The sequence below is a fragment of the Puma concolor genome, chromosome B2 (assembly GCF_028749965.1).
Source record: "Puma concolor isolate L17-30 chromosome B2, mPumCon1.1.hap2, whole genome shotgun sequence".
In the NCBI taxonomy this organism is placed as follows: domain Eukaryota; kingdom Metazoa; phylum Chordata; class Mammalia; order Carnivora; family Felidae; genus Puma; species Puma concolor.
Window position 1 is genome coordinate 122904165 of NC_141671.1, and position 144179 is coordinate 123048343.

General features: G+C 42.7%; 2 protein-coding genes and 2 long non-coding RNA genes across 13 annotated transcripts; 3 read left to right on the plus strand and 1 right to left on the minus strand.

Annotated features, from left to right (window-relative positions):
* The first annotated feature begins 7698 nt into the window (after window positions 1–7698).
* Window positions 7699–44293, plus strand: TBPL1 (TATA-box binding protein like 1). 10 transcript variants are annotated; one of them, XM_086707913.1, is made up of 9 exons: window positions 7699–8152; window positions 14938–15020; window positions 17670–17757; window positions 36292–36470; window positions 38505–38587; window positions 38737–38800; window positions 41506–41609; window positions 41713–41807; window positions 42447–43302. In XM_086707913.1, the coding sequence occupies exons 4-9, from the start codon at window positions 36336–36338 to the stop codon at window positions 42581–42583; spliced, it is 618 nt and encodes a 205-aa protein (XP_086564039.1). In that variant the 5' UTR covers window positions 7699–8152; window positions 14938–15020; window positions 17670–17757; window positions 36292–36335; the 3' UTR covers window positions 42584–43302. The 10 variants fall into 10 exon arrangements, with proteins under 10 accessions (XP_086564039.1, XP_086564036.1, XP_086564040.1 ...); XM_086707911.1 differs by lacking the exon at window positions 7699–8152 and adding an exon at window positions 8774–9122; XM_086707910.1 differs by lacking the exon at window positions 17670–17757.
* A 1787-nt stretch (window positions 44294–46080) lies between these two features.
* SLC2A12 (solute carrier family 2 member 12) lies at window positions 46081–105252 on the minus strand. Its single transcript, XM_025925876.2, is given in 6 exon segments — window positions 46081–48196; window positions 48198–48276; window positions 60308–60440; window positions 65176–65298; window positions 84274–85605; window positions 104939–105252. Coding segments are annotated over 6 exon segments (1857 nt in total). The 5' UTR covers window positions 105054–105252; the 3' UTR covers window positions 46081–48121.
* On the plus strand, window positions 86193–96263 carry LOC147581220 (uncharacterized). The gene is made up of 3 exons (XR_015251554.1): window positions 86193–86326; window positions 90064–90778; window positions 93354–96263. It is a non-coding gene; the product is annotated as an uncharacterized LOC147581220 (long non-coding RNA).
* LOC147581221 (uncharacterized) lies at window positions 104861–109443 on the plus strand. Its single transcript, XR_015251553.1, has 2 exons — window positions 104861–105046; window positions 105532–109443. It is a non-coding gene; the product is annotated as an uncharacterized LOC147581221 (long non-coding RNA).
* Window positions 109444–144179: the final 34736 nt, after the last annotated feature.

Here is a 144179-nt window from a genome sequence, read left to right on the forward strand (position 1 = left end):
ACAGGAGGCTCCATTTTGTGTATGTACATTTGCATCGTCTCACTTTCTACAAAGAAAATGTACTCGTGCATCATTTGTGTAGGAAAAAAAGTTTATTCCATAGTCATTTATAAAAACTATATGGATAGAGATTTGATGATAAAAACCTAACAGAGCTGAGGATCTTTGAAGCTTGTACATTTGACCAATGTCATAAGAACTCCTCCAAAAGGGGGCTAACATCAGAGATAGCGGAGGTCTTTAATTCACATGGAATGTATTTTTGTTATGAAATAAAGATCTGACTGCATATATATTTTTTCCAGTGGATAGTCAACTGTCTCAATACCATTTACTGATTAATTACCCTTTTCCAACAGAGTTGAAATGCACCTTTATCATTTAATAGATTCCTTTAAATACATAGATATGTTTTCTATTTTTATTTTTTTAATGTATATTTATTTTTGAGAGCAAGAGAGTGTGAGTGGTGGAGGGGCAGGGAGGGAGGGAGACACAGAATCTGAAGTAGGCTCCAGGCTCTGAGCTGTCAGCACAGAGCCTGACTTGGGGCTCGAACTCACAGACTGTGAGATCATGACCTGAAGTTGGACACTCAACTGACTGAGCCACCCAGGTGCCCCTGTTTTCTCTTCTTTTCCACTCATATTCTGTCCGTCCCTGCCCCAATTCTATATTAATTATTGTTGCTTTAAAAAAATGTTTTTAGTGTTTATTTTTGAGAGAGACAGACAGACAGAGTGTGAGCAAGGGAGAGGCAGAGAGAGAGGGAGACACAGAATCCGAAATAGGCTCCAGGCTCTGAGCTGTCAGCACAGAACCCAACGTGGGGCTTGAACTCATGAACCATGAGATCTTGACCTGATCTAAAGTCAGATGCTTAACCGACTGAGCCACCCAGGCCCTCCCATTATTGTTGCCTTTTAATGTGTTTTTGGATCTGGCAGTTAAATACATGATTTTTTTCTTTTGCAAAACTATGGCATGCTCCTGCATTTTATTTTTCAGGTGAAATTTAGAATTTGATTAATTTTCTTAAAAATTATCATTAGCTATCGATTGGAATAACATTGAATATGTAGATACATTTGAGGAAGATCGACTTCTTTATACCACTGAGCCTTTCCACCCACGCAGTTTTACATTTGCTTGTCTTTTTTCCTCCATCTTCTGTCTCCACTTCTCTTCCTATGTCACTTTGTTATCCGCTAGTGAACATTATTCTCTTCCTTACAGGATACATCAGCTCATTGTGTCAGTTCACACCTTACCCGATTTTACTGCCAGAAAAGAGGACTGTTCTTTTTCCCAGCTGCGCCTCAGTAAGTCCTAGAGTGGGACACTCTTTGGCCTGGCTTGGTCACTTACCCTCTTCCTCACCAATCACAGGAGCCAGGAAAGTGGGGTCGTGAGTCCAATCAGGAGAGGCAAGCTGCACAGGGATTTGAGCAAGAACAGTATAACATAAAGAATTTTTAACTATCACAGGAAATTGGGAGTATTAATGGGCTGGCCAGCAAGAAACAAAGAAAACACAAAAGAATATAGAAACTGCACATTTGAGGGGCAAGCACTATTCCAGGGGCTGGGTTGGAGATTCAGGGAACAGACTTGCGCACTCTCCCCTCGCCCCCAATACAGCTGAGTTCCAGGCCTTATTGGAAAGGGCACGGCCATGGCTCACTGAAATTTGGTAGGATGCTTTCCAGAGAGAAGTCATAAGAAATCCACCTTCTAATTGCTGCGGAAAGCAGTTCACAGGAGATGTCTCACAGGGGGGAGGCTCTCCTACAAAACCTCACGATAGGGAGCAGGGGTGGCAGCTACCTGTGCTGCAGGAGGCAGGCACTGGAGAAGCTGCTGACGCTGTAGGAGACCCATGAACTACAGAAACCTGCCTGACCGCTGGGCTCCGTAAGCATCTCTACAACAGAACGATGCTGTATTTCTATGGAAGAAGACACAGCTATCCTCCTTACCAGTAAAATGCTCACCCTTTTCCCAAAAAAGGAGACACAGGGTCCTCAGATTCATCGTATCCATTGCTAGCTGTATTACTTAGTCCTCAGGTTCAGTCACCATTCCACTGAATATTGTTACTTAAAGACTAATTGTAAGGTTAACCTATGTAGCGAGTTGCATTGTGGCCTCAGGAGATAGGTCTACGTTCTAGTGGCCAGTTCCTGTGAATGTGTCCTTTTTTGGAAACAGGGTCTTTGAAGACATCATTCAATTAGGGATCTTGAGATGAGGTCATCCTGGATTTACAGTGGGCCCTAAATCCAATGACTGGTGTCCTTATGAGAGAAAAAAAGGCAGGGGCGGGGGCAGATTTGACCTACAGACACACACAGAGAAGACAATATGAAAACGGAGGCAGAGATTGGAGTGACGCATTCATAGGCCGAAGGATGCTAACGATTACCAGGCTGCCACCAGAAGCTAAGAGAAAGACATGGAACACATTCTCTCTCAGAGCCTCCAAAAGAAACCAACACTGCCCACACCTTGATTTTGGAATTCTGGCTTCCAGAACTGTAAGAGAACAAATCTGTTGTTTTAATCCATCAGCTTTGTGGTACTTTATCACAACAGAACTAGGAAACCAACACGGCTTCCAATAACTTGAATGTCAAGTAAAAACAGGAAGGAGAGGGGCGCCTGGGTGGCGCAGTCGGTTAAGCGTCCGACTTCAGCCAGGTCACGATCTCGCGGTCCGTGAGTTCGAGCCCCGCGTCGGGCTCTGGGCTGATGGCTCAGAGCCTGGAGCCTGTTTCCGATTCTGTGTCTCCCTCTCTCTCTGCCCCTCCCCCGTTCATGCTCTGTCTCTCTCTGTCCCAAAAATAAATAAACGTTGAAAAAAAAAAATTAAAAAAAAAAAAAAAACAGGAAGGAGATAAAGGGATAAAATGATCAGTAAACACAAATGAACGCGTAAGGTATAATAAGCCAAGAGAAAACATGCAACGATACTGCATTTCTGTAATTGTTCACAAGGTCACAGTTAGTGACCTATAGCTTTCACTTCACTACCCATTCTGCATTTCCCTACTGTCAGCTGGGACCTCAGTTGGTTGGGATTCTTTGCTTGGTGGAGTGGCGCAAACCTTCATTTCCAAAGGATCTCAGTCTTCTAACACCCTACCATTTATTTTTGGTTGCTATAAATTTTCACTCACTTTAATATCAGACACAGAAGTACGAAGAGGATTCCGGAGACTCTTCTGGGTTCTAGACTGTCTTTCTTGCCTCCACTGTGTGTAAGTAACCTAGTGTCCCAAACAGTGTCACCATTTAAGAATATCATCTCACTAACAGTTTACAGCTTTGGGTAGGGATTTTACTTGTTGTTGCTAATTTAGTAAATATAAGAGGGAGTTCAAAATGCCTCTAATTAGTTTGTGTGTGCATTTTCTGTATACTTTATTTATATAAATAAATGTCATAATAGTTTCTTTGTATATTTATATGTTCTTCATGCAGTAAACGTTTGGTAGAAGTCATATATATATATACACGTAGTGATATATATATATATACATACACACACAATTAGTGTATGTGTACATACATACATAGCTCTATGTACGTACATACATACATACATACATACATACATACATACATATTACTCCAGCCAGTAAATTACCTGTTTTTGCTTTTTGTTGCAGCGGTATAAGGAACCCCAAATGGCCAGATGGTAGTCTGGTCTTCCAATTTAGTGAAACCATCGATATATCTCATGAAAGAAGCATTCTCCCTTTGGGGACTAGGGTCTCTACTCCGGCAGCAAAGTTTCCAGGTAAGGGAGGGAAAATTTCTGAGGGGATTATAAGGTGAGGTTGTGAGAAGAGCCGCTCCCACTCCCATACCTTGATTCCGATGTATTATGGCTATGGAAGCGAGGGTACCATGTGATGATCTCTGATGCAAAACATATCCTGTAAGACAGGCTTTCATTTCTTTCCAGGGTGTTGCCTCTCAGCTGGGCTATGGCTGAGGCTTCAGTAAGTCATTTCACTGTTCAGTTCAGCCGGCTGCTTTCAAGCGACGGGGTATGTGGTAAGGCCCGTTAATTTCCTATGCATGGACACATGGCTGCACTTCCTTTGCCGTGAAATGAGTTCCCCGATAGGATGCGGTGCCGTGTGGAATGCACTGCTGGTAGATGGCACACCATTTTGTGAATCACAAACACTAGGTGCTGGCAGAAACATTATGAGCAGCAAAGACTATCCATTTTCAGGGTACAGGAGTACTCCAATAAGGATGAATCTTTGCCCCCTCAAAGGTGGAAGAGGTCCCGTATGATCAATCTGCCATCAGACAGCTGTTTTTAGTAGCCCAGGGAAAGGGGGCCGGATCAAGGACTCGGTGTTGTTTTCTGCTCTCTCTCTTGACAGCAGTGTCAGCAAGGGGAGCCTCGGTAAGGAGACATTCAGATTGTTGAGTGTATACATAGCCTGCATCCCCACCACCATGGCCACTTTGTTCAAGGGCCCACTGAGCAAGCCCTGGGTGGCTAAGCAAAGAGGCTGCCTGACATCCAGAGACAGTGCCATTTCACCCACCTGATTATTAAAGTCTCCTCTGCAATGGGTACCTGTAGCGTGTATCCAAATGGTACACACGGATCTTCACAGTGTGTGCTCATGAAAAGAAACTTATCTATATACCTCTTCCCCACACTACCTTGTCACCAATCTTCCAATCTTATTCCTTTCCGAGTCCCTGTACATCTAGAAGAAACCACTAGCAATTGCAACTCCCACTTGGATCCACATTAGATTGGAGGTAGGTAAAGAGCAAACATAGTTCTCCAAATAAGAGGTGTAAGTACTTTTCCCAAAAGAAGAGAGGTGTTCTTGGCTGACAAACCAATAACTGTTCCCTACATGTTACCCTTTGGCTGTTCAGTGCATGCACGCACACACACACACACACACACACACACACTGGTTTTCACATAGCTGTAGTTTCTCTTAACATAAAGCAACTATCCCTTATGCAATTGACAATGTACTCAATCCCTACCCAATGCTAGAGGAAAACTCAATGTCACCTGCAGCCCAAATTCAGGATCTTTGAGTGTAGCCAATCTTGATAAGGTCCAGATCTAGCTAAATGATAATGATAATGGATTTTTTCCCCAATGCACAAATATATAATAGAGGGGGGTGGGGAACAGGATAACAAAACCTAATAAGAAAGGGCAAAAAGGAGACTCACTGTGCCATGGTTGAGCATATACCGTATAATGTAGAATAAGCGTAAGAAGGACTTCTCTTCTCCAGGAGAAAACTGAGATCTCTTGTCAGTCACTCAAAGTGCCAAGATTTCCTTTATCTATTATCCTCAAAGGCTGTCCTTTAGAGAAGTAGTGAAAAGGAATTTCCTGAGACTTCCCTGGCAACTGAATTCATCTTTCTGCAGATCCCAGGACTGGGATGTTGTCTTTGAGACAGCACAGCAGTAGAGGCCTTTTGCAAGGCTAAAGGCTTTCTGGCAATCCCTTAAAATTTATTTGGCTGTCAGTCAATGTCATTTAGGGGAAATCCATTAGCTTGTTATCAGAAATCTCATTTAGACCGCGCAAGCTTTAAATAGGGACTTTGCCCTTCTTGTTTCCATCTCTTGGAAACTGGCCTGGCAACTCTACTCTGTCAATCACCCTAGATCTTAGTTCACTGTCTTTGCCACAGACTTTATCTGAGGGCAGGGAGGGAAGCAGGCTGGGATTGTAAAGCCAGGTTACAGCTTCAGACTGTCCCCTAAGTTGTACCTCACTCAACTGGCACAATGGGAGAAATTATCTTTCAGTTGGTAAGGGGGCACAGCAGAAGATATTTGAGAAGAGCCCCGAGGAATGAGACATCCCTGACTCCATTGTCCTGCTGGGTCTCTGCAATCCTGTTTAGTGTTTTAACCTTATGAGGGATGAAGCGGAAGGGGGGGGGGGGGGTCAGAAAATCTAACTGTTTCAATTGGCAGAGTAGATATTATCTGATCACTATCAACGCAAGATAACTAACCCACTGGCAGAAAGGACTCCTCTTACCAGCTATATAAGTACCACTTTATTATTGCCCATCTCCTTCTGAGTGGCCCTGCTGAACCAGTCTGTCTCTCTCAGAGCACCAAGGGAGTAAGAAGTAGCCAATATATTCCAATAGCTTGATTAAAAAAAAAAACAAAAACGAGTTTTCATAAAGCTAGAAGCCTTAGTGGACACAGATATCTGTCGTGAAGGATCACTTCTTGCTTGTTTGTTTTTAGTTATCAACTCAACACAGACAAATGCTTTCATAAATAGAAAACTGCATGCTTAGGGGCCACATTAATGTCAAATTACTAAAAGTTTCAAAATGCTCCTCTCAATTTCTATACCTATTTCATTGCTGATCAGTACAGTTTACAGACTGGCTTTGGTCCATACATCACATTTTAAGGAGCACTTATCTACCAGATAAATCTCACTAGGTTCCCAGCCTAGGTATCAATTTCTGTATTAATGGAGAGTCTTGGTTCAGAACATATACTGTATATTCTAACCTTACCTACCACCTGAATAATGAGTAATATTATAATCTTACCTGGCACCTAAATAATGGAGCACATTCTAAGACCAATGAAGCCCACTGACTCTATCTCATTGTTTTACGTCTTCTGTGGTGAAGTGAATTCCTTGGTCAGAGGAAGGGTGTATGGGCTAATGTGATAGGTCTATGGAGAATGGGACTTGCTTGCAGCAACATACATCCATTTCCCGGATAAGGCACTTGTAGTGAGACAAACTGTCGACTAATCTATGACAAAAGGGAGTCTGAAGTAATTGACTGGCTTCATACCAGGTATCTTGCTGGTCCCCTGAAAGAAAGCTGCCTCATGAAGACCTTAAAATTGGTCACCATTGATGTGAAATTGACTTTTCAGCCTTGGCACTAATCAGGGGATTAAAGCCTTTCCGTTGCCATTTCCTTGGCAAATCAGACCATGTTACACTACAGCTTAAAACCCATCACTTCCTCTAGCACTTGGAAGAAAATCCAAACTCCCTTCTGTGTCTACAAGGCACTGAAGGTTTAAGGCCTGACTTTGTCTCCAATTTCATCTGATGTCACTCTTTCCCTTGATTAGATCAGGACGCTCCATCCACGCTAATGCTTCGGCATAGCAAACTCTTAGCATATCTTGTTCCCTCTGTCCGGAACACTCTCTGAACATCCCTTCCACTCCCATAGCTTTCAGTTAACAGCTGAAATGTTACCTCCTAAGAGTCATCACCCCAGTATGACACAGACATTACTTTCCAGTCAAGCCTCGTTTATTTTCTCCACTTATACCTAACCAAGCTACAATTATTTAATATTATTCGAAAATAAGTTAGTACAAATATTGCAGCAAAATGGAAATTCCATTCATCTACAGAGCTTTTTAAATGCTCAGATATTTTTTGAATACTTAGAGTAGGAAGCAAAAGATCAAGAGCCATCCTTAGAGACCCAATAGATAATAAAATACCCAAATGGTTGCATACTCCCAAATGCCCTGAAGTCAGCCCTTGCCTTCATTTTCAAACGGATAGTGGCATTATCATTTTTCATCCACGATTCACACCAATCAGAGACCAGATACCCATGATCCCGCCTTGTGGCCTTTTATTAAATCAGAGCTGCCCGTCGTCCTCTTCTGTGGCCAGAGGCTTCTGGCTGCAGCTGAGCTCGGGAGCAGAGGCCCATGCCAGCCTGAAGAGTGGGACTCCGGGGGCGCCGCGGGGTTCTGCGCTGCCTGGCGCTCCCCAGGCCGTTACCCGAGTCTCGCTCCCGCGGGCAGCGCCTCTCAGGCCACCCCCGAGAGCTCATCGGACCCCAGCGCGGCCGTTCAAACTGGCGAGTGTGCGCCTCTCGGGGTCCCCGGATTCCAGGGCTACTTGGGCGCAGAGCCGTGAAAGAGTCTCAGTCCCCAGGCGCCCAGCTTTCGAGTGACCGCCCTCCTACGCCCGTCGGCCTGAGCCACCGTTTCTCCTGCTGGGCTCCCCAGCCCTAGCCTGCAGCCGCCCTCGCCCCGGTCCATCCTTCCAGGATCTGACTGCGCCGCGTATAAGCCTCTGAAGTGCTCGGGCTCCCATGCGGAGTCCTGACCGCAAACCCAAGTTGAGTAAGGAATAGGGAAGGGAGAGGCGACAGAAGTGTGACCTAAGCTCCCTGCCTCTGTCTATCTATCTATCCATCCATCCATCCATCCACCCACCCATCCACCCACCCTTCTATCGATCTGTCCATCCATCCTTCCGCTATCATCTCCTGCCGCTGTATTTTAGGACTAGAATTAGAATTCCTTAATGAGAGGTTTATCATGACGTCGTAAATTAACGCGTTTAACTGAAAAAGCGAAAATAGGACTTTTTCAGACAGAAAATGTCTTAGAAAATAAATTTAGTTGTTGAGAACTAGTTTTGCTAATTGCGTTAAATGGTGGCCCTTGAAGTTGAACGAGCTAACGAGAAAGTTCTAAGGTTTTGAAAAAAAAATTAAAGTCCATTTATACTATACTGTATGCCAGGAACAACGAACCCATGTTTAGAGATGAGCTAGAAAGGTACAAAGATCACGCAATTTTTTCAAAACCTTTTTAGGCGGTCCTCCAGCAAAAGAAGTCTAGCCCAGTAGCAGTCCCTGCCCCCAACACCCGGACGTCGCCAAGTCCAAGAGCGGGAGGGGCCTACCTTGGGGGACCAGGAAGGAGGAAGGGAAAGTGGGGAAAGGGGCGGGGGAAAGTGACGGGAGCAGTGAGAGCCGGAAATGAGTGGCTAGCGAGGAGCCCAGGGGCGCCCTGTCCGGCGGCGCTCTAGCCCCCGCGCACTGTCTCTATGTTCCCCCTGCGTCTGGTCTATTTATTGTCGCGGGGAAGAAGCGGCCGCCCAGTACCCGGAACAACAAAGCACGAAAGACGGAGCTCGAGCCTCGGGGGCTCCTAGCAACGGGTCGGGGCGGGAGTTCCATGGAGACTGGGGAGCGCGCCCGCCTCATCATCATCCTTGTCCTCCAGCTTATCCTCCGCGTCCGACGTAACCGGCAGCAGCGCTGCCGCCGCGTTCTCTGCCGCCGCCCCCTCTTCCCACGGTAACCCCGTAGGCGACCCTGGGCGGGGGGAGCGCGGGCGACCGGGCGGCCTGAGCGCCGGGTGCCGGGCATCTGGGCGCCGGGGCTGGCGTGTGCGAGCCGGGCCGTACGGTTGGTGGGGTGTGCGGGGGCGGACGACCCGAGGAGAGGAACTAAGGTGGGAGGAATTGGTCCGGGGGCCGAGGGAGGGTCTACTTCTTAGGAGGACCGGGTGATATTTGGGGAGCTCATCAGGGATAACGGCGTGGGGGGCGGGGCGTCCCTGCCTGCGAGCTTAACCGAGCGGGGTGTAGCAGAAGAAAAGAGGTGTTTTATTTTTCCTGTTAGCCACCCCTGGGAAAGACAGAAGGGAGATTCCCCATCCGTTTCTGTGAAGCCCTCACCCTGGAGAAGAAGAATCGTGCAAAGATGCTAGGGGTCCATTGGTTCCCAGAAAACTTCCTGCGGCCTCTGCCGCGGCGGGAATGCTACCAAATAGCATCTTCCCCGGTTACTGGTGCCGGCGATGCCAACAGCCCCGCTTTATTATTATTATTATTATTATTATTATTATTACCCAAATTAGGTTTGATGAAGGGTCCGGAACTGAGGAAGATAAAATGAATTGTGGGCAGAGCTAAGCGAGGATCAGAATTGGGATAAGCGCTTAATGATAGCCCGTAAGAGCCCTAAAAGTAATTTAATTGAGAATGACGGTTTTTAAGACTCCTTCAGCCGCGGTGTGCATCTGCGGGCTCTGTCAGTGTGCTCATTGCAATAAGACTCAGACTGCAGCCAGCCAGTTCACATCTGTGAGCTCTCTGGCTGCGTCTGTCACCTGCAGTTGCAAAGCGACACTGGCAGTTAACCAGCGTGGGCTTCTGTATTTAGGGTTAAGAACAGTGCCTTAAAATTGGCTGAAGGTAAAAAAGAGAGAAACAAGCCTGGTTTGATTTTTGTGTGAAGAACCAATTACAGAATCCCTGAGAAAATTGAAAAATAGAAATACAAGGAAAAGATTTAGCAGTCGGAGCGTAATCTGCTGTCTCTTTTAAAGTTTGAGAAAATGGCAGGCCATTCAAATGGAGAAGGGACTTTTATCGCTATCTGGTTTAAAGAATTATTTGCAGTTTGATACCTCCAGGTAAATATTTGTCAGCTTATATGATCTGTGCTTTACATCACTATTTAGTGGTTTTATACTTTCCCAAATCATTCCAGGTCAGTAAATGAGGTTTCCCTATGGCATACTGAAATGGCCACATATTCAAGAGAATATCATCTTCATGTCCAGTGAGAATAAAGCTGTCTATATAAAGTTGAGGACAACAATGAAAATAAAACTGATAAATCACAGAAGCAATTATGTCAACCACAGCTTCTGTTTGTCTCAAGTTTTTTTTTTGTTTTTTTTTTTTGTTTTTTTTTTTTTGGCTAAGCTGGCTTGTCTTAAGCAAAATGTGTCATCCTTATTCTCAGCCCCCTCTTTTCATACTCTTTGCCTTCAAGATCAGAAACTAATGGTCTCCTAATAAGTGCTCTTGATTGGTTCACTATAGCCAGAATAGCGTTTTTAACACAGGCATTTTCATGGAGTTGGGGTTCAGTATCTCTTGTTAAAGGACTTTCATGGATGTGCAAAGAGGTGGGCAGTTATCTTTAATGGAAAGTATAAACATTGGGAGATTTAGAGTTGCTTAAGATTCTAAGAGGAAAAACCCAAGATTGTCACCTTTAGGTTAATGAATCAAGGATTGTTTAATCTTTTCATAAAGCTCTTCTTCTATGAAGGATATCCTGGGGGAGGACCACACTTGAAGCTGTTGGATGTTGAGTCCCAAGATTTCCATAGTGCACATGAGACTTAAGTGAATTCCCTCAATCACAGGGTTGCCATCACATACTTCACCTAGACCTGTTTGTGGTTCCCTGTCTGTTCCGTGTTTGAGTGGGGGTCAGGCCCTAGCTTCCACCTTTAGTAGCAATCCAATTTCTGTGTTCCCTGCTCTCTACTGTAACATTCCCAGTGTTTGGTGTTGTTTTAGTTCCTATCCTTATTTAATCATGTAACAGTCCAAATGATTTTTTGGGCTATTTGTATTGTTTGTTTCTTACGGAGTTTTCGGTATACATCCTTGGGCTATATATCCTTTTCATTAATGTTAACTTTGTTGTATTTTCCTTCTTCTGTATCCCTCCCCTTTATTTGTAGAATTGAAGTGGTCATGTCAGATGTTATGTATTCATTCTGTTTGTGCAGAACAGCAGGTTAAGAGCCTCATGCTGGGACTGTATTGAAATAAAGCATGTAAAAAATATTGTCACTTTTCAGAATTAAAAGGTGCTTTACAAGTTCAAGTGGTAGTACTATAATTATAGACACAGTCACTTTTTTAAAGGTTAAAAGTATTGTAGAGCTCACTGTGTTTTTAATTGAACCTCAGATTTTCATAATTTTTATTCTGAAAACCTTCTTAGTATCAGTCTTTTCTGATCATTTTGCATCTGAATATTTAACTGAAATTACATTTTGCCAAGTTTGAGGGAACAATTTAAGTGATTCCCACAAATTTTTCTTTATGTGGATAATTTTTATATCAAAACTTTTGTGGATATACAGTAGTCCCCTCTTTATCTGTGGTTTTACTTCCTGTGGGTTCAGTTCCCCCTGGTCAGCCAGGGGCTGGAAGCAGACAACCTTCCTTCTGATGTATGGTCGGAATGTCAGTAGTAGCTTAATATTAGGTTATTAGGTCATAGGGCCTACGTCATTCACCTCATTTCATCTCAACATATATGCATTTTATCATCTCACATCACAAAAAGAAGGGGGAGTATAGTACAATAAGATATTTTGAGAAAGACCACATTCACATAACTTTTCTTATAGTACATTGTTATAATTGTTCTGTTTTATTACTATTGTTAATCTCTTACTGTGCCTTATTTAGAAATTATGCTTTAACATAGGTATGTATGTACAGAGAAAAACATAGTGTATATAGGGTTTGGTATTACCTGCAGTTTCAGGCATCCACTAGGGGTCTTGGAACATATACTCTACAAATGAGGGGACCTATTATATACGTGTATAGAATGTGCAGAATTTGCTCTAAAGTAGAGCAAATACATATGAAATATGCAACCGAATGTTATTGGAGAATGTTATTTCTTATCATGGATGTGGCACATCACTTACAATAAATATTGTATAATCTAGTTGAATGGGTGTCAGCATTGTTTTTAGGCGAAGGAGCCGGTAAGAATCTGGTGATTGATTTCCTTCCGTTGCATCATTGACCATGTGATGAAATTATTATTGCTTTGAAAAGTAAAATTTAAATTGATTTTAAAAGAATTCATAGTAGAATGTTTCCCCCATGTGTTTAACTGAAGACCTGTAGTGCTTTGAAAATTTAGCTGTGTTGTGACATTTGAATTAAAAAATAAGGATTTCCTGAAACATACACTCAGATTTGTTACACCTTTTATATGCCTAATGCCACATCGAGTATGTAAAGCTGGATGAAAGGTGTTTCTCTTCAGGTGCTTTTTGTGCACTTGTAGATAGCAGAGAAATGGACATACCATGAATACCGAAACACGACACACAAGTTTGTATTTTAAATCCCTTGTTACACACTGCCCGGTGCTATTGATGTACAGATTTCATCATGCCTGATAAAATTAGGACTTTCTGGAGGATCAGGACTATGAGTTGCCATCCTATTGTATGCTAATGTCATGCAGGTGTGTGTACATATTTTGAAGATTAACATGTTAATAAAAGGGTATATTTATTTTCTTTGACTTCGGAGGGTAATCTGGTAGATGAGGGGCACCTTTAATTATCTAATCTAATTAGTAATCTAATTCTTGATGCCTACAATTTCAGTTATTTTGTTTTTTTTTTGTTTTTTTGTTTTACTGGCTGCAAATTATAAGCAAAAACTTCTCTAATATGATTGGGGATTTTTTTTTTTTTTAAACCAGTTCAAACAGTAAAAATAATGATTTACTGCCTTGAGTAGCTCCAGTATTTGCTCGCATGAATACCACCTTGGGAAATTTCGAGAGGGTGAAAGAGTATATGCGTGTTTGAGGGCTTGCCAGGCTACGTATACAAATTTGACTTTTGTGATACAACCTTTTATTAAGAAGAAAGATACGGAGTGTGTGTGTCTGTGTAGTTGTGGAAAAACCAAGATTCTAGAAATAGGTCATTAGTGAAAAAGAATCAGTTTGTATCAGAAGTTATATTCATCTGGTCTTATCTTGTGATTGGTGATAAAACTCAAAATTTGGCTTCGATGGCTTGTTTTGTATGGGACACCTGCTGCTAGGGATCCCATTAAATGTTAAACACACTGAAGTGAGTTCTGGGACAGTTCGGATGGGCCTTCGTGCAGGAATCAATAATGAAACTGTTTAAAATTTCACGAAAAAAAAAAAGACAACACAGCACAAAAGTTTGGCTGGCAACTTCAAGCATGCAGTATTCATTCATCAAGCAAGAGTACTGAAAATCAGATTGTGTACTGAGGACGCTTTTGTCAGGACATGTGTGGATGAGGACTCTTACTGTTTTAATTGTATTTAGCACCATAGAGATCTGCTTATAAACATTTGTCCGTGGTATGTTTTTTTTGTTTTGTTTTGTTTTATGTCTGTTTATTTTTGAGCGAGCGGGAGAGAGCAGAGCTTGAGCAGGGAAGGGGCAGAAAGAGAGAGAGGGAGAAACAGAATCGGAAGCAGGCTCCAGGCTCTGAGCTGTCAGCACAGAGCCTGATGCATGACTTGAACCCACAGACTGTGAGATCATGACCTGAGCCGAAGTTGGATGCTTAACTGGCTGAGGCACCCAGGCGCCCGTTTTTGGTTTTTAACTCCCTCGATGAGAACGCATAAAATTTTAAAAGAAGTAAAAATTTGTTTTTGTTAATTAAATAGTTCCAAAGAATCAGGTGCGAGCCTTCTTTTGTTGATAAATTACAGGTATTTTCATCGTGAGGCAGAACAATTTTAGTCAAAACCAATTATACTGTTTTCTTAGGATTAGTCTTAATATAGCACTTAACAGTATGGAATCAGGATACAGGCTGTCTGTGTTCAATACAGTGGCCGTGCTGCTTTTTGATGATATGGCCTGAGTAATGTATTTCACTGCCTTGATTCCCCAGTTGTTTCAACTACAGTATGGGACTAATCCTAGTACGACCCTGTAGGATTGCTGTGAGAATTAAGTGAAAAGCATTTGGAACAATGCTCAGCATAATTAGGTGAAAAAATATTCCCTGATGCTGACAGCAGTGGTACTAGGCAGCACATTAAAGGTGAACCAGCTATATAGTTTGTGTCCTTCATATGGAGGCTTTCTGTTAAAGCACTGGAATTCTTGATGTGTGATTACCAACTTAGACTCATCCCTGCTGTTAGGTTCTGGGGGGAGGGAAGCACTTTTGTTTTAATTTTGAATTATCACACAGGCATCTGGTTAGCACTTACGGCAGATGGACTAAGTAAAAAGAGACATCTCTGTTTCTTGGGAAAGGAAGGCCAACAAAGACTGATCTGGCACCACGTTGCAGCTATTGAAATGCTATTACCCTGTGGACTTGACCACTTGTTTTGCTGTATGGTGCTTCTGAATAAAAGCAATAGACCCTGATGGTTTTATTTAGCAGAATTCCTCTTTCTTTAGAGGATACTATTTTTGCTTGTATAACCTTAAATGGTGATAAAGTTGAAACTTGTTGGTGTCTTTGTCAGGCCATTTAACTTGTGTTTTCTGTTATCACTATAAATGTCCTACATTGTAGCTTTCTTGTAATTTTAGAAGTAGCTGAGACTGCTGCTCTGCTCCAGTAATTCAAGTGACTCAAGGATGACCGCATAGAACTGGAAAATTATTTGTTTATGGTAAGGCTAACACCAGATACCGAGGCTTACCTAATCAGGGGAATAGCTTGATAATTGTAGTTTTGTTTAGGCTGTTATTAAAATGGTTAACTTTTTAAAGTGAAGTACAAATGTTTTAGTTTAGTTAGAAGGACATTTGAAACTGCTGACTAGAAAATAAATGTTTCTGCTTAAATACAGTGAATTGCAAACTGTTCTTTTCTGTTTTGGCTGACATCCAGGTCTTGGTTTTTAGTTGAAATAATGTTTTCATAAAAGGTATATTTCAGAAGTTATATGAAACGTGCTATTAAAAATATGTTTTGCTTTAAACGTACAGGGGTCGAGTTTTATAACCCTTCCATCTTGTGCTGTTTTGTTTAAGTTGGTTTTTATACTATTTCTCCCCTAAGAAGATTGGCGTATATGCTTGTATGTAGAGATGTGGCTTTTGTTTTCCTGTTTAAAGAGAGGGAAGTTTAGTTGATGTTCTTGATTTAGTTGAGTAGTCATTTCGTTGACTAGATTGATATAGTATTGATATAATATTGTTAACATTATTCCTATAGCCATCATGGATTCTGGATCTGAAAAATATTGAGATAAGCAAAGAAATGATCATGGCTATTTCACTGATATCTATATCCATATGTATCTATATATATCTCTGTAGATATCTATATCCATAGATATATATCCATAGATATATCTATAGAGATATAGATATATAGTTTATACATACACACCTCCATATACCCTTTTAGATATTCTAAGGACTATAGTGGGAGATTTTTACGAAAACAGGTCTCCAAGGTGTTAATATTGTCCAGAATAAAAGCCCGTTTTGAAATAAAGGTCTCACTGACACATGGTTAAATGTTCCCTAGTGTTCTTTCCACCACACTTTTTCAGGGACAGGTGTTGCTGACCTTGAGATATAAAGATAATAAAGCTAATGTGTAGTCTAAAAGCACAAATACGAAGATGGGAATTCAGTTTTTGACTACGGTCACCATTTATAGAACCATCGTTGTTTGAACCTCAGCTAACATTTGTGGTAAACCTGAACCTTCTGTGGAATAAGAACCACCCCAGTCCTTGTAAATTGCTGCAGAGCCTCTTTCAAGGTACAGAGCCTTTTCTTTTCCTTACCAGCTGATGGCTACAGTGAGCTTCTTGGCTGTCTCCAGTTATTCGTATGCATGTGTAACCCGGTGAAGTTGTGATGAGCATCCTTTAATTGCACGGCTTGACCATATATATCCCAGAATCTCTGCTGGGGGCAGGTTAGGGTAGATGTGGATGGTACAGCCTTCTTGAAGGCATAGTCACCAGTTCATGAGACCTGCCTCAGCACAACGTTGGTATGCTAATCTCAAAGGTACACTAGATTTCTTAACCCAGTTCTTTCCTCCTTTTTTGGTGATGGTGGCAGTTAAGGTATGTGACACAGCTGAACAGTTTATGACTGACGAACAGCCATGCGAATAACTCTTTTATCATCTCAGCAGCATACTGCTAGTGTGAATCCTTAGGTTAGTAAAGCTGAGAAAACCTTTGGCTGGCCAGTGATCTTGAAAATTCTCCTTCAGTGCATAGTACAGTACCACTTGGATAATTGTTTAATTTGTGTGTCTATTAAGAATGTGTGTCTATTAAGAATGTGTGCCTTTTAATTTACTCTTTCTAGGCTTTTTGTTTGGGGCCGATTAAATTGGAAGAGTTTCAAATGTCTGAAGCTACATTCTTAATTCGTCTTGTGTTACTTCCTCACTCTTACTTTGTAAAGAGTGGAATGACGGCTCTATTATCATATTCATTTAATTGCGCGACTGGTAGGCTGGAAGCAGCTGACCTGTTGGCTGGTCTGTGACCAGCTACCATGGAATGAACTTTGGGTATGGATGGTTTAGGGCTCATAGGACTCCTGGGGTTAAAGTGGAGAACGTAACCCTTAGGAGAAAGGAAAGGGAATATATACATCAAAAACGTTAAGGATCTGTATGGGTGTTTTAATTAAAATGACTCTTTCTTTACATCAGAAACATACTTCTGTATTTGTAAAAGCTCCTGAAACACAGTTGCCCTTCAGGATTTGGGGGTCTAAACTGAAACCAATAATAACTTGTTAGGTGTGTGAACACTAAGCAGAACATACCAGTAAGTTAAATAAAGGACATAATAGATGCTGTTAGAGAACTTGAGTGGTTTGGGGCTACTAAGCTTCTTACCTGTTACAGTGAAAAATGTCTGCCCTTCCTACTTACTCCCCAACCCCACAATTCGGTTTTTCACTTGTTCTTGAAGTATTCATCTAATTTAGCAACTATTTGTTGAGTTGATGACCAAGTGCCAGCTAAGCCAAATTCTAAAGGTTACACATTTATATTAAACAGCTCTCTTCAAGGCGTGTGGTGCCTATAGCACACGGTTATCATGCAGACGGTACCTCTGCGGTACCCTCTGCTCGGAGAGCTCCTCTTAGTGTTTCGTGACTGGTTCCTTCTTATCCTACAAGATCGCACGTTAAGAATAATTTTTCGTCTCTGAGGAACTTAAGAGGCCTGCCTGCATCATTCCTCCTAGAGTTTCTCTTGTGTCCTCTTATTCCCTTCACAACATAGATCACATTTTCTTAATTATTTTAGTTGCTTATCTGTTCATTGTCAGATTCTTCCACCGGAATACAGCTGCCGTGAAGTTTCCTTCTCTGACCGTTGTTCTGAGCTGTATTCCCAGTGTTCAGCTACAGTGCTTGGTTCGTATCAGTTGTGGATTCAATGAGTCTAACCACAAGTAAGAGTCTGTTAGTGAAGCAATGAGGAAAGGGCATCCTAGGCAAATTTAAAATTAAGAAAAGGTCTGCTGGAGGAGAAATAGTGAATAGTTGAGATTGTTAAGGTGTGTTGGAAGTGGAAGAAGATTAGGTCACAAAAGGTAAATTGGAGGCTCGAAGCTCACTGCATTCCAAGCCAAGCAAGTTAGATGCCATGTGTCCGTGCAAGAGAGCCAGACTTTTCTTTAAGCAGGGGTGTGGCACAGTTAGGAAGAGAGCTTATTTGTTGGATGGACTAGATTGTGGATACTGCAAGCAAAGTTCCATTAGAAGGCCGTGGTCATAAGGATATGTGAAAGCTTAAAATGTTGATGCTTCGGATGCAGAAAAGAAGCAAAGTGAAAAGTTAACTGGGTATAAGAGAAAGAGAAGAGCTGAAGGATGATTGATTCTGAAATTTCTGATTCAGGTGTTGAGTGAGTGTTGGAGGGTGGCTCCATCAACTGAAATGAAGAATTAAGACACCACAAGTATTTCTGAGGGGATTAATTGATTTTGGATATGTTGGTTTAAGTTAATGAACATACTGCACAGCCAGTGAAGAAAATGGATTCAGATCTCTGATAGGTTAGGATTGATGTAGGAGTCATAAACTCAGAGATAACAGTTGAAGCTTGGAAAGCTTATAGAAGAAAAGGGCTCTTAAATTCATCGAGAATATGAAAAACAAATGGCCTCCTCAGGTACACATCCAAATTTGTGTGTGCACAATTTCAGGGGTTCCTCACCTCTGGAACCTATTGTTGAGCTTTTCAGGAACTGTCCTGGGATTCAGTGAAGAACTTCCAATTTGCGGAGCAGAAAAGTATTGGAAATGGGAGGAGAACGTAGGGAACGGTGCCTCAGAAGCCAAAAGTAGGGGTGGTGAGGGAGAATTTTGAGAGTCAGGAGTGCCCCGTGCTTTATGCTCTGGAGAGGTCCATCAGGAGGGAGTTTCAACTGCGACATCAGATTCAGCAGTGGGCCGCTCGTTCCTAAACATTTCATACCACGCAGAGGCACAGGGCAGAGTGTGACAGTTTCATGCACGAATCAAGTTAAGGAAACAATGCATGGTAAACAGACTACAGAAGTCTTGATGTTCTCTAATGATAAACAGGCCTAATACGAGAATAGAGTCCATTTTAAGGACCTGCCGAAAGGGAAATTCCATTATTTTGATGACCTGCTGTGGTGTTGCAGCCCAGTGGTTCTCAGCTGGCTGCCCACTAGAAACAACTTGGAAATGTTTTTAAAAATTAGGGCCCCCCCCCCCCCATGAAAGTTAGTTAATCAGTATCTCTGGGGGTTGAGGCTTTTTGTAGTTGTTATTTTGTTTTATCTTTTACTTAGTAGTTAAGAGCTAGTGTTGCAGTCAGAAAACTTCATTGTCATTCTTGATTTATGTTCTATGTAAGAATACTTTCTTTTACTTGTATGTTATCTAATTACTCAGTTTACTGTTGTGCTGTTTTAAAATATTTTGTCTTTCTCACAGACCTTAATTTCCAGTTTAAAAAACGTGACTCAGCCCTCAGTCAATTAAAGATCTGACAGTTCTGAGTAAATTAAGACGTTCTTAATGGTGCTTACATGTGGAAAGATATTCATTCTGTAACCCTGTTTGCTTTTATTTAAGTATGTTACTTTTTTACTAAATAGTAAAAACTGCTTTTTACCTAGAAAAGTTTGAACTCTGTATTACTATTTTCCAACTAGCTAATTTATTTCATAATTCTACCTTCCTTTTCTTAAAATGGCACTCATACATGGCATAGACCTTAAACAGGTTGTCTACACTAGAGCACACATTTTATACGAAGGGTAAGCCTGTAAAAGCAGTTGAAAGGAAACCATCAAAATAGAAAATTTCTCATGTTGTATTCTACCTTGGGGTGCTTTCTCTTGATTAAATTCTTGGTGAGCTGTCGGCATTCAAGTTTGAACCCTGCATTCACATCCCTGACATAAAAATCAGAATACAGAATACGGAGAACTTTGAACTTTATGGGTGTCAACCCTGACACCAACCAGAAGGTGAAAGAGGGGTTGTTCAGCTTACTAGCCACCTAGGGAGTTAATATTTATACTACCAAGAAAATGATAATCTTTTTAAAATTATGTGGTTTTATTAGCTTATTAGTGGCTTAGTTTCACAAAGTGTGGTTACTTATGAGTAAGTTAGGACAAATATCAAGATTCTCTATAAAGTGACAGACGTAACTAGTTTTTGAAATGATGGCTCACAATATGGGAGAATACGACATATAAGACTGGGGAGAAAACCTATGCCATACACTTGAAATGAACACAGTAGATTTACACTTTAAGCGAGATGAACATGATACACAGTTTTGTTGCAGTTTAGTTTCCAAATCTGTTGTACCTCTAATTTTCCTGTGTTTGCAGGTACCTAGCTAAGTAAAAGCAAAATATATATTTTGCAATATGTAATAGACTTGGTCAGATTCTTTTTCCCTCTCTCTCCTTGTTCCCCTTCTCCCCTAACCCCAACCCCCCCCCCCCAAAAAAAAAAAACTCTGCATAATAAGCACTTGGTTTAAAATGGTTTTATTATTGGGGATTTTTTTAAAAGATCACTGTTAAATCTTTTTTTTTTTTTTAATTTTTTTTTTCAACGTTTATTTATTTTTGGGACAGAGAGAGACAGAGCATGAACGGGGGAGGGGCAGAGAGAGAGAGGGAGACACAGAATCGGAAACAGGCTCCAGGCTCTGAGCCATCAGCCCAGAGCCTGACGCGGGGCTCGAACTCCCGGACCGCGAGATCGTGACCTGGCTGAAGTTGGACGCTTAACCGACTGCGCCACCCAGGCGCCCCAAATCTATTTTTTTATAATACTAAACAGACACATCAAAATTGTATTCTTTATTTTTCCACTTGCTTTTTTCTTTTTTTCTTTTTCCTTTTATTCTTTGTCTTTTTTAGAGTTTATTTATTTTGAGAGAGAGAGAGAGAGAGAGAAAAATCCAGAGTGGGGGAGGGGCAGAGAAAGAGGGGGGGAGAGAGAGGATCCCAAGCAGGCTCTGCACTGTAGTGCAGAGCCTGACTTGAGGCTCCAGCTCACAAACCACAAGATCATGATCTAGGCTGAAATTAAGAGTCAGACACTTAACCGACTGAGCCACCCAAGCACCCCCAACCCCACTTTTTTTTTTTTAAAGAGAGAGAAAGCAGAGGAGAGGGGCAGAGGAGCCTGACATGGGGCTCAATTCCATGACCCTGAGCTCATGACCTGAGCTGAAATCAAGAGCCTGATGCTCAGCTCACTGAACCACCCCGGTGCCCCTCTACCCCTTGCTTTTAGACTTGAAAGAACATGATTTGTTTTTGTTTTTGTTTTCCAAAGCTTGAGGACCACAGCAGATAACTGGAAATCCTTTCCAGTTTTGAACACTTCTCTATTCATGGAAGATAAAGAAAGGAGATAATAATAACAATGAGAATGGCTAAGTTTGAATGCTTACCAACTGTTAGTACTGCACTGTGTTTTGCATGAAATTTCAATTTTTGCAACACTGCAGGATAGGTCCTATTACGTGCCTTATTTAATAGATGAGGACATTTAGGCACAAAGGCATTAAATAACTTACCTAGGGTCACACAGCTGATAAATAAATGGTAGGGGCTTGATTTAACCCAAGTGATCTATTCCAGAGTCTGAGCTCTGAAACATGTGTGTGTGTGTGTGTGTGTGTACTGCTTTTTAATCTCAAGCTAACAGTTAAGCTCTTCCAGACATTTTATTGAATGTGTTTAGTGTCTTGGGAACTATGCTAAGGTTTGGGTGTAAAAATAAGTAAGATTTGATTATGTGCTTGAGGAGTTTATTGTCTACCAGGGAGACATAAATAAATACGAAATTTTACTATAGTGTGGGGAAATCCTGTGATAGTGGTTTGCATAGCGACATGGTACTGGGACTCAGAGTAGGGACACCCTGGCTCAGTCTTAGGGATCGGATGTCTCAGTTCCTTTGATTTCTTATTTTATCCATCGTGGTTTTAATTACCTTCTCTACTCGGGTTTTCAGATTTTTACTTCTAATCTGGACCTGTCCTGTGTGATGGACTCTTACCTAATTGTCTGCTCTGTACCTCCCTATGGCTGTCTTCTAAGTTCCTTCAACTCAGCATTCCCCAAACAGAATCCTGACCATCGCTCCTTGTCCTGTCTGCTCTGCAGCCTGCTCTCCTTCCAATGTTTCTGTAAATAGTATGTTAGGCAACAAACCTGGAGTCATCCTCCACCCCCTTTTCCTCTTTCTGTATCAGCCACAAAGCTGTGTTCAGTCATCTCCTAGAAATGTCACTCTTCTGTCTACTCCTTTGCATCTTCATCCACCCTGTCTCCACTGCTTCCCTCTCTCACCAGGACTGCTGCACTGGACCCTGACTGAGTTTCCTGCCCGTTCTTATCATCCAGTCCATTCTTCCATTACAGAAGTGCCGGGGATATATTTTTAAAAAGCAAATACTTCATGTCATTTCTTGCTTCTCTTTTAGTTCATTGCTCTTGGGATGCATGTGAGAATGTGAAAATCCTTAATGTAGTCTGGAAGACATGACCCCTCCGTGCATCTCCAGCCTGGTCTTGCGCCACTCTTTCCACTTGAGCTGTGCTGGCCCTTCTTCAGGTCTGAATAGTTTGTACTCTTAACTCACCTTAGAGCTGAGAACACCTGCATTCCCTCTACCAGGTCTTGCTCAGGGCTGGATCCCCAACCCCCCCCTCCCCAGCATGAGGCCTAATGCTTAGATTTCCAATTCATTTCTACAGAACTGATTGAATGAAGGGGATGCCGAGCTATAGAACAAATAGGAGTGAGACAGGTGAAGAATTTTAGCGAAGGAATAGCATAAGCCGGCAAAAGATTAATATTCTTTAACATATAAGAGCTTGTATAAAGCAGTAAGAAATCTCAGAAGGAAAATGAACAAAGAATCGGAGACAGTTAACAGAATAAATTCAGTTAACAGAATAAATAAGTATTTTAAAAGTGCACTCTTATCAGTATTCAAGGAATTTCGCCCTCACCAGTTAATTCACTATTGGTTTTTCTTGTATCTCAGATTGTCAAAGACCTTTTCAGAATACTTTGTTGGCGAGCTATGACAGAATATACATGTGATCTCAGTCTTCTTTAATATGCAGATAAATGTAAGGATTCAGCAGCCTAAAAACATGTGCCTTTTTGAGCATGGGGGAGGGGGGACCTTAGTAATTATAACTGTGGTGGGACTTGTTTTTCTTTGAGTATTTTGTATGTGATTGGAAAATGACGTGGTATCTTCCTAAAAATCCTGCATTAAGGCCATTTATTTGAAATACTAAGAAAGCTATCCAAAGTAAATTTTGTTCTTCATAAGGAATTGGTACATTCAATTTCTCATCTTTTGAGTTTGAATCTGCAAATTTCAAGTTATATTCAGTAAAATATACTTATTTTCTTGTTATCCACAGTAATACATTAGTTGATGTTAGCATTGACTAATATGGCATTAATTGGGCACATTATGATTTGGGAGGTGTTCATTAATTTCTCAAAACAAATCATGTGATGAGTAAATGGTGTATGCATTTTGCAAATAAGTGTAGGAACGTTCAGAGCCAGCCCACTTTCACAAAGCTTCCACTAGGATCCAAGTTCTCTTACTTTATTTCTGAGAGAGAGAAAGAGAGCCTCTGCTCAAGCACTGGGGAGGGGCAGAGGGAGAGAGAGAATCTTAAGCAAGCTCCATGCTCAGCGTGGAGCCCAACCCGGGGCTTGATGTCCAAACCTTAGATCGTGACCTGAGCTGAAATCAAGAGTCAGACACTTAACCAACTGAGCCACCCAGGCACCCCCAAGTTCTCTTATTTTATAGATAGATTTTAGTACATGATGAAATAGTGAAATTCTTAAGTGTGCTCCTATTGAAACATTATTAATATGAGGTAGATATTAGATTATTCTTAAATTGCAAAAATACTTTGTTTTGTTTTAACTGGAACTTTTTCTTTGAGTGTAAACCATTGATTTGCCTTTCATTAAGCACACATTCAGAAAATCATCAAGTTAAATTAAATTAAATTTTCCTCCATTATTTTTTAGGCACCATCACAAATATTTTTACTGACTGAAACATAAAAATTTTCCTTACTATTTTTTTTAAATAGATAGTTGCTGGCAACCCACCACTTGTTAATTAATTCCCATAAAAACAGTATTTTTGTAGTTTTCTTAATACAGATTTAAAAAATCGTAACAGTTCATTTTGATGCAAGGTATTTACATGAATGCTACCAGCTTGCTGGTCTTCAGAATTGTTATTTAGACTAAGTCATAGTAGGTGGAGGCAAAAGTAATGAAGATACTTTAACTTTCTGTTTAACTCAATGTAATCATGGTTTGTGTATCAAGTACTTTTTGCTTTATACTTAAATACTTGTTGAATGTTTTATGTAATATGGATGGCATAATATATAAGCTTTTCCTTTGGAAAGTACAAGGGTTTTTTTTAGGCCAGGCGTCCTGTTAGTAAAATTTTCTTTCTGTGGCTAGAATGCAAAAATGCCAGCCCTAAAGATGGGTCCCGGAAGTGCACCAGGTGACAGAATGATAGAATGTCACCCTGCCACACGGGTTCAAGGTTTGCAGCTTCGTCCATGTGCCTGTGCTGTTGCCCTGTAGTGCTGCCAGTCTTCTCCCTCTGCTGCCCCTTTGAACATACACGCATGTTGAAGGCAAAGCGGGAAGTTGAGAATTGGGATGTTAATTTAACTAAACTGACACAGTAGCTCTAGAACTGAAATAAAAATTTAGTGTATAATGCCTAGTTTGTCAGTAGCCTGCCTTCATCTAAGATGTTAGAATCTGGGATTTGAGAATTAGGTGGGACCTTAAAAACCATCTAGTCTCATCTTATACTCAATCGAAGACTCATTCTATAACATTCTTAACTGTTGGTTAATTCTCTAGCCACACCTTCCCCCCCTCCCCCCCCCCCCCCCCCCCGCCTCCTTTTGTGACACTTCTCTTCTGTGGAGTCCCCTGCTTTGCAGTGGTATTTGTTTATCGGTGTGGCTTCATGAGATCTGCTTCCATGTGACTTTAACTGGTTCTGTCAGTTTCCTTTTTATTCAGATATTTGAGAACAACTGCTATCTTTTCTTTCCTGCGGTAAATGTCCTGAGACTTCCCTCACACACTATTTTTAACATTTTTTTTTTCAACGTTTATTTATTTTTGGGACAGAGAGAGACAGAGCATGAACGGGGGAGGGGCAGAGAGAGAGGGAGACACAGAATCGGAAACAGGCTCCAGGCTCTGAGCCATCAGCCCAGAGCCCGACGCGGGGCTCGAACTCACGGACCGCGAGATCGTGACCTGGCTGAAGTCGGACGCCTAACCGACTGCGCCACCCAGGCGCCCCACTATTTTTATATCTCATACCATCCTACTTCCCTCTGGATATCTTGTTATCATTGCCCTCTTTAAATGACAATGTTTGGATATTGAGACATTTTGGTAGCAAAAAAGGCTATAGGCGCTCCTTTGCTGTAGGTGCTCCTATCTAACCTAGGTTCTGTTTGTTTTTTAAGTAATATAATCACAACTTCATGTTGTCTTAGTATGGCCTAGTGTGAAGTAAAGTCTTTTCTTAAACACTTTTTAAAATTATTGTGGAGAGGCACCTGGCTGGCTCAGTCGGTTAAGCATCCAACTTCGGCTCAGCTCATGATCTGACCTGGGTTCGAGTCCCACGTCAGGCTCCGTGCTGACAGCCTGGAGCCTCCTTCGGATTCTGTGTGTCCTTCTCTCTCTGTCCCTCCCATGCTCGTACTCTGCCTCTCTCTCTCAAAGACAAATAAACATTAAAAAAATTATTATGGAAATTTTCAGAGAGAATTAAAGGGAGAATAGTATAATGAATACCCATCCGTATGTCTATCACGTACATTTAACAATTGTTAAGACGTGCAACAGTAACGTGACATTTTTTTGGTCCTAAAATACAATTATATTTACTGTCCATATCTATTCTGTATCACAGAATAGATTGTCCAAATTTGTTTGGTTCCTGTAGCAGGATTCCAGCATCTAGGGAGTCATCTGAAACTTTCTACAAATCTATTTGTTACTGAGTTCAGATAATGAAAAACACTTGCATTTTAACGTAAATTATAAACACGACATGCCTCCCTGAATATTTTGGTAGTGTCTCTAAAAAAAAAGCATATTGGTCTATGTAACTAGTCTGTCATTGCACATAACGAAATGAACAGTAACTCCCCAATATACGTATCACTCAGATCCATACTGATGTCCCTCAAATATTTCCTACAACTGGTTTGTTCAAACCAGTGTTCAATCAAGGACCATGACAAACGTATTTTATGTATTTTAATAAAAATGTTAAGTGGGGGGCCTGGGTGGCTCAGTCGGTTAAGCATCCGACTTCAGCTCAGGTCATGATCTCACAGTCCATGAGTTTAAGCCCCGCGTCAGGCTCTGTGCTGACAGCTCGGAGCCTGGTGTCTGCTTCAGATTCTGTGTCTCCCTCTCTCTGACCCTCCTCCGTTCATGTTCTGTCTCTTTCTGTCTCAAAAAAAAAAAAAAAAAAAAAAAGTAGGCTTTAAAATTTATCAGTGTTGCATTTTATTTTATTGATACAGCCTAATTGGGCCAGCCCAGGAATTAACAGACTTTTTTTTTTCCTTAAAGACCGGATGGTAACTGTTTTAGACTTGTGGGTCATCTGGTTTTTGTCATAACTGCTCAGTTGTGCCACGTGGTCATTAGGTAACACTGGAGCATGGCATGTTCCAATAAAACTTTTTTTACAAAATGGCCACTGGCCCATTGTATAATTTGCTGACCCCTGCGTAATCTGCGGCGATCTCCCATTTTTTTCTCTCTGTTAATATGGCTTCTCAAGGTTTGCATCGGTTCATGAAATAATACTACTTGGTTATAAAATTCAACTACCTGTGAATCCATCAAGCAGTAATAGCTGTCATTTAATTAATGCATGCTGTGTGCTGTATGGACATAGATAACCGTACTTAATCCTTCACAGCACCTTGGTGGGGGGTTGCGGTGATACCGCCAGTTTCCGGACGAGAAAGGGAAGAAGTAAGGTTTCTCCTGTCCCATGAAACAGATGTGAAAGAACGTTGGCTTTTTCAAAGGCACAACGTTAGCTGGGTTACAGGCGTGTGCTGAGGGACTGTCAAGTCGTCTGTTGGAGTCAGGACACAACGTCTGTGTCCCAATGTGCTATTTTGAGAGCTTTATGAAGAATATGAGGTTACTTTGGATGGCATGCCTCACCTGTAGAAAAGAGCAATCTCCAGGAGACCGTGAGCGTTCATGTTGTGTGCAAATGGGTCTAAATCCAGTCTTCGCCTACTTTTGCCATTTCTCAAATCATGGAGGGTGATCTTGTGGTTAAAGCGTTGGAGGCCGCTCTCCCGGTGTCCTCAGATGCAACTTGAATATCCTCGGAGTAGCTAAGATGTTATTTTTCTGTGCTCTGTTTGTTTCGTTTTGTTCTTCTGGCCTTTTATTAGGTTTTGGGGGTATTTTTGCCTTGTTTTTACGAAGAGTGTTTTTTGTGGCCTTTCAGTTTCAATATCTTTCCTGGTGTGGAAAGTATAAAATGTACTAGAGCTATTACTGGTCTTAATGCGCTCCACAGATACCGCGTTTTTGGCAGACGGAAGGTTTGTGACAACCTTGCACCAAGCAAATCTGTTGGCACCATCTTTCCAACAGTTAGATGATTCCCTCGGTGTTTCAGACTTACTCATTATTACTGTGTTTGTTATGGTGATCAGTGATCTTTGCTGTTACTCTGTAGTTGTTTTGGGGCCCCGCGAAATGCTTCCATTTAAGGTGACAGACTTGAGACGTATCGGGTGTGTCTGCTCCACCAACTGGTCGTCCCCCTGTCTGTCTCCTCCCCCCCGCCCCCGCCTCCTCCCCCCCCCCCCCCCCCCCCCCCCCGTGCCCTGAAACACAACAGTATTGAAATTAGGTCAGTTTGTAGCCCTCTGATGACCTCTAAGTGTTCAAGTGAAAGGAAGAATTACACTCCCTTGAAATCAAAAGCGAGATACGATTACGCTTCGTGAGTGTCAAAAGCTGCAGTAGGCCAAAAGCTAGGTCTCTTGTGCCAGTTAGTCAAGTTGTGACCACAAAGGAAACGTTCTTGAAGGAAATTAAGACTGCTGCTCCAGTAAACACACTAATGGTACGAAAGTAAAACAACTGGGGCGCCTGGGTGGTGCAGTCGGTTAAGCGTCCGACTTCAGCCAGGTCACGATCTCGCGGTCCGTGAGTTCGAGCCCAGCCCCGCGTCAGGCTCTGGGCTGATGGCTCAGAGCCTGGAGCCTGTTTCCGATTCTGTGTCTCCCTCTCTCTCTGCCCCTCCCCCGTTCATGCTCTGTCTCTCTCTGTCCCAAAAATAAATAAATGTTGGGAAAAAAAAAAAAAAAAAGTAAAACAACTGTATTGCTGATACAGAGAAAATTGTAGTGGTCTGGATAGAAGGTCGTACCAGCCCCGACATTCCCTTAAGCCAAAGCCTGATCCAGAGCAAGGCCCTAACTCTCTTCAATTCTGTGAAGGCTGGGAAAGATGAGGAAGCCGGAGAAGAAAGTTTGAAGCTCACAGAGGTTGGTGCATTTAAGGAAAGAAGCCATTTCCATGACCTAAAAGCAGGGTGAAGCAGCAAGCGGTGATGTAGAAGCTGAAGCAAGTTATCCAGAAGATCTAACTAAGATAATGAAGATGGTTACATTAAACAACAGATTTTAAATATACACAAATAGCTTTTGATTGCAATGGAATGCTGTTTAAGGATTTCATAGCTAGAGAGAAGTCAATGCTAGCTTCAAAGGATAGACTGGCTCTCCTGTTGGGGGCTGATATTGCTGATGACTTTCAGTTGAAGCCAGTGCTCATGTACTATCCCAAAAATCCTAGGACCTTTAAGAGAATCTACTCTGCCTGTGCTCTATAAATGGAACAATAAAGTTTGGGTGAAAGCACATCTATTTGCAACATGGTTTATGAATGTTTTAAGCCCACTGTTGAGACCTACTGCTCAGAAAAAAAGATTATTTTCAAAATATTACTGCTCATTGACAGTGCACCTGGTTACCCAAGAGCTCTGGTGGAGATGTGCAATGAAATTAATGTCGTTTTATGCCTGCTACCACAACATCCATTCTGTAGCCCATGGATCAAGGAGTCAGTTCAACTTGCAAGTCTTATTGTTTAAGAAATACATTTCCATAAGGCTATAGAACTGCCCCAGATAGTGATTCCTCTGATGGATCTGGAAAAAGTACATTGAAAACCTTCTGTAAAGGATTCACCATTCTATTTTTTTTTTTTTTTTTTTTTTTTTTTTTATTTTTGGGACAGAGAGAGACAGAGCATGAACGGGGGAGGGGCAGAGAGAGAGGGAGACACAGAATCGGAAACAGGCTCCAGGCTCCGAGCCATCAGCCCAGAGCCTGACGCGGGGCTCGAACTCACGGACCGCGAGATCGTGACCTGGCTGAAGTCGGACGCTTAACTGACTGCGCCACCCAGGCGCCCCAAGGATTCACCATTCTAGATGCCATTAAGAACATTCATGATTCATGGGAAGAGGTCACAATATCAACATTAAGAGGAGTTTGGAAGAAGTTGGTTTCAATCCTCATGGATGACTTTAAGGGGCTCAGTACTAAAGTGGAGGAAGTAACTGCAGGTGTGGTGGAAACAGCAGGAGAACTAGAATTAGAAGTGGAGCCTGGGGGCGCCTGGGTGGCTCAATCGCTTGAGTGTCCGACTTCGGCTCGGGTCATGATCTCGTGGTTCACAAGTTCAAGCCCCGCATCGGGCTCTGTGCTGACAGCTCAGAGCCTGGAGCCTGCTTCCGATTCTGTGTCTCCCTCTCTCTCTGACCCTCCCCCCATTCATGTTCTGTCTCTCTCTGTCTCAAAAATAAATAAACATTAAAAAAAAAATTAAAAAGAAGTGGAGCCTGAAGATGGAACTGAATTGCTGCAATCTCATGGTCAATCTTAAATGGCTGACGAGTCGCTTCTTAGGGAAGAGCCAAGAAGGTGGTTTCCTGAGATGGAGTCTACTCTTGGTGAAGATGCCGTGAAGATTATTGAAGTGACCAACAGAGGATTTAGAATATTACATGAATTTAGCTGATAATGCAGTAGGTTTAATGGATTGGGAGGACTGACTTCAATTTTGAAAGAAGTTCGACAGTGGCTACCTACTATAGGGAATGCATCACCTACTATAGGGAAATCGTTCATGAAGGGAAGATCTGATCCACGTGGCAAACTTTATTGTCTTAAAGAAATTGCCGCAATCACCCCAATCTTCACCCCAACTGCTTCACTCTGATCAGTCAGCAGCCATCAACATGGAGGCAGAACCTTCCATGTTCTCCTTTTCCTTTCCGCCAGCAAAAAGATTGACTTGCTGAAAGCTCAGATGGTTAACATTTTTTAGCAATAAAGTACTTTTAAAATAAGGTTTATACATTGATGATTTTAGATATAATGCTGTTGTATAATTAATAGACTATAGTATGGTGTAAACATAACTTATATGCACTGAGAAACCAGAACGTTTATTTGACTTGCTTTATTGAGTTACCCGCTTCATCATGGTGGTCTAGAACCAAACCCACACTATTACCTGTAGTCTTTGATGCAATTTGTCTTAAAAGCCAGGAGGTGGCGGTGTTTTCCAAGTAATGCTTTAAGGTTGCAGTTTGTGAGGGTTACTGAAGTAATGTTTTTGAATATACCACTGAAAAGTCAGAGAACCTAAAACACACAATGTGTTCTTATCCATAAAATCATTGAGTGAGGAAGAAGCTGCTTCAGCCTCTATGAGGAATTTTTTCTAAGACTATTTAAAAATTTTTATTGAGATACAATTGACATATAATATGTTTCAGGTATACAACTTAATGATTTAAAAAAAATATATATATGTATATAGGTGTGTATATGTGTATATATATGTGTGTGTGTGTGTATATATATATATATATATATATATATATGAATTGCAAAATAACAACCACACTATGTCATTAGCATCCGTCACCACACATAGTTACACATTTATTTTCTTGTGATGAGATCTACTCTCTTAGCTTTCAAATATACCATATGGTAGTACTAACTCTAGTCGCCAAGCTGTACATTATCTCTCCAGGACTTACTGGTTTTATAACTGGAAGTTTGTGCTTTTGGCCACAACTGTAATGGACTTAATAAGAAGCTAGAAATATGATAGTTCCTGAAGTTAGGGCAAGGGCAGTTTTGAATTCTGCTTTTTATTAGGAGGAAATATTTGACAACTCATAGTAGGCATACTTGGAGCACAGGACGAAACACCTGATTAAACCATGCCTTAATGTTAGGTCCTGTGCAGTGAGAAAGTCATTGATAATTCTATTTAAATCAAAATAGAGTTAACTGTGCTTTTCATATATATGTTGTTTTTCTCTAATATATATGTTATTTTTCTATACTGTATAAAGATTCTAATATTTATGTTGTTTTTTTATACTATACAAAAAATTGAAGAAATTAACTTTTTCATATTCCTATATGAAAAAACTATTGGAATCTTTTACATTTCAAAACTTGGAGTTGAATTTTTCTTTTATTTCTACCATGTTTGCTTTTTTAGTTATATTATTTCTACTTTCATTTACCATTTTCTTCCTTCTATTTTGTGGTTGTCATTTACTTGATTTCTTGGATCGAATGCTGAAGTCATTTATATTTGGCCTATACTTGATTTCTTGGATCGAATGCTTAAGTCGTTTATATTTGTTTTCTTTTTTATGGTCGAGAAGTATTCCATTTTGTATACATGCCACATCTTTTTTTATGCATTCACCCATCAGTGGACATTTAGGTTACTTCCATAGCTTGGCTATTGTAAATAATACTGTGATGAATGTAGGGGTGCATATATCTTTTCAAATTAATGTTTCCCCTTTCTTCAGATGACTGTCCAAAAGTGGAATTGTTGGATCGTTTTTAATTTTTTGAGGGACCTCCATACTGTTTTCCACAGTAGCTGCACCAGTTTACATTCCCACCAACAGTGAACAAGCTTTCCCTTCTCTCCACATCCTCACCAGCGCCTGTTATTGTGTGTCTTTTTGTTAACAACCATTCTAACACATGTGCAGTGATCTCTCCTTGTGGTTTTGAGTTGCTTTTCCCTGATGATTAGCGATGTTGATTGAGTATCTTTTCATGTGCCTGTTGGCTATCTGTATGCCTTCTTTGGAAAAATGTCTCTTCAGTTCCTCTACCCATTTTTTAATCAGATTGTTTGTTGTTTTTGCTGTTGAGTTATAAGAGTTCTTTTTATTTTCTGGATATTTACATCTTACTGAGTATATGATTTGCAGCAGTTTTCTCGCATTCAGTAGGCTGCCTTTCATGTTGTTTGCTGTGCAGAAGCTTTTTAGTTTGATGTATCGCTTGCTTGTTTTTGCTTTTGTTGCCTTTGCTTTTAAAGTTAGATCCAGAAATTCAGTGCGAAGACTGGTGGTATCGTGGAGCTTACCACCCGTTTTCTTCTAGTTTTATAGTTCCAGGTTTTACATTCAAGTCTTTAATCCATTTTGTGTTATTTTTACGTGTGGTGTAAGATAGGAGTGTAGTTTTATTCTTTTGAATGTGGCTGCCCGGGTTTCTCAGCACCACTTCTTGAAGAGACTGTCTGTTCACCATTGTGTGTGCTTGCCTCCTTATTCATACATCGGTTGACTGAACGTGCATGGGTTTATTTTGAGCTCTCTATTCTGTTCTGATCTCTATTACTATAGCTTTGTAATATAGTTTGAAATCGGAGTCCAGCTTTGTTCTTTCTCAAGATTGCTTGTGTGGTTCCATACAAATTTTCGGATTGTTTGTTCTATTTCTGTGAAAAATACCATTGGGATTTTGATAGCGATCGCATTGAATCTCTAGATTGCTTTGAGTGGTATGGACATTTTAACTATTAATTCTTTCATTCGATGAGCATGTAATATACATTTACTTGTTTTTCATTTTCTTTCATCAGTGTCTTACAGTTTTCAGTGTACAGGTTTTTCATCTCCTTGTTTAAATTTATTCCTAGGTATTTTGTTCTTTTTGATGCAATTATAAATTGAGTTTTTAAAATTTCTCTTTCTGATAGTTTGTTGTTAGTATATAGAAACAGAACAGATTTTATATATTGATTTTGTACTTGGCAGCTTTTCCTGAATTCATTTATTAGTTATAAAAGTGTTTTTGGTGGAGTCTTTAGGGTTTTCTATATATAAAATCATGCCATCCACAAAAAGTGACAATTTTACTTTTTCCCTTTCCAATTTGGATGCATTGTCTTTTTCTTGCCTAACTGCTCTGGCTAGGATTTCCAATATTGTGTTGAATGCAAGTGGTGAGAGTGGGCATCCTTGACTTGTTCCGGATCTCCGAGGAAAAGCTTTCAGCTTTTCACCATTGAGTATGATGTTAGCTGTGGGGTGAATCTTTGTTAATATCCAGCACTGCTTTCTTGTTTTACAAGATAGCTAAATTGACTGCAAGTAGGTTTTTTGTTTGTTTGTAATGCTTCAGAAGTGTGGAGTCTTTCGTGTAGGATGCCTCTTTTTTTTTTTAAATTTTTTTTTTTTTAACGTTTATTTATTTTTGAGACAGAGAGAGACAGAGCATGAACGGGGGAGGGGCAGAGAGAGGGAGACACAGAATCTGAAACAGGCTCCAGACTCTGAGCTGTCAGCACAGAGCCCTACGCGGGGCTCGAACTCACAGACTGCAAGATCGTGACCTGAGCCGAAGTGGGCCGCTTAACCGACTGAGCCACCCAGGTGCCCCGCCTGATTCTTTTTTAAGTACTGACTCCATATTCTGTCCTTGATTTAAAACGTATTAAAGCAATAGTGTTTTCTGAGGCTGCTTGCCAGGTTATATTCATCTAAAATATGAACATTGAGTAACTTAGGATGAACTACACCTGTGATCTCATTTTTAGAGTTTAAGTTACTAAAATACAGGCACAATTGTATTAATTTCAAGTCTTCTTTGCAGTCACCGAGATTTGCTTTATACCTACTTTCTTGACTTATTTTTACCCTACATATTGTCCTGGTATTCTCGCCTTAATTTGTTTTAATGTAAAAAACAAAATCTGTGTGAAACAGTAAATTTGACAGTTTCTTCATACGAGTTTCTTTTTAAGTAGTGCTTTCTGTAGCCTGTCTCTTGGGATGTGCATCCGTTAGGATTAGGCTTGGCTGCATATGACAGAAATTCAGCAGGTGAGGGCCTTGAGATGGAAATTGATTTTTCTCCCACCTTCATCAAGTCTGGAATTAGGAAGTACAGGGGTAATAAGGAATTCCATTGGATTAGGGACTCGGGCTTGCTCTGTCTTACTGTTCCACTGCCCTTATCTCATAGTCTCATGATCAGATGGCTACTTGAGCTCCCAATTCTTACATCTAAAGTCCAGGCAATAAAAGTGAAGAAGGGTAGGAAGGCAAAAGGGGTCTTGGCTGGCTTAGTTTGGTCACTCTAAGCAATCTTTTCTTCGCAAAAGATACAAAACCATTTCATTTTACATTTCGTTAATCGTGACAGGATCGTGTGGCCCCTTGGCTCTACCTGTTCCCAGGGAGCCTTGAAAGTATGTATAGTATTTTATTTCTCCCAGACACCTGGGTTCTGTTCACTGTGCAGGAAGGGTGGAATGGATGTTGGGGTATGCAGCTAAGAGCCTCTTTACCTCAGTTATTTCATAGTTTTTACAGGAAAGTAGAAAACCTGGTGAGGTCTATATGGCTCAGCATCTGGGCTATAATATAATCATGGGAAATGGTAGTAAGAGATCTCTGCTTATTGATTATTTTATCTATATTAACTGTCATTTTTGTGTTACTATTGCCAAATATGTATGCTAAGTACTTTTTATACACTCTGTATAATCCCCACAACACGTTCTAGTAGGACACTATATTCCATGCCACAAATGAGAAAACCGAGGCACAGATAGATTGCATACCTTTTTCAGGTTCTCGTACCTGGTGTGTGGGGAGTCAGGATATTGATCCTGCTGCTTAAGATGAGTGTTGATAACTGCCTCCATCCTCTTTAGTAATCCGTCTACTTGTATATGCACTGCTACTCCTGCCCCATCCCTTGTACGTAAAAATTATTTGAGTTGACTTAGAGATACACAGAAAACAACAAAACAAGGAGATAAGCAGATTGAAGGGAACATAAAAGTCAGAAATTGGTGAAGCGGAGATACAGGTGGTGCACAGAACTGAAGGCTCCATCATCCTAGAGAGGTGCCACAGGTCAGGTCTGACTTGTGTTCTGTCAGATCCCAAACGGCAGGAAAACAAGCTTGAATTTTCTTTATCGGGACCCTTGGCATCTTCGTTGTTCTAGTCATACAATAATTTGAATCCTTATATAGAATACTAGTTTATCATATTGTAGCTGCAAGGGATCCCCAAGATCATTACAATGGTATTGTTACTGTTTTCTGGTATTCTCTTTGTGGGTTAGGTGAACTAAATTACCATTACTTGTTTTTTAAGATGTGGAAACCTGGTCAGAATTTTTTAACTGGAAATGGGTCACATGCTTACTGGTAAAAACTGGGGCTCTTTTTTGTTGGTTCATTTATAGAAATGCTCGTATCATAGTTTTAAAAGGATACAGACCTTGAAAGACTGTGATCCTGACGAAAATGGTGTGCTACTTGTGAGAGCTTCTTCCTACACTCGTAGACTTGTGAGCTCCTTGATGACAAAAGATTTTGCCTTATTCATTTTTTTCCTGGTGTCCTCAGTGCATAGAAGGTATTCAGTAAGTGAATAATGAATGGCTGACTAGTAAATGAGAAAAATCTATTAATATTATAATTAATATTTCTGCTTCTTTAAACCGGTAAGTCAGTTACCTAAAATAGAGGAAAGACAGGTCATCCTTCTTTTCGCCCTGGCAAGTTGTATGAGGCGGGTTACAGTACCACTAATGATTGGACATTGGGACCACAAAGTCCCACCCTTAAACTTGGTGTGTTTGGAGAATTGCCATAATTATGATACACCTGAAACATAGTGGTTGTAAAGGGAAGTAGCAGGAGAGAAGTCTGGTAGGCTCCTGGCACGTAAATGTTACTTATTAATTGTAAGGAATAAAAGGTCCGGATTTTGAAAGATTCTGTACGACATGTTTGTTATCTTTTTAAAAATGACATTTTTAGTGAGGAAAAGAAGGGACATGATTTGGTTTGAGTCACATTTGAAAACTAAATAGTGTAATTCATTTCTTATATTTTAATTTTCAAGACTATTTATGAAAAATAAATTAACAGGATATTTAAGTGTAATTACTTTATTTTGTTTTCTTTCTCAGGATGTGATCTTCGTGGTGGGAAGCTCAGTTTTTAAACTACCCCAATGGATGCAGACAGTGATGTTGCATTGGACATTCTAATTACAAATGTAGTCTGTGTTTTTAGAACAAGATGCCATTTGAACTTAAGGAAGATTGCTTTGGAGGGAGCAAATGTAATTTATAAGCGTGATGTTGGAGTAAGTATCTAAATTTTGGCGTGTGGGCTACATAGACTGGTTTTGTAGTGCTATAAATGACATACTAAAATATATTCACTTACCGATAGTTTCAGAGCACCTTACCAAGTGCCGGCTGTACTCAGTACAATATGGAGCCCTGTAGAAGCACCCCCCCCCGCTCCCATGAAGTGCCACCTTTTGCATATACACATCTCTAAGTCTTAGCAAAGAATTCACAGGCTACTAGACATTTTTTTCTCTTAATTTCTTTTAACTGAAGAAGGGGACATCTGTACAGTGGTGTATACTTAATTCAAATATAATTTTTTAGTTGCATGAATGATGCATGATACGAATGAGGTCCTAATACATATGTTGTGATTTTTGTAGTATGTTGTCATACCCCTCTTTATTTAGCTAAAATAAAATAGTTGGTATTCTTTGTAACACATTGCTGAAAATAATATGATTCATATCCTAACCTGGATACTTTCAATTTTAGTTTTTGTTAGACCTCTACTCTTTAAAATAAAAGCATTGATAACTTGCCTTTAACCTTATTGAAGATTAACGTTAGAAGTGACAATACGTGTTCATTGGATTTTGTAAACCACATGATGTTGAGATGTGTATCTTATATATTTATTATGAAAATTATGAATGTATATGAAGGCTCCAAGCTCTAAAAATTAGGTGCCAGTATACCTCAGTAAATTATTAGTTCTTAGTACTACAAACTAAGTTAAGGGGAATTGAATTCAATTAAAACTTAATAGTGACACAATTAAAGATTTTCAAGTTCATCAGCAATGCCATCGTCACCTAAATAAAGGAAGGAATATGTCCGCTGAAGAAGGTTAGCGAGTAAAAGGCCTCGTGCTGCTTTGGATCTTGTGTGTGCCATGGGACAGGGAAGTCATTTTTCCTAGGAAGATGAACTGAAAAGGCTGAGTTGATGGTAAGCAGGTGGTGAAAGGCACTTAAGTGCAGAATAAACTCAGTTTAGTGTTTCCCAGCCACTTGTGTGTGAAATTTTATACTATCTTTTAGTTCAGATTTTATTTTGACTCTTTGGGAAATTTTATCCTTCCAGATTTAATAGCTTTGATAATAGGTGGGTAATACGGCATATGACAGAGAAAGGGCAAAACTCAAAATGCCGACGGACGTTTGAAGGAGAAACGTCTGATTCATATGCTATCGTAATCAGTATACATTTACTTCTCTTATGCACGATGGGCATATAATTAATATTTCCATAGATGAAAAACTACAATGAAAACTTAAATTTGTTGTTCTCTTGGACTTTCGTCCTTGACCGACTTATGCTCATTCTGTAGATAATTTCATTCAAACCCACAGCTTTAAATGGCTCTCATATCTAAGGAATCTAAAATTACATCTCCAGCTCCACCGTTTCCCCTGCATTCAAGATTTGTGTATTGAACTTGAACATGTAGTAGGCATCTCATCTGTAAGGTACAGAAAGTAGCCATGAGTACCATGAAGCAGAATAAAGCAAGGTAGGAGGTGGGGAGCGACAAAGGGACGGGTGCATTGATGGAGTGGTCAGGAATCTCTGACATCTGGTGAGAGACTTGAATGAAGTGAGAATATTGAGGGAAGAACATTCCGGATGACAGTAACAATTACTGCAAAACCCCTGAGGTGTGAACAGGTTTGGCATGTTTAAGGATCCATTTATGTGGATTGCGAATTGCAAATTCCAGTTATGTAACCAGCGGGGAATGAGAGTTGGAAAGTGTACAGACTCATGGCGTATTGATTTCAAGTATATAGTAAGAGGTTTATGCAGACCTTGTATTTTTGATTAATTGAATGTCCTTTTGGATTAATATGTTCTTTATGTTCGGTATGGAGCTCGATTTCCGAATGGGATTTGGAGAACAGTTATTTATTTAAGGCGTGGGTAAGCGTCGAGTAGTCAACTTGTATTAAAATGGCCACGTAGAGCAGCACCGTAAGTGAAAATTAATATTTAATGTGTAATCAGGTTTTGGGTTTTGTGTGTGTGTGTGTTGTTTTTTGCAGAAAGTATTAATGAAGCTTAGGAAACCTAGAATCACAGCTACAATTTGGTCCTCAGGAAAAATTATTTGCACTGGAGCAACAAGGTAAACTTTCCTTGGACTTTTAATGTTTCCTTTGTACAAGGGGAGGACGTTTTCCTGGACTTAAAATCATGTGTGTCGTTTGTCATGTTTGTCAGATAAAGTTTATTTCCTGTGTGACTGATAATCTTTTCGTTTCCTTAAAACCGTAGTGAAGAAGAAGCAAAATTTGGTGCCAGACGTTTAGCCCGCAGTCTGCAGAAACTAGGTTTTCAGGTAATGTTTTCAAAAAAAAACCATCCAAACTGCAAATATGAAAGGATTTAGTTTGTAAAGGTAAACTTTTTAATTTAATAGACGGAAGAAATCACACAAAAACTTCCTCACAATTGGCCTTTTTCTTACCGTCCTTCAGTACAAAAATTACACAGTGAGCTTACCCACGTGATTCCTTGCAAGGATCCTGGCTTTTTCACTGCCCCCTTTCTCAGAGACGCTTGTTACCTTACACGTGACCTGCCTTTTCAGCTCTTCAGGTTGTTCACTCCTCACACACACACACCAAGTCATGTTTTTGATGACCTCAAGAGTAGTTTGTCAGGATGATGAGTAGGGAGTAGGGCCCTACGTTCAAAAAGTTGAAGCGCATTTGTTTTTATTTGTAGATAGCTATCACATAAATTATAAAGAAGAAAAAAGATATTAGAATGGAACTTGCCTAGATCTATACATTTTATGGCTAAGAGTAAACAGTGTTCCTACATTTTATGGTTAGTGACAGCATTACCATTATAACAGGAAATTGTGATTATTTAAAAATATGCAGAACTGACTGAATCTGTGCTTGAGAAATAACAGCATTTGCTGGTATAAGTTGAAAAGGATTCACTTGAATAACTAATACTAAGTATACACCTGTATATAAGAACTCAGAAAAGGCTGCATTTTGTAAAGTCAATCAGCTGTATTAAAAATGACATGAATCCTGGGGCACCTGGGTGGCTCAGTCGGTTGAGCGTCCGGCTCTTGACTTCGGCTCAGCTCATGGTTGATGAGTTTGAGCCCCACATCGTGCTCTCTGCTGTCAGTGTAGAGCCCGCTTCAGATCCTCTGTCTCCTGCCCCTCCCCGACTTGCACTCTCTCAAAAATAAACATTTAAAAAAAAAATAGCATAAGTCCAAAACAAAATGCACAGTGTTTGAAAACGGACATTGTAAGATTGGCCTGCTGTGTTAGATCCACAGTTTAGTCCACAGAAAGTGCATACTGGTTGGTGGGCTCTTACTTGTAAAGTGACCATCACTGGGAGGTTAACTTTATCAAATACCGTTTTATGGAGGCATACATTTGGTAAAATTGCTATGTAGTATGGACTTGTTATGTCACTTGCAAATGATGAGTCAACGAAAGAAAAATAAAGATGTGCTGTGGTCCCTGAAGAGATGGGCCCAGGCTGTGTGGAATTCAAATGAGCAGTTGTGGGAAGTTGAGTTTCTCTGTGTCTTCCTCAGTCTTCCCTGAGGTGGAAGATACTAGAAAGGCACCGGGGTACTGATGGTGGGAGAGGGGGAGGGTTGGTGCTTAAGAAAAGTGCAGTTTGAGAGTCGTGACTGATGGTGGGGCCACTTTGGACAGCGCACTGACTTTCATCAGCTGCCTTGTGCAGGTACTCCGATGGAAGATAGTTAACCCAGAATTGTGGTTTTACTGGGAATGTTTCAAAAGATAATAAACTGCTCCATTCAAGTTATTGGTAGGAGTGGCTGAAGTTACTTTTCAGCCTTGGACCTTGTCTTAGTATAACATTAGACGTGTTGAGAAAAATCCCAGTTAAAAACACCATTTTCTCACTCTACCCTCCCGAAAGAAAACGTCTAACTAAACTCACAGAAGGATCATTTTACCTTACTCCTATAAGCAAAAGTCTGACCTTTCAGAGCTCAGTGTACACGCAGTACTCAGTATTGACTCAGCATATACTCAGTATTTACTTATTTAAGTGGCAACTTCCATTTTGACTCTTGAGAAGGATAACTTTGCTTTAATTTTTATAATCACTATTCTTTCTCCTGTCCCAGCAGATTAAATATCCCACTTAAATTTAAAAAAATACAAGATAAGATTAGGGGCGCCTGGGTGGCGCAGTCGGTTAAGCGTCCGGCTTCAGCCAGGTCACGATCTCGCGGTCTGTGAGTTCGAGCCCCGCGTCAGGCTCTGGGCTGATGGCTCAGAGCCTGGAGCCTGTTTCCGATTCTATGTCTCCCTCTCTCTCTACCCCTCCCCCATTCATGCTCTGTCTCTCTCTGTCCCAAAAATAAATAAACGTTGAAAAAAAAAAAAATTTAAAAAAAAAATAAAATAAAATAAAAAAAAAAAAAAATACAAGATAAGATTCAAAAGACCCAGATGTTTTAATCTTGCAAATCTCTCAGGTTTTAATTTTTTGATGAAGTTTTTGACCTTTTTCTGTAATTACAGTGGGCCCTTGAACAACACAGGTTTGAACTGTGCGGATCCACTTATGTACAGATGTTTTTTGATAAATATAGTACAGTGCCATATATGTATTCTCTCTTCCTTATGACTTTCTTAATAACATTTTCTTTTCTCTAGCTTTATTGTAAGAATACAGTATATAATATGTATACAAAATATGTGTTAATCGACTGTTTATGTTATGGGTAAGGCTTCCAGTCAATCGTAGGCTATTAGTAGTTGAGTTTGAGGAGTCAGAAGTTATGCATGGAATTTTGACTGGCAGGGGCACTAATCCCTGCATTGTTCAAGGGTCACCTGTATGGTAGTAAGAAGTCACCGAAAACTAGATCAGTTCGTCAGGTGTTGTTTTTCTTTCTAGTTTGTTCTTACTTTTAAGGATTGAAACAGTTATTTATAGTTTCCCTGATGAACAATTTCTATTTTCTGCTGAGCAATTTTTTTGTTGCAAAATAATTCATTGAGTTGTACTTCTCTCCTGAAGGTAATATTTACAGATTTTAAGGTCGTTAACGTTTTGGCGGTGTGTAATATGCCATTTGAAATCCGTTTGCCAGAATTCACAAAGAACAATAGACCTCATGCCAGGTAGGTCTTCGAAGAATCAGGACAACTTACCAAATTTGTAATTGTTTGTCAGCCTATAAATATTTATATTAATTGTGGTTTTTTTTTTTTTTTTTTTGTACAGTTATGAACCTGAACTTCATCCTGCTGTGTGCTATCGGATAAAATCTCTAAGAGCTACATTACAGATTTTTTCAACGGGAAGTATCACAGTAACAGGTATTTTATGATACTGAAAGCAAGCGTATGGCCAATTATGGTTTGAATGAAGTGCTTATATCCAAATATAAATATTGTCTCATTGTCCCCCTTCAGTCACTTCTGCCCTACAAAGGGAACCAGTCTCCTGACTTTTAAAACTGTAGTTTCGTTTTCCCTGCTTTTTCTACTAGTTTTAAGTCTTATACATACTGTTTTGGGTCAGTGTTCTTTCATTCAGTATTATCTAGTGAGATTCATTCGTATTATTCCACGTAGCTGTAGATCCATGACCTAAGCCAAAATCAAGAGTCAGACGCTTAACCCACTGAGCCACACAGGCACCCTAAGAGAAATCCACTTCATAAACTTCATAGAGGTTTTACATAAGCAAAATACTCATATATCACTGGTGCCTATTTATCACGTCTTATGTGTATTTTGTTATGTATCTTCTGAGTCCTAAGTATTTGGAAGGGGTGGTTTCAAAGACAAGGCATAGATGTCAAAGGATCACATTAGCACACAGGATGGTTTTTAAAAGTACTGTGCGTATAAATTGTACGGAGACATCACTTGAGAGTTAGGCCCAACCTTTGACTAAATTGGATTCAGGAAAATTTCTTTGGTGTCCTTGAATTTTTCTTTTTATTCCTTTAGTCCTTAAGAGAAAATACACGTTACCAACACCTTTAGACTCTGAACAAGTAAGTTTTAATTTTGACTCATTCTATGGGTTTTCATATCTTCCTTGGAGACTTTTAAAACCTACTGCCAGGGTCATGCCGAAATCTTAAAATGGAGTGTGGGGGAACAAATCCATTTGTTCCCTTCTTTCAACTGCCTCTTCCTACATTTTGGAGCCTAGGCCTCTGCAGAGCCCCAAAATCTGTTGAGAAGTCCCCATTAAGTGTAGAGTTTATGCTGCATAGGTAAAATCTACATTTGAGTTAATAGGTAACTAAACAACATCACAAACTGAAGACAGTTAGGTTGATTAGTATACGTTATATATTTACATCTGGAACATCCTATGAAATGTTAACAATTCAGTGAACAGATACTGAGTGGTTCCCATAGGCAAAGCACTATCCTATGTGGGGGAAGGGAGAGGAATCAGGAAAGAGCAGACCCTGATAGCATGTGGTCAGTACCTTCAGAGAGTTCATAGTGGGTACAATATGTGTGTTTTTAAGATCTTTCAAAAGAGTTAAGCGTATGTTAGTGAAACCATTTTTATTAAAATGTTTTATGAAAATATTTGGTCTTTTTTTATGTTTCCTTTTATCTATTCAAATGGAATATTAAATTTTTTAAAAACTAGTTATTCCTAGCATTATATGGATTAATTCATATGTAGCGTTACCTCATTCCCGTGTGTGTGTGTTTGTGTGTGTGCGCGCACGTGCACGCGCCCCTATTTACTGAGTGAACTGTGAGGATGAATGGCCATGTTAGTAATAAACGTGGGGGTGGGTAGTGAGTACTAATCTGCGGGGCGTTTTAGACCAGTTAGCTAGTCACAGCCCTCTGATTTCCCAGAACTTTGGAAGCAGGCTTGTTGTACTTCACTGAGTTCCTCAGCACTCCTGTGAGCGTCAGAGGCGGCCTAACCAAAGCCAGACTACAGCGACCAAAAGGATAGTGCCCAAAATGTCTACTCCCGTTTATCATTCCTTCCTTTAATCAGTATCTCACATCGCTTCTTATTCTCCTTCACGGCAGTCTGTGTGTGGTTTTTATGTTCACTGTCTTCACCCTGGGGCCTGAAAACAAGACGAATCACATCATTGGTGTTTCAGATTGCCTTGAACTGTTCAGAGAGAATTTTATTCTCTTGGTTTTTGCTGTGACCGTCTGACTATGTAAAGTGTAGATCTTTTTAAAAACAACCCCATATATTTTCAGTTCTGGGAAATCCGCGTTCCTGGCGCTCTTCTCACCCCTTCCTCTCTCTGTTGTGTTTGGTACAGGGCCCAACGTAAAGGCTGTTGCTACTGCTGTGGAACAGATTTACCCGTTTGTGTTTGAAAGCAGGAAAGAAATTTTATAATTCATCGCTTAATTGGTTAGAATCCCTAACTGAGCACCTTTTAAAACCTGCTGCACATTGGACTCAAAACAAAAGGAAAACTGGACCAACAGTAATTGAGGAAATAGACTCTTTTATTCATTCACGGCTACAGTGTAAGCTCCAGGCCCTTTGGATTTTATTTCAGACCTTGCTGTAATATAAAAAGGAAGTTTACAAGACATGACATTGCTGCTTTTACAAAAGGACGTTCTATTTATTTTCGCAGTAATTCTCATGTCCCCGAAAGCAGAGCTGTCACAGTGTGCACTACCTTAAATTGTTCTGTTGTTGTCATTAGTTTTTTCCAGTTTGAGCTAATGTGTTTTATTTGTGAATAGTCTTTTACATTTTTGTATGCTGAATATGGGCACCAAAGAACCTGTAAAAGTTATCTTTTTCAATTGAATGTGCACAAATAAAAGTTTGGAAAAGATCTCTCTTCATATCCATTCTGTAACTTTTATTCCCCATTTTCTATTTTAACAAAAATTGTATTCACAATTCTTTTTTCTTTTTGATCTATGCAAGCTTAGACTTTTGCTAAAAGTGTGTTGGCTTCTTTTTGAAGTGTATTTTGTAAATATATATATGCCACGTGTGTATAGTATCTTTTAATGCTCTGTTACCAAATATCAAATAGGCAATTTTTTCTTGCAGATTAGAAATAAAAATATGTGTATAAATTCTAGGGAATGAACCGGAGTAGAACTTTATAGATTAAGCATAATGTTTTATGTTGCTAATTTAATATGATAGAAAATGTTAAATATCTTTTAAAAGTTACAGAATTGTAGTTTTAAAAAGCAAAACCTCTTACCTATGAGATGGATGTGAGAAAGAAGCTGTGATGGGTTGTACCTCGTATGTACTTCTGTGATTCTGGTAAGACTCAACTCTAGTTGTAGGAAAGTAGTAATCTGAGGTTGGTGTTCGAGGCTATACTAAGAGTCTTGTCAGAAGTTGATACGTTGTGCTGTTTTAACAAGAAGTGCCCACAAGCTGCCTCTGTGCCACAGTATAATTATAATATAGTTCAACTTGAACTTGAAAGCCATTTTGCAAGACATGTCTTTCCCCTTGCTGTGTCTTATTTAATGGAGCTGAAGAGTGACTGCCTATCCAGTATTTGGGATTGCTCCTCTTAAAATGACAATAAATGTGCATGTGTGAAACATTGGCTCTCTGGCTCACCCGCGTGAGCCCTGGGATGGTGGCGTGCGAATCAGGCTGCAGTTGTGCTCCACCCCTGGGGTGAGGAATTCGGTAGAACCCACAGTAATTTCAACGGGAAGTGAAGTTGAGTGGAGAGTGCAGTTAGCTTCTCAGTAGAAACCTACTAGAGACAGTATTCCAACACAATCCTCCACTAAAACCTGAATTTCCAAAACGTTTTGAAAGCTTCATGAGAAATGGCCGCGTCCTAACCTCCATATTCGAGTCCATTTTCCTCACCATCTCATAAAGTCTCCCAAACCTCACTTAACGTCCTGCACTGAGCAACACACGTTATTTTAGATTTATTTTTATCTTCTTTCCTCTCGATGCCTTTCCCTACTGTGCCTCTCTTAATGGCGGGGGGGGGGGGGGGCGGGCGGGTGGGCAAAGGCTAACTTCTATATTTTCTTTCTTGTGAAAGACTTCTGATTTTCAAACTTCCATGTGCCCTCTCTCTTTCTCTCTCCCTCTTTTTTTTTTTTTTTTTTTTTTTACATCGTGTTTATTTGCTTCATGTTAAGAGCCAATAGGATAGGTAGACCTCATAAAATACAGAGGATACCATTCCGTGAAGAAGTTACAGGTTCCGGGCAGACTATTTTAAAAATTGAGATTTTCCACTTAGCTTTAATTAACAGTAACAAGTGACCTGTTTTGTAACGTTCCCCCCAAAAAGAAATGTAGGAAGTGGGGGGGGGGGGGGAAACACGATTATATGGCCAATGTGCGGATCCAGATGTTGTAATATTTTCAGCATTCGAGTGACTTGAAAAGTGGGTAGATCAGTAGCGCATCAAAACGCTTTCTCAGAAAAGAGGAAGAAAGACAATCTAACCAGTTTAGGTTTCAGGGCTGCTGTGTGAGCGTCACCTGGCAAAATGTCCTGGCTGACCCACTAAACTTAACAAAGCTGGGAAGAATGAGCGTGTCTGAGGTCTTCTGCTGGCTCTTCACAAGTGCTGTAAATTTTTTGATAAATAAAAACTGTGAATATATGCATACACATTGTAAGTATTCCCCCTTTTTTATTTTTGAAAACCAAAAGAAGCTCTGATTGGGGACATGTTGGGTAAAAGTTGGTTCGAAGACAGAATTATTTAGTCACGGACTCAGGGTAATAAAAGAAACGTGTAAGAGTGTTTAAGATACCGAAGTTGAAATCACCAGTGATAAACCACCTAAGTTTATGAACAATTTCCTACCCATTTATGATGAATGGCTAAAACAAATTGCTAATGTATACGTAGTGCTCAGACTTTGAAGGGAACATGTAACAGTTTTGTTAAATATCTCACAATCTGGGACGCTTGGCAAAGAAAACAAATTTGTATCAATTCCCTGTCTTGATTAAAAAAAAAAAAATCTCAGCATCTAATTCCACTGAAGATTCATAATAAATTTCTTAAATTGATCCTCTAGAACACACTTTTCCTTTTTCCAAAAAAACACAACCACCCAACACATGCTCTAACTTGCATAGGAAATCTGCTGTGGTAGAAGGAAGGTCTCAAGTCTCCCTTCCTCATAACTTTCCCTGCCAATTTTCATTATGTAATTCGTTTCAGAATCAGGACTTTTAGTCATTCTCCTGAGTCTCTGCTAGTACAGTTTCCCTATTAATTATACAGATTTGTAGTCTTTCCATTTTGTTGTAGGGAAATGACTAGGTCATATACCCTTCTGTCAAACTGGGGCAGTTTGTTTGGGGCCAGTAGGAAAATCCCAACCTAAATAACGAAGGGTTTTGGCTCTTAGGATTCTCTTTTCTTCAGGCCAAACGTAATTGGTTACTCTTTTTCAAGTTAGGTTATTCGTGCCTTAAGTCTTTGTGTGCCTCCCATAGCTTATAATAGTAACTTAATGGGTTACTCCTGAAGTGGGTCGAGATTCTTTATTGTACGTTCTCTGTCGTCCTATCCAAATTGGTAAAATGCCCCACCAAGTCCTAATATTCAACTGGAGAAATGCAGAGGAAAGCAATTCATTGTTGTGGTAAAAACTCAAGCTTCTGGTATAGCTGGTGACCTCTGTTTCATCATAGAGAAGAACATAGGGAAAGAGTTGTCCTGATGTCCTATGTCTGCAGTCATCTGAAAGTCAGCATCAATTATAGCCAGTATGCCATGACCTGAGGTAGTGATATTCCTGAGGAGTGCAAAGAATTGCAGGAAACTATGGATCGCTATTAAGTCATGAAAGCCTTACAAGGAGAGAGTTTTATAAGCTTGACTGCGTAACTGAAACCTAATTGATTATAGAGATGTGGATAAATAACCTAATGGCCTGACTCCTTTTCTAATGTTTTACTAACAGCTACTACTAAGTATATATGGTCCCAGGATTTGGAAATTGCCTTTTCTATTCATATATATATTTTTTAAATGGATGGAAAAGTGTTTGTTTTTCTTAACTATGGCAGAATTGTTTCTTTTAATATGTGATAATACATAAAATTTATAAAGGGGTATTTTGCATTACACTGTTGTTCATAATTCATAGAATGAGCTGCATAATCTTTGTACTTGTTGAAATATAATTAGGAATTATCACTGAAATCCTAGCCAGGATCCTATCCTAATCTAAAACATAGGTGCAATTGTCCACGTTGTGTCCTGTTCTTTTTTACAGAAGACCCAGTGTAAGTACTGTCGTAGTGGGCAAAAAAGAAAAAACCCTGTAAGCTCGTGTCCAGGCCACTTACGTGTCCGGATAATAAAGCTGCGACTGGCCTCCGTACGTACATACCTTAAGGCAGAAGTTGATCGCATTACTAGTTCATAGTTTTTCAAAGGCTGCTATGTGAAAAGGGTGGGAAGTATTGAACCAGCCAGTAGTTTTCACCTAGTATCCTACTCAGAGTAAGAGATCACTTGGGATCTTGCACCCCATTTACACTTTGACAGGTGGACATGAAAGGTTGTCCTTATCATTTCAGGGTGTCCCTCTAAAACTAGCTCCGTGACCCTAAGAAAACATGGGAGTGGCCAATAGGTGTTGGTACAAAGACACCCTTCTAATTTGTCAACACGTGGAAGGTCTGAGGCCATTAGATCTCCGGAGAAAGCCACCTTGCTCGTCCCCTACCACACCGCTTTTTACACTCCAAGAGCTGCTCTTGGGGGTTTTCTTTTTTGAAGCTGTTTTGGCACTAATTCCTCTTGATGATGACTCATAAAACACATGTTGTTTTTCACAAAGTTCCTGAAAGAGAAAGAGGGACGAATGAAGAACATGTTCTTAATTTATAGTACTGGGGTAGGGGGGGAAGGGTGCAGGCTTTTTTTTTTTTTTTTTTTTTTTTTTAAACCACCCTGGGCCTCTCATGTTTTAGCTAAGCAAAAAAGACATTTTCATTGTAAAGCCCTGACGTATCCTGACATCCAGTACCCCACAGAACTTGGGTCGATTTCATGCAAAGGGTAAAATGGGGAGGGTGACTTCTCCGAACACAATCAAGGCATTCCTACCAGCAGAGTCCAAGGAGAGTATTACACACGACTAATGGCGATAACGTCCCAGATCCTATTTTCTTTCCCCTTCTCGAGCCCAATTAACATGCCTGTTTGTATATCTACGTTGTCCGCCTTCTGCATTATCCCCTTGCTCCGGCATTAATAATTTCCTTTCCTACAGGATTATTCCCATGATGGGATTATTTCCCATAAAAATATGCCCTAGTATTTTACGTTGATTATAAAGTGAAACAAAGGGATGCCTGGGTGGCTCAGTCGATTGAGCATCCGACTTCGGCTCAGGTCGCCATCTCACGGGTCGTGAGTTCAAGCCCTGTATCAGGCTCTCTCCTGTCAGCGCAGAGCCTGCTTTAGATCCTCTGTCTCTGCCCCTCCTCCCCCTTCTCTCTCTCCAAAATCTACATTAAAAAATAATGATAAGGGGCGCCTGGGTGGCGCAGTCGGTTGGGCGTCCGACTTCAGCCAGGTCACGATCTCGCGGTCCGTGAGTTCGAGCCCCGCGTGGGGCTCTGGGCTGGTGGCTCGGAGCCTGGAGCCTGTTTCCGATTCTGTGTCTCCCTCTCTCTCTGCTCCTCCCCCGTTCATGCTCTGTCTCTCTCTGTCCCAAAAATAAATAAAAAAAACGTTGAAAAAAAAAATGATAAAAAAAAAAAGCCACCTTCGAACCTCCTCTTTCAAAGATCTTTTCCTGTAATTTAGCCAGTTACTTAAGTGGCTACTATGCACCTAGTACTACGCTAGGTACTGAAGATAGCATGGATATAGAGTCCTGCTTTCAAGGAGCTTACATTTTAATAAAGGAGGCAGGCACATAAGCACCTGATGTCAAGTAGTGAAAGTGCTAATGAGAAAAGTAAACGGAAAGAAAAAAAGGAAAATAGTTGGGAGAGAGGCGACTACATTCCGCCGTCATCGCTCCCAAGAGGTGACGTGTGGTCAGAAACTGTAACGAGAAGGTAACCATGTGAAGCATTAGAAGCACTGTGTTTTCAGAAAGATCAGAGCACGGTGAGTACACGAACGACAAGACGGGATCGGGGAAGTAAGTGGCAGCCACAGTGAGAAGTTTGCATTTTATCTGAAACGTAATTTGCACCATACATTTTGAGCTGAGGAATGACATTTGTAAAAGATCAGGCTGACTGCCCCATGGAGGGCAGACTGTAGAGGGCCAGGGCTGGAAGACCAGTGTGGAGGTTAGCGTAGTCCAGGAACTCCGAATGGTACTGGCTCAAAGTGTCAGATTCATGTATGTCATGCTGACACATTTAACGAGAATTAGTGACAGTATGGTTGTGGAGCATAGTGATTATCGTGGATGAATCCTAAGCGTCTGGCCTGAGGAGCCCCTCCCCACTGAAGGCTTATGGAGGAGGGTGTGTGCATTTGGGTGAGTGGGTCTGAGAACCAAGAGTTCTGTGTAGGTCATGTCAAGCTAGAGACGCCTATTAGACATTCCAACCAAAGATGTTAAGTAAGCAGTTAGATTTGGAAATTTGAAAGTCAGGTAAAAGGTCAAAACCTGGAGATAGGAGACATTTGGGAGTCCTCACTTTTTGGATGGCTTATAATGCCTTAGGGATAGGTCTAAGAAGTAGACGTAGGTATAGATCTAAGGACTGAATCCTGGGCACTACTGGGTTTTTTATTTTTTATTTTTTCCAATCTTTATTTTTGAGAGAGAGGGGGACACAGAGTCTGAAGCAGGCTCCGGGCTCTGAGCTGTCAGCACAGAGCCTGATGTGGGGCTCAAACTCACAGTTCGTGAGTTCATGACCTGCGCCTGAAGTTGGACGCTCAACCGACTGAGCCACCCGGGTGCCCCTTGGGCACTACTGTTTTTAAAGGTATACAGGAGAAGGGGGAGAGGGAGGAAGCAAAGGAGACCACGAAGTGACTAATGAGGTAGGAGGAAAATCAGGGAAGAGTGGTATTCCGGAAGACAAGTGAAAACAAGTGTTTGCAGATAGGCAGCATGAGGAGCTGGGCAAGTGCTTCTGGGAAGTCGAGTAACGGGGACTGAGAACTGTCCCTACGTTTGATAACTTGGAAGTCCTAAGTAGCCTTTGGAGTAAGAACATGAGCAAGTCTGAGTGGAGTAAGTTCAAGAAAGAATGGAAGGTGAGGACACAAAGACAATACAGAGTACAGTAAAACCTTGGTTGGCGAGCATAATTCGTTCCAGAACGTGCTTGTAATACAAAGCACTTGCATATCAGTGCGAATTTCAAGAACCATTGGCTCAGTTGTGATCACGGGACATTCGGTGTCATGTACTACTGGTATTGCAAGACATCGCTTGGATATCAAGTGAAAATGTATTAGAAATGTTTGCTTGTCTTGCACAACTCTCGCAGAACAAGTCACTCGCCATATAAGGTTTTACTGTACTTGAGAACTGAAAAGTAGGCAGGGAAGGGGTGGGTTCCTGGAGGGAACCTGAAGTCTAGGGAGGTATATTGTTTATGATGGTAAATACTGCAGCTGTGTGTGTGTGTGTGTGTGTGTGTGTGTGTGTGTGTGTGTGATGATAACCTCCCAGAAGGGGGAAGTTGATGCACTCAGCGCATGAAGGGAAGAGCTGGCATAGATGGATATGGGCATAGATGTAGGTAGTTTAGTGGATGGCATGCAGGATGAGTTGGTCTCTCTATTTCTCTTTTGTCAGCGAACTGAAAAGGCAAGATCGTCGGCAGAGAGGAAGTGGGAAGGGTACTCAAGGCTTGAGGAAAGAGTATAGAGTGTAAGGTAATCCTCTTGGAGAGGAGGAAAGTCAGCTCTCTGGGCAACGTGGGTTGTAGGACTCGCCCGAAGACCTACTTGAGATTTGTGTTCATAAATCTAAAATCAGTCTTGTCAACACAGTTGTGTGTCTTCTTCAGCCATGCTGCGCCCCTTGGGTGCAGGGATAACATAAGAAATGGTTTCATCAGAGTTGGGTTTTCCTGAAATGATGGAGGAAGCGAAGGCAGGGAAAAGGGAGCGGTGGTGGCCCATGAAGTCTGAGCAGGGGAAGCCGATGGCTACTCAGTGGATTCCAGGCCCTGGTGTGGCGCGGATTTGTTGCGGTGCTGGTGCTTGGGAAAGTGAGCTAGGACGCAGAGGGGTCACAGGGCGAGGGGCAATGACAGTCCGTGATACGATCATCCTGTTTGCTCCCCTTCCGAGCAAAATGACAGAAGGGCTGTAGCTGATTCCCTCACTTCGTGAACTTCTGTCCCATCTCAAGCCTCAAACCTTCCGTCCTGTCACTCCACTGAGACTGTGCCTGACAAGCCTGCGGTCACCTTACTCTTTGTACTTGACCTCTCAGCAGCTTTTGGCACCATCTGGTCCCATCTTCCTAGAACACTTTTTTTTTTTTTTTTGGCTTCAGTGATCCCATGGTCTCCTGGCTTTCCCCCAAACTCACTATCAGCTCCTTTTCAGTCTTTTTGGATACTCCGTCTCCTCTGTTGGATCTCTAAATGTCGGATTAACCTAGGGCTTGGTTCTGGACTTCCTTCCCTTCTCTCGGCTCTTTGACTAGATTTCATCTGGTTCTCAATTTAAATGCCATCTACAAACTACATAGCAGCCCAATCTGACCCTGTCCCTGAGTGTCTTTCAGACTTATTATATATCGCACAGCTGGCTAATAATATATCTCCCTGATGCCTAATGGTCATCTCAAAATGAATATATCGAGAATAGTACTCTGGACTCTCTCCATCCCCGAAACCTAGTCCTCTTTGTGGCTACCCTATCTTACCACCCATGTAGTTTCTCAAGCTAAACATTTAGGTGTCATCCTGACTACTTCATTGCCTTACTCTTATATCCAATTCATTCATTCATTCATTCATTCATTCATTCATTCATTCAATAACTTTAGCTGAGATCAATTAGCCAGTGAGGCTGATAAAGAAGTTCTCTAAGAAATAAACCTTAGGGCACAAAAACTTTAAAATAGTGGGAAGATACAACGGAACCAGTAGAGGATGCTGAAGGGGTGACTGACAGGAGACAACCGGGGGGGGGGGTCCTCGAAGGCAGTGAAGCCAACTATTTCAGGAAGAAGGGCATGCTCACCTCGGTCCAATTCTGGGAATGGTCACCACGCTAGCCATTAAGATGAGGAAGGAGAATTGACCACTGGCTTTAGCATTGTAGGGGTAACTGGGATGCTAAAAACAGCAATTTCTGTAGAACGGTGGCCATAAAAGTCTTACTGGAGCAGGTTCATAAGAGAATGGGAAAAGAGGAACTGACAATGAATATGCTAGAATTTGCTATAAATGGGTAGCAGAAAAACAGCAAAAGCCAAAGAGAAAAATGGAATCAAGGCCATTTTTTTTTTTTTTTTTTTTTTTTTAGATGGGGAAAAACTGCACAGGGTTTCCCTGCTGGTGAGCAGTTGAGATAAAGGGAGAGGTAAAATGGGCACGACGCATGGGTGAGCAGAGAGAACTGTCAGAGAATGTCCTGGAAAAGGCATGGGGGAGAACATGAAGTGATTGGCCTCAAACAGGAATGCTGAGGCTAACAGAGAAAACCCAGAGGGATGGTGGCGCATTTGGATACAAACACGTGCGGGTTGGTGTGCCAGGTTATGGAAGTGTCCGTTTTTCTCAGTAAAGTCAGAGGGGCAAGGCCGTCAGTGGGAGTGAACAGGGCTAAGGAAGAAGGGAGGTTTCCAGACAGAGAAGGCAGTATGGAGCAGTTGTCTAGGAGACAAGCAGTTAATGGACCAGGGACACGTGCGATCGCCAGGCAGCAAGCACTGAGGGCCATTTGAGGTCAATGATCGTGATTCAAAATGAGAAAAACCCAACACCGCGCTTGTGTGCTTTCTCAGCCACGTTCCGCTGTGCGACTGCAGAGGCTTACTTGGCACACCTCAAAATGTAAATCAGATCATGTCACTCCCTGCTTAAAATATTTTAGTGGCTTCCTATTGTACTTAGAATGAAATCCAAACTCGCTGGGCCTGCAGAGTTCTGTACGCTCGTCTCTACCGACTTTCTGACTAATCTCACACAGATTTCAGCTTCCTGGGCTTCCTGCTGTTCCTGGAACAGGTCAAGTGCGTTTCGGATTAGCCTTTGCACTGTTCTCTCTGCCCGAATTCTCCTTCGCCCTACCTTGGTTGGCTCCTTTGTTATCACATAGATTTTATCTTAAATGTTGCCTCTCAGAATAACCTTCTCGGATCAGCGGATCAAAAATAGCCCCCTGGGGCACCTGGGTGGCTCAGTAGGTTGAGCATCTGACTCTTGACTCTTGATTTTGGCTCAGGTGATGATGTTGAGGTTCGTGAGATCGAGCCCCGTATTGGGCTCCACACTGACAACAGGGAGACTTGCTTGGGATTCTCTCTCTCCCTCTCTCTCTGCCCCTCCCCCACACTCGCTCACTTCTCTCTCAAAATAAATAAACTTTAAAAAACAAAAACAAAAACAAAAAACCTAGGCCCTGATTAGGAGGCTCTCCTATTGCCATGTTTTAATACGGCCTTTTTGCTTGTTGAGTAATGTTGCCGTAGCACCTAGAACAGTGCCTGGCACATATTAGATGCTCAGGAAATATATATCAAATCAGTGAATTTGGGTGAATGAATGAAGCAATGACCTGCTGGAAGCGGAAAATAACCTAAGTCTCAGAGCCAAAATATTTCCAAAACGTTAGCTTGTTAATTTTCTCCATTCCAGCTTAAGCTGAGGAAAAGCATCAAAGTCACAGCTGAAATAGCAAATATGGCAAACATCCCATTTGGAGTTTGTGGCTGGCAGGGCAGAAGTTCAAAACAAAATCCTTTCGAATTACATTCTTGCTGAAATCTTGTCCGACCTCTCAGCTGAGTCACTGCTTATTTTATAAGAAACTTAACAACCTTGGGAGAATATTTGTTTGCTCAGCCTCGCGGAGATGGACGCACAAGCACCGAACTCCGGAGATGAGGAAAGAAAAGTGCTCAGCGGTATGCAGGCTCAACTTCGAAGTTAATTTGACATTATAAATTGCTTCCTTTCTTACTCCTTAGGAAGTCATCGGGAGATACATGTCAGGACTATCTCTTTCCATGGTGGCAAAAAATGATTCACTTGTTTCATAGACTCCTAAATTTGCAAAGACTTGCTTGACATAGCAGCGTCCTTCCGCAATCTCTAAGCTCCCTTAAGCTTCCGCGTCCAAGCGAGCTCCCTGGGTTTTCTGCTGCCCCGCATTTACTTAGCTGGTTGGAGAACCATTATGTATTTTACCTTTTTATTTTTGTCGCCGACATTTCCCTCCAGGGAACCTTTTTTTTTTTTTTTAAATATATGAAATTTATTGTCAAATTGGTTTCCATACAACACCCAGTGCTCATCCCAAAGGATGCCCTCTTCCATAGCCGTCACCTACCCTCCCCACCCTCCCACCCCCCCATCAGCCCTCAGTTTGTTCTCGTTTTTTAAGAGTCTCTTAGGCTTTGGCCCTCTCCCGCTCTAACCCCTCGAGAGAACCTTGTCTAATGTACAGACTTTGGCCAGTCTGCACCATTCGGGCTGCTTACATTTTCATTTGAAAAGCCTTTGCCAACCTGCTTCTTCGAGCTCGGATGAACCGCAGGCTCTCTACTTCTATCTAGATAAACAGGAGTTAGCCAAGGGTTCCCAGAGCAACTCTTTCCGCCCTCCGTACTGGGTTTCCGCACACCATACACCCTAGGAGATGCCTTCACTGCTGCTGTGAATTTCACGTTCAGGATTGGTTTGCCACCTCCTCTTTTATAATTCTCCGCATCAGAGCTCGCATCTATTTTTGGTCTCCAACACCTGGTACCCGTGTCGTCTTGTCTAGGGTTCATGGTGCTTTGGCTTCTGGATTCCTCTTACTTTGCCATTTATCACTTGAGGTTCGGATTTAAGTGTGAATACCTTGCGTGACTCAAAAGTAACAGAAATGTGATTCTTTCGAAAACCTTTCATAATCCAGAGCTTTACTGATTTAGACGGATTCCTTCCCCACCCTGACGCTGAATGAGTAAGTTTTGTTGCGTTTTAGACAGCCAAATCAGATACTGCTAGGGAATGTCTTATTCTGGAGGTCTATTAGATAGAAAGATTGGCTTTTCTGAGGGTTTGTCCTTAAATTTTTATTTGGTTTGCAATTGGATACATTCTGACAGCCCCGTGTGAAAAATAGATCTGAAAGTTTCTTAACCTTAGCTCATCCAGAACGTTCCTTCCACTTCCAAGTTAGACTTAAAAAGTTAATTCCTAACTGCTTTCTCCCTGCCTCAATTCTGTAGTGTTGTTCACGAGAATTTTAACAAACCTTAATGTTTTAAAGGAATTTCACACCCCCAGCTAATAAATGGGTAGTTAAAAAGTGCTTACGCACACGGTGGACGGACTTACCATGAAGCCAATGACACATAAGCCCCAGGGTCCCTCCCTGCACAGCCTCTTCCAAGACCTACATAGTCACACCTAACTTCACATTCATAATTGTATTTTTTTTTTCCTTCGACAGGGCCCCTCAAAAGCTTAGGCTCCACGAAATGTGGATCAGCCCCCACTTACATCCCTATGCACTGATGTGTTGAGGACCGTCTTCCGACGGACACCGGTCTCTCCGCTCCCCTGGTCCATTTGCATGTCCCAGAGGCACCTCACAGACAGTCCATACAGACTGAGTTCAGTGTTGTCCCTGAGCCCCGCCAGGCTTCTGCCCCCCAAACCTGCTCCTCCTTCTCCTGGTCTTATGAGGGCACATGTCGCCATTGTGTATGGGGTTAGTTCTCTAAGCTTGAGGGAGATTTGCTCCTTTCCCTTGACCATCTTTTCCAATCCAAGTCTAAGTTGTCTGGTTCCATCCCGACACGCCATCCAGCCCCATAGTTTTCTGTCTGGTTTCATCAACACACTCCCATCGGTCTCCCTCACTCAGCTGCCCCTCCACTTCCATTCTCTGTATTTGGCCAGAGTCCTCCTTCAAAAATCGGTAACTCTTCCTTCCTGTTCGGTTACTTTATTTTTTCATTTTTATTTTTTGAATTTTTAATGTTTATTTCTGAGAGACAGAGCATGAGCATGGGAGGCGCAGAGAGAGGGGGAGACACAGACGCTGAAGCAGACTCCAGGCTCCGAGCTGTCAGCACAGAGCCCGACGCGGGGCTCGAACCCACGAGCCGTGAGATCGTGACCTGAGCCTCGGTCGGATGCCCAACCGACTGACCCGCCCAGGTGCCCCTAAACATGCCCCACTGCCTTTAGCACCAACTCCAAACTCTTTACCAAGAAGGACGAGCCCCTTCCTGACTGTTCTCTGCCTTCTGCTCGGCACCCCCGTCTCAATCCTCTTGTCCTCTCCAGACCACACCAGCGAGTATACTGGCCTCCGCGTGTGATCCCCCTGTGTCTCGCGCATACACCTCTTTGCCCAGGCAACTCCTTCAGGATTCTCCTTCGGTATTATCTCTTTCAGGAAGATTTTATAGATGAGATCCTCCAATATAGGCGATCTTCCTTTGAGCCTGCCAACAACGCTAAATATTTGTAATAGTCTGTTTTCTTGCCCGCCTTCTAAAGAAGCTATGGATTCTTTGTCTCCTGCGTCTTCAGTTCTTTCCTAGAACGGTGTCTGGTGGAGAGCAGATGGTCAAAAAAGAGTTGAATGAGTAAGATGAAACCGTGGGGAAGGGAGTGGTGTGGTATAGCCAGTGGTGTGTATAGCCAGTCGGGCTCACTTATCTGAACACATACCTCTGCCTCTTCACATTGCACAGGCTCCATTCAACTGTAGATGAAACCACACCCTACAAGCCACAGATCAACACCTATTGTGTTCCACACGGTCATCCAAGCTCTAATCCCCCCACACAATGAATTCAGCATTGGCCTTGTTCATAGGTTATCAAATTGAACAGCGGATACTTTTCCACCATCCTCTAGCAATCAGGATTATGCTAGGCACCACACAGAGGTTCCGGAAGAAAGACAATGGGCAGAGGCCGCTCCTGGAAACCAAGACTTTACCACTTAGTTAAGGAGGGGGAACCCCTAGAGTCCTAGCTACGCCAGTAGAGAAGAAAATGGGACTTGAAAATGTGAAAAATCCAGGAGAGAGGAATGCTATCCAGGGCTGGCGTTATGCAGGGCTTCTAAGATGAGGCTTTGCATGGTCTCTCAAGGCATAAGGATGACCGGCTAAATCGGCAATGGTAACTATAATGTAGGAAGAGAAGGAGAAATAAAGAAGTAAGTATCAGTGAGGCAGGAGGGAAGCCAGGAAAGAAAACTGTTTCACAGGTGCTAAAAGAGAATTTCAAAAAGAGTAGGTGTGGAAGAGTCAGTGTGGTTAAAAACAGTTTTTTGTGTGCGTGTGTCCATCTCATCAAGAGACTAAGTCAATGTCTACAGCCCTTGATTCTGGGCTGGCCTTGGGACCTGTAGGATGCTAGAGAGTAACGCAGGTAATGCAGTGTGACTTCCAGAACGTATACCCCACAGGGTCTTATAGCTCCGGCTCCCACCGCCGTGGAATGCTGCCCAGAGTCTGCCGTGTGAGGAAGCCATGTTAGCCTGGAGGCTGAGGCCACGTGAAGGGCAATTGGAGCTCCCCACTGAGTCAGCACCTGCCACCATCCTGTGGCTGAGGCTCCCTTACACTGTCCACTAGGGCGGTCCCTCCTGCTGATGGAGACACATGAGTGCAGCCAGGCTAACCGAGCAGAGGCACCGCCCAAGCAAGCCCAAGAATCCTGGGAAATGGGAAATGGTGTATCTTGAGCCACCACATTTGGGGATGGGGCGTTCCACCTGAACAGACAGCTGATGTGAAACAGGTGACAGGGAAGAATTAGAGGTGAAGACTGAACAACAGATTTGGAAGTCTTTAGCGTCCTGGCCATCTAAGTCCCGGAAAAAGGCCTTGAATCTGAATCAAGTATTCAGATGAATGCATAAAGTTACCAAGGTCTGAGGCTACTAGTTATTGGAATCAGGTATCTGTGACAGTCTTGTTGAGATTCTGTGCTCTCCAAGAAATCCAGTCAGTTGGTTTCAACTAGCATAGGGCCAGGCAATGTGCTGATCAGGCCAAGGGTACAGCCGGCTTTCCTGACAATTACATATCTTCGTAGATGAGTAACCTTCGTTTTCATTGTGTTTTTTTTTAAAATGGGGGCCTTATCTGTATTAAAAAGTAATCCTACAATTTGATGTTTAACTTACAGCTTGAATTAAGAGAAAAGTCCTTCTGCTCACTTAAGTGAAATATTTACTTATGTATGTATTTATTTTTTAATGTGTATTTATTTTTGAGACAGACAGAGACAGGGCATGAATGGGGGAGGGTCAGAGAGAGAGGGAGACACAGAATCTGAAACAGGCTCCAGGCTCTGAGCTGTCAGCACGGAGCCCGATGCGGGGCTCGAACTCACGGACCGCGAGATCATGACCTGAGCCGAAGTTGGATGCTTAACCGACTGAGCCACCCAGGTGCCCCTTTAAGTGAAATATTTCAAAAAGGCAAACCACTCTCGGGGGCTCCTGGGTGACTCAGTCCGTTAAGCGTCTGACTCTTAATTTCGGCTCAGGTCATGATCTCACAGTTGGTAAGATCGAGCCCCGGGTTGGGCTCCATGCTGACAGCATGGAGCTTGATTGGGATGCTCTCTCCCTCTTTCTCTGCCCCTCCCCCCCCTTCTCTCTCTCTTTCTTTCTCTCTGTCTTTCTCTCTTTCTTCTCCCACCTCAAAAATAAATAAATAAACATGGGGAAAAAATGCAAACCACTTAAAAGTGTATAAAATAGAAAGCAAAAGTTTTCCAAACCCTACTCTACATGAATATGTACACGGCCAGCTACCATCAAATCACCTATCAGGTATATTCTTCCTTCAGGCAAAAGCTGAAGCATCACGGTGCCCACATTTCCTGTAGCAATCATACATTTTTCTCCAGCGCATTGAAAGACTTTCTGGAAGAAATTCCCAAACTGTAAATAAGTCATGCCCTCCCCGTATATTGAAACCCAAGAGAAAGAATCTCTCCATGTTCAAGTGTAATGATTTAATCCGAGGAAGAACGAGTTCCCCTTCATTCCTGGCCCCTGTGCATCACCTCCTTGCCCTCAGTTGAGCAGTCAGAGCTGTGAGCTCTGTTACCAAAACCAAAGAGTTTTCTACAGCCCCTGTCTAAGTTAAATGGTCTAAACAATCTCTCTATGTGAGATGCGTTTCACCAGTTTTCTGAATGCTATCCCTGCGAGAAACTCTTTATCTTCTTAAACTCGTTTTGATTGTGCCGCATTTGGAATGACTGCAGTCACTGAAACTCGAGTGCTCCTGATAATCTTAGCCTTAACAGGTGTTTAGGGCTTAAAGACAACCTACAAGTGTAATAGGAATAGAAGCCTGTGGTTCTGGCACGGGATGAACATGGCATTCCAAGACTTACCTGAAACCCCAAACAAACAAACAAACAAACAAACAAACAAAAAACCCCTCCTGGGTGGGGGACCCCGGGAGACGAGAGAGGTTCTTTGAACATTTCTGAAAAGGGCTTTGAAAAGTTCACCTGTTAGAAAGCACTGGTTATTCTAATTCCTTCGCTTGGTCACCCAGATTCAACACATGGCCCTAAAACCTGCAGTTGTGCTCTGAGATATGGCTTCACACCGTAGGGAATATCCTGAAATAATTTCAGATGTTATCATTATTCAGTTGTACATAAAAGCTGCATTTTTTTTGGACCAGAGTGTTGTGCAGAGAGCAGTGCATAGAATACTTACCCTTTGGCCAGCTCCGCTGATATCTGTTCCAAAGAGCATCCCTTCGTCTCAGGTATAAACACAACAACAAAAACCAGGGATGCGAGGCTCATGATCGTGTATATAAAGCACACCCATGGCAAGCCAATGAGATCTACAAAGGACAAAAGAGACTGATTAAAAATGTGGGTTTTGCTTTTTGTTTTTTATTTTAGAGAGAGAGAGAGGGAAAGCAGGGGAGAGGGAGAGAGAGAAAGAGAGAGAGAGAGAGAGAGAGAGAGAGAATCCTAAGCAGTTTCCACCCTCAGTGTGGAGCCCAACACAGGACTCAATCCCAGGACCTTGGGATCATGATCTGAGCCGAAATCAAGAGTAGGACACTCAACTGACTAAGCCACCCAGGCATCCCTAAAAATGTGTTTGGTGTTGCTTTGACCCACTTTGTGGACAGCTGCTTCTTAGAGCATATAAAAAACATGTGTATTTCCAAATACACTGGTAGGGTATATATCCAGGGAAATAGCAACTACAAATTAAAAATAGTCAACCTCTGTAAGTGTCATGTTTACCAACTACCCCAGCTTGCCCTGTCAAAGTAAATAGAAGCCTTGTGACTACCACCATTTAAATCCAATGCCATCGTGCCATCTTCCTGCTGAATATGCTCATTGCAAAAAAGAAAAAAGACTTCAAACAGCACAGAAACAGAGAAAGCAGAAGGTAAAATATCTCCTCTCTCTCTCTCTCCTCACCCCACAGTTCCCCTCCTGGGAGTACTGGCTGTAGCAGTTTGGTTTCTATTTGGTGGATATTTTAAAAGACATTTATACAGATGCACTTTTCTTGAAATGAGCTCACCCGTCTTTACCCTGACTCAAATACGTCACTCGTGTTGGCAATATTCATTTTAGTAGCTGGCAGCAGTTTTGTGATGCCTCTTCCTGGATTCAGAGAAAAAAGTGATAACTCCTTTTTTTTTTTTTTTTTTTTTTAACGTTTATCTATTTTTGAGAGACAGGGTGTGAGCAGGGGAGGGGCAGAGAGAGAGGGAGACACAGAATCCGAAGCAGGCTCCAGGCTCTGAGCCATCAGCACAGAGCCCGACGCTGGGCTCAAACTCACAAACTGAGAGATCATGACCTGAGCCAAAGTCGGACACTTAACCGACTGAGCCACCCAGGTGCCCCAGAAGTGGTAACAGTTCTAATGAAAGGCATTAGCTTGCTAAGATTCATCAACAAGAAGCCGCATCCTCTCCTGCCAGCCTGGTGTTTCCTCTGACTCCTTCTGGTCAAAGATACAGTCCTTTTGTAGTTACTGACCAAGGTTCGAGGCAAGTTAACTGGCGAGAAGCGGCCCCCAGGGCACTGGAGCCTGGCATGGGCACTGCGTTGCCCCGGGCTTAGCAGCAAGAAGTCCAGCCTGGCGGGGACTTGTGGGAAAGAAACTGGCTCTTAACAAACACAGGCTCAGACTGACCTCAGCCAGAGACAGTGCAAACAGCCCTTAACAGCCGCAGCCACGAATCCCGACTGGTCAGTCAGGGAAAAGTGCAGCGGGGAGGTTTGGGAATGCAGCGTGGAAGGATCTGGGCATATGAACCACCTGCCAGTCAGTGAGGTGAGGAGAAGCAGGAAGAAGGGACAGTGCTGCAGTTCTTTGGACAGTTTTTGTTTTTTTTTTTTATTTTTTTTTAACATTTATTTATTTTGAGACAGAGAGAGAGACAGAGCATGAACGGGGGAGGGGCAGAGAGAGGGAGACACAGAATCTGAAACGGGCCCCAGGCTCTGAGCTGTCAGCCCCGAGCCCGACGCGGGGCTCGAACTCACGGACCTCGAGATCGTGACCTGAGCTGAAGTCGGACGCTCAACTGACTGAGCCACCTAGGCGCCCCTGGACAGTTTTAATTAAAGTCCGATCCCTTGTGCTTTCCTTGCTGCTGGCACAGGCTTTCGCCCCAGTGAGGGCTTAATAAAGTGCTTGTAGAATCGGTCATCCTTTCCTCTCTGGGACATAAAACCGGAATATAGACAGTGGGGGAAAAAAAAGGTCACCTCATCGAATTCGTCCTCTGTTCTGTTTGAACACTTTCAGTAACATGGAGTTGATGAGTTGATGACTTCAGAGATTCTCACCGCACAGTGGGCTGGCCCAACTGTTACAAAGGCCTTCCTCACTCATTCTGAAGTCCAAATACTACCTTTCAAGAGCTCTGGCTCTGGTCCTGCTTTGCCCTCCGGGTCAGCTCTCCAGTCCCTTCGTCATGACAGCGTGACAGCCACGCAGGCACCTGAGCGAGCTCCCATCCATCCTTTCCCTGAGCATCTTCTCGCCCCAAACACCCAGGACTTTCGCAACTTTTCTGCACAGACCGCGGGTCACAATGCCCATCCAGGTGCCCTCCCGTGCTGAGTACACGGCAGCCCTCTTTTTTTATTTTTAAATTTTTTTTTAATGTTTATTTTTGAGAGAGAGAGAGAGAGAGACACAGAGTGTGAGTGGGGGAGGGGCAGAGAGAGAGGGAGACACAGAATCCGAAGCAGGCTCCAGGCTCTGAGCTGTCAGTACAGAGCCCGATGCGGGGCTCGAACCCACGAACTCTGAGATCGTGACCTGAGCCGAAGTCGGACGCTCAAGCGACTGAGCCACCCAGGCGCCCCTTGGGAAGTTGACTTTTGAAAGGAAGCACAGCTTTCCCTGTTCTCAGCAAATTCGTGTCCTGCCACTTTGCTTTTATGAGAGACCTACCTCGGTATCTGTTTTTGCTAACTGAGAAAAATCCAGAGAGGATTTTCGCTCTTAGGAAGTGCGAGTTGCTTTGCTTCAGGCCATTTTGGCTTCTGAGTGGTTTGGTAGACACACTCTACTTTTGAACAGCGGGAGAAACCTGTATGGAATTTCAAACGCAGCCCGGTGAAATGTCATCTACAGGTTCATTCCAGGATTTTTAAGTGAATGTGCTTTCCCAACGTTTGTTCTAAATGCAGGAGAACTTCTGAATGTGCATTAGCTCATCTTACACATTAGCTAGCCTTCCCAGAGACTTATGTCATCTTTTCCCATCCCTGATCGTTTCCATTCTTTCTTCTATTTTTTAATTACAATTTTAAGTATAGTTGACACACAATGTCACACTGGTTTCAGGTATCAGGTTAGCGATTGGACAAGTTGACACATTATGCCATGCTCACTCCATTTTTGCATTTATATTTCCTTTCTGCACATCAAGGGGCAGATAAGGGGTGTGTGTGTATGTGTGTGTGTGTGAAGGTGAAAGGTACAGGCCTATGCACGTGATCTGAGAAGGACACGCATGGTTGGTGCTAATGACCAGTTTCTTTGTTTCCTTTAATCTTAGGCTATTTCTAAAAAACGTGGGACATTTGAAAATGTTATGTAAAAACCCAAACCATGGTTAATGAATAACTCCAAAACTGAATTTCCAAAAGTAGATGTACTCAAAAAAAAGTGGTTGACAAGTATTCAGAAGCATAGATATAGACCTTTTCGAGTACACATCCACTTTTCAAAATTCATATTTTATATGTATTTTTTAATATGTATATCAGATACACATATAATGGGAAAAGGAAAGGAAGAGAACAGCTCCTTAGTAATTTTGGAAGATGCTGGGGAAACTGTCTCATTATTTTGAAAACTAGAAAATCAAGAGAAAACGTCAAGCATTTACCTTGCCTTTTTCCTACGATTCATCCTTTAGGGCAGGCAAATAACTAATGAGAAGAAATTCCTCCTTAGAGAAATATCAATGACAAAAATACAGAAGGAGCGATGCAATGAAAATAACGGATCTGGGGTGCCTGGGTGGCTGAGTCAGTTAAGCATCCGATTTCAGCTCAGGTCACGATCTCACAGTTTGTGAGTTCGAGCCCCTGTGTGGGGCTCTGGGTTGACGGCTCAGAGCCTGGAACCTGCTTCAGATTCTGTGTCTCCCTCTCTCTCTGTCCCTCCCCTGTTCGTGTTCTGTCTTTCTCTCTCTCTCTCTCAAAAAAAATGAATAAAATATTAACCAACAACACTTAAAAAAAAATAACGGATCTGGGTGATGATCCTCGAAGGGGCCTGCATGACAAAGTGGGACACAGACAGACAAGCAGACACACAGGGTGTGCCTTTGTGGCAGGACACCCTCCATCATCTGTGAAGGAGTTTATAGACAAACAAATGAGAAAATCTAAATCTGCTCTCAAGCCTCGAGATCTAAAGAGCAGTTCTCAGGAAACCCAAAAGACAGAAGGCCACGTGACATGACTATAATCAGCAAAACCCAGCGTGGGGAAAACTCTTTGAAACAAATGACCCAGTTTCTTCATTACAAATCCAAAGATGGGCAGGAAAAGGAGGAAATGGAGATGAAACCTACAAATTAGGAGCCATGTCAATCAACGGCAGATTGTGTTATTTGGATCGTGATTCAAACGAAGTATAAGAAAACATAAAAAGTGTATAAAAGACATAAAAAATAACACAAAATATAAAAAATAACTATAAGACATGGAAGAATGTGGATACAGACTCGATATTTGATACTAAGGGATTACTGTGAATATTTTTATTTCTGATAATGACCTTGCAGGTATAGGTTTTAAACGCCTGATCTTTTAGAGGTCCACGTGGAAATTTTATAGACAAAATGACGTCCTGTCTGGGATATGACCCAAAACAATTCGGGGAGAGAGAAGCTGGGGTTATAAACGAATTGAGAATGATAACTTTAAATTGGGTGGTCGGTACATCAGATACATCCTCTTTATGTTTGAATGTTTTAAAAATGTCCACAGTGAAATGTCTTTTAGGTGAGTGTGCTTCCCCAACATTTGTCCTATGAGCACAAAAGGTGTTAGAGGCAAACAGCAGGTCCTTACCGGTCACAGTCAAAAATGTCAGAGAGATGATGAGATTGATGCCCCAGTTCATGCTAGAAGTTAAAGCCATGGCTCGTCCTCTAATTCCAGCAGGAAAAATCTCGCTCAGTAGTAGCCAGGGCACTAGAAGAAAGGGAAGAGAGGGTGGGGAGCAGCGAAATTATCAAACACCCGTTGAAATGGAGGGCCAGCCCCCTGACCTCCGACCTCGGCTCTGGCCCTGAGTGGTTTATGGTTGGAGAGCAGGGCTTGGTCCTTCCTTGGCAGGAGGGAAGAGGACAGGCTTCCTGCTCCTCTCCAGCCAAGTGAGAAAGGATTCGGGAGAAACACCAACAGAGCCTGACAATCCTGGAGGAGGGGTGGGGCAGGGGTGGGGGGCGGAGGACAGAAAGCGCTGGTATGTGACACAGGACTGAGAAATGCAAATGGGAGGGGCAGTGGCTGGGGCCACCTGCCAGGGAGCAACCAGAGAGGCAGCTTGGGACCTCTGCCAAATACAGAGCCTCAGGGCCAGACCAGCGCTCTACCTGCTCCATGTCTGGGCCCTTCCCTATAATTTCCTTTGCCCCTGACCTTGGAGAAATCCAACATCATAGCTAATGAGTGGGTAGGAAATGGAGCCACGAAGGCAGGAGGAAGGAGGCTCTCTTATTCCCCCTTCTCCCACTTGGTCTTCCTGACCTGGGCAAGCTGAGTGGACAGAAGGTCTGAATTCAACAGAGCTCCGAAATTTGATTATTATACTTGACTTAATGTTTGAGTGTCTGAAAGGAGACTCTGGTCGGCACAAAAACTGACCAGAGCACTTTTGATTCTCTGGGAGTGACGGGGAGCATTATAGGACCCTCCTGATGGGATCAGGAGGGGCGGCCGAGGAGCAAACGCACTTGTCTTCTGCTTACAGCCTTTCGAGTCCAATCTGCCCTCATAAAGGCGCTACGGTTCGTACAACGGACGGAGCACGTCCCGAAACTTACTTCAAACGAGTCTCCTCAAATCTCACACGATAGGAACTAATACTATCCCTCTTCACAAGAGAAGAAACTCGGGCTGAAAGAGTTAATAATTTGCCAAGGTCACGGCGCTCACAAGTGGCACGGGTGCCACTGAGTCCTGGCGGTCAGTCTGTGAAACTCATGCTTTTTAATCACGGTGCTCTCTTGCTGGTGGCTCAATAAATATTTGTTAATGAATAAGTAAATGTGGAATCTAAGCCTTTGATTCTGAAGAAAGAAGGACGCAGGAGCTGCCCCAGCCCGGGCTCACTGCTGGCTAAGTCACCTTGTGTTGGAAAGCCATCAGTCACATACAGCCCAGATGTACCGTCCTAGCCCAGTGGAGGTGGGGGGTGGGGGCGGGGAGAAGCTTGAAGCCAGGGAGGGGCCCCCCTGCGGGCAACCACTGGGAGGGATCATGTGGGAACCAAGCTGTCAGCTGTGCCTCTAATTTAACAACTTGGCTCGCATGACAAGAGCAGGCTCTGGGCTGAAAACATCTGCTCATAGTAAATTTGCTGTTTCAAAGTAAGAAAAACAAATTGAATTATAGAAGAGAGCTGGAGAAACATTTTTTTTTCTTGATTACCTTTTCCACGTGAATCCGTATCGAGTTACCTTTAGGGCATGGAAGATACTTTAAACAAAAGGAACACGATGATCATTGTTTTAATTAACAGGGAATTCAAAGTCAACATTTTGTACCCCTCCCCTCCGCTTCCTACTTGCAAAAAAAAAAAAAAAAAAAAAAAAAACAAAAAACTTTATTGGGTTCTTGCAGATTACACCCGAGGTAGGATCACTTTGCTCTTAATGAGACCAAAGCAGTGCTGGGGTAACCTTGTCTGGGGCTTTGTTAAGACTGGGGATCTGGCTCTGACGGTTGTGTGATTCTAGCAAAGTCTTTGTAATGACCTGCCCTTGGACAAATGCAAGATGAATTTATGTATATGCAATTTCTTTGGAGCTAAATAATCTACGCCACAGACCAATCCCCTCTGCCCCTTTCTGCCATCGTTTTTTGTCAAGGTAGAGCGGAGGGTCTCTTATCACCTTTTGCTCTAGCAGCCATAAGGAGGAGGTGGGGGATGGGTCACTCTTTCATTCTGTTTTCTGGAGGAGTTCGCACAAGTTTGCTTTATTTTTTTTAAAAAACGTTTTAAATGTTTACTTATTTTTGAGAGGGAGAGACAGAGCATGAGCGAGGGAGGGGCAGAGAGAGGGAGACACAGAATCCGAAACAGGCTCTAGGCTCCAGGCTCTGAGCTCTCCGCCCAGAGCCCCACTCGGGGCTCGAACTCACAAACCGTGAGATCATGATCTGAGCCGACACTTAACCGGCTGCGCCACCCAGGTGCTCCTCACACAGGTTTTCTTGGTCTACTTTCATCCCCACTTCGTCACCTCTGAAACTCCCTCCTTCCCTCCCCAGTTTCATCATGACCTCCTCTGGGAATTATTTGGTGGGATTTTGGAAAATCATTGCTGGGGTCATCAGACCCACACTGACATCGGATGAAAATGAGCTGATCTTTCTGTCGTAGAAAGTGGTAGAGCTCGCCAACAAGAAGATGGGACAGTTTCCTAAAGCCCTAGTTACAAGCACTCAATCTGAACTGTCAGAGGCTTCCTGAAAGGACCCACAGTCTACACTGAAAGCCTGGGTACTAGGTGTGCATTCAATTCAGCACCTGAGCCAGCTTCTCGGCAGTTGAACCAGTCAGTGAGCAATGAACTGAATGTTGAGAGAGGGACTTTCCTTCGTCTCTGATAAGAGCTTGTCAGGCAAACCTTGCGCCTGACGTTTCCAAAAATAATGCATCATTGTGGAAAGCTTCCACTTCTTTTTTGATCTAATAGAAAGAATTCAAGAATCGATACCTTGGCTTATCTAATATTGACAAACTGGGTGCTGTAGCAGTTGACAAGCATTTTGACAAGGATGGTTCAACCTCCCAATAAGAAGCCTGTTAAGTCAAAAATAAGGATTTCAATTGTTAAAACTATTGTTAAAATTGTTGATATTATTTTAACAATGAGTTCAGCACCCTAAAATCACAGACTTCCAAAATCAGAAAGTGAAATAAAGTTCTGAAGATGGTCCTTGCAGCAAGGGAAAACTTCCTGAAAGGATAAGAATCTTTCCACGGCAGCCTCAGGAGCAAGATGATGAAAAGCCTCCACGTTCCCTGGGAAGGGGCCACGACAAAGCGGAAAGAATGGAGAAGCTCTGTATCAGTTCACAAGGAAGGAGCGCGGAGATGTAAAATGTCACATGGGGATTTACTATGTTGATATTGGTAATGGCAAGTAGAAGTCTTCTGAAAATCAGCAACGTTGCGTTCTCATGAGATGGCCTCATCGCTCTCCCAGGGAAAATTGAGCTATTGACACATGGCACCGTGAGGAAGTGCTGGCTCTCTCTGGGAGTCCTTGTTCTCCCCTTCCCTGATGACAGAGTCAGAGGGGATGCTTAGTGCCCACTGCATAGCCAACTCTTCTACAATGAGTGCCACCGCTACAGTTTAGCAGACCCTGAAACAGTCCTCCTTGATTTCTGTTATTCCACCTTTAACCCTGACGTTCCAGGACTACCTTGGCAATTCGTGCCTCCATAAATGTCAGTCTGCACATGCCTTTTTTTTTAATGTTTATTTTTTTAGTTTTTTTTTATGTTTATTTTTGAAAGAGAGAGAGAGACAGAGTCTGAGTGTTTGTGTGTGTGTGTGGGGGGGGGGGTGGGTGCAGAGAGAGAGAGGGAGACACAGAATCCGAAGCAGGCTCCAGGCTCTGAGCTGTCAGCACAGAGCTTGACGCGGGGCTTGAACCCACGAGCTGCGAGATCACGACCTGAGCTGAAGTCGGCCACTTAACCAACTGAGCCACCCAGGCGCCCCAATGTTTATTTATTTTTGAGAGAGAGTGAGAGAGACAGAGCACGAGCAGGGTAGAGGCAGAGAGAGAGAGAGAGAGAGAGAGAGGGAGAGAATGTGAGGCAGGCTCCAGGCTCTGAGCTGTCAGTACAGAGCCCAATGCAGGTCTCGAACTCACGGACCATGAGTGCGCAACCTGAGCCAAAGTCGGATGCTTAACTGACTGAGCCACCCAGGTGACCCTCTGCACAGGTCTTCAAGGCTTTCTTTTGTGGCTGCGAGGATAGAGGAGATTTTGGACTTGCCAGGACACAATTTGTCCACAAGTATTGGAACTTGTATTTCACATGCTACTGAATCACCACGGCTGCCCGTCAGAACGCGGCTGATCCGGGTGAGATCTGCAGACAGTGTTGACGGCCGGACACAGTGTCAAAAAAATATGTTGATGTATCTCCATGTGAGTGGAGGACAAGGACTTGCATTGGTAGAGGCCATCAGTGGAGATGACCCAGCCCACCCAAAGGTAAACTGCCTGCTTATCTCCACCCCCTCCACATGAGCCACCAAGGCTATCACTTATCAGACCCGGCGGCTCTCCAGGCACACCTTCCATTTGGCTTGAGCTTTTCCTGAACCTCCTGGCATGCTAGCTCCAGGTTTGAAAAGTTCGTGGAGGTCTTAAACTCTTACCAGAGAATTCCTAGCAACTTTGGAGGAAGTTCTACACTCAGGGTGCAGAGTTTTCAACAACCTGACTTGCTGAGAAATCAGTGTTCCACACTCTGCAGAAGTAAAGCTAAATCCCATGACTTTTATTGCCTATGCAAACAGCACAGGGCACACCTAGCTCTCTGTCTGCCAAGAGGTCCTTTAAATATGAATGTCAGAGGGAAATAGGCCCATTTCCTCCCAACCAGATGTTTAAATCCTGGCTTCGGAAGTTCCCTAAATAGGATAAGTGTGCTCTTTAAAAGTACTCTGCACTGTAGAGCACCATTTCCAACATCAGTGATGACGCAATAGCTTTCGCTTATTTTTATTTTTATTCTTATATTCTCCTTTCTCTCAGTCTCTCTGAGTTTTGCTCATGCCTGGCCTCTTCTCAAATATTTTATTCAAGAATACTATTTTGTATTACTTAAACAAACCAAGAAAAGCAACAAAAGAAAGTCTCAATGTTCCCTAATCTTTCTATCTTCATGATCTCTAGTCAACACCAACTGATTTTTTGAAAATATTGTAGGGGAAATTGGAATAAATCGAATAACCCTCCGTTTAAAAAATGCCAGAATTGATCATGGAACTCCTTTGTGAGCAGGAACCAGTTGGAAATAAGAAAAAGCTAATGGCAGTGGTCTTCAAACTTTCTTCTTGTGTAACCTTTAAAATAATTTGAAAAACTAAGTACTTTCTTTCTTTATAAGCCAGCATCAAACTCCCTTTCACCATAAATTTAACTGATAGCAAAGAATGCAACTTCTATGGTATTATACACTCTAATACAAAATAGAACACTTATCATTCTATGAAATACCATACCTATCTGATATTCATCATCATCCATTTAAAAAATACAGGAATAAGGTATTTAACATCAATTTTATATAGTTTTTCACCTTGAACTTGGTATTTTATCCTTTTGTAATGTATTTATAAACTTGAAAGTCTTTTGGTCACTCCATCATAATTCTCTGAAAAAAAATTACCTTAAATTGAAATTTTAGGGATTTTTAAATTTCCTCTAAGAGATTTTGGTATTTTTTCCCTCAGGTATTAACACAATAATTAATACAAAATGGATGAAAATTATAGAAATACGTTACAAATCTTTAGAAATAACTATCAGATATGAAAAGTGAAATGTATTGAAAAAAAGCCTCTCTTAATTGACCGGGGAGTTTTTTCTTTATCATGTATGTGTGGGTGAATGTCACTTCTAGAACAATATGGTACATTTCTACTCTTTAGATGAAATTTATTGTTCTCAAGGATAATGAAAAAAGATGGGGAGTTGAAGAAATTTTATCACAGCAGTATCACTCAGTTCTCTGCATTAACAAAACAAGTTTTTTGTAATGATATATCAGCTCATAACTTGGTTAGCTCATTCTTTAATTTTGTTGAAAGTAAATTATTGGAAATATCTAGGTTTATGAAAAGATGATTATCTAGTCATTCTCATTTTTCCATACCATACCTACAGCAATATTTCCTTTTTTTTTTACTCAGTATATGAAATTTATTGTCAAATTGGTTTTCATACAACACCCAGTGCTCATCCCAAAAGGTGCCCTCCTCAATACAGCAATATTTCCAATCATTTTTTTGATTAGTGCTCCTGAGGTTTTTATAATTTGGGACATGTGTCATAATAAAAAGGTTTCCTGATGGGTAATGGGTGTGCTTTAACAACAGTTATTACAATGGAGATGAGGAAGAAGAAAATTTAGGGAACAGATTTTCCCTAAAGAATCAAGAAATTTATTTTCTTTGATGTACCATTGAAGGAGTACTCTGGAAAATGAACCTCTAGGAGTATGACTATCCCAATTTTCGGACCACTGAACTAGGATTCAAAACGAAAAATAAAAAAAGGGGTTACGAGAAATTAGTCTTTTCTTGTCTAAACTATAACTTGAATGTCATGCTTCAGAGCTAATACATTATGCGGCGCTTTTTTGATGATTGTTTTGGGCTTAATCAGAAAGGTATTCTGGTTTTTAAATGTTGCAAATATTCCTCGGAAAAATTCTTAACATCGTGCTCCGGAAAACATAAAGTAGCAAAGGAATGCTTGGGTTGATCAAGACAGTATTACAACCTTAGTCTGTTACTCTTTCACATCTTTACTGTGTGATATTCACAGGCTTCAAGGGCACAGGGCTACGCTGTGGTGCCGACTGAGAGGGAAGTTCAGCACTTGTTTTATGGGAACAGTTGCCCATGGTAACGGAACTGATGGTGTCATTTCATTAAGTGTTGAGTTGTGCTCATGCTACAAAAATGCAATTTTTACTCTGCTGCTGTTAGGTACTGGTTTCCTGCTTCGTGTAACTCCAAAGAGGAAAACAGGATCTCACTGGGCAAGGGCACATATTTCTTTCAGCACGGAGCCCGACGCGGGGCTCGAACTCACGGACCGTGAGATCGTGACCTGAGCCGAAGTGGGACGCTTAACCCACCGAGCCACCCAGGCGCCCCAAGGGCACATATTTCTTTAAGCCTTTCCTCTTTCGCTCAGATGCAAACTTAGTATAAAACTATTCAGATGCCATTTTTAAATTTACTTTGCATTATTTTAATGACTCACATCAGAGCACCAAATAAATCACCATTTTCATCAATCAACATGGCCTTTAACTTCATTAATTGGAAAAAGTGGAAGAGTACGGGTGGGAATATTGGTGATAACTAAAACCTAAGATTTAAAAGAAAAAAAATTTGGAAAGATCTTAAACTTACACACTTAAACTTAACACAGACTAATGTGTGAATATGATTGTTTAATGGCTACAGTTGATAATAAAACACCCACGTTTGTAGCATAATAATTTGGGGGACACCTCGTGGCTCAGTGAAGCATCTGACTTCAGCTCAGGTCATGAGCTCACGGTCTGTGGGTTCGAGTCCCGCATCAGGCTCTGTGCTGACAGCTCAGAGCCTGGGACCTGCTTCGGATTCTGTGTCTCCCTCTTTCTCTGCCCCTCCCCCCCCCTCTCTCTCTCTGTCTCTCAAATGTAAACATTAAAAAATTAAATAAATAAAATAAAGCATAATAATGTATGCAGTATGCCTTTTCTCTAAAGGTATGTAACTACCCTATAAGAATTGGAGGGAAAAAAGATGATCATTGAAACTGCCTTTAACAGTCATGATTCTGAATATTAAAGCCCTAGAGCCTAGGAGGCAATATGAAGAATACTGAAATCTTTTTTGAAACATTCAATGTACTCTGGTCTGTATGCTTCTGTGTTCTAAACCCAATATATCTTAGAGTGAAGCAGCTTCCAAATTAGAACCTGCTGTTTCACATCCCGGAACTATCAAAATCTTTAGCTATGCAAACATCACATGAACAATTGCTTTTTGAAGAACTAGAGTTATTTGGGTATAAAATCTAAATTTGAATGTTATGGCAGAGGAGTCTTATGCTTCCTACTGCTAACCCATCCTCCAAAAAGCTGGCTAGACTCCATAAAACTAAACCACACAAAAAGTTAGACTCTACAGTTTTTGCAACTTAAAAAAATTCTGGTTTCTTATTGAAAACATTAAATCAGCTTTTGGGGGTTACTTGACTCGACAGACAATTCTCTGTGGCTCTCTCGCAGTTCTGCATATCTTCTGAGCAAAAGCACTGTCTTTGGTCTGGGCTGTCTTTCTAAGGATTTTTGTGTAACAAACAGCCTTGGAAGACAGAGATAGGGTCTCCTCCGGAGCAAAGGTTTGTTTACAATCCAATAAATTAAAGATAATGTCTTCCATGGAAGAAATCAGGCTGGCTTACTGTCTATTATAAAAGTTTCGGGTTCCCTAGGCTTGGGGCCCCTCTTCTCAAAAATAACCCATAATATGTGCAGGGATTATCTCGTTCTCTTTGTGGTTAGCTTGTTTTCTGTCGTTAGCTTGTTGTCTGTCGTTAGCTTGCAAGTGGGCTAAAATATCAGCCAGTTTACAGTTCTTGAGAGTTTGATTACTTGTGGCAATGGTATGATTTTTCTACAAAGATCTTTTATTACTAACTGTGGACTGCCCATTTACATCTGATGGATTCAATGGGATCGTTAAGCCCGAGATAATCCATTGAAATATTTCTGTAAACTCTAATATTAATTAAAAAGCAAAAACAAGTCTCAAATGCCAGGTTCAGATTTTCACATATTTCTCTTAGGAAAACTGTGAAGGAATTGACTCAAATTTTTTCTGTAGAGTCAAGTTTAAATACACCTAATTACTAAACCAAGGTATGTAACATTATTCCATGACATTGCTAATCTTAATCTTTGTTTTCAAAGGAAGGGCTGGGTCTTGTATTTGGGGAAAACAATAGAAATCTGGAGATGAATATTTTGTATAACACTACAACTTTTTAATGGCCTTAATTTTAGGAAATTTAAAATGTAAAACTTCTTAGGTCATGAAATATTGGAGATGGCCTTGCATCCGGAATTGAGTAGATTTATTCAGATATAATTTTTGGTGAAAGGTACACAGGGTTCTATACACCATACATGCATCTCTAATTCCCTATACACTGACTCATATACCAGAGGAGATCAGGATGTATCAACCCCAAACTAGACAGAGAGCTCCCCTTTAGTCCCAGAAGCTGAGAGAGTTCCAGAAACACTTTTTTGACTCCTACAACACATATTTATTGCACCCCTGCTGTGGGCTAGGCCCTAGGTTAGGCTGGAGGAAACAACAATGAACAAGATAGAAGTTGTGTACACATAGGACATATAGTCTGAATTAGTTGCACCAACGTAGAAGAGTGGACAGGTGGGTGTTTCTCAGCCTACCTCACACCTTTCACCAAAGCTTCAGGACCTTCACTAAGCCATGTCTGGTTTCCTAGGAAGCTCTCTTGACTGCAGGTAATCCAGAATTAAAAGATATTTTAAGGCCCAAATCTATTCATTTTAGTCTTGACCCAAGTGGAATAGTGTATAGAAGGGAGGTGATGAGGACCGTGGCATCATAATTCAACATAGGGCCGGGAGGTACTTCCCGTGTGTCCTGACATGGCTTGAACAAAACGCCTGCTGCGGTCAGTGGTGGCATTATCAGAACTATTCACGTCTTGTCTGACATTTATTAGCATAATAATTAGCTGTATTGAGTCCACACTGGACGTCAGGCACTGAACTAGGAATGCTTGATATAGATTGCCTCACTTAACCCCACGATTACACTGTGAGGCAGACAGTATTGTCCCATTTTCTAGATAAGGAAATTGAAACCTCGAGAGATGAACTGACTTGCCCAACGTTCCATACCCTGGACCTGAGATTCGAGGCCAGGCAGTCAGATGTCAAAGCCTGGTCCGAATTCAAATACCCCGTGGTATGGCCTCAACAGGCTTTCTTGCTGTTCTGCCAAATCTTCAGTCAAGCTCATGTCCCCTCAAGGCCCCTTGACCTGTCATCACCCCTGATTCAAACTCCCTGTCCCCAGATTTTCACACCACTTTCTTCATACAAGCATTGGCCCAATGTCACCACACCAGAAAGGCTTTCTGTGACCTTTTGACCTCCTCCACACAGGCTGTTCCATTTATCCTTTCCATTATTTCTTTACTACTCTTACCTAAAGCTAGATGTGAGCATTTCTCTCCTCTTGACAGTGTATCACGCATGTAGTCATTTTCTTGCTTATTGCCTGTCCCCATCACTGGGCTCACTTGGGCACATCGTGGGCCTCGCTCACCCACCCCGAATCGCCACACCTGTCACTGAGCCCCATATGTCATGGGTGAGCAATACACATATGCCGCATAAGCGAGTGAACTGATGACCCCCCCCCCCCCCCCAGTCGCTGCTTCCTCCCTCTCCCTCCGCCTCTGGGTCCCCGCAAGTCGCTTTCTTGCTGGAACTTCTGCCTATTTAGTAGAAGGGCTCTGGGAGGCTCATTGGTGGCACCTGTCACTCAGCCTGCAGTGTAAGGTTGTGCTTGAATGGGTGAATACAAAGGTAGTTAACAGATAACAGCCACAGTCTCATTACCGAACTTAGCATGTGACGTCGGACAAATTCCTTCCATCTGCTTTCATGAATAGAGACTAGTCATGAGATGGAAGAGGTTAATTCATTAATTTATGAACATAGTAAGGTTTGGATTTTAAAAAGCCCTAATTATTGTGAAAAGAACAGCCACACACATTTTTCTGTGTTACGGTGGCCACTTTAAGGAGGGCTGGGTTTCTACACAAATGTCACCTCAAACGAACTCATGAGCTAATAATTCCACGCCTCGGGTTTGGGCTCATCTGTGCTTTACTTTTGAACGTGAGTCAAAGGGAAATCTTCCTGTGGGTCTATGTCCTCACAGTGTAAGGAACCTCTGGTTCAACCCTGAAGTTTGAACCATGATGGACAAATATTCTGTAATTAGAAGGAGCTAAGTGACGTTCGATCAGGACCACCCCAGAAGCACAGGCGAGGGTAAGATTCCTATTTTGAACGTATTTTAAAGTGAAAAACGAGGTATGGAAAGTAGAATGTTAAATAAATGTCTCTAACAGAAGCAGTGGCATCTATATCCTGATTTCTTTTGATGGAAGAGTTTTTGGATGAGTAACAGAAAAATGGAAGGCAGAGACTTTAGACCATGAGCCCTTCAGCAAGCGGATTAAGACTATGGATTCCTTCCCTGAATAGTATATTAGACGCATACAATAAAATACATAAGATTACTTGGTACCGACCAAATTCATGCCCCCTCCTGAATTCAAATTCTAGGCCGAGCTTTATGATGTTACACGGAGGGAAACAGAGGACCAGAAAACAAAATGATGTAGGGCATGTACTTTAACCTAAAAATAGAAACACTTTTTTTTTGGCTGAAGAAACTATGTTGTGATCTAATACAATTAAGGAATGTTGTTCTAAGCCAATCCAGATTTAAGAAGACTTAATAAAAACAGTTTAATCTTGCTTTCAATTTTACTTTAGAAAAGCAGCTAACTCCCTTTATACACAAAGGATTTGCATCTATTACAAGCAATAAACTCTTTAAATGAAATACCTGGGCAATAATCACATGAGATTAGTAAGTTTTATTATGCATTTAAGATCTGGTATGAAAACCTTGCTCCTAATAAAAATCTTTAAACTCCAACTGGCTTGCAAGGTTTATACTAATGCTCTAGAATACAATTTTGGTGACCAAATTGGAAATCCTAGGTTACGTTTTCTTTAAAAAGAAAAAAACTACAACATAATATACAGACATAAATGACTGACTCTTGGCAAAAAAAAAAAAAAAAGGACAGTTACCAGATCCCTTCTGAAAACTCTAGAAGAATCAATAACCCAAACCACGTGTATGAAATAACCACTGGTTCTCACCAGAGGGGAAGGTTTGGGGTTCTGCCTCAGACTGCGTGCCCCCACAGATTCATGAGTGAATACCCAATCTTTAGGCTTCTTTCTTTTTTTGTTTTTAAATAATGTTTAGTTTTGAGAGACAGAGAGAGACAGTGCATGAGTGGGGAAGGAGCAGAGAGAGAGGGAGACACAGAATCCGAAGCAGGCTCGAGGCTCTGAGCTGTCAGCACAGAGCCCTGTGGGGGCTCGAACTCACGAACCGCGAGATCACGACCTGAGCCGAAGTCCGACTGAGCCACCCAGGCACCCCTAAGCTTATTTATTTCTTTCACTCAACATGTACTTATATGGCACTCTGAGTGCCAGTCTTTAAGGACTCCATTATGAGCCGATTTAATCTTAACAAGGCTATGATTTAATTATTAATCATATCCGTATTTACAAGTGATAAAAAATGAGGCACAGAGAAGTTAACTAACTTCCTCAAGGTTGCACAGCTAGCAGAGTGGAGATTCACCTCCAGGCAGCACCCTACTCCAAAATCCACACTTTTCCTTTTCTTAGTAATTGAACCCATATCTTGTTACCTACATGTCACCCAGCTCATCCTTAGAACTGCAATTATAAGCTGGGGAAACCATGAGACAAAGGGTCATTTCTTCTCCCACACCCAAACCTCCTTCGACCATGAGATTCTCTACCTCCTTAGCAGAAAGAACTCTCTTCTCTTTCTAGCAGCAAAAGGTAGAGATGTCCAGGAAAAACTGGGGCTACTTTTAGATACTCTGAGTCGGAAATTCCCCAATAATGCTTCACGACTTGACAAAGAAAAGCCCTAAGTGCCTCTCACTACCTCTTTTCAAGGCCTCCTCACTTCCCTATATCGTATCTGACGGGCCAAACCAGAAAGAGATTTTTTGGAAATATGCCCAAGTGATGGATTGTTCCGCAAAGAGCCTCGCGATGGTGGCCAGCAGGGATAGCTCATGTGGTGCCTCGCCTGCCCTGGAAGGCTTGACACACGTAAAAACCACACTTCGAGATCTTTCTTATGTTTGTATCCCATTTTAAAACTCCTTTTCCCCCAAGTCCTCCTCTTAGAAACACACATGCCTTCCTTCATGGTTTTCAAACAGACTTACGTAGTGCTCACTTAAAGGAGGAGAAGGAAAAAAAATAACATGAGATGTCATTTCTTTCCCCAAAGGCCTTATTCTAATAACGATGTTTGGTTAATAAGCCAAAACAAACATAACGAAGCAATACACTTCATCATTAAGGCCTCAGTGGTGTTATCACACATGTGACTTCCACTTACACCAGACTCAACAGCATCCCAAACAGTCGCACGTGCTTCAACTCACTTGGCACTCACTCTACCCTGTGAGATCCCGCAAGGGTCATTATGCGCAATTCATAGATTAGAATCAGCTTCAGAGAAGATAAATGGCTTTAAGATCCCACGGCCCGTAGGTAGAAGAGCTGGAATTAGAAGAACCCAGCTTTTCTGATTTTACATTCAGGCTCTTCAGTGGCCCCGGACCAGACCTATCTACACTAGAAATACTTCGTAGTGCATACAAACAAAGACCTCTAAGAAACCGAGTGAATCAGACCTATCTACACTAGAAATACTTCGTAGTGCATACAAACAAAGACCTCTAAGAAACCGAGTGAATTCCTAAAGGAGACAACACTTACACTGAGCTCTAAAGATAGGAGAGATCTGGGAAGAGGGGAGGGGGAAGGAAAAGGAACCATAACAAGGGCGTGTGTCTCTCGACCGGGGTGTGGAGCCGTGGAGATACAGCAGCGCCAAGAGGTAAAGCGTGACCTCACTACACGAGGGCAGGGCTGCCCCTCCCTTTGCCGTCCATTCGGAGTCTACACGTGCTTCTCTATGAGTGGTGGCACCGGAGCACAAGGCCACTGACTACAAAATGGAGCTGGGGAGATGATGGAGGGCCTTGGAAATCATACCATCTTTCCCTCAGAGATGGGTGAAGGAGTAATAGAAAGAGGATGGATGAGGCTCCAGATGCCTGGGGATCTGGTCCCACGTCTGTGTGCTCTCAATCTCATGGACTTCTTTCTTGTCTATAAAAGGAATACGTTGGACTAGGGAATGTCTAATCTTCATTTCATCTTGAAAGGCATTGGACTTCTCTGATGTGGTAGAAAGCAGGAAACCATGGAAGATTTGTGAGCTGTGGTGGTATGAGGAACATGGTATTTAAGGGGGCCCCTATGTTGGACGGGAGGGCATGGGAAGGATCTGCAATGTAAGAGAATTACACGAAGCGTCTGCCGGGAATCAAAGAGCGAGCTCCTAAGGGGTCGACTACGATGGCAGAAACGGGAAGGAAAAGCTCAACACAGGAGGCATTTGTGAGCGGCAATGCAAGAGCGTTTGGTCATTGACTGGATTGGGAAAAGGCATTAGAGCATCAGACTGAATGACAGACAGCGTGGAAAAGAAAGGGCCGTTCCCCCTGGTCTCAGGGAGAAAAGAATTCAGCACTGAGCTTCTTGCATTGGGCTGACAGTGAAACGTCAAAGTGGAAAAATCCCGTACTCATTAGGAAAAAAAGGAGCTCGAAGTCATATGACACGATAGAACTAGAGATAAGTGAGAGTCATCAGCTGCAGGGAGATAATGAACATTCCTGAGAAAATAGATGTGGAGGCTTTTATAATGCATTAGCAAAAGAGTCTTTTTTGTTTGTTTGTTTTATAGCTAAAGAAACGAAAGCCAAGAGACATTAATTTAATGATCTCACCTCTTTTTTAGAAGTAGATGGAATGGAAGCTAGTCATACATGTTAACAACTTAATAAATATCTATCACAGGAATAAGAGAAACAATATCTAACAGAAATAAATATCTATCACGGCATTTGAAGACAGCATTCAGGGCCCTTGACCTTCTGGAATGTTTTTGGCCACATTCACATCTATTCTTTCTTAGTCCGGAGTTCATTACTATGGCGGTTTTGTACTGCGTCCATTGAGCTGAGCTGGAACTATGTTTCCCAGAGTTCCCTCCCCTGGGTAGTTCTGGTGAGGGTTGGCCAGAAGAGAAATTTGCACAAGGCTTGGAAGGCCAAAGTGACACATCAGAGCCTCTGCTCGGTCCTAGACGTCACTAGGGCTCTGACCGGCTGCCTTTCCCTGCTGGTCGTGAGGACTAGCCAATGGCACCCAGTCTCCTCTGGCCTCTCCTGCTGCTGTCAGGGCTCTACGGAGAAGGACACCCCCTTTTCTGTGGGTGGCCAGCGTCATCAGAGTCGATGTGGTGGGAGACAGACGTGGGCTCCAGTTTCCTCTTGCGGATTCCAGTTTGTCGTGGCTTTGAGGCCATCCTTTCTTCCCCGGGGCCCTGTGTGAGGGGCAACCCTTGTGACAAGTTCCTTGTCCCCTATCACTTACAGTGGTCCTGCTTCCCCGACAGAGCTGCTCACAATCCCTCCTTACCCAGGCCTTCCTATGCCCCGCCTCCCTCTAATTGACTGTACTTTGCATCTTCCACTGATTCCCAAGGGCCCATTAGCCATCAGAAAAGGGTGATGAAATTTTAAAACACATCTTCGTATTTTTAAAGAGACAGCATGATGGACAGAGAACCAAGAAGGCAGTACTAGCTACAAGGAGGTTTGGGGGACACCATCTAGGGGCTTCTGGTACCTGACCGTGGAGGCCTCCACATCACCCAGAACTGCCCAGTCACTAAGCGAGAGAGAAAGAAACTCCTATCTTATTGAATTCACTGTTATTTCAGTCTTTGTTAGGGCCGGGCTTGAAATCTAACCAAACAACCAGTAAACATTATCTTCATCAACTTCAGTCATTCAAGTAAGTACACGTCAGAAACTTCTGTGTTCTTATCATTACCCTCCCTCTCTCTTATCCTGCAGCTCAGCCTTATAAATGTACATGCTCACTTACCCAGCAGAGCTTCCGAAAAAGAGGGACTGTCTCTATCTTGCATAAAATGCAGAGTGGAGCACTGAAACAGCCTCATGTGATGGGCAATGACACACGATTTCCATTCATTCTTGCCTCTACAGCGTCCTCGTGGAGGACGGAACTAAAAGTAATTAACATTTATTTTCGAGACCAACAGAGGCCTGCTTATTCTTGCCTGGGACGAGGATTAACACTGAATTTCAGAAGACGAGTCTTTTCAATTATTTGAGCAAGTCACTTCGTTGGCCTCTGTGAGACCCAGTACCGTCATTTGTAAAATTTGGTGACCATTCTTTCTTCACAGGCTTGTCCTGAAGGTAAAACGAAATACTTCAAAGTATGTAAAACCTTCCCAGCACAGTATTTGACCTAATAGGTGTCAATACGTATGAGTTGGATCTACAGCCTAAATTATATTTTGAAAGAATGAGTAGAGAACACTAGTTCAAGAATCCTAAAGGGTAAATAACAAACAGCTCCCAATAATTTCTTCCAGAATCAAACGGAGTTTGCTGAAAAGGGGAATTCTTGCTCTAATACAATAGTGTATCAAATGGGAAGCTAGTGACGGAGAATTTGCTGCGTGTTTTCAAAGTTACCCAAAAACTAAAGACAGAAAGGGAGTAGGAGCTCATACCACGAGTATGTGGGTTCTGGAGGTTCATGATCAATGTCTGATATAATATGTACCATATCATCACCTCTGTTCACCTGAAAGTTTCTCTGACTTAAAGCAAGAAAAGCATCCTTTTCTTTTTGCTCACCTTTCCTTAGATTCTTAGTTGATTCTTGATATTGTAAAAGACTGGATCAAGAAAATTGATGTAAAGAAGATGTTTAGTTACATGATGAACGTATAGGAAAAAAAGACGCTGGCAAAGGAAATCAACGAGACAATACCACCTGAAGTTTATCACATGAGCAAAACTTATTGTACTCCTTCATATGGAAAAGTTCACAAAGGAGCTTGAGTTGTTCCTTGGTATGAGACAACACTTACACGTTGCCCTTCTGGTGGACTTCAAGGAGCTACTGAGAATAAAAGCGTAAGATGCTCTCTCGAATTTCATTAGCTTTGTGCATCAGAGTAACCACGTAAGTATTGTCTGCACCGCATGCATGTTTGTGTTCCCCATAAAATTTGTATGTTGAAATCCTAATTCCCAATGGGATAGCATTTGCAGGTAGGGACTTTAGGAGGTAACTGGGTCATCAGGGTGGAGCCATGAGAAAGCTAGCTAGCTCTCTCTTGTCTGTCTCTGTTTCTGTCTCTCTCTCTGTCCCTCTGCCATGTGAGGACACACTATGAAGGTAATGGCCAATCACAAACCAGGAGGGGGGCTCTCACCAACAACCAAGTCTGCCAGCACCTTGATCGTGGACTCGCCAGCCGCCAGACGATGAGAAATAAATGTTTGTTGTCTAAGCCATCCAGTCTTTGGTCTTTTGTTATAGCAACCCAAACTAACTAAGATAAGTGTCCCACAGATACACACCCAAGATGCCTGATTCCTGAAATAATAGTCGAAACCTGTTTTCAGGAAACTGTTCATAAATAATATTTGCCATTGCTAAGTCTTAACAAGGAGGGCCAGCGTTCAGAAACAAGTCAGAGAGGTCAGAGGCTGATGGTATTGTAGAATTGACTCGTATCTGCCCATGCACAGTCCCTTAGAAGGAAATCCATCAACTCACAGTGCCAGATGAAGGGCCAGCTCTGGTCGTCCATGGTTTGGACCATGTGGCCCAGAGGTGTCCCGAACAACCACTTATGACTGCGTCGCAAAGGACAGAGCCCATCAGATTCCTTCTCTTTCTCTGGAATTGGAAAGAATCAATATCTAGAGACTGATCTCAGTTAGATGTGGGAGTAGGCTGCAAAGTGAGGAAAGAGAGCAGCTGTAGAGGCCATATAAGTCATGTGCAAATCCAGGTACTAATTAACTGAGATTAAGGAGGCCAAATCGGCTGGTTGCTGACCAGAAAGAAGCAGACACAGGGAATATAGTTCAGGTAATTCAAGTATCATCTCCTTGAAGACAGGGACAGTGTCTGTCTTGTTCATTACGATTTCTTCAACATCTAGCATAGTTGTTTGTTATTAAAAAATTAGTCACTTGATACATATCACCTGAATGAATAGTTAATGACCTAACAGTAGATCACCAGAGCAAGCCCTAAAGTGACTTTCTTTCTAGGAACACTGTCAGGTCCTGGAACCAAAAACCTGAATTTGTCCGTGAGATTCCCTCTCCTTCAACATAACCAATGTCTTCTCATGTTCTTAAGCTCCAATATTTCCTTTTATCTGAGCAACTCTGCTTGGTCCCTGATCCTTGTAAACAACAACAGCAAAGCTTTGTGGGAGAGAGGAAGGAAGAAAGGAAGAGGGAAAGAGGGAAAGAATGGGGGAGAGGGAGAGCTGTAGGAGTTGACTTATACTTCCCTAAAGAGAGGTTTGGATTTTGTGTGTGAGGCTAAAAGACGAGGAACTGCCACCAACAACCTGTTCTGGAAAACCGTAGAGAGTTTGCTCAAGAGAAGTGTTTGAACTTTGTCATTGGAGTAGACCAGCTATATAAAATAAAACAACCGTGTAGCTATCTCCCTGTAAATTGTTTATATTGTATTGAATGGGAGTAACTTGACTCCCATTCTTCTGCTTAATGAGTAAAGTGCTCAGGGAGGTTACTCTGGTGATAAAACATACAGTACTTACAGGAATGATCCACCCTCCTTCCCAACTCATCGTTCCCTGTTCTTCATTATTACTGAATGCATCCACCAGTGTGTCTTTGAGAAAATCTAAAAGCTTGATTTTTTCCTTCCATTCACGAAGACACTCAGGAATGATATGGGAGAAAATGTTATTCCAGTAAACTGCTTTCATAAAACACAGATTTCTTGCACAATACTCATCTTTTGAGGTCTGGTTTATCCCCAATCAATTGCTATTAAATTATCCTCCTGCGACAGATAATGGAAAACTAATCCTTCTGTTGAATACCAGCCCTGCACATCTCACAAGAGAGGTATGAGCCAAGCATACTTTCCACATGAGTAGAAATGTCAGGTGGCCAGTATTATCCCCATCTTACGTCTAGTAGGTTTATGTGCAAGGTACCATAGCCATAAGATGTTCTGATGGCCAAAGGCAATGAGTTAGCATTCATAAGGGCAAAGAGGGAAGGAATAAAAAAATAGGATACTTACTTGGTCCTAGACCAATGGAAAAAGCAGCAACATAAACAAGCAAGCTGGCTAAGGAAAGCCATTTCAAGAAAGCTGGAACGTCCGCGGGATCTGTGACTATCTGGTATTGAGCTTGGCTCAGTCCAGTATTTGGTAAGTGTGTCACTCCTTTCTTATCCATGTCATTTCTCATGGGCATTAGGGAGCTTTGGCTGCGGGCAGTGAGCTCCTTATAGAGCTCTCTAAGAGTGTCATCACTGGCTGACAGGTTTCCGGGCCCATAGAACACAGACTCATCCAATGATTGGTTGACAGGGCTATGGCTTCTGCAGATATTGGTGAAGTTCATGGGGATGTTGAGATTCACGATGCCCATGGTCATCAATGAAGCTGCCATCACAGAGGAGCCGATACAAAGGAAGGTTTTGCTCCCCACGTGGTCTACAAGAAGAGTGGCGGGGATGGTGCTGATGACCTTGACGACCCCAACCCCAGTGGAGGCGAGGCTCGCTGCCTCATTGCTTTGGAAGCCAACGGACTTCAAAACAGTTGACGCATAGAATAATATGTTTGGCTGACCAGTGACTTGCACAAAAAATACCAATGTTAGGCCTATCATTATCCGGGTCCTCATGTTGTCCTTTGATCGAAACAGATCCCAGAAACTATACTGATATTCATCTTTCAGGGAAGATTTGATCCCAGTGAGTTCCTCAGTTGTATCTGAGACGGATCTCAACCTTCTGAGAACCTTGCTAGCAGCTTCCTCGTGTCCTTTCATCACCAGAAACCGGGGACTTGGAGGCAGAAAATACATTGCAATTGCCTGCAAAATTCCCAAGGGAATGACAAGGCCAAACATGTACTTCCAGCCATGGGAAACATTGGCAAACGCATAATTTGAGATGTAGGCAAAAAGTATGCCGATGACAATCATCAGCTCATTCAGTGACACAAGCAGGCCTCTTCTGTGTTGGGGAGCAATCTCTGCGATGTAAACACATGTGGCAATTGAAGAGAGTGAAATGGAAACCCCTAGAGCAACGCGTCCCGCTATGAGCACCGTGTAAGATGAACTGAGTATCAACACCAGGCTTCCGAGTCCAAGTAGGCAGGATGACAAGATGATGGCAGCCCTTCGTCCATATCTGTCAATCAGGACCCCTCCAGTGAGAGAGGCGAGCAAGGCCCCCATGAGGAGGGAGCTCACAACCATCTCCTGCTCGTGGCAGGTTAGGGCTAATAAGGTTCTTATCTGCAGAAGGGCTCCAGAGATGAGCCCAAGTTCATAACCCACCAGGAGGCCACTGACAGCAGCAGTGACGGACGACAGGAGAGTAAACATGCCGCAACCTACAGGCAGAGAGGAGAGACAGAGAGGTCAGTTCTGCACCATTAGTTTAAACATTTTATGTCTGAATGGAGACTCAAGCTTGTGTGCGTAAGCTTTTCGGAGCACTGAGTATACACACACGCACATTAATATAGTAAAGTAATATATTAACAAAAATGATTAGATATAAATGGAAATATCCTTTTTCTCTCATTTTTGGAGGAGAGGGGTGAGGATATTTAGGAAGTCATTTCCTTCTATTTGTGGTGCCACTGTCGTTTTTCAGTGGCCAGCAGACAGCTACGCAAGATAAGCAGATGACAGATGATAAAGACTGAACAAACAAGAGCAACCCCGTTTGGTTCCTGCTTTGGTGCTGGATCAGAAATTCAGCCAGCCCAGTTCCTCGGGCCCCGTGGCAGGCTTTTCTCTAAAGGCAAACCTCCAAGGCAGAGTTGAAAGGGTAGAAACCTCCATTCCCCTTGTGTAACCTGGGGAAAAATGAACCACAACCTCCAGGAAACCTGCCCTCATTTCTCCTTGGTCACATCTGGCCACAGTTGGCTCTTGCTGAAATATGAGGGTAGTGTGTGTGTGTGTGTGTGTGTGTGTGTGCGTGTGTGCGTGCGCACACACACACGCACACGCGCGCGTATGCCTTAACAAAGTTAAGGTTGTATCAGAAAGAAGGAAGAAGGAAATGGATGCAGGGGAGGGAACCTACAACATCCATTACTTGCTGTGAGTACGGAGGAAGGGGAATAGGACTTGGGGGAAGAAGGACAAAAGGGACTTCGTCTTGTTTTGTTATTTTAATGTTAACAACTGAGGAAAAATAGCAAAATGTTAACAGGCATTAATTTTCAGAAGTAGGTAGGAGGGTGTTTATTATATGTGTATATCTGTAGTTTGTCAAAACAGGAACAAAACGAAACAAAAAGTAACCGAGGGCAGCGCAGGAAAGAGCACTGCAGGCACAGGAAACAGTAGTTTGCAACTGAAAGGCATGACACAGGAAAGCAAATTCTGGAACTGCTGGGCAGCTAGTACATCATATGTGGGGTGCAACCCCAGCTTGGAGAAGTAAATAGGATCCAGTAAATCGGGGTAGACACAGAGGGCACACTTCAAACAGAGCCCTGCAAGTCACAGTGACACCTTTTATTTATTTTTTAAATACTTATTTGGGGGGAGAACATAAGCAGGGGAGGGGCAGATAGAGGGGGACAGAGGATCTGAAATGGACTCTGTGCTGACAGGCTGACAGCAGCGAGCCTGATGTGGGGCTCGAACTCACAAACTGCAAGATCATGACCTGAATCGAAGTTGGACGCTCAACCGTCTGAGCCACCCAGGTGTCCCACAGTGACACCTTCTATTGTTTTCCAAGTATAATGGGGCCAATGCACACTGAATAGCATGGGGGGACTGACACCAAGTTCCTTGCTGCTGGGTGCAGACTAGTTCTTCCAGAAGCAAGACTGGTAACAGAGAAAAGTATGTTGCCTTAGAGTTGACAAGAGATGATGGTAGCTTGGATGTTCAGAGTAGACCTGGAGACACGTAGACAGATTCAAGAGTTAATTTGGAGGTAGGGTGCCTGGGTGGTTCAGTTGGTTGAGCATCCAATTCGTAATTTTGGCTCAGGTCATGATCCCAGGGTCATGGGATCGAGACCTGCATCAGGCTCTGCACTGAGTGTGGAGCCTGCTTAAGATTCTCTCTCTCTCTCTTTCTTCCTCTAGTCCCCTTCCCCAGCTCACAAGTGCTCTCTCTCTCTCTAAAATTAAAATAAAAAAAAAAAGAGTGAATTTGGAAGTAATAACAACTACACTTGCTTGTGAATTGGGAGTTAGAAGGAGAAGAGGTGGGTCAGAGACCAAGATGGCTTCCTGGTTTGACCTGTTGGTTGAGTGATTTTATAATGTTCAATACCCTGTGGACAAATATGTACGTGGGATTCAGCAGCATTTATTTGGGATTTAAAAGCAGGGGAATGAATGAAATCAGGTAGGGAGGTGAAGAGAAGAGCTGAAGAAGGAGGAGTAGTCCTGGGACCTGGGGAATGCCAACATCTAGAAGACAGACAACAGCAAAGGAGTTGGAGAAGGAACAGAACTGAGATGTGTACAGAATAGACTAGAAATGTGCATGGGCACACAATTATCACAGGCTGAGCAAGGGCTATTTAAGCCTGTCATTGTGGCGGGGGAGTTAAAAATGATGTTCAGCTCTAGGAAGTGAAGCAGGTCAAATAAAGTTGGTCTGAGTCTCTTCCCACCAGAAATACCCAAGGTATTCTACATCTCCAGGATCCTGGGACATAGGTGACTTCAAAAAATAAATCTAAAAAGGATTGAACATTTAGATGGAGGAGCAAATAAAAGTGCAAGAACCCACAATAAAATAAAAGTAATTCATGAGCATAGTGAACATAAACTATTAAAGTGAAATTAAATTAGCAATTTATCCAGCTAAGTAAAAAACAAATATTTAGCACCAATACATGGAAGATATTTCTGTAGGTAGTGGGAAGTACACACACACACACACACACACACAGAGGGAAATAAGGACAACCAGATGTAGTTATATAGTTGCCCCAAGAAACCCAAAATTCTGGTGATATCTATATTATCTATTATTTATTATGCAGTGTTTTAGTTTTTACGTGCAAAATGGCTTTAAAGTAGTCTGTTATAGTGGCTCCTGGGTGACTCAGTTGGGTAAGCATCTGACTCTCAATTGCAGCTTAGATCTCATGGTTCGTGAGTTCCAGCCCCACATCAGGCTCTCCTCCTCCTCCTCCTCTGTCTCTGCTCCTGCCCCACTTTTTCCCTTTCTCTCAAAATAAATAAACAAATCAACAACAACAACAACAAAAAAGGTACTCTCTTATAAGATCATTCATGTGCTAAATTTCCACATATTTCCCCCCCATGTGATCTTGAAATCCTCAGCAACATATTTCTCTATGACAAGGAGAATCGGGTCAAATTCTCACATTTTGATAAGAATACTGTATTACTTCGTATCTCTACTTCCCACTGTTCATTTTATCTATTATTTTTTAAGTTTCTTATTTTATTTATTTTTGAGGTGGGGGAGGGACATGGAGAGAGAGAATCTCCAGCAAGTTCCACACTGTAAGCATGAAGCCCAGTGTAGGGCTTGAACCCACCAACTGTGAGATCACAACCTAACCCGAAATCAAGAGTCAGATGCTTGACTGAGTGAGCCACCCAGGCCCCCCAATTTTATCTACTTTTGACATATTGATTAGCTTTTATATGTTTTGGCAATTGGCCTCTGCTATTCATATTAAAAAAAATAAACGACATTGAAGAATAAAACACTTGTAAGGCAGATTGAGGGAGGCACCCCAGGAGTGGATTTAGAGTGACACAGGGCAGCAATGAGGGGATACTGAGTCAGGGACATGGCAGAATAGATGCTGCAACTGCTTGAGTGGCAGAAGATTGCCCTTGCCACTTCGCCCTCTCCTTCCCCTCTTGTTTCCCCCCTTTGTTAGCTGGGAGATAGTGTTTTCCTACCAAAAGAAAGGCTTCTTGACATACCAGATTCCCTTCCTTTGCTGCTCTATCATGTTACTTCAGACAGAGTCTGAGGTGGGCAAGTCACAAAGCCTGCTCCTTAAACTGTTGGGGAAATGCTCCTGACGGAAGAGAGATCCAGCTTCTTCGTCCACTTTCTGGACTTAGCTTCATATGCTGATTCTTTTAGTCAGCGTTCACGGGACACGGACAAATTGGGATGTGTGCAAAGGGTCTGGAAACCATCCCAGTTTGTCAAGGTCCCTCTAGATACCCAGCAGCTAGCGCTGAGTATAATTCCTCAGAGTTACAATAAAATTATTTCCATATGAATTACTAAAAAGTCTTTTTACAAAATTACAAGTGTAAAAGTTTTTTAAAATTAATTAATTAATTAATTAATTAGAGAGAGAGACAGAGCATGAGCAGTGGAGGGGTAGAGCGAGAGGGAGACACAGAATCCGAAGGAGGCCCCAGGCTCTGAGCTGTCAGCACAGAGCCCAACATGGGGCTAGAACTAGTGAACCACGAGATCATGACCTGAGCTGAAGTTGGATGCTCAACCAACTGGGCCACCCAGGCACCCTGAGTTTAAAAATTTTTTTATATATCACAATATTATCTATCTATCTATCTATCTATCTATCTATCTATCTATCTATCCATCTATATCTATCTATCTTTCTTTCTGTCTGTCTATCTAGGGAGTTGGCCTTTAAAATCTTAAAGGGTGCAGAGGACATTCTATGACCCTATTCCCACACAGGGGGCATACCAACAGGGGTGATATGTCACAGAATTAAGCTAAGGGCTTAACTGTGTGTATTTCATTTGAGGGGCCTGTCCTCCCTGAGATATGCTTTAAGGGATCCTGATCAAAACAAATTTCACTCATCTTGGTGCTGCTCCTTGTTACTGCTGAAGTTCCCGTACAGTCTCCAGCTGCCCATTTGGGATTTTGAATTCCAACGAGCCCGTGGAAGGTTACTCCCTAATCACCCTAGATTGTAGCCCTGTGACACCTCAGGACTTCCACGACAGGACATTTTCCTGGTGCTAATTTACCATAAAAAAACAGTGAAGAGACATAAAAAGTGGACTTTTTTTTTTTTTTTTTTTTGATGATGATAAAAGCAAGACATTATTCTCCGGATGCCAGAAGGTAGAAATAACTTTTTCAAGAAATCTGGCCATGAACAGGAGGAAGGAGTGTGTCGCAGGCAGGTGGGGTCTGCCTAAACACAGATGAGAGAGTTTGGGCAGCTCCTTGGACCCAGAAGCAGCAGCCCGTCCTGAAGGAGAGGGCAGGATGAGGAATCCTGATGAATGCCTTTTCAAAGAACACCCAGCCCTGAAGTCAAACACCCTGCACTTCACGTTCACGGTGACGTTTAGCATTTCCATCCCATTTGCTCATGGCCTTGCTCAATGGGGGGCCTTTCCTTAACATTCAAGGAAATGGCCCCAAAGGGGCCACAGGGAACTCCCAGCCTTTCGTGGACATCACAGAAATGGCAACTATGCGCGGACTCACACCTGGGACCCGCAGTGCTGCTGGGTCATGCCTACTTCTCTGTCTCGCTGCTTCGCTAGAAGTCCAGCAGCGTCCCTGTTGAAGCCACGACGCCTGTGCTACAAGGTAAGGAAGTAAAAGCACTTGCGGAAGATGCCATCACAGCCACGGGGCCTCATGTACGTGCACGGAGACCCACACGGAGGGCACAAAGGGCAGGGGCCTCCCCAGGCGAGGCGAGGCCACAATAGCTGCATTGTCCGCCGCTTGTGGTGACTCACATGAAACCACGCTGTCAGTGGCTCACACACGACACAATTTTCCATAATATTTGCGTTTCTGCCTGCTCTCTGCTTTCCTCTCTTACCCCATATGTCTGTTCCAGCCTGGGTACATAATGGGCGCACCATGAACACTTGTCGGCTCACTAAATCCTACAACAGACGGCAAAACGTGCACACACAGGTTCCTCTGGAAGGCAGCCAGGGAATTGGACGGCGTGCCCCGGTGCGAATGCCTCTGAGGTTTCAAAGACCCGCCACTTCACGTTTTGCTCGGGGGGGGGGGGGGGAATTGGCAGTGGCCCCCAAATGGCCTTGCAGATGTGGTCTCCCCTTTCTCCACTCCTCCTCCCTGAATATCTTCCATCCCAACTCATCTTTCTTTTTTAAAAAATTTTTTTTTTCAACGTTTATTTATTTTTTGGGACAGAGAGAGACAGAGCATGAACGGGGGAGGGTCAGAGAGAGAGGGAGACACAGAATCGGAAACAGGCTCCAGGCTCTGAGCCATCAGCCCAGAGCCCGACGCGGGGCTCGAACTCACGGACCGCAAGATCGTGACCTGGCTGAAGTCGGACGCTTAACCGACTGCGCCACCCAGGCGCCCCCCAACTCATCTTTCAAGAGTCATCCCAAGCGCCACCTCCCCCAGGAAGGCCACGCTGCTCGGCCTTATTTTGAGAGCTTCACCCCTCACCCCCCTGGGCTCCTGCCGCCCAAAGAATGTGTTTCTAGTGCACCTGTCATCTTTCAAGTGCTCACTTATTTACCCATTTGTCTCCACCTGTTAAACCGAACGTCTAAAAACTCTACTTTCCTTATGTCTGTATTCTCATCTGTGGTCTTTGGCGCAAGGTAAATACTCAGTAAATGTTTGCTGAGTGATGGAATAAATGAATGAATGATAAGAGCCCTCCAGAACACCGATCCTTGGTCCTCTCCTCCCCAAGGTTCTGTCGGCAGACTAAGATTAAGGCACAGTATTATGGAATGGTTAGCATTTACAACTTTATATTTACATAAATGCTTAGCATTTGAACAGCATAGCATTAGCATTTCTATAAAGCTTTCAGCACTATTTTTAGCCTGTTAATATAGCACCACCGGAGACACCGTAAACCCTTTCGTTATCACTCATATATTTTTTCTTTATGAAACGTGAGCCCCGTGTTCTCTGGCTGTTCAGACTCACTGTTTAGCAGCACCCGTCAGGGACTCGGGTTTTCAGCCCCCACAACAGTCTCCAGACACCGGTTCCTCCCAGCCCATCCAGACTACTTGCTGTTTCTGGAATATGCCATGCACTTTCCCAGACTCGTGCTTCTCTTCCAGCTGTTCCCCCTCAGGGTATGTCTCTCCCCTAACTTCAGAGTCTAGGGGAAACCTGAGTCATCTCTGAAGATACAGTTTGAATATCGCCTTCTCTACAAAACCTTTCCAGACGCCCTCTGGTTAGCGTTAATCTCTCTCCTCTCTTGCCTTTCTGTCCATGACCTTACAGCACCCTGGATCATATTTAGTTGCGCCCGTCTCCTGCCTTAGATTGGGAGCGCCTTGAGAGTGGGACTGTCGCCATCAAGGGACAAAACTCATCAAGGGACCCACACAGGGCCTGCCAGGAGGGCTCAGTACAGACTCCTGGTTGTCACGTGGGGGAAGGGCGCTGGCCCAGAGAGCTCCCCCAGGCCCAGAGGGTATGGCCCCCGGAGAGTTGAGGTGTGCTGTTTCCACCAGCTGCCAAAGGTCCCGGATGCTGCCCCTGGGCCCTAGACCACGTGTGGGGCCCCTGGTGGTGGTAAATACTGGGCACTAGCCCGCATCTAGTCCCCCTCTCTGCCTCCCAATCCCCCTTAGCGTACAATGAAACTCAGCCCAACAGAAAATTTGGCCTCCCTCTCTACCTGCTATTGTTTGGCCTTTCGAAAACAAAAAAACGATAGGAACTTTGCTTTCTTTTTCATTTTTCAAATCTCAGGTTTGATTTAGTAGTACGTATACAGACACACTTTCCGGAAACCAGGCTTCTCCAAATTCCCTGCGCTAGGGAGGTACCCAGAGGGGACGCTGCTTACACTGGCTTATTAGCCCTTCCCTTCATCTTACCCTATTAACTCTCTTTTTCTGCCCGGTTATTCACAGGACTTCCATTCTTTTCTTTCTTTCCTTTTCGCTTTTTTGCCTTTCCGTCCTTCCTTCCCTCCTTCACTGTGAGACTTCCGCCGGGATAAGTCTGGCTACTTGCTTCTTCCACGCTTTTCTGCTTCTACTTGAGTTCTTCTACTCAGGAAAGACTTCTTCTAGTATTTTGGGTTTCCCCCTATTTGTTTAGTAATAATTATTTGTGTGTTACTTATACATATTCATCTCATTTCCCGCCTGTATCTTTTTTTTTTTTTTTAATGTTTATTTGTTTTTGACAGAAAGAGAGCACGGAACGGCGAGGGGCAGAGAGGGAGACCAAAGCACTGAGAGCAGAGACCCCTTCATGGGGATCGAACTTACACACCATGAGATCATGACCTGAGCCGAAGTTGGATGCGTAACAGACTGAGCCACCCAGGCGTCCCCACTCTCTGTCTCCTTGTCCTGCTTATGGGCACCTAGAATAGCCTCTCCTCCGTCGCAGATCTCAGAATATAGTTCTGCTCCGGCGGCGTTAGTGTCCTCACGCTCATGACAGGTTCACACAGGCCTGTCTGCACCTGTGTCCTCAGCTCTGTCTTCACCTGGATTTGTTCTCGTCGTCGGGCGTTGTCCTAATCTCTTTTTTCAGAGTCTACTTTTACAAAATGTATAGAGAACAGAAAACAGATGCTTTCCAAAAATGTATGTATGTTTCCTATAAAAAGAAATCTTAAAATGCATCCTTCGCCTTTGTATTTAGAACATACTTGCCAGTGGCCAGATTTGTTGCTTTCTCTGTATCCAGCCCCCAGATCAGTTATGATATTTTTGACCGTAGGAAACCAAAACCTAAAAAACAAGGCTTTAAAACATTGTGGCATTCGCTGTTTAATTGGTGAGAAGACCGAGCTGAGTTTGGTGTCTCCAAGGATTCATACTCTATCCATTCTTCTGTTCCTGCCTCCTCAGAGGGTTGGCTTTTGCCCCTGGTTTGTCACCATAGGTGCAAAGAGGCCGCCACAGCCCCAGGCTTAAGATTCTCTTGCAACCAAATTCAAAGGCAAGTGACGGTGGAAGAAGGCTTGCGGTAAGGCCTCTTTCTTTTTTTCATGGAGGGAACTTTCTAGAAGCACCCTGGAAGAGGATGGGCTTCAGAATATGCTAGCCCTGAAATGTGGTGCCTTGGCTTATTGAATGCTTTAAGCTGAAGGAGTTTGAGAAAATGGCAGAAGCAGGAGGGTCCCTCTGGCCTTCTCCCTGCCCTTTCCCCCTGAAGCAGGTGACACCTTTACATGGGAGGTGCCCTCCCCACACCCACAGGAAGGGAACAATCTTATCTCTGAAGACAGAGACCACAAAGGATCCGAACAAACAGGCCTTGCCCAGTCTCCCCAGTTCACAACACTTACCTCACACACCTTGACCTGTCATTTGCTCCGTGGCTGTCCACGCTTCATCAAACAGAGCATAACAACACTCAGGTTTAACCATTTCTTACTCTTTAGTTCCCGAGGGCTCCCGTGTCATGTAGAACTCGCATTAAATTCACGTGGATACTTCTTCCCTCTTAATCTGTCTTTGTCAGTTTAATTTTCAGACCTAGCTGAAGACTTCCCGTCATGTCTCATTGGCCAGAAGCAGAGGGTTCCCTGGTCAGACTTGGCTGCAAGGGAGCCTGAGATGCGAGTCTCTGAATATTTTAGCTCCCCAGATAGGAAAGGCAGAACATGAGAAGGGAGTTGGAACAGCTGTTGGGTTTTCAGTGTCTTACATACCTTATTCTAGCCACCCGGCTGCCGTCGAGAACTCCTCTTAGCGAGACCGGGGGGAGCACTTGGTGTGCAAAGCGACTGGCCAAATTTCTGATGCCTGGAAGTAATTTTTCTGGTGGGACGCCATTGGACGGAGGAAGGACTTGTATTGCTTCCATGTTTTGGTCCCCTGACTAGGAAGAAGAGATACCATTCCTGCATGATTTAAAGCAGTCTGGAAAACCAGTACGGGCAAAGCTACAACTTCTGGAAGGCACCATTCCAGTGGCTCATCCAGGCTTTGTCCCTTCTTAACACTGATCTCATGTTCCAGAACTCGGTGAGCCGCTGTCTTTCCTATCTGCCCAGAGTTGCTGAAATCTTGGAAACTGTAGCCCCTGAGAGAGAAAGAGAAGTAACGGCAACGGGATGCCTGGGAAGATCGGACCGTGCGGCAAAGCTTCGACCCTCTGCCAGAATGGCCCCAGGGGTCTGTGGCGATGTCTTCCCTATATCTGGCTCCCGAAAATCCTCTCCATTAGGGATGTGCAGTGGGAGTTTGTGCAAAGCTAAAATGTTACTGCCTTTTATACATCAGGCCCATGTTTGTACCTAACTTTGGGTTAAATGCTAACCCACTGATGAATATCTCTGGCTTTTATGAATTTACATCTCTTTCCATGTTTTTATGGATATTTTCAACAGACAGTTAAGGGGGTGTGATCTGGAGAACAAACCAGCAGCCACGTCACCTGGAGACGTCTGAGGACTCCACCACGGAGATTCTCAGTGTGTGCGAGTGCAAGTGAGCTATGGACATGTGAGAATTCACAAAATCTTTAATTAGTGAATGTTGGAAAACATAGTAACACGTGTATCTGTACTCGAAGATTTCAACCGTATGCAGATGTGATGGAAAAATTATAAAAAAGTTCAAGTTCCGGTGATGGCACAGTAGCGTCCCTTCAGTCTATATTTTCTTTTTTTAAAAAATTTTTAAATGTTTTTATTTATTTTTGAGACAGAGAGAGACAGAGCATGAGCAGGCGAGGGGCAGACACAGAATCAGAAGCAGGCTCCAGGCTCTGAGCTGTCAGCACAGAGCCCAACAGGGGGCTCGAACTCACAGACTGTGAGATCAGGACCTGAGCTGAAGTTAGAAGCTTAACCGACTGAGCCACCCAGGCGCCCCCTGTCAGTCTATATTTTCTAATCAATAAATATAAGATGGCAGAAACTATTATGTGAGGATCTAAAGTTGTTTAAGGAGTTGTCAAAGGGGTCTATATACTTGAAAATGACTGGGACTCATCCGTAGTGCATTTAAACATTTTAAATTGGGAAAATACAATGGGAAGAGAACAAAGAATATTGTAAAGGCTGTGGATGTAAAGCTCTTAGGAAATGCACTTTATTTACTAAAAATAAATACCTGCATGGTCACCTGGATGTTAAGGGAGAAGTGTATGGGGCAAGTTGATAATATACAAGTGGACTATGGGAAAGAGAGAGAGAGGAAAAAAAAAAAAAAGGCCGAGATGTTTTATATAACATAAGGGAAGAATTTTGACCTGTGTGTGGATGTGTGTGTGTGTATGACAGAGAGAATTCAAGAAAGACTGGCCAAGAATGCCCAGAAATGGAAGAAATTGAAGAAAAATGGAGAAATGGAAGAAAAGGTCCAGACAGGTTATCAAGTTGTGGGGGAGAGGACGGGGATAAGGGAACAAAAGGGCCACAGGCCTACAGATTTCAGGAAAGTTGGTTTACAAGAAATTCCCTATGGTAGATTTGACAGGATAATTTTAAAAATGGGCTCACCAAACATTTATTTGGATGATAGCTGTCTGCAAATCGTAGTAATGATCCACAAAGAGCTTATATGAATGGGATTTGAGAGTGTGAAGGAAAAACGGTCATGATCTGCACATGGATCAAAGCAAAGATAAGAGAAAAAGACTAATTGTAGAAAGTGAAGGTTAAGAATCCAGTGGAGACAGGAAGTTGATCAGAAGAACAGCAAGGCTCCTCGGGTATTGTGTGTATGCACAGAGAGGGCGGCGAGTAAGAAAACATGTGGACTTAGCCTCATGGGGGCTGGAACTGTGTTTATTTAAATATTAAAATAATGGTGGCCCCATGAAGCTGGAGGACTTTGACATGCAGATAAGGTTTTCTAGAACTCTCTAATTCTGTCCCCACTACCATCATTTTCAGAAACTTGCTTGGTTTCTCTAAACCGATATGGTCTCTTCCTAAGAATGCTTCCTCTCATGGTACTTAGCACACAAAGGTTTTGTGATATGGTCCCTGCTTACATCTTCAGATTTCTTTGTCGTCCTCTGCCCTCCACCTTCTTTGAACTCTGTGCTCTCGTCACACAGAAATAGCTGGAGGTCCCTGAATGTGCCATTTTGTCTTCTCAAAATTTGTACGCAAGCTATTTTCTCTGCTTATGATGCTCTCCGTAAATGCACTGACCTCAGTTATACCTTCTTGACTCAACTTCACTCTACTATCTTCCAGAATCCATCAAAACCTGGCTGAGCTGCCCCATGGGCATTCGTATGGCATTATATCCCCTGCCACGTCCTCCATCCTGGGTTTCCTGAACTCGTGTCTCTCTCCACCAGTTGGTAATATGTATCGGCATTGCACGCATGTCTCTTATTCACCCTGGACCCGGCTGTAGCACGTTTGCTAAACGATCATCTTATAATTATTTCGATTCTGGTAAAATCTGGTAAAATCTACAGACACGGATAATGTCCTCCTACATATTGCTTTTCACTCTGAAGTATCCAGCATGGAGTAAGTGCTCAATATGTACTGCCGAATTCCCATGTTCTTTAGTTTAGCGGAACAAATGCTTAATTCATTTGCTCATTTAACAGCTCAGCATGTACTATGCGCCAGCACCATGTTGGGCACAGATGGTAACATGCTCATCTGGATGAACAGTGCAGTCAGCAGGATGGTCTTTATGAGCACTGTGTTGAGAGATTTCCCAGGTTGCATCTGGACTTGGTAGCTCAAGATGGTGATACTTGTCCCACGTGCACGTGATCCCTGATGGAAAAGGCACAGCTCCTACCTCTTAGGAACAGTATTTTCCAAGCCCACAGTGCTTGCGATCCTCTCAGAGCTCTGACAAATGTACAAGAATGTGTATTTTATCCAGGAGCTTACAACCTTATAGCAAAAGACGTGTTGCATGGAAAATCAGGGAGCTAGCTAAAATCGAATGCAATAAAGTTCTGAAACGAGTTTAACAGGTACCCCAAATCAAAGATCAGATAACAGAACAGAGCAGGGAGTAGAGACATTGGTGCTGGATGGTATTACGGGTCAAGTGGGTAAAACCGTGGATTGGATCATAGGATACTGACACTCTGATATTATCCATGCTACCTGGAGTGAGTCCCTTTGGTTCTCTCCAGGAGGTACCCGGGCTTAAGGTGAAGGTACAGTCAGGAATCAGAGTGCCTGATTAGTTACCAGCTAGATTGTGACATGTCCCTTAACCTTTCTGTTCCTCTGTGTCCTCATTCCTAAGATAGAGATATTAATATTACCTACTTCATAAAGTTGTTATGAGGATTAATGAGGCAGAAGAATGTGTTGGGCATGGTAGTAAGCATTTGGTTCTCCTGGCCTCAGTTTCCTTATCTGTGAACTGGGGATAGTAGTACCTCATTGTGTTATCGTAAAGATAAAAAGGAATAATAGTAATAGAAACATTTGACCCACAATAATCATTCAACAGAAATTTGTGTCGTCTGGATCAGTGGGGTAAAATCTCCATGACACAGAAATAAACCTTTGAAACAGTCTCTCTTACTGATAGCAAAGGAAGCAAAATGATACCTTGTTTCCAGCATAACAATTATGCCTTTTCATAAATTCTTGAATTCCTTTGTTTTTGGTAGTACCTACATAATTGGGTTTATACCATGAAAAATTCTTCCCGTGAGTTTGCCTGGGGTTTCAACAATCTTGTTTCCCAATGGAATTGAAACATTTTATTAGCTTGGGAATTCTCTCTCACCACAAACTGATCTTAATCACAATTTATTTCTCTGTTCTTAAAAGTCTTGCTGGGGCACCTGGGTGGCTCAGTCAGTTAAGCCTCTAACTTCAGCTCGGGTCATGATCTCCAGTTTGTGAGTTTGAGCCCCTCATCAGGCTGTCTGCTGTCTGCTTTCAGCATGGAGACCACTTCAGATCTTGTCTCCCTCTCTCTTCTTCTCCCCAACCTGTCTCAAAAATAAATAAACATAAAAAAAAAAAAAAAAGTCTTGCACCTCTGAGGCTGAGATGCCATTTCAGGCTGGTTTCTAAATTAACATTGCACATTGCTCCCAGCACCAACTTCCACAAAGTATGGAAGCAGGTGCATGTAGAACAAATTTTGGAGAAAATTATATGGACATAACCAGCAGCCCCAGAGTCTGCCTAACTGTGCCAGGCAGACCTGAGTCATGAGTGTTCCGGAGAAACAATTACTTCCAAGGGGAGCACAATTTAACAGCTTAAAGGTGAATTACACTTGATTTACTCAAGGAAAAAAAATACTCCTGTAAGTCAAACAAAGGACTGCATTTTTCCCCCTGGTATTTTGGCAGAACAATATAAAGTAAGGGATTGTTCGAAAAGAATGAAACCTACTGAAATTAAAAGGATGTAATATATTATTTTCGTTTTATTATTACTCCTATACCTCAATTGTATAGAAAAATTCGTATATCACTGAAGTATAGCCATTTAGCAAATGTATAAATGAGTGTGCTGTGTTGTGTGTGTGGGGTTTTTTTGGTTTTCTTTTTTTTAATTTTTAATTAATTAATTAATTTTTAGGATCCTATGGGATTAGCAGTGCTGTGACATAGGAAGTAAAACGGTACCAATGAGCCAAAAGAAAACAAAATTAAATTTTAAAAAACATGTATGATTTTATGATTTACTGTAAAGGTTATATAGCTGACTCTAAGTTTCAGCTGGGAACTATCTGGGGTGATTTCAAGTCCTTTGCCTTTAACGGAGATTAGGTACCTTCTGAGGGAAAACGGGATGAGAAATTATCCTTATTTGGTATTTGGTCAAACAGCCCCTTGAAATGAAGCCCATTCTAACCTTCCCCCCCCTTTCTCACCATATCTTGGTATCTTTTTACATGGCTTTTATTCTCTATTTTATTCAATAACTCATCTTCTTGGGGAAGACTGTGCCCGAGGAAACCATTGAACTAGGGAACCCAACTCTGCTCAGTTTAAGAATCTTCTACAACGAGTTCTGGCTCACAGTCTGAGTCAGTAGGTGTTTTGCTGAGAAGCAGAAACTAATTGCACACTAACAGGGGGCGGGGGGCAACTGGGAGCTCTCAGAACTTTTTAAACCCTGAGGCTAATTATTACTTGGTTCCTACTACTGAGAAAACGCTACCTACAAAACCAGATTCAACAACTATTATTGAACGAGAAGACAGTCCCACCTATCTACGGCAATTAAACATTGCATTTTCAAATTGGCTGACTCCCCTTGGATTTACACATTTAAATTGGAGTTTTCCTCGGGCAGCTACCGGGTGGGTTTATTTTGAGGTGTTTTTGGTTTTGTTTTCGTTTGTTTGTCGGTCTGTTTTTTTTTTACCTGCTAACATAAGATTTAGCCCACCAAAAAGTACCCCCTTGAAAATTCACAAACAGTAGAAGTTAAGGACTACCACTAGGCATGTTCCTGGGATCTCAGAGGCCTCAGCTCCTGCGAGCAATCTGACCAGACTATGCGTGATATTACAAATATTTCACAACGGGGATGGGGCACTGACCCATCAGAAGAGGCATTAGCTGTAAAACCAGCTCAGGCACAATGTGTCTGCTGACTGATTTCAGTCCTCCGGGTCAGTCACACCGCTTGAAGGCTTCATCCATGTCTGCCAGGCCCTGCCTCCTGCAGGCTCCCTCCAGTGCATGTCCGCAGCTGTGGTGGCAGCCAGGGGGTAGCCTGTGGAAGCAGCAACCTCTCTGCCCTCTCTAGGGCACAGCCATTTCAAAGGGAAACAAGAGCCCTGGCTGTGTGAGCCCAACACTACCGGGAGTCTGTGGTGAAACAGCTTCCGCCATGTTGGCTCAGAGCCTTCTCTCTCCCTAGATCTCAGAGAAGCCATTTGCCTGGCCCTCACAGTCACAAGGAGCCTCAAACTGAGGCTTTTGATGTGATTTTCAAGTGAGGTTAAATGTACAGTCATAGAGATAAGCTGACCGAAGTGAAAAGGGAGATAATCGTCTTTAAATCTGTTCTTATTTCCAGACAAGAGTCGACAGTCTCTCAGAGATTCACATGTCTATCAAGCCTGCCATTTCCTTGGCAATATCAAGCTGTATAGAATAGTTTTTTTATTGTTATCAGTCATCAATTTGTTAAATGCCTGTGTGTTTAAAGCACAATAATCTGTGTCACAGGTTTTGCCACTTTTTAATGTAGGGAAAGCCTGGGAAAATGCTAATGGCTAAGACCTGGGCCTTCCCAAAATGACTGGTTTGCTGTTAGACTTGCCCTTCTCACAACCAAGGCTCTGTTAAGGGGTCGAGTTGATTGGCCTGACTTGCTCTTCCCTGGGGACAAGGTTCCTTCTAAAGTCTGCTCAACTCTCTTACAGGTAGACTGTCCATCGGGCTGCCCAAGGAAGCCTGAGAGAGCTGGGCTTGACTGAGTTTAAGGGGGCCTGGTTCAGGCTAACCCTGGGAACCCAAGACTCAGTAAGAGCATAGTAAAAATGCCCTACCATCAAAAACATCGCCTGCATAACCAGAGTAGTGACAGACCTGTGGTTTGCTAATGTGGTCCCACCCAGGACCCAGCTCAGGACTACAGGAGATAGGAAGGGATCAGGGAGCAGCCCGCCTCAGGCTCTTCCTTTTCTTCACCCCCCTTTCCACTAAAGAGGTGCCATGATTACCTCTCTTACATGCTGACCACCTACTTCAGCTTTTCCTTTGTCGAAAGGAGTTTCACAGCTTTAAACAAGTTTGAAAACAACTGCCTTTGGATACTCATCTGATTAGCCCAAGTGTACATTTCTTAAATCTCAGCCTGTGGCATTTTGGATTTAGAAGGGTCTCAGGGGGGACGAAGCCCAGCCCCTTCAACTGGGCCAGTGAGTCCAGCCAGTTATATTGATCTGGGTTCCAGTGCAGCCGGGGCTCCATTGCTTGAGAACTTGCACTCATACAGTGAATATTGTTCTTGGTCTCTGATCCTTTGGGCAGGTGCTGGTGGGGTAAAAAGGGCCTCAAGGAAACTCCTCTTAGCCTGATCTGAAACATGAAATTGGAGGGGCGCCTGGCTGGCTCAGTCGGTTAAGTGTCAGACTTCGGCTCAGGTCATGATCTCACAGCTTGTGAGCTCGAGTCCCGCCTCGGGCTCTGTGCTGACAGATTGGAGCCTGGCGCCTGCTTTGGATTCTGTGTCTCCCTCTCTCTCTGCTTCCCCACTCATGCTCTGTCTCTCTCTTTCTCTCTCCCCTTCAAAAACAAATAAACATTAAAAAAAAAAGAAAGAAAGAAACATGAAATTGGAAGAGTCTGGAAGACCCATCTGCTGAGACAGAGGAACAGGCATCCAGCCCCCCAGGCCAGAGACCTCAGGGTGAGTTTTGCACCAGCCCTGTGAGAACCTGGGCCAACCACACATCCTCTCTCACTTGTGTGAGATGTTGTAGCACTGTGCTTTTCTAATATCACCTACACAGCGGTCGGCTCTAGGCACCAGGATTACGTATTGAGCTTAACGCTGCCTATAAGGTCAGTTATAACATGCCCGTGAATACTAAAAAAAATTACTAAAAACATACACGCTTTATGTCGTAACTGATTGAAAATGGACTTAAGTTCGTTAGCTTGTAGTCAATGGAACAAAGAATTCTTTCCAGTTTCAGAGGAGGTTCCCGGGGTGAGATCTGCCAACACTTTTATTGGGCGTAAGAGCCTTAGGAGGCGCTAACATGGAGTCTGGAAATTTTTGTGTGGATTTGTTTCTCAGTATCTCACATGATCTAATTACTTTGTCCTGGGTTGTATGACTCATTCGTCTTTGTGCTTTAATTTCCCCATCTAGGAATACAGAAAAACTTGTATCTTCAAATGCAGGACTAGGATGGTAATTATTGAGCATACGTAAATACTCTGGATTTCCTGGATGAAACTATGGGAATGTACAAAGAGGTCAAAAGAACGATTCGACACACATCATTTCATTAAAACCTCAACATTTTCATAAAACAGACTACAGTATAATCCCAAATCGTACAGCGAGCCTGCACTATGCCTTCCGTAGGTACAAGTCCATACACATAATTGCCTTGGATACCACGACGTGTCTGAGACAACTTACGAAAATTTGTACTAATAAATCTAAAATGTTTGTATCCATCTAGCACAAATCAAAGCTTTATTCATTTAAGATTTGGGGGAGACGTTTAGGCTTCCTTTCTTTTCTACGTAATAAAGGTTCATTTACAATTAAGTTAAAAAATAATTTACCGTGTTTATTCATTTTATCATTTCTTTGGAAACCAGTTGCATTGTCAGTTGAATCTTGTGCCTTTCTGAACACTAACACCTGTGACCTTCCTCCAGGATGACCGTGACCTTGCGCAATTTAACCTATTAAGAGTACATGGTGCTTTCAAAGCCATATCAGAATTAAATAGTCCATATTTTTAATTGTTGCCGTGGAGGCCCCTTCAGGACAAAGTTTCTTTTCATCCTCTTTGTGACGTTCTCACAGGCTGTTTAGCGAACCCTTTTGTTGACATGGCCACCTGAGCAAGCTCGGCGGTTCAGTCTTTCAGGAACTCGGAGAGAACATTGCAACTCTTTCCTTTACCCTCAAATACAAGCTTCCCTGGCCTGCTTGGAGACGTAGGAGCCAGAGAGCACCCTTGGAGAAAGGGGTAGTTCTGCTTAAGCGAGGGAGAGGCCGTCCTGAAGGATGACCTCAGGTACTCATTCTGGACCAGAAGTGGGGAAGTAGGAGGAAGCTGAGGGGGAACAGGGCAGAGAAGAATGACAGCCTCTCATTGTGGAAGAGCCAATCCATGCCTCCGTCAGAGGGGTCGTGGATTCAAGTCCAAGATCAGACAGACCCACGACGCAAACGTGATTTGATAGATCCACTGCAAGGTGAGAGGCACATGCCTTTTGAATCAGTGTTCTGGATTGTTCATGAAAACTGGCCATTTTCACATTGGCCATTCCAATAAATGTCCTGGGAATCTATGGTAGGCATGGTGAAGGGGCACAGAGCTGAGGAAAGCTTCAGAGAGACAATTATCTGTGTTCGATTTAATTTCCTATTACGATTAGTTTCCATTCCTTTGGGAACCAACTAACAGAGTAGGAAAGGCTAGCCAAGAGCTTGCAGTGCGTTTGTGGGAACTGTAAATGTTTAAGTGAAGGAAAGCATTTGCTGTAGCAAAGATAACTGGAATGAATTAAAACTTTTTCCAGTTGCGCCTCCAGAAGGAAAAAGGATTCAAGGACGCTCAGTTTGAAAGGCCAGTTTGACAGTTAGGCAGGAGCAAACGGAGCACAGGTTTGAGGCCTCCCTAAGGCTCAAATGCTCAAATGCATAACCAACTAGACGCTGGGAAGTTAAAAAAGAAAGTTGATGTTCATTGATTACGTAACTAACAATTTTCCAGAGCCTACTTAAAATACTGACTTAAAACATGGTGGTTCTCCATGTTCCCCCGTTACAGATTGCCCATTTGTGGCAATCAATGAAAAAGTGTGTGTGCGCGTGTGTGTGTGTGTGTGTGTGTGTGTGTGTGTTTACACATGTGACTCCCTTGCCAGTCACTCTTCCCCAAATGAAAAAGAGTTACACATTATGTCAACACAGTCCACGGACCCATCGTGCCAGCAGTGGGACTTCAATCTCCACGTTACAGCTCCTCCTTGCCTCTCCTCCTCCCACCGGATCCCGTTCCCTTCTCTCCACGCACCGTGCACGCTCACGTGTACACACACACGCGCGCGCACACACACACACACACACACACGCGCGCGCGCGCGCGAGCGAGACCCGAGCACAGCTTGCTCCTCCAGCCGGTCGGTGCCTCACTTTACCTCTGGCCCCGGGAGGATGCCGGCTGCCGCTGGCCGCGCCGCTGCCGTCCGTCTCGGCCGCTCTCCCCTTCGGGTTCAGCAGAGCGGGGCCCTCTCTGTTTTCAACAGGTACCATGGTCGCGGAGAAGTTACAGCCGCTCCCGCGGCCCCGAACCACCCCGGCTGCCCCCCGTGACAGCGGCGGTCACTGTCCCCATGGTAGCATGCTTAAAGAAGGGTGGAAAAAAAAAAAAAAAAAACTTCGGGCAAAGCCAATGTGATTTGTAACCAACTTTGTTTCTATTTCCGAAGGCTTTGCCCTTTTCGGTGACACAGGCTGTTGCTATTTGCAAGCAGCCTATCAGACGCAGTGGGAGGGCCGTGTCTCCGAGGATTGTTTTTGCCTTCAGATGCGGAGTTGGAAGCAAGGGGTTAAAAGGCCGGGGCGCTCAGGGTTTGGCCGCAAGCTGGGGTTGGTGGGGGGGGGGGGGGGGGGGAGCTCTTGTATGCCCCGCACCTTTGAAAAGAGGCAGAGAAGAGAAACCTGCAGATTTAAAGGGAAGCTGAGAGGGACGGCCCAGAATGTTCACAGATGGTATCACTTAATCTTGCAGAGAGGGGGACAATTTATGCAAAGACATACCAGAAGGAAAAGTGTGGCAGTTTTTCAGCAAGGCTGTTACTCCAAGAGTCGTGATACTCACCATTTAAACAAAGCATAAGACAGCTTTGCTGTTTCGGCCTGATTTTGCTCTAGGTGAGTGTGGTATGCACTCTTCCTCCACAAGGCCCGTCAGACGGATCCAGGCCCGAGACCAAGCGTGCATGAACTCATAGGGCATAGATTCTTTCGACTTTTTATACCCTGGGATGATCGCAAAGTAATCCAGTTTATTTATGCATAGTTGTCTTTATGAGAGGAACCAACCGCTCCCCCCCCCCCCCAACCCCAATCTTCGTCAGGTTGTGTGATTGCCTGCTTGTGGGAGGAGGGTGTTTCCAATTCAGAGACGTCAGACCGATGACCCATTGTGTGAGTGTGGTGGCCATAGACTCGGAAACAAAATCAGGGAGTGAGAAGAAGATTTTGCCCCCCGATTGGTGAATATTATTTAGATAAAAAGGTCTTACAGAGTTGTGATGTTTTACCTTCGGCTGTATGTTTCAGCAAGTCGTGTTTCGCGAAAAATCTTCGGAAATTGGGATCGTTTTAGAAAATCATTAGGCGTGAAAACGAAAATTTACGGAGCACGTACTATGTGCCAGCAATTGTGCCGAGGGTATTAACTCAGATGATTCTTTTCTTTGGAGATGATTCTTCTGAGAAACGACAACAGCAACAACAACAACTTGTGAGGCAGGTACCCGTGTTACAGAAGAGGCAATGGACGCTGAGAAAGTTGCCTCAAGTGTCACAGCTACTTTAGTGGCGGGGCTGAGACTGCAAAGCCAGGCAGCCTAATGTACTCCTACATCCGAATTTCCCAGCCTTTCCTTCTCTGACTTTCTTGGCTTCCTTCCCTCATCAGCCTTTCTTGATTTTAGGAAGACGCCCTGAAACATGCCCTTTTGACCTAGTCACTTCCCTGGACGGAGAGGCCGATCTGTGCTGTCGGCAGAAGCTGAACCACTCTGGACTCACTTTTGACGCCTCGGCTGGATCATAACACAACTGTGAAGTAACTTATCATGTGTATCTTTCCTTCGCTCATCACCAGATCGCTTTATATTTGTTTTATCTGTCCAGGAATCACATAGCGAATGGAAACAAACCTGTAGGAACTCGACTAGTATTTACCGTGCACCTGTCATATGTATGCTGACCCTGCTGAAGCTCTCCAGATATCGCCCAGCCCCCTCCTGGTTCAGAGGTGAATATACCCCCGGATCAGCTTGTCCCCACCGAAGAATGCGTAGTGCAATGATGCTTTAGTTTTAATTTGTTCCCAGAAGGTGTTATGATTGTAAGAGCTGTACTTTTTATCTGTGACACACATACATCTCTCATCAGCTCTCCATATTCTCTTTGCTTCTACCTTTAAAAAAATTTTTTAATGTTTATTTATTTTTGAGAAAGAGAGAGAGACGCAGCATGAAGGGGAGAGGAGCAGAGAGAGAGGGAGACACAGAGTCTGAAGCAAGCTCCAGGCTCCAAGCTGTCAGCACAGAGCCCGAGGCGGGGCTCAAACTCACCAGCTGTGAGATCATGACCTGAGCCAAAGTCAGATACTTAACCGACTGAGCCACCACCCGCGTGCCCTTGCTTCTCCCTTTTCTGCTCAGAACCAGTGACCTCAATTGGCGGGGAGTGGTGGAGGGGAGGACATATTCTTGCACTTGGTCAATCGTGTAATCGCCTTGTTTAATGATCCCGGGCCCTGCGTCTCCTCCAGCGGCTTGTGGGCATCATGAAAGTGTCAGGGTGTTTGCTGTAGTCTTTGATCAGAGAGAAGACAAACTTAATTCTAGAATTCTTTAAGTCTGGTTAAAAGCAATTCTCGCTTTACTTTCATGGTCGAACTCTACTGGAATTCCTAAGGCATAATCCAACAAGAAACCAAAAGGAATGAGCAAACAATGTGACTGACTACCTTGCCTCCTGGTAGAACTAATTCTGTTCCTCATTCCCTTGTTGCCCTGATGTGAGCCGTGGCTATCCCGGTCTGTCCTGTGCTCGCCTCACTCTCTTAACTCCGAGAAAAGGGAGGAGATTCCTTTCACCTGGGCTACAGGGGAATATTCTTCTGCCTAAGTTTCCTGAAGTAACCTGTATTTCTTCATCATAGTTTGCACATTTATAATTTATAATGTATTTCTTGGTGTAGATCGATCAACTTTGCCTTTTCTGCTAGATAGCAAGCTCTACGAGAGTATGGAGCATGTTTCGTTCATTATGGTATTCCAAGTGAATATTCAGTAAATATTTGCTGGCTAGCAGGCTGATCCCTGTAAATGCAACCAATGCTAGCACTGTTCGAATGCAAACTCCGAGAGAACACGTACCTACGTCTGGGTGTGCCCTCGTCCATCTCTGTCCCCCCAGGTCCTGGCACAATACCAGCCATGCTGTATAAATCCTTGATCAGTATATCTGAAATAAGCGAGTGCTCACAAATGAAGCTTTTAGTGAGCTGAAGACCTGTTTACTTTTTAGGTATCAAAACCCATTTGATGATTGCCTGTAACACTCTGGCCTTCCTCTCTCATTTCCGTTAATATCTTTGGAACAAGTATCACCATCGGCTTTCTGTCCCTCTTCCATGGAGTTGGAGCCACTGCTATCCTTAAAAGCTGTTCCCCACCCCCAAGAAATAGATCTTAGCAGACAGCACACAGTTTGTTCCTTATAACCCCAATAATTATGCCACACACCGTTTTAGACCCCCTGCTTGTAGATCATGCTGTGGAATCCTAAAAGACATATCGTGGCTGATAAATTGGCAAGATAGGTAAGAGGGGACCAGAGACAAGGCCGGAAGCATTGCCAGGCACGTGAATGTCCTACTATATTCCAGGCCTATTTTTGTGGCGAGTTTTTTTTTCTTAACATCACAACTTTGTGAAGTAAATACTATGACCCCCATTTGCAGAAATCGAACTTGAGAAGTTTATGAGCATGCCCAAGATCAAAAAGTACTTTGCAATGTTTTATCATGAAAATTTGCAATAACACAGGAAAACCTAGATTCTCTAGTCAACATTTTACAACATGCTTGCTCTTGGACTTGTATATCCATCCCTCTATCCATCCATCGATCCATCCTGGTTTTCATGAATTTCTTTTTTTTAAATGTTTGTTTTTGAGACAGAGCGAGCCTGTGTATGCTCGCACAAGCAGGAGAGGGGCAGAGAGAGGGAAACAGAGGATCCAAAGCAGGTTCAGAGCTGACAGCAGAGAGACTGATGTAGGGCTCATACTTGGGAATCTCAAGATCATGACCTGAGCCCAAGTCGGACGCTTAACCGACCGAGCCACCCAGGCGCCTCAGTATTTATGAATTTCAAAGTAAGTTGAAATACTTTGGGATGGGTATCATTCCCTAGAGTTCAATATTTATTTGTTTTAGTTCTTTTTTTTTTCTCACTTTGAGACATTTTACAAACAACAAAGTGCACAAATCCTAAGGGTACCATGACGTGATTTCATGTGCACAGTCCAAAGCTCTGTTAAGTTACAGAACATGCCCATCATCCCAGAAAGTTATTTGTTATCTCTTCTGAGTAAATTCCCATTTCAGCCTCTGGAAACAACCAGTGCTGTGGGTTTTTCTCACATGGGTTACCTTTGCTGGTTCTGGCTCTTCATACCATGGAATCATAAAGTATGTACTCTCGTAGAAGGCTTGTTTCGCTGAGCGGAATTTTGAGATTCACCCATGTTTTTTATGTGTATTCTGTTCATTCTGTTATTGCTGAATAGGATTCCATGGGTGACGATGACACGGTTTATTTATCCATTTTCCTACTGATGTGTACCTGGACTGTTTCCAGTTTGAGCTGTTATAAATAAAGCTGTTATGAACATTCTTGTACAGGTCTTTTTGTGGAACATAAAATTTCAAAGCACAGCGGTCCAAGTCCATTTGATTCCAAAACCCACATGTTTTCCACCACACCCCGTTGCTTCTCCCCAGTGTATCCTACGGCACTATGTTTATGTGCGACGTACCTCTGGAGTTTTTTAACCCTAAAATGGTTCATTACAGTGTAAGCACAAATGGGGAAATATGATCTTTAGAAAAAAATTACCCAGATACAAAGTCAGCTCTTCCTTAGCCCTGGTCCAATCAACTACTCAGCTTGGTACGATTTTTTGGAAAGATAGTTATTATATTACCTGTTTATACTACCTAAATAACTTCTTTCTCTAAAAGTTTTCAGTATAACTTTTTTCTTATATGTAGAATCTTACCAATCATTACCTATGGATTCAAGTTCCTCACATTATAAAAGAAGCATGGTTGAATTTATTATAATATATTTTCTGGGTAGAAAATGATAAACCATTAAGACAGTTTAGCAATAAAATCATTAAGGACAGTATAGCAATAAAAACTGTTATTTTATTATTGTGAATGAGAAAATCAGAGTAGAAAATTGCATGCCGATTACCATTCTAATAATTTTTAAACACGTATGTGCATAGCGGTGGAGATTAGAAAGGAACTTGTAAAAATTGAAAGTAACTGACAATGTTGGAATGGTAATCTTAGGCCACATTAAGAAATTTAGACCGGTCCTAATCATGTGTAAATCATGTGTAAAAAGTATTTTCAGAAGAAATGTTTCTTAATGTTGTGATAACATTGTATAATATATATACATGTATATACATATACAATATATATACAATATATAATATATAATATATAATATATAATGAAGTATACATCTAAAGAACCGTTCTTCAGATTTAGGGCTACTATATATTATCGTGCAATTTATTTTTATTTATTTATTATTTTTTTTCAACGTTTATTTATTTTTGGGACAGAGAGAGACAGAGCATGAACGGGGGAGGGGCAGAGAGAGAGGGAGACACAGAATCGGAAACAGGCTCCAGGCTCTGAGCCATCAGCCCAGAGCCTGACGCGGGGCTCGAACTCACGGACCGCAAGATCGTGACCTGGCTGAAGTCGGACGCTTAACCGACTGCGCCACCCAGGCGCCCCAATTATCGTGCAATTTAGACATTGCACAATAGGCGGACCATTCCCATTCACAGCACAGGTTGGCTTTGTTTAATCGTAAAACAAATTTTCCAGAAATTGATACTTGAAAATGTCATGGTGGGGGGTGGGGTGCGTCTGGGCGACTCAGTTGGTTGGGCGTCTTACTCTTGATATCGGCTCAGGTCACCATCAGGTCATGATCGAGCCCCGCGTCAGGCCCTGCCTTAAGAGCATGGAGCCTGCTTGGGATTCTCTCTCTCCCTCTCCCTCTCTCTCTCTCTGCCGTTCCCATGCTCACGTGCTCATGCTCTCTCAAAATAAATAAATACGCTTTAAAAAAATATCATGAGGAAGGGGCAGCTTTTTCTAATTTGCACAAAGATGTATCTGAGCAACTAAGAAGGCTGTTCAAATTATAGTCTTCCTTTAAATTTCCTTTTTGATTTGTCTGGCCTTCATCCGCTTTTTTCCCACTTGGCTATGCAAATGAGCGCCTTTCTTCATTCCGTCAGCTATTGTTCCTAATAAATTATTTCTAATTTTTAAATCTTCCTCAGTACTCTTGCAATGGATCCTTTTTCATTTGTGCAGAGGTAGGTCAAGAGTAAAATATTTACCTGCAACGAGTTAAGACTGACGAATTCTTTGCACCATGACTCTGACATCCTCTCTGTCACATTTTCTTTGCGTCAGGTGACATGGTGGCCCTCGAATATTTGGGATCCAGCTTAGGGGCAGTTAATTTGGAAAAATATTTGGTCTGAGTTTCAGTTAGATGGCTCCCAGGAGCTTTGGTGTATATAGTCAAGCTCTTGTTAGCTCTCTTTGTAAAAGGAGGACTTCCGGGAATTCTCCCATGTCACGCATAGTCCACATTGTCACTCATGGGGCACCGCGATGGAAGGGACAGAGCTGGAGACTGCCTCTCAACATGAACCTGTCCTGTGGCTCTCAGCACAAGACGTGTGTGGACTGTGGAGGATGGCCATGCTAGGGGACACACTGGATTCTTTTGATTCTCTCTGTAGAAACTCACGTCACCAAAAACATGTGTACGGAGAGAAGAGGGAGAAAAAAGTACTGTCAGGTGTATTAGGCGATTCTTGGATTGTGTGATGTTTGTAACAGTGGCAGCTTTTCAGTACAGTAAAACCTGGGATAGCGAGTAACTTGTTCTGTGAGTAGTGTTCCACAAGACGAGCAAACGTTTCTGATAAATTTTAACTTGCTAAATGAACAACGTCTTGCGATACGAGTAGTACGTGATGTTGAACGTCGCATGATCACAACTGAGCCAAAGGTTCCTGAAATTCGCTTTGATATACAAGTGCTTTGGATTATAAGCATGTTTCTAGAATGAATTATGTGTACACACCAAAGTTTTACTATATTTGGAATTTAGCTAAATAAATATTCACATTCATATGTAATTTTGAATTCTTATTTTATTTTTATTTATGTATTTATTTTAAGGTTTATTTATTTTGAGAGAGAGAGAGAGAGAACACAAGTGGGGGGAAGATACAGAGAGGGAGAGACAGAATCCCGAGCAGTCTCTGAGCTGTGAGAGCAGAGCCCGATGTGGGGCTTGATCCCATGGACAGTGAGGTCATGACCTGCACCAAAATCAAGAGTTGGACACTTAAATGACTGAGGCACCCAGGTGCCCCATTTTGTATTCTTATTTCTTAAAAGTAGGAGCCCTCAAATTTTTAAAACCTTCAGGCCCCACAAAACTTAGATCAAGAAGCACGAATATGTTTGGTAAATAGAGTTCTCTCCAGATGAGCATGCTTACTAAACATCTCTCAGATCCCTTCCCTTCTCCCCTTCTCCACTGCTGCTCCCTGAATCCAGGCCACCTGACCGCTGGCCCTGTGGGCAGCTGCAGCAGCCTCTAACGAGCCCCCCTGACTGTGTTCTTGCTCCTGGAGGCCATTTCCAAACTGCAGCCAGGAAGATTTTTTTTCTAACATCAAGACCCTTAAATGGATTCCAGGTATTTTAAACCTTTTGCCAGCTTCCTCTGTCCTTAGGATTGGTCTAAGTTTCTTAATGAGGCTTGAGATGCCCTGCACAGTCTGGCTCAAGCTGGGATCTCCAGACCCGTCTCCTGGCCCTGCTGGACTTGAACTCTGAAGTCTCCTCCCATCTCAGACTCTACAGTGGGCCAGCCAATCAGTGCCTCCTTGACTGGATCCCCTCTCAGAAGGTCTCGTCTCACTCCTCACCGTGGTTGCTCTAATCCTACCCCAGCACAACTAACTAAACCAGGAATAGAATTCTTTTTTTTGCCCAGGGAGCAGACAGGATGGGCCAGGATCCCCTCTTTCACATCTTCTCTCTCTGAATTAAGTTAGAGACTGGTCATATCAGTCAGAGTTCAGTGCAGGAAGTTTAAGCAGGAAGGAATTTAACACAGGGAAATGAATGCTTATAAAATCATTAGAAGGCCTGAAAGATCAGATTCCAAGCACTCAGAAATGACTCCCAGAATGATACAGAGCTGACTTATCAGCTGAGCTCCTGTATCTAAGGCCAGTGAACAAAGCCGTGAGTTCAAGAATGTATTGCCCAAATTCAGACGATAACTGCCCCCATAACTGCATTCTCCAGGAAGCTATCGATGCTGGAATGCTGTCTCTGGAAAATGTCACATCTGTCTGAACTCACAGGGCAGCAGACACTCCCCAAAGAGCCAGAGAAAATAGCACCCCCTCCCCATCATACCTATCCCCATACAGATGCACAGAACTGGCATCCAGAGCTGGTTGCAAGAGTCTGGGAACCGAGACTGAGTTTTCTCATCTCTAAAATGGGATAATAATAGCACCCATCTCATAGGATTCCTACAAGGATGAAATGAATTAATATACAGAAAGTATTTAGAACAGTATCTGACCTCAGTGATCCTCAGTAAGTCATAGCTGTTATTTGCATCCAAGGGACTCCATGGAAATATAGGGCAATAATAGAAAAAATGCCGGTTCAAGAGTAAGGTAATATAGATTCTAATGTTGGATTTTTTGTTTATTATGCACACGACTTTGGCCAGTTCGAATCATCCCTCTAGGCTTGGTTTCCTTATCTTGAAGACAGGGACACATATACTTCCTTTGCCTAAAGCTGGTAATTTTTTTTACCAAGCAGCTAAGCTCACTTCTGTTGGCAATACTCTTGAAATTTTCTTTTGGGACCTGCCAACGAGTGCACACCACCCTTAGCCAAGGGGTAAGCTTGGACCTGCCCGCCATGACAATTAGATGTTCTGTCTTTGGAATGGAAGTCTTCCAAGGTGACACAAGGGACTATACCTGAATGGAGCAGTCAGTCATTCTCAATGGCAGAACTCCGAAAAGACCATCCATTAGTTCCTACTACCCATTTCTCTAGAACTTTCCTGATCCTTCCCAAGGCTTTGTTCTCAGTATTTTCTCCCTTCATTCTTATAAACCACCCCCAAACCAAGCAACAGACTCACTTTTGGCTAATGTTGTCCAGAGTCCAAAATTCCTAACATAAACTCTTTAAAGGGATTTCAGTTACGATAAAATCAGATAAAGTATTTGAAAGCACTTTTAAAACCGTTCGGGTGCCATATAAATAGAATTTATTCGCCGATGCAATAGCAACAGTAAGTGTAAAAGAGAATCTGTTTGTTTATCCATCCAAATCATGCACTCCCTTTCTAAAAAGGGCAGAAACACCATATGACAGTAGACTGGCAATGGATACAGTGGTGATAAGCCAGAAAAGTCCACGTATCTCCAGCCTTTACAACGGCATGACCTGACTCAACATTTCCCAGAGCCATGTACCCAACTGGAGGCCCCTGGTTAGATCTTTAACTTTCAGATGAAAATCTGGGGTCTGGCCTACCTTCCCAGGAGAGAAGGTGAGTCAGGAAAGTGCCACGTAGAAAGGTTTGAAGGTGTATCTACATTTTTCAAGCTCCCTCTTGAGATAATTTACTCTATGAAATGGCAAGGGGCAACACTGTCTTCCTTTCCTCCCTGTCGCCCAATAAATGTTCTCTTATCTTTAAAGCTGAGAGAATCAACCTCTGCTCAAGACAGTACGAATTTGCTAGGACAGCGCTTCCTAATTCGTCCTCTACAGAGTTTTGGTGTCGCATCTTCAGATGAGAATAGATGTTCTGAGAAATTAAAAAAACGAGGGGGCCCTTTCATTTTCCAGAAAGTTTGAGAAATTGTCTGCATGGTATGCTACTCTTAGGACACCAAAACTCTAAGAAATGTTTTCAGTGTAGACACCAAACCATTTTAATGTAGACTTCTCCCAACGTCCTTAATTTTAGATATTTAATTTTGCCACAAAACAAAACAAAACAAAACAAAACAAAACAAAACAAAACAAACATTACCTTGTAGGAGGACACAGCTTGGAAAATCTGCGTTGAGATATTGGTGGGAGTGGGGTGGCTTTGCTCGCAGAAGGCTGGAACCTGAATTTGCTTCTCTCTGCTGCCCCCTACTGATAGATAGAGGGAAGAGTGGGTTTCCGCTGCAAGGGCTGAGGAGATTGAGAGAGCACCCCACCAGTGATGGGAGTTGTGCTTTGTCAACCTTGTGGTTTCTGTGGGTCCAATTAGCTGTTTGTTCCTGCTGCATCTATGCCTTCCCAGGTGTCCTTGGGCCCTGGACTGAAGGCAATACGGGCAATCATTCAAAAACTCATTTATCCATCCGTACAAATGTTTGTGTGCTTACTAAAACAGCAGTGATAAACCAGTGCAAAGCGATGGGGATAGAACCATGAACGACGCGCTCCTGTGGACGAACCAGAGACGTTTCCCAACTGTGTGATTATATTCATTGCACCTGGACCTGGCCTTCCTTTGGACTCTAACATCCTTCCTTGCTCTCTGTGAATCTCAAAGACTGAAACTGCCGATCGAGACTTCTTTCTTCTTATCAAATACAACAGCCATCTTTTCAGTTTTCCAGATCCTGGATACCATTTAGTAGGGACATTTTGATGTTTAGTCATAAATGCCCACCTTAGGCTCATATCATTTTTGCTGCCTCCACAACTCGTACTTTATTCTGCTTTGTGCTGAGATTTGAGGCAGGACCTGGGTCACAGACTCTACCTGAAGCTACCCTGGGTGTGGAAGGGTATTCACTTTGGGAAGAAATCCGAATCGAGTCCTTAAGGTATAAAAGTGTTATCGTGTTCAGCATGGCTCACAACAAATGGAACATTAAAAAATATCTCCAGAAAGAAAAAATAAAGGAACATTGATGAGGCGGTTTCCAGCCCTTCCATCTCTTTCCTGGCTACCTCTATCCTCATAGAAACTTCTAAGTGACAGTGAAGAGCTTCCTGGCAAACTCCAGTTTTGCCCCACTGCAGAGCCTCACAGAGTAGCCCAGACCTTCTGAGACACTTTGTCATTTCAGTCTCATTACTGTATGGTATTTATGTCATTCATTGCCTGAAAGAAAACAGTTGTATCTTATTGTTCTAGAAACTTTTGCCAGACAGATGCAAGCAGCATCTTTATCTGTCCTTGGAAAAAAGTGGAAGACCTAGGATGCGTCTATTTTGAGGGGAGGACAGCAGTGGGACTGCCTACACCAGACCCTGTCCCCAGCACCAAAATCACCAGCAACCAGAGATCGGAATCTCTCCAAAACTCCACCCTATCACAACTCATCTTGAATCTTTCCACAACCCCCACAGTCTACCTAACCTACTCAAGGGTCTTTATTGGATAATAATTGGATCTCATGGAAACTGTACTTTTCTCTTCTCCAAATGGTCCCTACCACTTAAGCAGACATTTGAGAATGAAAGAAAATAAACTCAGGTTTGAAGATCTACGTGTCTAAGAAACATGATAAAATTGAATTAGCAAATATGTTAGTTCGAAGAGTGAGTACCTTTCAGAAGCAGAGGCCTTTATTGATTTATTTCCAGAAGACAAAGAGATTGGCACCTTTTCTAGAAGATTCTACCCACAGTCTAACTTTTCTTGGGCTCAGGAGAGATCTGTTCTGATGCACAATCATTACTGAGTAATTACGCTGAGACCTGACCATTTCTTCTCTTCAGCTTTATAATGACATCACCCACCATGTAGAGACTAAAAGCGACCTCAGGTTATCAAGTTCAGTGTTCCCTTTTGACAAGTAGAGAAATTGAGGCCTTAAATAATTAAGTAATTAACCATGTTGCAACCTACTCCTTTTAGTTTATAAAGGAAGCTGTTAATTATTATATGGTAGAATTATTAACTTCATGCCGTCTTTGATCTTGAAAACTATCAAAAAACATTAGTTACCTCCAAATCACCTTGGCTGCCGAGCCTGATGTGGGGATGCTATGCCGTGCGCCCTGCAGATACAACTCTTCCCTTGTCTCACTTCTGGGAAAGGACTGACAAGGAAAGAGTCTTGTCCAAGGTCAAGGGACAGGTGAGGAACAGGACAGAGATTAACATCAAGCCCTAGTAAATAGAACTTTCTCTGTCCTTATTCTCTCGGGTGCTTTTTTTCTCTTTCCTTCTCTACATGCCAAAACATTTCAACACCATGGAGGGCAATCGGATATCTAAAGAATGGCCAAATTTTCAGTGGTTAGGGAATTAGACGGTGAGTGAAGTTTTTGATGAATAGTCTGAGAGAGATGTTACTTCAGTCACCGCTCTAATATGCATTACTTACTTCCCTGCCTGAGTTACCATAGGGTAGGAACCAGATGGAAAATTTTCTGGATTATTCTGGGTAATGACTATATTAAGTTGTCATGCAATGATGTCCTAAAGAGTAACTAATGTGAGAAATAAAAAGCCAACGTAACTCCTTCACTCAATTGCTTCTGGCTTGTGGGCCCTCAAACATATTTGCTCAAGTACGCCATGAAAGTATTTGAAAAACTCTTGAGAAATTCTGTACCTCTTCATGCATTTTTAAGCTGACATCTGAATGTTTTACCATAAATTTAAATAGTTGCAAAGTCTGTATTTTCCAGGGTACTGCATTATATATATATATATTCTTTGGATGTATTAATTAAAAGCAAAGAACTATAAAGATTCAAACTGTGGCTAACATCTGTCACACTTCACGATAGGCCTGAGTGTCAAACCACACAGTCAAATAATATTTATTTTCCACCAGGAAATATTGAGACTCATTTTTAAGTTCAAATAGCCACACTGATGTGCATCTTTCTATGATGGCCTTCTCATTTCTGAATTTTTATTCTAAAATAGATTGATGATAGATGGAAAGAAAGAAAGACCTTTGCCACGAGTTGGGACTTGAGACCTGAAGTTTTCAGGAGGAACAGGAAGGCCCAACACCCATCTCTCAATGAAGACGTTGTTAAAAAGCAGCAAGGGTTGTCAAGTCATGACAAGACATGGAGGAACCCTAAAATCACTAAGTGGGAGAAGCCGTATAAAAAGGCTTCATTCTGTATGATTTCAACCATAGAACACTCTAGAAGAGGGAATGTGGTGGAGACAGTCAAAATGATCAGTGGCTGCCAGGGGCCGAGGGGAGAGGGGATGAACAGGTGGAGCAAAGAGGAATTTTAAGACAGTGAAACGGCTCTGTATGATAATCTAATGATCGATACATGCATGTCGTTATACATTTGTCAAAATCTATAGAGTGTATAACACAAAGAATGAATCCTAATGTACATTATGGACTGTGGGGGATAATAATGAGTCACTGTAGATTTATCAGTTGTAACAAATGTACCATTCTAGGGGGGGATGTTGATAGTAAGGCCAGGGGGAATATAGGAAATCTTTATACCTCTGTTCAATTTTGCTGTGAACCTAAACTGACTATAAAAAATAAAGTCTTTAGGGGCATCTGGGTGGCCTAGTCGGTTAAGTGTCTGACTTCGGCTCAGTTCATGATCTCACAGTTTGCGAGTACGAGCCCCGCATTGGGCTCTGTGCTGATGGCTCGGAGCCTGGAGCCTGCTTTGGATTCTGTGTCTCCCTCTGTCTGCCCCTCCCCTGCTCAAGCTCTGTCTCCTCTCAAAAATAAATAAACATTAAAAAACTTTTTTTACATAAAGTCTTTTTAAAAAGGCAAGTGGACTAGATTTGACCAAGCTCAGCCTGAACTGGTCCTTGGGTGTCTGGCAGGTGCTGTGACACCAGACTAAATCACTCTGGCCTGGAGAACTGTGCCGACACTGGTTGGCAATGCATGGATACCGTGGTCTTGCCAGGGTCAAAGATGGCCAACCCCTCTGAACTGGGGATGCAATTCCAGGAAGCAAGTGGAAATTTCCACAGTCACCCTGAGAAGGAGCAGCTCTAGAAACCAAAAATGAAAATTCTGGGTCTGGGATGAGATTGGGCTGGGAGGGAGGGTAAAGTTCTTTCTTTGGGGCTTTCAGGAAGAAGGGTCCAGGATGAGAGGCAAGGATGTGCCTGGGGAACCCCCGCTGAAGGCCCAGCAGGGAGAGTGTTGGCTCCCGAACCCGGAGGCAGCACATGTACGGCGGCAAAATTGACATCAGGCCATCCTTGAGCCCCTGAGCTGTTATTCTTTGTGTCTACATGGTCTACAGATTTGGCAAAAGATGGTGGCCAGTCTTAGCTACTTTGTCAGAAGTTGAGGCAATTGTCTGTGCACATACTTAGGACAGAGGCAGAGAGATGGGAGCAGTCTTTTCTCCTTCCTTAAAAATTCTGCTTGCTGGGCAGCCTGCTGAGTTTCTGGAAGACCTAACAGGCTGTGGCTCTTCACCCCCTCTTTTCCCGTATCTCACCTCTCTACACCTCCACTCCCCACTTAGAACCTAGGAAGGAACTCCAGGCTAAAGGAAAACGGGTCCCCAAAAAACATTTATATGCTTTAATAGCCTCTGTGCCTGAGGAAGGAAGGCGTGACTCCACCTCTCTCTTGGTGAGTAATGTGCATGGACTTGTGATCTCTCTTTTGAGTAGCTGATGCCATTTTTGGGTGCTTATTTCTGAGTTTGAGCCCTCATGAGTGGGTGATGACACCAGATACGTGGGATCCAAGTATATCTGGAGATAGAAAACTACAAATCTAAAGATTCATCCAAGAGCAAATTATTCCCCCATCAACTTTCAAATATTGCATGAATTCTAAGAACACCCCAGTGTATTCCGATCTGGCCATGCCACATGAGTTACAGGCTAAGCTGTTGGGATTTAGGGCAGGGTGGGGGGGGGTGGGGAAGCCCCTTGTTTTCAGTCAGAAAATAAGTTGCTGTAGCTACCAGTCTAAGAGACGTGGGGATATTAACTAGATGGGCTGACAGTAACCGGTGTCCAAGGCCAGAAATGATATCACTTGATGAAATATCCCAGGAGCATTAGATCCCTAGGGTTGCTGTAACAAGGTATCATACCCTGAAGGGTAATGAAAATTTGTTGTCTCATAGTTCAAGAGGCTAGAAGTCTAAGATGAAGGCATCAGTAGGACCACACTCTCTTCGAAGTACTAGGAAAGGCTCTGTTCAGACCTCTTTGCCAGCTTTGGATCATTTCTTGGCACATGGTAACATGATTCCGGTCCTCACGTGGTGGTCTCCCTGTGTGTGTCCATCTCCTTGTGAAAAGAAGACGTAAGTCATATTGGATTCGGAACCCACCCTACTCCAATGTGGCTTCTTCTTAACTAACTACATCTGTGAAGACTATTTCCAATAAGGTCACTTTCTGAGGTCCTGGGGGTTAGGATTTCAATATATTAATTGTGGTAGGGGGAGCACAACAGAAACTCTGCTCAGAGAACTCTTTCTTCAGATGTTGCATTAAAATGTCTAAGAAGTCGGGGCACCTGGGTGGCTCGGTCAGTTAAGCGTGGGGCTCTTGATTTAGGCTCAGATTATGATCTCATGGTTCATGATTTTGAGACCCACGACAGTTGTGTGGAAGCTCTTGCGCTCTCTCTCTCTTTCTCTCTAAAAAGAAATAAATAAACTTAAAGGGGAAAAAAAAAAAACCCAAAATGTCTAAGAACTTTGGAAGAGGATTTAGTGTCCACTAAAAACCAGAGGACAACCTGAGTCAGTTTCCTAAACACCCTCGGGAAGGCTGTTGGAAAGGCTGGGGTCTGTATTTGCACTGAGATTAGAGTTTCTGGTACAGAAGGCTTAGACATCTGTTGCTTGGAATCTGCTCATTTAAAACAGGGCATGTACAAAGCATAGTGCCTCACCTTGCTGCATACAGCCTCAGCCTCCCTAGACCCTGTATACCCCCTCTCTCACCCCAGCTGCTCTCCTATGCACTGAAATAGGTGAAGGAAAGGGGAGAGGTGAGCAGTGAGGAAGTTGTTGACCACTTACACAAGGGTAGGAACTTGCCCACTTACATAAGTGTAGGAACAAGGCATGGATAGGTTGACATTAGTGGCCCATATCTTGCCTGTTGTGATAGATGGAAGGTCGCCAGAGCAACAAAAGCCCTGACTTCCCTGGGCAGGCTTTGGGAAACATGGTGTGGGCACCCTTTTAGGGAGCTGGGTGCTGAGGCATCCTACAGAGAGTACCCTCTGGTCTAGTAGGCCATCAAAGAGGTATGGCTCTTACTTGGTCCTTGACACAGTGGCATGGAACCCAAGTAAATGACTAAAACATGGACTAGGCCCCAGTGGCTCCAGGGGAGACAAGAAGCCCTCCTTAGCCTTGTGGTGGGAAGATCCAAGGGAGTCATTGAGGATTTAGGGAAGCCCAATGGGCTTGTGTTTGCTTTTCTTACAGTGGACTATACTCAGACATGAATGTGCAGCTGATAAAAGGAAACTAGGTATGTTTATGGCAACTGTGGGGAATCTGGGAGGGAGCAGGAAGCGGAGACATTGCAAACAATACGAAATTAGGCTCAGCTGGCTTCTTTAGTTTTCCCTTTTACTCCACACTACAGAGGTCCTAAAAATGGGGAAAAGAATCGTGAGGAAGAAGAGGGCACAACCCTCAGTTAGGAGACCAGATCTGGTTTTGTCAAAAATTGACTCTCTTCGTCTCTCGTTGCCAATAAGCCAAACATTACTCCCCCAAACCTGAGGTTTACTAGGGATTTCAGAACCGAAGAAAATTCTAGACCTCAGGAACATGATGGGTTGAGGAATTGCTTCTTGGTCCACTTGCCGGGAACCCAGATGGATATGGGAAGGATCCCTCACCAACTGATAAGCTGCTTCAGGTCGGGGAGCTAACAGCCTGGGAAACCTAGATCTGGTCTTCTTGGGGGAACCACAGGGTAGGGAAATGGTTTCTTTTCAGGGACTCCAAGATTATGTGGGGAGATGGGAGGCAGAGAAACGATATAAGATCATTTTTTGAAAATATCAGTTTGTGTTTTGGTCTTACTGCTAGAGTGTGTTAACTCCTCCATCCCAGAAGATGCCAGGCCTTTGTGTTCCCAGCCAGCCTGAGTGCTTTTGTGTGGCACTCCAGGAAGTAGCCATTGCCAGGCACCCAGAAGACTCCCGCCCCCCCTCCTGGCTTTTGTTTTGCCTAGGTCTGGGCTGCTGGAAGCAAATTATGCTGCCTAAAAGGGAAATCAAGAGAAGTGAGTAGTCAGGATTGAAAAGACTCAAGCAACTGTAGGCGAGGACTATTTTTCCAGAGCTCCCTTCCAGAACTGGAAAGGAAATGGGGGCTTTTGTGATTTCCACACCTAGAGAAGCAACATTGCCCCGTCCTAATACATCCACACTGTCTTCAGAATTATAGAACAGGGGCGCCTGGGTGGCGCAGTCGGTTGGGCGTCCGACTTCAGCCAGGTCACGATCTCGCGGTCCGTGAGTTCGAGCCCCACGTCGGGCTCTGGGCTGATGGCTCAGAGCCTGGAGCGTGTTTCCGATTCTGTGTCTCCCTCTCTCTCTGCCCTTCCCCCGTTCATGCTCTGTCTCTCTGTCCCAAAAATAAATAAACGTTGAAAAAAAAAATTTTAAGAAGAGAATTTTAGAACAGGGCTGTCAGAAGTTCATAGGTTCGCCAAGAGATGGCTCTGCCCCTCCCTACCAAGGGCTCTTGGAAATTAGAGATGGCCCCAAGTTGTCCTTCTCATACACACAGAATGATGAACAGAGTGCAGAATGGATTTCATTTCCCACTGGGTCCTTCACTTAGACAAACCTGTCAGTCCCAGTCTCTTTTCCCAATTCATTGTAACTATTTTTAATTCTTCGATTGGATTTTTCCATATGCCTCCAATTCTCACTATAGCGTCTTCCAACTTCTAAAACTATACTTATTTCTACATTCTCAATATTTATAGTATTATGTTTATAGTGTCTCCAACTGTAATTAATTTATTCATGCTTTGTAGATTGTTTTTAATAACTGGTATTCCTCATAACCACATTTATAACAGGATACTTAGGGACACATTATTTACCATGGAACTAATTGAAGTAATGTGGCGGGATAAATACAGAAATGTACCAATGTGTCATTAAAAGCTGTAATGCTAAAAGGAAAAAAAAAATATGTCCAAATGTTAAAACCAAATAATTTATTTTCTTACACTCTGTCAATTCTTTAAAATTACACCACATTGGGGCACCTGGGTGGCTCAGTCGGTTAAGCGTCCGACTTCGGCTCAGGTCACGATCTCACGGTCCGTGAGTTCGAGCCCTGCGTCGGGCTCTGTGCTGGCAGCTCAGAGACTGGAGCCTGCTTCAGATTCTGTGTCTCCCTCTCTCTCTGACCCTCCCCCGTTCATGCTCTGTCTCTCCCTGTCTCAAAAATAAATAAAAACATTAAAAAAAATTAAAAAAAAATAAATAAAATTACACCACATTTTTTTATTGCTTCATGTTTGAACCTTGATTTTCCTGTGGATGTTTGTTCTTCTTTTAGTTTCTAATTGCCTTTGTATTTTCCAAAAAGAAACATATATCTTTTTCACTGACGTCGTCTAGCTTCTTAAAGATGTTCGTCAAGGTGAATTCACTGACCTTCTTCGACTTCCTGTTTTAATTTGAACAGATTGCTTTTCAGGGCTGCTGCATAATCTTCATCATGGGTTGGTCTCCTCTCCCTTGACCTCATACTTTTTTTTTTTTCTTGCATTCACTTTAAGTTTTCCTAAAGTAAATTCTCAATTTTTTTTTTCTCAAAGGGTAAATAGTAGAAAACCATTTGTGCTATGTATGTCTGAAAACACCTTTGTTTTGTCTTTATGTCAGAGTAATGGTGTGGGTTGGTATATAATTCTAGGTTAAAATAATGCTTCCTCAGAACTTTGAAGGCATCCAGCATATAGGTTGCTCACCTAATTTTCACTCCATTTAGAGAAACTGTGGTATACTTCTCCCTCTCTCAAAACCTCCTAAGCTGGATTTCTGAAATTTCATATCTTGGTATGAATCTTTTTTTTCCTCCACATCTATTAATCCCTCTGAGTAGTTTTCAATAAGAGTTTTAATTTTATTTTTTTATTTTTTTAATGTTTATTTATTTTTGAGAGAGAGAGAGACAGAGTGCGAGCAGGGGAGGGGCAGAGAGAGAGGGAGACACAGAACCTGAAGCAGACTCCAGGCTCTGAGCTGTCAGCACAGAGTCCGATGCGGGGCTCAAACTCATGAACTGTGAGATCATGACCTGAACCCAAGTCGGAGACTTAACCTACTGAGCCACCCAGGTGCCCCCAGAGTTTTAATTTCTTAAATATTTTATTTATTTTATATTTTATGAATTCTTATATTACATAATTTATTATATCTTCCTTTTATTTTGTCTATTTTTTATTTCTAGAACTCCCATTGACCAGACTTTGGGTTGATTTCTCATGCTACAAACTCAGTAGCTTAAAACAAAACACATTTCCTATCTCATGGTTTCTATGGGTCAGGAGTCTAAGCACAGTCCAGCTGAGTCCTCTGCTCTGGGTCTCAAAAGACCTCAATCAAGACATCAACTAGGTTGTGGGCTCATCTGGAGGCTTGACTGGGGAAGAATCTCCTTCCAAGCTTGGCAGAATTTATTTCCTTACAGCGATAGGACTGAGGGCCCCAGCTTATTGGGGGCTTTGGGATAGAGGCTTCCCTCAGCTCCCCAAGGCCACCTCAAATACTTGCCACATAGCCCCCAACATGGCTATTCTCTTTTTCAAAGCCAGCTGGGGAGAGAAAATCCCTGGCATTAGTCTGTTGGCAAGAAAGGAGCTTGTATAATGTAATGTAGCCACAGCAGTGACATTTCGTAACTTTTGCCTATAGTTAGTTCACTAAAAGAAATTCATAGGTCCAGCCCACACTCAAGGGGAGAGAACTATTCCAGAGTGTGAACACCAGGAGGTGGAGATCATGGAGAAGCCATCCTCGCATCTGTCCACTGCATCCCATGTCTTTTAATCACCCCTCACCTGCCTTTTCCTCCCTCTACCATGTTTATTTTCCAATGCTTTTCATTTTTCAATCTATGCTCTGGAAGATTTACTCTCCTTTGTTTGCCTCTTCTTCCCGAGAATAAGAGGCCCATGAAATAGGGGGGAAAAAAATCACAATAGTGTCACGTTCTGGATGGCTAGTGAAAGATACGATTCAAAGAGGAGGGAGTGGTCCGCAATGTTAAAATTACGTTTCATTTGCTAATGAGTCGGGAAAGATGAGGACTGATAACTTCCCTATTGGATTTGGCCACATGGGATCATTGTGACTTGGCGGTTTGGGAGGAATGATGAGGGTGGAAGCCATTTGGAGTGGGTTCAAAAGAAAATGGGAGGCAAAGAACTGGAGTAGAAACTAGACAGCTCTTTGGAGGAGTTTTGTGGGGGTTTTTTGTTTTTAAAGTTTCTCCCCAATTCTATTGCGAAATAATTGATATACTGGAGGAGTTTCTCTGTTAAGAGAAACTGAGAAAATGGGGCAGGAGTTGGATAAGGATGCAGGATTGAGAGAGAGAATTTATTTATTTATTTATTTTTTTTTTTAATTTTTTTTTTTCAACATTTATTTATTTTTGGGACAGAGAGAGACAGAGCATGAACGGGGGAGGGGCAGAGAGAGAGGGAGACACAGAATCGGAAACAGGCTCCAGGCTCCGAGCCATCAGCCCAGAGCCTGACGCGGGGCTCGAACTCACAGACCGCGAGATCGTGACCTGGCTGAAGTCGGATGCTTAACCGACTGCGCCACCCAGGCGCCCCTGAGAGAGAGTATTTAACATGTAAGGAGTTATTACGTGTTTATATGCCGATGGCAATAATGTAGGAGAACAGGGCGGGGGCGGGGGGGAAGGGATACAGGAGAGAAAGGGAACAACAGCTAGAACAATACTTTTTAATAGATAAAGGACAACGGAATCCTTTGCACAAGTGGACAGATTGGCCCTTGAGAGCAGTGTAGACAGTTTATTGTTGTAAAGGGAAGAATTCGCCCCGGCAAGGGAGAGGTTAATAGAAATGTGACCTCCTCCTGAGGGGACGCGGCAACTGGGTGGTTGACCTTGACCAGACCTCCTTATAAATATGTTAATGATGTTTACGTTAGATGGAGACACACACATGCATCTACACACACGGAAAGAGAGCTGCCGGGTGTCAAAGTAGTCAATTAAGACAAGCTAGGGTTGTGTAGCAACCCACACTACTCTTTCAACACGAAGGCATTTTCACACATGCGTGTCTCAGATTTTTTACCATTCACCCTTCTGAAAAAAGAACATTGACGCAATACTTCAGCAAAACTTACCGTGAATTCAAGCAAGCAAGCAAGCATCGGGTCCATACTGCTTATTGTAAATAAGCCTGGAGCCTATGGACTTATGCAGCCTGATGGTCTGGGGGGCGCAGACAATACCCTTTTCTACATTGTTCAGAAACCAGTTGTTGATCTGAAAACAGAATGCATTCTAATGATGGAGAAAGAGACTTTTTTTTTTTTTTTTTTTTTTTTTTTTAAAGCTGAGTCTGACAGATTGGGGCTCCTCCTGAAAGACCTGCCACATCTATTTCTAGTTCTTGCCCATCGTCTTCCAATTATCAGCAAAGTTTGGTGCTGGGTGAGATCTATTATTCAAGTGAGTTTGCTTTGACAATTCAACCCTTCTCCTCTGAAGGCAGGTAGGTAGGCAGATGCTCCTGTGGGCGTGTGGTGGGCACGATATCTTTTCTGACTTTTTTTTTTTTTTTTCTTTTGGGTTTCCTGGGTAAACTTTGATTTCTCCAGAATTAGTCATTCTGTTTATTCCTCTTGGTCCTTCTCCTGATGACTAATGTGGGAAATCATTCTTGGTCGCCTGGCAACAAGCTGGTAAAAATGGTGGTTCACGCCTCTCAGGGGCAGAGCCTGAAATTTCCTCTGTAATCAAGTGCCTTCCCTGGGAGGACTGGTACCCAAATTTCACAGTAGTGGGCACCCTCAAGTTCTCCAGATGTGGCCAAGTGGCATTTCGCAGAAGGTTCCTAAATAATTGGCACCTAAGCTCAGACTTTTTCGTATGCTGGGCCAGAATCTTTCTTTTTCCTCATCCAAGATCAGTGTCACGCTCTTAGATGAGAGCAAGAGTGACAGGAATCACGGTGTTCGTGGTCGAGACCAGCCCCACCATGTGTTCAGCTGCTTCAAGATCAAGTATGCCTCTCGTAGTGTGCCAGAAGCCAGGGTCCTCTCAACGTCCACCATTAAGAGCCTCTGGTGTTTGCCCAGATCTCCGTGGGGATGGTCTGGTGATCCTTGGTTGTCCTTTCCTATTTTTGCATAAAGGGCTAGACTGATTAACGGAGGAGCTTGGCATGGTTTCCAAAGCTATTGTGTAGTTCTGTTCTCCCAATGAGAATCTTTCTCAAACCAGCATCCTGTCATGGGGGGAGGAGTGCGCATGCGTCTGTGCATGCACTGAATGAGGGGGTTTACTTCCGGGCGGAAGCCCTACGCGGAATACATGGGCTAATTCTGTCAACAAAAAAGCTAAGGCTTTACTTCAATTTGCCGGCGTCCACTCTTGGAGCCCTAAACTCGGCGTCACAGATCACTCTCTTTAGCTACCACATCTCTGTGACTTTTTTCCCCTCGGGCTAAAGACAGCAGCCAGTTGCTTGTCAAGTGTGAGGTGAAGGATGGGAGATGGGAAGACAGCCACCAGCTCTACTGTTCTGGAGAAAGCCTTCCAATAAACACAGGCCTCTTACTCCTGCTTGGAACCTCGTGATGCTAAGCTTTGCACCACCTTGGAGCTTGCAAAGAACAGCTGTCACCTCTACTGAAGCCTTCTCCCGGGGATGCTTAGAAAGTACCCCTGATCTTCTTTCCATTTTCCAGAAATCAGTCAGAATCACCAGTCCACTCATTGCCTGTTGTGGTTGTTTTCCCTGTGTTTCTTACGTGTAACACATTTATTCATACAAACTTTTTTTTTAATGTTTATTAATTTTTGAGAGAGAAAGAGAGAGAGAGAGAGACGAAGAGACCATGAGCAGGGGAGGGGTAGAGAGAGAGAGAGGGAGACAGAGAATCCCAAAGCAGGCTCCCCACTGTCAACACAGAGCCTGATGTGGAGCTTGAATTCATGAACTGTGAGATCATGACCCGAGCCAAAATCAAGAGTCAGATGTTTAACTGGCTGAACCACCCAGGCGCCCCTATTCATCCAGAAACCTAAACGCTTTATTTTAAAGAATCTGGGTATGAATTGACAGGCTACTATGAAGCCTGCCTTTTGTGTTTGCATAGGATGTTAAAATAGGACGCTTTTGCCCTCAATTTTGGCTATAGGTTCAAAAAGTTGAGTAGCGAGGGGCGCCTGGGTGGCGCAGTCGGTTAGGCGTCCGACTTCAGCCAGGTCACGATCTCGCGGTCCGTGAGTTCGAGCCCCGCGTCGGGCTCTGGGCTGATGGCTCAGAGCCTGGAGCCTGCTTCCGATTCTGTGTCTCCCTCTCTCTCTGCCCCTCCCCCGTTCATGCTCTGTCTCTCTCTGTCCCAAAAATAAATAAACGTTGAAAAAAAAAAAAAAAATTTAAAAAAAAAAAAAAAAAAAAGTTGAGTAGCGAATAATAGGTGGCAAATGTTCCCACCTTCCTAAGTGACATACTGCACCTCCGGTGCAGGGCTAGCAAAGTTGCAGATCAAAAGCTGGTTCCATGACCCTCCCATCCTAACATTCATTAAAGGGTATTCGAAATGGAGGTTGAAGAGAGAGTTTCTTTGAAAAAATGTGGGTAAGCTGAGGCTCCTTCCCTCTCCCAACCCTACATGTTGGAGAAGGGAAAGGGCTGCCTCTTCTTTACTCAAGCTGGCAACAAGGGTTTCAAAAGCATACTTGGAAAGCTTGATGGGTGTTTCAGAGTTTAGGAATTGATTTGAGCCGTACTTATGAAGCCAAAGCTAAAGGGCTAAGCTGAAGCCACCTGTGGAGACAGGAAAAGACAATGGGCTGTGCTGGGCAGGTGGTACATTCAAGGATACATGGGCATACCATGGACCAAGTGGATAGTGGAAACTGATCCTGGATGCATCCAGAAGGAGCCCTACACAGAAGAGCCGCCAAGTGAGGTAATCCCATCAGTATCAGCTCAAGGGAACACACTGGCTCTGGTGCTAAGGGTAGGGGTTGTCACCACAGATCAGTTAGGGAGTGCGTCACTCATGTCAGGGGCTATGAAATGTGGCGTCTCATAAAGGCCTCTGGAGACCCCATTGGATCACTAAAACAAAAATGTCAACTTGGAATGTCCATAGCCCATCTTGAGTTAGAGCCCCAGATCAGCCGGCAGAAGGGAGAAAGTAGCGCAAGGAAATAGAAAGGAAACTGACCAGGTCTCTCTTCTCATTGCAGGTTTCCAGCTGGAAGGCAGCCTGGGCTGGGTGAGAAGGAAGCCTTTACTCAATAAAGTTTGGAGTTTTTACAACACATGGAACTAGATATATTGATGATTAAAATAAAGCTGTTACTGTGACTAGAAGTAACTGGAGGTCTTTTTTATTTATTTTTTATTTATTTATTTTTTGTTAGAGAGAGGGGGCACAAGTGAGCGAGGGCAGAGAGAGACAGAGGGAGAGAGAGAGAATCCCATAAGAGGGGAGAGACAGAGAATGAGAGAGAGAGAGAGAGAGAGAGACAGAAAGCGGGGCTCAAACTCACAAACCACGAAATCATAGCCTGAGTTGAAGTCAGGTGTTTAACCGACTGAGCCACCCAGGCACCCACTGGAGGTGTTTTTTTTTATTTATTTTCTGAGAGTTATTATAAGATTCTTGCGACTTGCCTTAGATTTTTATCCAACAGGCAGAGAAGAAACAGCCTTATAGGACAGGTTGGTAAGGGCAATGAAGAGAAAGAACAAAGTTTGTTTTTTCTGCTGGCACCCCATGAAAATTACATTTCCATTCTGCTCACTCAGATCCAACTTTCAAATGTATCTTTTCAGGAAAAATGAAATTGGAATCAGAGGTAGCAGTTTAGGTGAAAGGAAACAGCTCGTGCACTGTCAAAACATCAAAAAGTGAAAACATTCATTCGTTATTAATTTATTAAAAATAAATTGTGCGCCATGACCTGAACTGGGCATGTGGGTTACAAATGTGTCAGAGCGAGCCCACACATTTCTTAATCTGGTGGGAGAGTCAGACATGTAAACAAATCGTGGCACCGTGGGACATCATACTACAGACATAGACGTATAATTATATGGAAGCCTCTTCCTATCTCATTCTGCTCATTTGCATTTCTTACCTGCATATTCTTAAAATTAAAAGTATGCCAGGGGAGAGCCACTAATCCTAAATTTGGAATTTCCTAGCAGGGAAATAGGGAGGCCACGACGGAATATGTAGTGGAGTGGGGCCCAGACAATGGAAGGGTTGAGTTGGATTCACCAAAAGGGTGTTTTCCCACTTCATGACTTTGCTGAGAGCCAGAGCTCCTTGCCAGGGAACAAGTTTTGCGATAGCTATTATGAAAATTAAACCCAACTTTCTGTGATTAGAGCATGGTGGGAATTGGCAGAGTGATATGTCTTTTTTTTTTTTTTTCCCACATATTAAAAAAAAAAAAACCTTAAAAAAGCTAAAGCTATTTCTCACACACCACTTTTGGATTTGGCAAACACGATGAACGAGGAGAAAATGGAAAAATTTTAAAAGCTTGTGGCATTTAGCCCTCGTCAAAGACAAGAGCTAGAAGTGAGGATAATAATAATTGTTAGCATTTCAGCCTTCAAATCTTTTTCCTTGGAGACAGAAATGAGCAACCTACAAGGACTATAATGATTTTTTCAAAGGTCTTGAGGATGATAGTTTTTTTTTCTGTTGTTATCGTGTCACATTAAATAATATTCCCTCCTCAGAAATATGATATTTTGGCCCCCCAGTTATTTACAGATTACATTAAATCAGAAACCATTGAATTAACGTATTTGGATATATTTCTCTGCACAACAAATTAAACTTTTTTTTTTTTTTGGTACGGATATAACAGAGAACTATGTTTAGCCTTTTATTTGATTTTATTTTATTTATTATTATTGTTTTTGATGTTCAACCTTTTTCTATTTGAAACTAATTTACTTGAGGTTTAGGATTTTTTCCCCAAGCAATAGAGTAGCTTTGTTGAAAACAATGATCAACTTTTACACTGTCCGCATAACTGCCATATAGCTTGAGAGAAGGCCCTATCTTTTCCCTTCCCATCCTACCTTCCAAATATCTCAATGACAGCTATCCTTTCAAAAATAAATTTACATTATCAGTGGCAGTTATGAACGTGATCTATAGTCCTTACATGTGAGAAACGTTACATTATGTATTCTACATTAAATACGTCAGTCATGTTTTGGGGGTCACATTAAAGATCTGAAGACTGCCATGGTGTCCTCAAACACTGAAAAGGTTTCTCGTTTTCACAACATCATTGCCATGGTTGAGATACGCATCTGCCATATTTCCCCTGCTGACAACTGTACCTAGCATATCAGTGAAAGTTTGCTAAATAAATGAATGAATGGTTATTTGCTAAATAAATGAATGAATGGTTGGTTGAATGCCTGTTCCAAAGGGCCAGGAGGCTCTGTAACCACAGTGCCCACGGCCATGATTCTTAATTGTTCATATCGGAAAGGGTCGATACATGGCACCTCCCTCCCTCCCCACTTGAGTTCAGGACCAACTGGGAGATGCAGGAATGTGCAGCAGGAGATCAAAATACTACTTTAGATACAGATAAAGCTACGTCAGGGAGAATGGTCTGGAACTCCAGAGCTCAACTGGTTCACCCCCGTAGGAATGCTGGTTCACTCACAGCCGGTTCACTCACAGCCAAGGTTGCTCCCGGCCACTGCCGTCCCCCTCCATTGGGGGCAGAGCAGAAAGCCATGGGGAAGAGCTGGAGTGTGCAGGCCCATTTCCCTACCATTTCACTCATCAGAGCATTTGCTTCTTCTCCCCTGGGAGGGCTGGGAGGCGAGGGGGAGAGAGAGCAGGCGTTCGACTTCTGCTGCGTTCTCTCCGCAGAGGAAACATCAGGAAAGAGTAAGTGCACACCCCTTGACACCAGTATTCGGTGCCTCTGGCAGTTATGAACCACCTTGTAAGGGAGGTCTTATGTCCCCTTGGGGCACAGTGCCCACCCATCATGAACCCCAAGCCACTTGTTCCTCCTCAGGGTCTGGAAAGAATCTGCATCCTCATCTGGCAGGTCCTGGCTCTCCTCCCGCCCTCGATGGTCCTCCTTCAATGGGCCTTCCTCAATGGGCCATTCTGTCAGAACCAAAGGGTTGGTGGGCCAGGAAAGGTGTAATTCTGAGAGCTTTCTACCTTCTGTTCTGCAATAAAAGTATCCCCTAAGCCATGGAACATGTAGTCAGAATCTAGTTTCTTAGGATGAGAAAGGGGGGCAAATAATCTGATCTTTCAGTTTTCCTGTGGATTAAGAATAAAACGCTGAGGCGCCTGGGTGGCTCAGTTAGTTGAGCATCAGACTTTTGGTTTCAGCCCAGGTCATGATCCCAGGGTCATAGGATCGGGCCCAGTGTCAGGCTCCATGCTGACCATGGATCCTGTTTAAGATTCTTTTTCTCTCTCGCTCTCCCCTGCCCACACACTCTCCCTCTGAAAAATAAAATAAAATAAAATAAAATAAAATAAAATAAAATAAAATAAAATAAAATGACATGACATGACATGAAATGAAATAAAATAAAATAAAATAAATAAAAAATTTTAAGAAAGAACAAAACGCAACTATGTGTTCTAAAAATTTATTCTTCTCACCTTTGAAAAATTGCATTTGCTACGTAAATAATAGGCATTTTTTGATACATTGGTTTAAAATTCAGCACTGATAAGGGAGAAGGAAGATAGCAAAGTTGAACTCTTCCTTCCCTTCACGTGCCACTGGAGATTTAGCTCCAGAGCCCAGGAATCGTATATTGACAGAAAGAAACCTTTTGTGGAAGGATGGGACTCTGGCCAGTTACAAAACAGTCAATTCTGAACGTTCCCTTCCAAGTGGGCCTTCTGGTGGCACAGGCAGCTGTCTGCTGAAAGAAAAGCCTGAGTCGATATGATGTTCAAAACAGATATACTCTCAGGAAGGGAAGCATCGAAATAGAACTATAAATACAGTGCGGACAGGTTTTCTCCCCGGACATGGATGAAGAAACAGGTCACCCAGATATCTTGTGCCATGATCTTGTCAACACAAAACAGAGCCAGGTTTATGCAGTGAGAATAATAAAAGGAGAGATGGCTGGCTTCTTCATAACAACTTTGAGCTTACAAATCAAACCAATCCTATCCCACCTTGGACATTTTGAATTACACCAACCTACGCAACATATTATTTGAGCCAGTAAGTAGACAGAAAAAAACTTTAAAGGAGTGCTAACACCCTTAGCTGTTTTCCACCCTAAATTTGTTTTTTAAATTAATTCCTGTGTCTAGACTGACTTCCAAGAAATGTAGCACAAGGCAGTTACCTTATGGTAAGAGGGGAGAGAAAGAAAAAAGCAGGAAGAGAAAAAGGAGGGAATAATTGTTCAAGCCGACTCGAAAGTCACATAATGTTATATATCAGTTACATCTCCAGTTTAAAAGTAATTAATTAAAAAGTAAGTTAAAGTTTAACCCAGAAGGGAAGGGGGTTAGGACTTTGCAGAATCTTCCTTTAATTTCTGGAATTTAAATTCATTAGCCGCAGAAGTACATTTGAGAAGATTAAAATAAGCAATTTTGGCTTCTCTAAACTCACAGATGTAAGATTTTTACATCTTACTAAAGTTGGTACTGGTCCTTAATTCCTTAATTAGCAATAATGGGAAAGGAATACAACATAAATGAACAAGCCTGGGAACTGATTTTTAGTGCCTCATGAAATTCACTATACATATATATGCCTGCACATAAAGGGGTATTAAGCACAACTCAACGTACAATGAAATTTACTCCAGATACCTTGCCTTGATTATATGCTCTTTAATCCTACACTTGGCCATTGTTCCTAGAATGTTCCACGTTGATAAATCTCATGATCAAACCAGAGACTTTTGTCAGAAATGATATTTTTTTGTCCAATCTATAGCTGAAACATGATGAGGCAGCTGGTTCAGCACTTAGTAATAAAATAAAACTCATTCTCCCAATTCCATCTGGAATAGATTTCTATAGCCTTTGGCAACTGACAAATCTGGAGCTTTGTACAGCTTTGATTTAGAAGTTTCTCAACAATGACCAGGCCTAGCATCTATCCCTTCACCCTTGCTGAAACACTAGAAAGAAAAAATTCTCACTGTCACAGTAATTCAGAACTTCTTCAATGAAGCAAACATATATGGAGTTTTGAAAGCTCCATATATCCAAGGATGGAAGCACAGCCCTCTGCCCCCGACTTTCCATGGAACGGAATCTGTCTTTATATATAAAACACAGGGATTGACTATTTCATATATTCTGAAAGTATGTTTGCTAGTTTGTCTTTCCACTGGCGATTTCTCAACTAGGGTAAAGTTGGCTTTTGGGGAAGGAATGAAAAAAAAAAAAGAAACTCCAGACTTTTCAAAGGAGAGTTATATAAGAGCTAACTCTGAAGTTCAAATAGTTCAAATAGGCAAACGGGCACCACGTTCTCTGGAAAACCCCCTCATCAGCAAATCTTGGCCACAGCGAAGATCTGGAAATCGTAAGTTAGTGTCCTGTGACCTCATTCCATCTACTCTTGTTCAAAATGGTAGAGTGGGGATGAAGAGAGTAGCCGCCTCGTATCCAGGAGCTGGCCTGGTATTACAAATTAGGTCTGGGTTTTGCTAGCACTCAGGGCTGGTACTCTCAGCTAAGTTTTATCCCTTGCTGTTGAACAAAAATAGTTTTACAGAACATCAGCACCAGGCAAGGCCATCTGGGACCATGATGGATCAGGAGGAAACCAAATTTGCTCTGTAATCATGCCTGAGCACCGAGAAAACCGAACATTCTCCAAACCACATAAATGACCAAACATCCTCCCAGCGAGACCAGTAAACATGACCGCTGCTTCTTTACCAGGTATAGCCTCAGCTCCGTTCTAGTCTCTCTTTCAAGGTTAAGATTCAGTAAGGTACCTCTTATGGATGGAATTGTGTCACCCCTTCATATACCGACGTTGCAGCTCCCAGCACCTCAGAATGTGATCTTGTTGGGAGAGGAGGTTGTTGCACATGGAAGTAAGTTGAATGGGATCATGGTGAAGTCGGGGTGAGGCCCTAATCCGATGTGATCAGAGTCCTCGCAGGAAGGGGGAGTTTGGACACAGACATGCACACAGGGGAGAGCACCACGTGAAGATATTATGCTAAATGTTATGAAAAATAATAAAAAACATCCCTAGATTCGATGCAGTCCCTCCTTGTCCAATTGTCTTCCTCAAGTCATAGTCCCTAAATAAATATAAAAAGCATGGAAATGGTGGATAGAGGTGGGAATGGCAATTTGGCAGTCTACAAAATCAACAGCCACAAAGGAGAGGGAGAGATGCCTGGTTTTCTTTTTAGGCAGGCCTTGCATTTTGGCCCAGGGGCAGATGGTCTGGAAGGTATTAGGTTGTTCCGTTTCCTGTGTCACAGTACGAGCAAGGCATTTCAACCCAGATTATCCAGTGGAATTAAGCTAAATTTCTCTTAATCTTAATTTTTAGTGTTGTAAGCTTTCATATATTTCTTTTTTTCCCCATGTATTTCTATTTTCATAAGAATTTCAATAAGCCGAAAGAAGATGGGTGGGAAGCTTTTTAGTAAATGTCATTTTGAATTAGGGAATACAAGTGAATACAGGTGATATGGCCAGAGTACACGTTTCTCATGGGCAGAAACTGATTTACACCTCTTAACTAATTTATAGGATAGTATCAGCCCATAGTTCAATACATTTTCTTTGATGGGTAAAATCAGTGTGATCTAAACCACAGACAGTCCTTAATGATCCAGTCGGCATTTTGGGGCAACCGAAAAATAATTTCATACCCTTTTTCCAAGGTCAAAAGATCAAGCCGTTCAGATCATCAAGCCAATTCACAATTTACTTGATGTCAATTAGGACCAACTTTGTAAGTTTATTGTGAAGATTAAAATATTGCTTAAAGCTGTCGGTATAATCCCCCTATAACAGCAAGTATGTCTTACCCTTGACTTAAATATTAGCTTTTATCATAAGTCACTCAGAATGTAAGTTTCTTGATGGTAAGACTTCAACAGTTTTATTCAACCCTGTAAGCCCTAGCATCGAGGTGCTTGGTATACATTTACCGAATGAACGAGTGAGTGGGTGAATAAATGAACTGGTGAGTGAACAAATTAAGTCACACCCTGACTTAAGTTCCTTGCCATCTACTTTGGAAGATTAATCACTGGTTACTATTATCTGTATGAAACTGACCAGCCGCTATACAACTTTATCATTTGGTGGCACCAACACAGGTCATGAAAACGGCAGGATGAGTAAGCTCAAAATAGGTACAGCCCGCTAAAAAGAAATTACTCCTAAGTCAAAGGAGATATTCTCTGCCTAAATTGTTCATGATTTACAAAATTGTGACAGGTATTAACAGCAGATAATTCCATTTAAATTAGTACTTGAGCCCTGAAATAAAGCTGCTTAGAGAAGTTTTCTTTAATTTTGGTGCAGGGACTCTGAAATATTCCACATTTATGGCAATGTTGACGTGTGTTCATTACAAAGTATTTTTAAACACAGTTAATGGAAAATAAAGGTTGGCAATAAAATCAAGTACCTTAGGACAATCAGGCAGGTAGATTCTTAACAAGCAATATTTACATAAGACCAATGATTTAAGGGATTTTTTATTAAATGATTTTATTAATCTTATTTTATTGTGCTTTGCCTCAGTAAATCTTCAATACAATGAAGGATTTAAAATTTAATTACCTTCTAGCCTTTAAATTCTATGATTTTATAGTTGTTCAATTCTGGGGAAAAATGTATTTCACTTCTCTTTTAAAAGTAAATGAGAGAGGGGTGGCTGGGTGGCTCAGTCGGTTAAGCGTTCAACTCTGGCTCAGGTCACAACCTTGTGCCCTGTGGGTTTGAGCCCCACGTTGGGCTCAGACAGCTTGGAGCCTGGAGCCTATTTCAGAACATGTGTCTCCCTCTCTCTCTGCCTTCCCTCTCTCATGCTCTGTCTCTCTCTTCCTCTCTCAAAAAAAAAAAAAAAAAAAAAAAATTAAAAATTTTAAGTGAATGAGATAAAAAGAAATATTTTAAGTTTTTGAAATGATATATAAACAAACTTCTTTTTTTTATTTTTTTTAAAATTTTTATTTTCAGTTTCTCTCTGATAAAGTGAGTCCAACCAAAATGTTACTTCAGAAATCTTGTAAATTTAAAGTTCCTAGAATTTTCCCTTGCTCCAAGTCTACATTTAATGTTTGGAGTTTAAATCATAAAATAATAAAGCGACAGTGTCACTAAGTAAACAAGAGCAAAAGTCCTCTTTGAAAAAGCCATAAAGAGCTGCTTGTTGCTTCAGCTCCAGAATTTTCTGTAAGGGTCATTTGCCGTGGGCTGGTGAGACTTTTCCACGCCACTGTTGCCATCTATCGGTAAAGTTACTGCCCTAGTTTACAAAACGTAATTTGGGCTGATAAATGGTGAAGGCTTTGTTTTTGCGTTTGCTTTGGTTTGTTTTTTGAATTTTATTCAAGTTGGTATGGGAGCAGAAGGAATCTTTTTCTCTCTGAAAGAATTTCACAACTTGGTGTTGTAACTAAGGATGCATTATTTCCCACCTGTGTGAACTCTGGGCTCTTTCTCATCCATAAAGTGGACATACTTCACATAGTGCTGGGCACTTACTATGTGCTCAGTGAACATTAGCTATTATCACTGTTTTCTTCTTAAGGCAAACCGGAATGAAAGCCTCTTGATTACTTTCTAGGAACATTGCTGATTTCCAAGCTATTTCTCATTTGTTTGCGTTTCAATAGCAGAACATAATAGTCTACAATTCTACTGACGCTGTTATTTCTGTGTCTTGAAATTATTCAAGCTCTTAGCACATACTTAATTGAGAGTCATTTCAGGTCATGACCTCTTTTTTAGAAGCAGTAGTTTTATTTTGAATTTTCCCATTTTTCTATAAACTCAATTGGTTATGGTGACAGCGCTTGAAAAGATACCTATGAACAAATAAAAAATGAGGCATGCTTTTGGGCATGTGGCACGTAGTCACTAAAAATAGCTTCTAGAATACGAATATTCTTACAGAAGGCAAGCTGCTCATCACTCGGGCCAGAAATTCACGGAAATTCACCGAGGGCCACTGTGGCATTTTCACACTGCTTCTGTTCTGCCATCAGATATCTTGTCCCCGTTTTTCCCTTTAGAACTTGTTCTGCAGGCTCATGCCCTTTCCAGTGTAAATTTGCTTCTCTTTTCTCAGCTCCTGCCAAATCCTCTCTTCATCGATTACCCTGATCGATATCAAAAAGGCCCAAGAGGACAGCAGACCCCTGCAGAGTTCTCCTCAGAAGGTCACGGAAAAGAGCACAAGGGATGCTTCCATTCTAATTTCTGTGACCCAGACGTATCCAGATTTTATAAACCACAATTAACACGCAGGGCAGTTTAAATAGTAACCAGTGTCCCTCCTCATCAGACGCCTGGTCAAACTGCTACCAGATGTTTCTACTTTAGTCCCGTTAGGATCCAGTGCGCCGGTCATCTGACTTCCAGATTGTCTTCTTTTCGGACTCTTGTGAAATCTGAATGGTCAACCTTTTTTTGTACCAAGACTCGAACACTAGTTCCCGAGAACTCCGGCGACCCATCCAGATCTGGTATTTGGATGACCACCCCCGGCCACCACCCGCCCCCCTGTCGGACCCACAGCAGATTTACTTTGTTACCACTCATCTTCATACATGACACCACCTTTCATCTCATTGCTCAGGCCCCAAATCTTAGAGACATGTTTAGTTTCTCTTTTCTCTCACATCCCAAATTTAGTCCCCAGACAACTCATCAGCTCCACCTTGAAAGTGCATCTGACTTTTAAAAATCTCCTCCACTGCTGACACTGGGCCAAACCACAGTCTTCTCTCCCTGGACTACTAAGATGTCTTTGAATGGATATATATATATATATTTTTTAAGTTTATTTATTTATTTTGAGTGAGACAGAGACAGCACGAGCGGGAAGGAGCAGAGAGGAAGGGAGAGAGAGAATCCCAAGCAGGCTCCGCGCTGCCAACGCGGGGCTAGAACCTACGAAGCCGTGAGATCCTGAGCTGAGCTGAAACCAAGAGTCAGACGCTTAACCGACGGAGCCACCCAGGCGCCCCTGAACGGATCTTTTAAGAATGTAAACCAGATCATGCCTTGTCTTTGTTCTAACTCTTCAGTGTCCTTCTGTGAAACCTAGGGCACCATCAGAACTCCTCACCACGGCCTCCTGCCCTCTAGAAATTGGCCAGCAGTGACCTCACTCATTTCCTTCCAGACTCCCTCTTCTGCTGTTCCTGGGCCCCACCTGCCTTGTAGCTCTCCCTGAACATTCCAGCACACTCTCACCTCAGAGCCTTTGCGTTTGCCGTCTCAGCCACTCGGCATGCTCTTCCCCAGATGTCGCAGTGACGTGCTCCCTGCCATCAGTCAGACCCCTGCTCACACGTGACTTCCGCAGGTAGGTCTCCCCAGACATCCCACTTAAAGCAACCACCCTTTCCTTGTCCCTGTCCCCCTGCTCTCCATCCCTGAACCAGCCCTGTGTTAATTTGGAGCACAGACCTCTCCCTGGCATCGTATAGTTATTTGTCGATAGTGCATCTCCGTCCTTAGAGGTCTACTTCTGCAAGGCAGGGTCTTTTCCTCTTGTTCACTGCTATAACCTCAGTGCCTACTGCCTCAGAGGAACTTTTAAAAATTCGTTCAGTTTGGGTGAGAATCATTGAGTAAATGAAGCCTCGATGTCCCCGCTGACTATTTCCCAGACATTACACTTAACTATTGAAAGTAATAATTACCGCTCGGAGACCTTACCAACGGACCGATACCTCATACACTAAGCACTTAATGCAAGTTGTTTGATTTAACCCTCATAGTAATGCTAAAAGAAACCTAAGTGTTTTTTTTTTTCAACTGCCTGATAACCTTGCTTTTTGTTTTTACCAATTTTCATAAATGGAGGAAGTTGATCAATTGAAAAATGGAATAGATTTTCTCAGACATTGTGCAGCTACGGTTCCAAAACAACTCTTTTCCCTTGATTTAAACTGGTGTAGGCTAATCTGTCCATTCGAGACATGTTCTTATCGGGACATGTCAGGAGCCTCTGGTGACGAGGTAGAAGAGATCAGAGGATCACTACACAACTTTACTCTCAGTGTACGTTACCAGGAAAGCAAGATTCAGGTTGAATCATGCTATGCCAACAAGCTGGCATGGGAACAGCCAGGCAATCTGTTTTCAAAAGCTCAGTGACGACCTTGCATGCTAGATTCACGGGAGGTGATAAGATTCTGGCAACAGGATTTAGCTGATTTCGTGAAGTGGTTTGACCCGGTCTTATTTGGAACCCTAGAGTTAGAGTTTTAAAGGGTACAGAGAGTTGTGCTGAACTGATTCTTGTACCCTGGTGTATGTGGGGGCAAACGTTCCTGTGCAATATTTCTCAGCAAATCGCATCACTGGAACACCATTCATTTTCACAGTACAGAATTAATCCTAGCAGCTCTCGTGCTGATGAACAATCCTTATAGGGCAGACAGAAATAGTTGAACCCTCCGGCAGACCCTCTGAAGTGAGGCGTCCTGATTAGGGTGTTTCAAACACTAACTAAGTACTTCTGGGGTGTGTATTCTTGAGTAGAGGAAATAAGCTCCAGATGTCAAGTAACCTATTCGCAAGTGCTTGTACCGTCTTCGTGTTTCTCATTTTCCAAGAGGAAGTATTGAAGGGGAAATTACAAACGATGGAAGAGTCTTAGAGGGACGGCCAGGTCCAACGCGGTGCAGGTGTGTGGGCAGGCTGGGCAAAGAGCCGGAAGCTCCTTCGTGGTGCCTTCATGCATAGCGAGCAGGCAGGATGAAGTCCTCAGTTGTCAGAGAGAGACTTCTCTGAAGTGGAGACTGCCCCGCATCCAATATTGGGTGCGGCTGTCCTTACCTTTATTCCCACTTGGCCGGTGGTAGAATTGTTAAGTTCCCTCGGGCTTTTATCCACATCTCTGGGTCGCCACGTGGGAGCTCTCTGAAGCAGGCCCCTATTTTTCTTCTAAAGCTGTTTTTGGGTTGTGCAATTAAATGAAGACCAACCATATGAGAAAGGCAAAGTTTATGTATTCAGAGCTGCAAGGGAGTCAGCCACCAACACGTGTGTTATGGCAGAGGCTGAAGGCCGTCAGAAGAGTGGGAAAGCTTTATAACAAAAAGAGAGAGAAAGCTTCAGATGTGCCCCGATGGGGGGGTGGTTGGACTAGGGAAACTGTAAGCAGGCTACCTAGAAGTGGGGCATCCCATGGGATAGACTGGGGGTGCGTGCTTGGTTTTCTCCGCTTGGTCCTAAATTGGAAACGGGGGCCAAAAATCAGGGAAGTGGTCAGTTATGATTCCAGTCCTAGCCATTTTGAGCCAATTGGTACAGAAGTTCTTATTTCACTTCCTGGATTGTTATTACACGTAGCGTAATAACAGACATTGTGTCCAACCTCCTCCAAGTCTGACTTCTAGCAGGCTGGCTTCCTGGGCTGGCTACTATAAATAAGGAGGGTGTTGTTACAGGTTGTGGATCAGAGTTGTCTTGTTAAATGTGACCTGGCCGTTGTTGGTGTACTCCATCTGTCCAGGCAGCGGGTGAGCGAGTTGGAGAGACTACCCAGCACCGGGTTCTTTCATGACCTTGGCTGTTCCTAAACCTGTTTATAGAGGCTGAGGGTTCCCCTAGGGCACTGTTCGGTTGTTCTCATATGGCGGGTCTTCATTTAATTGCACAAATCTCCATGAATGGCCTCTTTCAGGGCTTACATCTATCGTGGTTCCTGGCTTCTCTTCACATCAATATAAGCCCATCTGATTTCTATCCTGTAGGAATTCTTCAAAATTTCTGTTCCATTCATGGTACTCTTCTATATTTCCCACATTGTTGTATCTTGTCTATTGTTTTGATGGCGTTTTGGTAGGGAGATGAGCTTGGTATTTTTGTGCAGGAGGATCTATAATGCTCTCTCTATCAGAATAGAAAGAGAAAGCGCTACTTTTCCACCCCCATTGCTACTTTTTGGAAGAAAGCCAAGGCTCTGATTTCTAAGGGATATGCTCTTCTCCACTGCCCCCCCCAGCTCGCAACAAACACAACTACTCTTGAACTTCTTTACTTTTTCAGAATTTTGCTGAAGAAAACCCTATCTGTTTCGTTTGGGAGATTAAGTCTATCAAAGAATTAAGTTAGAGCTGTCATCGACATGGGCATAGCGGGTGGGGTTGTCAGGGTGGAGGAAGGGATGGCAATAATTAACAACAACAAAAATATGAAGTTATTCTGTGTATCTCGAGCAAATAAAGTCAGTTACCATAACCTTCCAGTTTTATTTGCATTAATGAGGGACTCAGTGACACTAGAATATAATAACGTGTTATAAAACTATTATACTTATTCCTTTCATAGAAAGGATTTTTTTTTGATAGTTTCAACATTGACTTGCTCCGATATTTTTTTTTTCCTCCAGAAATAGTTACTAGATTGGATGGACATTCATGGGATGTTGTAGACATGATGTCATTTTTGATAAATTTTCATTTTGAGGAGCCACATTCTCCACTGGTGACAGATTTTGGCAAAGTTACATATATTCTGTAATAGTAAAAGAAAGTTTTCAGAAATGCATCCAGGAAATTACCTCTCCAAGTTTTGCTGTATTAGGCAATATAAATGTATCAAATCAATATGTTGTATGCCTTAAACTTATATAATGTTTTATGCCAAAGATAACTCAATTAAATCATTTTTGCTGAATTACAGTAGGACTTAAAATGCATTTTGGGAAAAGACTTGTATACTAGACTAATTAAAGATAACCTAATCAGATTGAGATTTTTGAAGATATTGCTGGATTATGGTGATATAACGAGGTGGGAACCAAGCGTGAGAACTCCTTGCTCCATCTATAAATGAGAAACAACAAACATTACATTTAACATCGGTGGCTTTACTTTTAGAAGTCAAGAGGTAATTGTGATGCGCCCTGGGTGTTATATGTAAGTGATGAATCCCTAAATTCGACTCCCAAAACCAGTATTACACTGTAAATTAATGAACTAGAATGTAAATAAAATTTTGAAAAAAAATCAAGAGGCAAACTCAAATCTGAATTATGCTCTCTAGATTATTACAATGCCCTTGGCCCATCGCCTATTTGGAGTCGGGACCATGAAACACACGGCCTATTTTGCAGCTTGCTGGGGAAACAGGGTCCCATCTCTTAAGCACCACCCGCGCAGAAACCTCACCTATGCTATTCTAGACTACATTCTCAGAACCTAGAACAGTGTTTCGTTCATATTAATACTCAAAAAGTAGTTTTATGACAAACCAAAAAAAAAATACAGAAGTAAATAACCACAGAAAACAGATTGGTGGCTGTAAAGTGGGGGGGGTGGGAGGCAGGTAGGAGATGGGTGAAATATGCGAGGGGGGTTAAAAGCTACAGACTTCAGTTCTAAAGTAAATAAGTCACAGAGATGAAAAGCACAGCACAGGGAATACGGTCAAGACATTGTACGAAGGTTTTTGTGACAGGTGGTGACTATCCTTATTGTGATGAGCAGTGAGTAATGTGCAGAATTGTTCGATCATTACGCTGTCCACCTGAAAGGAATACAACACTGTATGTTAATTTTACTTCAATAAATAAATAAACATAAACAAATAAATACATCAATAAGTAAGTAAATAAATAAATAAAACATTTTGATGAGTAAGGAAACGCGACTTTCCGGTTAATGTAATTCTATATAATCGCCACACCTCATTACCTCCTACTTGGTTGTAAAAGAAGTCACCCGTATTTCTTTTTTTTTTTAAATTTTTTTTTTCAACGATTATTTATTTTTGGGACAGAGAGAGACAGAGCATGAACGGGGGAGGGGCAGAGAGAGAGGGAGACACAGAATCGGAAACAGGCTCCAGGCTCTGAGC

What these genes read in the sequence shown, in the direction of transcription:
- TBPL1 (XM_086707914.1), top strand. Translation starts at nt 36,336, where the DNA reads ATGGATGCAGACAGTGATGTTGCATTGGACATTCTAATTACAAATGTA. An exon ending in TGCAGAAACTAGGTTTTCAG is followed by an intron (nt 38,801 to 41,505) that starts GTAATGTTTTCA and finishes TCTCTCCTGAAG; the next exon opens with GTAATATTTACAGATTTTAA. An exon ending in GGGAAGTATCACAGTAACAG is followed by an intron (nt 41,808 to 42,446) that starts GTATTTTATGAT and finishes TTATTCCTTTAG; the next exon opens with TCCTTAAGAGAAAATACACG.